Source organism: Daucus carota, chromosome 2, assembly GCF_001625215.2.
Source record: "Daucus carota subsp. sativus chromosome 2, DH1 v3.0, whole genome shotgun sequence".
NCBI classification, from domain to species: domain Eukaryota; kingdom Viridiplantae; phylum Streptophyta; class Magnoliopsida; order Apiales; family Apiaceae; genus Daucus; species Daucus carota.
In genome coordinates, this window is record NC_030382.2 from 41,762,207 (window position 1) to 41,871,392 (window position 109,186).

The 109,186-nt window shown below is 34.1% G+C and overlaps 13 protein-coding genes and 1 pseudogene across 30 annotated transcripts; 12 read left to right on the forward strand and 2 right to left on the reverse strand.

Annotated features, from left to right (window-relative positions):
- The first annotated feature begins 4,369 nt into the window (after positions 1 to 4,369).
- LOC108208411 (uncharacterized) lies at positions 4,370 to 4,774 on the forward strand. The gene has a single exon (XM_017378944.2). The coding sequence runs from the start codon at positions 4,370 to 4,372 to the stop codon at positions 4,772 to 4,774; it is 405 nt and encodes a 134-aa protein (XP_017234433.2).
- A 1,850-nt stretch (positions 4,775 to 6,624) lies between these two features.
- LOC108206813 (uncharacterized) lies at positions 6,625 to 8,646 on the forward strand. The gene is made up of 3 exons (XM_017377229.2): positions 6,625 to 6,784; positions 7,804 to 7,958; positions 8,343 to 8,646. The coding sequence occupies exons 1-3, from the start codon at positions 6,733 to 6,735 to the stop codon at positions 8,358 to 8,360; spliced, it is 225 nt and encodes a 74-aa protein (XP_017232718.1). The 5' UTR covers positions 6,625 to 6,732; the 3' UTR covers positions 8,361 to 8,646.
- A 1,854-nt stretch (positions 8,647 to 10,500) lies between these two features.
- LOC108209523 (uncharacterized) lies at positions 10,501 to 17,399 on the forward strand. The gene is made up of 5 exons (XM_017380470.2): positions 10,501 to 11,330; positions 12,668 to 13,658; positions 14,102 to 15,434; positions 15,675 to 15,746; positions 16,756 to 17,399. Exons 1-5 carry the CDS (start codon positions 10,652 to 10,654, stop codon positions 17,365 to 17,367), a joined length of 3,687 nt encoding a protein of 1,228 aa, XP_017235959.1. The 5' UTR covers positions 10,501 to 10,651; the 3' UTR covers positions 17,368 to 17,399.
- A 1,473-nt stretch (positions 17,400 to 18,872) lies between these two features.
- On the forward strand, positions 18,873 to 24,219 carry LOC108206545 (uncharacterized). Of its 5 annotated transcripts, none has more exons than XM_064087584.1 (6): positions 18,873 to 19,292; positions 19,568 to 21,327; positions 21,642 to 21,696; positions 22,191 to 22,368; positions 23,040 to 23,308; positions 23,922 to 24,219. In XM_064087584.1, exon 2 carries the CDS (start codon positions 19,577 to 19,579, stop codon positions 20,267 to 20,269), a length of 693 nt encoding a protein of 230 aa, XP_063943654.1. In that variant the 5' UTR covers positions 18,873 to 19,292; positions 19,568 to 19,576; the 3' UTR covers positions 20,270 to 21,327; positions 21,642 to 21,696; positions 22,191 to 22,368; positions 23,040 to 23,308; positions 23,922 to 24,219. The 5 variants fall into 5 exon arrangements, 4 of the variants coding, with proteins under 4 accessions (XP_063943654.1, XP_063943653.1, XP_063943655.1 ...); XM_064087583.1 differs by lacking the exon at positions 23,922 to 24,219 and adding an exon at positions 21,839 to 21,888 and having other exon boundaries at positions 23,040 to 23,657; XM_064087585.1 differs by lacking the exon at positions 23,922 to 24,219 and adding an exon at positions 23,440 to 23,657.
- Positions 24,220 to 28,115: 3,896 nt separating this feature from the next.
- On the forward strand, positions 28,116 to 34,235 carry LOC108209935 (TMV resistance protein N-like). The gene is made up of 6 exons (XM_017381153.2): positions 28,116 to 28,682; positions 29,772 to 30,864; positions 31,106 to 31,392; positions 31,480 to 32,377; positions 32,639 to 33,761; positions 33,910 to 34,235. The coding sequence occupies exons 1-3, from the start codon at positions 28,285 to 28,287 to the stop codon at positions 31,271 to 31,273; spliced, it is 1,659 nt and encodes a 552-aa protein (XP_017236642.1). The 5' UTR covers positions 28,116 to 28,284; the 3' UTR covers positions 31,274 to 31,392; positions 31,480 to 32,377; positions 32,639 to 33,761; positions 33,910 to 34,235.
- LOC108207590 (disease resistance protein RUN1-like) lies at positions 32,301 to 34,776 on the forward strand. The gene is made up of 4 exons (XM_017378025.1): positions 32,301 to 32,377; positions 32,639 to 33,727; positions 33,910 to 33,996; positions 34,656 to 34,776. Exons 1-4 carry the CDS (start codon positions 32,301 to 32,303, stop codon positions 34,774 to 34,776), a joined length of 1,374 nt encoding a protein of 457 aa, XP_017233514.1.
- A 4,393-nt stretch (positions 34,777 to 39,169) lies between these two features.
- LOC108209934 (disease resistance protein RUN1) lies at positions 39,170 to 45,282 on the forward strand. Of its 2 annotated transcripts, none has more exons than XM_017381152.2 (6): positions 39,170 to 39,871; positions 41,542 to 42,679; positions 43,016 to 43,303; positions 43,389 to 43,884; positions 44,329 to 44,869; positions 44,957 to 45,282. In XM_017381152.2, the coding sequence occupies exons 1-5, from the start codon at positions 39,360 to 39,362 to the stop codon at positions 44,394 to 44,396; spliced, it is 2,502 nt and encodes an 833-aa protein (XP_017236641.1). In that variant the 5' UTR covers positions 39,170 to 39,359; the 3' UTR covers positions 44,397 to 44,869; positions 44,957 to 45,282. The 2 variants fall into 2 exon arrangements, with proteins under 2 accessions (XP_017236641.1, XP_017236640.1); XM_017381151.2 differs by having other exon boundaries at positions 39,172 to 39,871; positions 43,389 to 43,895.
- A 2,170-nt stretch (positions 45,283 to 47,452) lies between these two features.
- Positions 47,453 to 52,964, forward strand: LOC108209260 (disease resistance protein RPV1). 10 transcript variants are annotated; one of them, XM_017380078.2, is made up of 8 exons: positions 47,454 to 48,064; positions 48,340 to 49,522; positions 49,692 to 50,054; positions 50,145 to 51,080; positions 51,493 to 52,066; positions 52,182 to 52,233; positions 52,334 to 52,405; positions 52,633 to 52,964. In XM_017380078.2, the coding sequence occupies exons 1-5, from the start codon at positions 47,580 to 47,582 to the stop codon at positions 51,961 to 51,963; spliced, it is 3,438 nt and encodes a 1,145-aa protein (XP_017235567.1). In that variant the 5' UTR covers positions 47,454 to 47,579; the 3' UTR covers positions 51,964 to 52,066; positions 52,182 to 52,233; positions 52,334 to 52,405; positions 52,633 to 52,964. The 10 variants fall into 10 exon arrangements, with proteins under 10 accessions (XP_017235570.1, XP_017235567.1, XP_017235565.1 ...); XM_017380076.2 differs by having other exon boundaries at positions 52,182 to 52,213; XM_017380080.2 differs by having other exon boundaries at positions 51,493 to 52,051.
- Positions 52,965 to 56,417: 3,453 nt separating this feature from the next.
- Positions 56,418 to 61,325, forward strand: LOC108206909 (TMV resistance protein N-like; annotated as a pseudogene).
- A 3,189-nt stretch (positions 61,326 to 64,514) lies between these two features.
- LOC108207591 (uncharacterized) lies at positions 64,515 to 66,511 on the reverse strand. The gene is made up of 2 exons (XM_017378026.2): positions 66,225 to 66,511; positions 64,515 to 65,133 (listed from the first exon to the last, which is right to left on the reverse strand). Exon 2 carries the CDS (start codon positions 65,130 to 65,132, stop codon positions 64,515 to 64,517), a length of 618 nt encoding a protein of 205 aa, XP_017233515.1. The 5' UTR covers position 65,133; positions 66,225 to 66,511.
- A 2,068-nt stretch (positions 66,512 to 68,579) lies between these two features.
- LOC108207968 (TMV resistance protein N-like) lies at positions 68,580 to 76,443 on the forward strand. Of its 2 annotated transcripts, none has more exons than XM_017378431.2 (8): positions 68,580 to 69,071; positions 69,165 to 69,389; positions 69,930 to 70,195; positions 71,036 to 72,064; positions 72,472 to 73,585; positions 73,778 to 74,065; positions 74,161 to 75,038; positions 75,269 to 76,443. In XM_017378431.2, exons 4-8 carry the CDS (start codon positions 71,535 to 71,537, stop codon positions 76,299 to 76,301), a joined length of 3,843 nt encoding a protein of 1,280 aa, XP_017233920.2. In that variant the 5' UTR covers positions 68,580 to 69,071; positions 69,165 to 69,389; positions 69,930 to 70,195; positions 71,036 to 71,534; the 3' UTR covers positions 76,302 to 76,443. The 2 variants fall into 2 exon arrangements, with proteins under 2 accessions (XP_017233920.2, XP_063943657.1); XM_064087587.1 differs by having other exon boundaries at positions 70,046 to 70,195.
- Positions 76,444 to 77,296: 853 nt separating this feature from the next.
- Positions 77,297 to 82,068, forward strand: LOC108205851 (BTB/POZ domain-containing protein At3g05675). 3 transcript variants are annotated; one of them, XM_064087589.1, is made up of 3 exons: positions 77,316 to 77,502; positions 77,858 to 77,911; positions 80,403 to 82,068. In XM_064087589.1, exon 3 carries the CDS (start codon positions 80,475 to 80,477, stop codon positions 81,756 to 81,758), a length of 1,284 nt encoding a protein of 427 aa, XP_063943659.1. In that variant the 5' UTR covers positions 77,316 to 77,502; positions 77,858 to 77,911; positions 80,403 to 80,474; the 3' UTR covers positions 81,759 to 82,068. The 3 variants fall into 3 exon arrangements, with proteins under 3 accessions (XP_017231434.1, XP_063943659.1, XP_063943660.1); XM_017375945.2 differs by lacking the exon at positions 77,858 to 77,911 and having other exon boundaries at positions 77,297 to 77,502; XM_064087590.1 differs by lacking the exons at positions 77,316 to 77,502; positions 77,858 to 77,911 and adding an exon at positions 77,935 to 78,079.
- A 521-nt stretch (positions 82,069 to 82,589) lies between these two features.
- LOC108205612 (uncharacterized) lies at positions 82,590 to 92,147 on the forward strand. The gene is made up of 3 exons (XM_017375587.2): positions 82,590 to 82,897; positions 84,223 to 84,371; positions 91,857 to 92,147. Exons 1-3 carry the CDS (start codon positions 82,712 to 82,714, stop codon positions 91,993 to 91,995), a joined length of 474 nt encoding a protein of 157 aa, XP_017231076.1. The 5' UTR covers positions 82,590 to 82,711; the 3' UTR covers positions 91,996 to 92,147.
- A 4,176-nt stretch (positions 92,148 to 96,323) lies between these two features.
- On the reverse strand, positions 96,324 to 98,127 carry LOC108206457 (dof zinc finger protein DOF4.6). The gene is made up of 2 exons (XM_017376762.2): positions 97,936 to 98,127; positions 96,324 to 97,549 (listed from the first exon to the last, which is right to left on the reverse strand). The coding sequence occupies exons 1-2, from the start codon at positions 97,957 to 97,959 to the stop codon at positions 96,554 to 96,556; spliced, it is 1,020 nt and encodes a 339-aa protein (XP_017232251.1). The 5' UTR covers positions 97,960 to 98,127; the 3' UTR covers positions 96,324 to 96,553.
- Positions 98,128 to 109,186: the final 11,059 nt, after the last annotated feature.

Below are 109,186 nucleotides of genomic sequence, written 5' to 3' on the forward strand. Positions count from 1 at the left end.
GACACATTTTGCATGTGCAGTTCCGCTGCAGAATCCTTATTAATACTATAAAGTTCTAAGGGTTCTTAGGCTAAGGGTTTTAAGAGCAATAATTAAAAAAATCCAATGGGCCTGGTACTTCCCACCCCACCCCCTTCTATTATTTCTTTCTCTTCTCTGTTACTTAGATACTCTATTAACTAGAGTACTTGCATTACTTAAAGCTTATGAGAATCTGAGTACATGATAACTAAAGTCTGTTGGAGTAACAATCCACTCCCCCAAGCCTGACAATCCACTCCCCGTCCCCCAAGCCTGATAGAATTCGCTGCCCTAGCTAACAAGCACCATTCCGGACCTATAAGCAAACTCAACTAGTACATGATCATAGTGCTTAATTAATTGAATACAGTCTGAGACAGTAGGATCAAAATATGCTGTGCCTTGTGTCTTGCAAGCCTCCGCAAGTATTTTGGAATTTGTTTCTAAAATACAGTGATTAAGATTTATATCTTTTCATGATAATGCCTACTTTATGCTAAGAGCTTCCGCAGTTACGCTTCACCAGGTTTTTATGCTGTCAAATCACTTTTCAAATATAAATAAGAATATGTTTGGGTAAATTAAAAACTATTGTAAATATAAAGTTAAAAGTAATTTTTAAGTTATTATCAGCTCAATTATAAAGTATAATTCATGTTATAAACCATAAAATATAAATATAAATATAAATATAAATATATATATATATATATATTTGATAGTAATATTATATTTTATTAATAAAACTGTAAGAGTAAAATATTTAACGTTTTGAGGATGACCCGTCTATGGCCAAAATAAAATAGAATATAATAAGTTAATAACATAATAAGGGACATTTATATTTGAAATCTGTAGTTCTATTGATGGACGAGTTCTTACAGGATCTTTGGGTTTTGTCCTCGACTTCTAAAATATTTAAATTTTTGTAGCATGGTACCTCGTAAATGCGGGGTTTGGACATCTGGATCCCTTTGTGCTTTTTAATCCAGTATTATACTAATTTGACGAGTGAAAAGATGATTAATTGGTCATTTTAAGGAGATATATATGCAATTATCGTAATGAACTTGTGCATATGAAACTTACCCAAGTTTGACTGTGGAAGTTCATGGATGATCAAGGACAGGACAATGGTAGGTAGTTAAAATGGTATCTCGTGTGACGTGTCCCACAAAGTCCAACTTATTATGGAAAATAAGCACTTAAATCACAGTAAATCACGGTTATTGTCCACGCAACGTCTCCATCAGTCCATCTTCTTAATTTTTAATACTCCATTTAATCTTCTTATATCGCTATAATTTGATGAATATTTAATGCACCGCTCCTACATTCTGGTACATAACTACAGATCATATTCTGTTTCGTGATCAAACATTGGGTCCGGTTGTCCCGTGAATCTAAGCTAGTAGGATGTTGCTTTCACCGTGTATTATTTATAAGTGTTATTATCGATACTTTTTGATATGCAGTGATTATATTATCTTACAAATGACTAGATCACTGACTCAGAAATTTGATTATTCAAAGTTCAAACATGTGGGAGGAAACATTTAGTTTAAATAATAGCGGTTCTTAATAATTGTTCTTTTAATAATTGCTCAACTTTTTAACCAAAGGTAGAGTTTCCAGAACTTGTTTGCGAGCATAAACAATAATAATGATTACTCAGAAAAATTCTTCAATGCTTTTTAGACTAAATTAAATGATAATTCTTTGTTAAATGATAAATAAAAATTTAACCGAAAAAATATAACATTTTCAGTTACAAGGTTTTTCGAAACCACTCCTCAACCTTCAACCATCATCACATTTCGATATGAATTGTTATAACTTGGATGATAGCTAAATTAATATCTTCAGTTTCTGATTTTTGTATCCGCAGGTTCAATAACATGTCTGATGAAGAGGGTAGCCGAGTTTTCAACTAAAGCGTAGAAAAGATAATTTTAAACTAAAAAGTAGTCAATATCCTGACGTTAAATTATTAGCCCCGACATGCAAAGTGTGAACCTAATTTGATTAGAGAAGTACAGTTAAACGGTAAAAGCAGACAAACATCCGAAAAGGCATAAATTTGGTTTAGTCGGTAGAGTATTATCTCACACGTATTTAATAGTTTTCTTTATTATTCTAGATTAATATAGACCGCAACTCTGACTATCGGTTAAAATTGTAAACATAATTATTAAAAATGATGAATTTCCAGAAGATAATAGTATAATATATTGATATATTATACAAAAATATGTTTAAAAAACACAATTACTAATATATATTATAAATCGATCCTGGTATAAATGAAAATCAATTAACAAGAGTAGAAATATTTAAGTAATTAATAAAATTCATGTATATTTAATAAAATAATTAAATTTTATATTAAAGAAAACCATACCGGCTAGGGTCATGCTCACCATTCTCATTTCAAAAGGAATTTGGTTTCCAAAACTGGCTGTACAAAACGAAATTAAATAACTTGTACTTATACAAGACCTGAATCTAATCCGAGTCTAGAATTTTGCAAAAAGCACATTTTCTTACTAGATTCTCGGCCTAAATTCCGCATTATATCTTGTAAATACAAATATAGTCAAGAAAGACGAGAATAAATATAAAAATTATCAAGTTAAAAATACAAGATACGATTTATTTTTCATTCCACAATATTTTTCTTTTATACCTCTTTGTCTAAGCAAAATTTGGTAAATTATTTCCGGTCCTTGTTTTTGCTTGTAATTGTATAATTAAAATAGTTTATAACTGCAAAATTGATAACAGAGAATAGCAATATGAACATTACATAGTAAAATACTATAGTTGCTAGATTAGGAGATCTTGCACAATATACAGGATCTCCAGAAGTTCAGATGATGTATATTTTCAAAGATTTTAACAGCTGCCAAGACCCGTTTAACCCATATGTTTGTCTAATGAAAGAGCTTAGTAATTTCCATCATGAAATTCACATATTCACACCTGTAATCTGACTAAAAAGTGTTGAAATTGTCACCTAATCCCACATTATCAGGCGATTTTATGTTTCATTAAGCGTTTATTTGGGACGTAGTAACATGCTTTTTAGTCCTTCGTTCCAAAAACATGTTTGCTACAACTGATTTTAATTAAAAAAAATAATTAAGAGCTAAAAGGCAGTTCATCAGCAAAGTTAGTTGCTAATTAACTAATATGCAAGCTCGATATATTCATGTCCGCCCAACTGTATCCACCCACAGACACCTACGGTCGGTGTGCAACATGTGTTAAAAGGCTGCTAAAATGCCTCTCTAACACAGGTTTAGATTTGGCTCATATGGGATACCTAAAAGACATAGTACAATATCATCTTCCTCCTTGTTTAGTTTTACATGAAAAACAGTTATTTTTGATCGATAATTATGATCGAAGCTATTTTCGATCATTTCAAGTCAAAATTAAAAGCAGTCAAAAATAAAACAACAAATGATAAAATTTATCTCACGACCTGTAATTGACATTTAAAACGGTCGAAATTAAAAATATTTCGACTGGCGAACAAAACAACTCGGCTCATTAACAAGACGGAATGCAAATTCAGCTTAATCATAAGAACTCAGATAAGAATTCAGGTGGTGATACGGTAATCCTACCGAAAATCTTGAAAAATATGGCCAGAAATTTAATAGCGGCCGAATTCACACATGACATGTCTCTTGTGTTGATGCATGATGCGGTGGATGAAACACCCATTTTAGGTACGCTGTTTATAATGCAAGACGCATACTCAAATATGGAAGGCAGACAGACCACCCAAACACATCTATGTAGGGCATACACAACATATATAGGCAGGTTAGATCCATAGTTGTTTGGAGTTTGGACGTCAGTCCGTAATCCGTATGCTGTCTAAATTCTTCATAAATTCAATTCGACATTAAATTAAATGGTAGAAGGTTCGTCCTTCAAATTTAATATCTGTCAGCTTAAAACATGGCCGTGCTGGAACTATGACCTTGTTCCAACTTCCAACAACCATCATGCTTCCATTCATTTTGTTAATTAATTGCCTAGCAAGTTCGGCACTGTACTAATTTTGAGTAATTTACTTGAGCACGATTGGATAGTCCAAAGTGGTAGGCTTATCTTTTGTTATATCGAGATATTCGGGTTCGATTCTGGCTCATCCCGATAATTATTAGAACAGGGAGCAATGCGTATCCTGGTACACATTTCAAAGGTTATGGCTAGTAATTTGTCAGCTAGCCATTAAGTGAAGACTTGAATACATCGAGCAGGAAAAGGTCAACAATCTTTAACACTCGCCTACATGCATTACCATCTATATATACCCCTTCCCCACCCTCACATGGAGCAGTTGAAACCTCAACTTTTTTCTACAATTCCCACACTCCCTCCCAAACCTAACCCATCTGCATTTATCATGGGAAATTGCATGGACACATACTCAGTATTCTTCCAAGAAAAACATGAAACGGAGAAAGATCGGAGTGAAGATTCGGGGGAGTTTGTGAAGGAGAGCCGGGGATTTGAGGAGGCGACAACGAAGGTGAGGATCAAAGTGGTGTTATCGAAAGAGGAGTTGGAGTGGCTTGTTTTGGAGCTGGAGAATGGGAAGAATGAGAAGAGTTTGGAGGATATTTTGGAGGAGATAGAGAGTAGTCGAGAGAGTTATAGAGGGAAGATTGTGAGCTGGAAGCCTTCTCTGGAGAGTATTAAAGAGAGTCCTGAAGTTGTTGAAATGGAAAGATAATAATAAAATGTATCTAGATATTAGCTGATCTTTTCTTCTTCTTCTGATCTAATTCTCTTGCTTGGTGATCAAGTGAGTTTTTGTATGGGTGCTTCCCATATTTCTTCTGCTTAGTATGATAGATGATGATTCCATGTAATTTTAGAATAATGTATGATAGAGCTCCTCATCATTTTAGTTTCTGTTTTTCTGCTAACTCCTCCTTATAGATGCACATTTTCTCGAGCAAGCCTGCATTTTAGAGTTGATTTTGAACATATGGCGATCTCTTACAATTCGATCTGTTGTCGATTTGTTTGTTTACGCGCATTCTTAGTTGATTCAGTTAACAAACATTTGTGCAAGAAGATGTTATTTACGAACAAAAATTTCAGTCCCTTGTTTTGACAACGTGAGATTTGATAGTTGCCTAAATTGACAGTGATTTGCATTATTGCGAAATTGGAGAACATAGATCTTTGACGGAGCTCCTGCAGCCCGACAGGAGTCAAACTAAAACCTCTTCCTCGCAGGACACATATCTACAAACAATACTTCACAAGTTTATGCTCTAGATACAAATTTCTGGTAATATTATGATACAGGCTTTACTTGGCATTTCTGTTACAAATGGTGACAATAATTTGTGAAGGAAAATACTTGGTGCACATAATCATTTACAAAAATGTGTACACAATGACATTGGTGCGTTTTAATTGAAATGATTCTCTAGTATTTGCATCAACAACCTCAATTAAAGCATACCACATCAATTTCCACATCATTATGTACAAATTTTCTGTACATAATTTTGTGCACCTAGCCACTACTCATCTGTGAATTATTTATCTATTTTGGTATAGTTATGAACAATACCTTGTTACGTTATCATGTCTAAGCAAAGTGTAACTCGTGTACTTCTAACGAGTTCTTTCCAAATTCTCAGCTAATTGCCTAAAATGGAGCTGGATAGGCACTTAATACCCAAGAAATATCGTAATATTTGTCCCGTTATAGTAGTCAAATTATTGAATTTAGACAAAGTGAAGAGCAAAATTGGATTTCAAGTTCAAAAACCTATTCAAACATTTAGCTAGAGTTCTTGAACTCATGCTGGAAATTGTACAAAATGCCAATATTAGATATTTTTAACTACTTAAAATTCTCGCATCGATGTAGAAGTTTACATCTAGAGTCTATTAGTTGATTGAAAGTTTATTAGTCTAAGATATTTATGGTCTAATTCCACTCTTACGTGTTACGATCTAATGAACCGGGAGGAAATGGGCGATTTCCCCTTCCTAGATACAGAATACAACTCTGCATATTTAATATTTTTGTGTACCAAAGAAGGGAGACACATTGATAATGCACTACAAATACAATTCTAATATTTGATATGCTAATTTTTTATTTTTCAAAATATTAAGTTTTGAAGAAGTTTTTTTTGAAGCCAAAATGTTTAAACTCGACCCGACTTAATTTTTAACAAGCTACTCGAATCGAATTTGAATAATTAAAATTATTCAATTAATCGAAGTCGAATTCAACTCAATAAAAAAATAAATATTCAAACATAATATTACAAAATACAAGTAATTTTTTGTTTTTTTGGAAACTAACGAAGTAAAAAATTTGGTTCAGTAAATCATGCCATATAGTCGAGTGCAGTAGAAAAAAGGATCACCATTGGTAATTGTATTTATTTCAGGCAGCAAATATTATTCGGCCCAAAATATTGGACCGGAAAATCTTAAAAACATAAGCCCTGTCAGAAGATAATATGTTGGGCTAGTGAAATACAAAGCCCAGTATAATAAGCCCCAAATCCACCATTGATAACCAGAAAGTTGAAAAGAATAAAGAAACGACCTGGAAAGTTTTGAATAGATCTTTGACTGAGGGGAAGAGATTATTAATAAATCAAACAAAAATAAATAAAAATAAAAGCAGCTCAATCTCGTTTAGACACGAAAAAGATGAAACGAGTCCCTCGCATCAAGTTTCCTCAGCGCCATCCCAAACCTTCAGGTTTATTATATGGCTCCTCCTTATTCAATTATTTTTGTATGTATTGTTGTATGTATATGTGTTTGGTATTAATTAATTAATTAATTAATTAATTGGTAAGTTTTATCTTGAATTTGTTTGAAAAATTGGTAGCTTGCAGGATGCTATTTGAGATTGTGCATGTTCCAAATGATATATACAGGCCTGTGTTCATATGCAATTCAATTTTTTTTTAATTTCTTTTGTGATGTTTTTAATGATTTTGAATTTTATATCTGCTGTTTCTGACCTATTTTAATTTTCAATGTGATTTATGGTTTGTACGGATTATTTCTCGAGCGATTTTGATTCTGGAGTGATTTCGATGTTTTATGCACTACTTAATACGCAGTAGGAATGAATTTTGTTTTGACCGGCTTGAATTTCGACCTGATGCGTGGAGCTAGCTTTGGGTTCTCGCTGCTCGAGTGGCCAAGTGGAAGAGGGATGTGATAGAGGGGGTATTATACTACTAGGTGTATGGATATTGTGTACACCCGTGGCTGATGTTGTCTCGATTTCTTTGTCATGTTCCTTGAAAATGCTTGTATTTTGCCTTAATTTAACTCTTTCATGAGAAACATAATGAATGATCTATTGATAAAAAAACGTGAATAATTGAATTAAATTGTCGAATCTGAGTATTGTCTTAAAGCTCCGTCTTCATCGAATAGGATGAAAAAAGAAAATTTAAAAAAAAACACAAGTCCATTATTTTCCTTTTTAAGGATTTTAGTTTCACTGTTAGGTGTTGTATCTTCTATTTTTCTTCTTCGAGACAAGGAAATGAGATGCTGCTTTGTGTTAGACATTAAGTAGCCAATATCATCTTCTGAACAATTGAACATGATAAGAGTTTGTTAAATGAACTATGTTGTTGTTCGATAAGATGTTGAGATTCCATGGGATAAGCAAGATTTGCTTCTTAATGAGAGATAATTGTGCCAACATTGTTTATAAACCTTGTTTATATGCTGAGTATTGAAGTGATTCTTTTTCAGATGCTGCTTCCCAGAATAAGGCCAAACCAGTAGCTGGTAGTGGTCCTCAGACTTTTTTCTCTGGCTCAAACAAACCAGCCAATACCGGGGGTGGAATGGCTTCTCTTCAGCCAAAAAGAACTCCACTATCGCAAGATGAGATCGATTCAATTTTGGTATGCAATTTTCCCGAAATTTGATCTAAGCCGTGAAGTCTATCAATATTTGTTGTTTTATGTTTTTCTGTTTGCATCCACAACATTGTACTAACACCTCATGTTATGCTAAGGAAATGACAACAATGTTCACAAAGTTATTAGAAATGAGAAAAGAATGATGAATTGATCATAGTGGGACCTGTTGCCAGTTGATCACAATGATAGACCAAGTCTTTTTTAAATAATTTATTGTTTATGCAATTTCTTTGGAACAATATTAGTATAGTTGTGCTATTTATATTCGGTATTACTATTTATAAGTTGTGGGATGTTCTTTCTTCATCTTAACACTTGAAAAGGCTTGCTTTCTGATCCGGTAATCTTTTGTCTCCATGGTTGCAGTTAGGTGGCTGTATCTGAATTTGAGATGGAGCCCTGATTCAGGAGGATGGGTCATTCCTTGGTTTTAATCTTACGTTTTCTTTGACTTAAGATAGACGACTTGCTAAGAAAAAAATAATTCTTTTTGGCTATATTTCCGAAAGACTTTTATTGTACCATCAAAAAATTGTAATGGGATCGGTTTTCACCTTTATCTGCTGCTCTAGTATTAATTAGAATCTCCAGACATGTTTTCCTCAAAATTATAGTAATTCCCTGTAAACAAATTGTTTGTTCTATGTTGATGCGTTTTCTTTTAAATTAATTTGTGTCTAAACAGTAAAGTATTCAGCTCCAACTGCATCTGTATGCAGATATATCCCTTATACACAGTAGAAATACTTTAGATTACACATTTAAATTTTTAAATGTACAAGACAATTATTGTAATGGCACAATTCTGTGCTAAATTATCTTTGATATACCTGTTCCCTTGGATCTATGGACTGTGAAAGTAATTAAGCTATTGCAGTTTCCTATTTCTAACTACACTATGGACTCTCTCAGTGCCACTTAATTGAGTAATTGACAATGCCAGACTACATATGCAAGGACTGGAATGGTTATATTCTTTGACCTGCAATGGCACTTGGCATTCACTTGTCTTCTTTGTCGTAGAAACTAAAATGTTTTAGAGGTTGGTTTCTCGTGGCATGCAGTTTCATGCCCTTTTCGCCACATGTAATCTGTAGATCAAATGATCAATCACCCTGGTAGTCTAGTTCTGTCATTCAAGGAAGTTGGTGACCTGATGACAGGGGAGCCGGCGACTGAAGCCCCGGTGAACGGCGGCCGTAACTATAACGGTCTTCCTCGTCGGGTAAGTTCCGACCCGCACGAAAGGTGTAACGATCTGGCATTGTCTCAGAGAGAAGCTCGGTGAAATAGACATGTCATCTTGTGTCGAGACTCACGAGCCGATAGTCTAGTTCAGTCCTAAATGACATTGAGGAGTAGTCTATGACTCTCCCGGTAGTCTAGTTCAGTCCTAAATGACATTGAGGAGTAGTCTATGACTCTGTGGTTGTTCCAGGACAACGTGGTGAATCTGTAGATCAAATGATCGTCTTAGTAGTCTAGTTCAATGTTTACCGTCCCAAAATTGTCGGTGATTGATATTGGACTAAATTGGCCGAAAATTTTATGAATTTTGAATTATATATTTTGATTTTTGATATTAGAATTCCAGATTTGAATTGATTTGTGAATTTTATGATTTCGAAATTAGAGATTTATATATTTTTTATAATAAACAAAATTAAAATTGAAAAATGAAAGGAGTAATTATAAATTATGGTATTGTTGGTGGGTATATGTTTTGAATAATTTATTATAATTAAAAAATGGATATATTTATGTTAGGTAGTTAAATTATTTTTTATGATTTAAGTATTGATATACATAGAGAGTGTATTCAACAAAAATTTTAATGAATTATATACTATTTAGGGATTTTAATGGATCATATATGATTATATTTTATACGGATTTTAAATAAAATGTCGCAGAGTTGTAAAGTATTAGGATTTAAGTACAATATAATAATCTCACAAAATCCATCAATTTATAAGGTCAAAAAAATCTATAAGTATTTGAATAACATCAAATTATAAATAATTTCAATTGAATACTTTTTTTAAAAATATAATTTAAAATCATCATCGCATACTCACCGATTGTGGGAGTCTCCTATTTATTCCGATATTTATAATATAATTATTTTAACAACTAAAACGCATAGAGTTTTCTTTTAATTCTCTCAAAAAAAAATATTTTAATTCAAACTCGTATATTTTAACTAAAATTATTTATTCATTTTAATCAAATTAAAAAAAATAAAAATTATATCAGGAAAATATAAATAAAATGTTAAAACAAATATTTAAGATAGTATATTGATTCCAAAAGATCAGGAATGGAATAAATTAAAATGTAATAAGCCCTTCCAAATTTTTTTAAAATAATTTTTTTATATTATTCTCTCTTTTTTTAGGATATTATTGACAAATTTTAAATATATAATGAGCACTTTTAATATATTTTTACACAGTATTTTTAGTTCTAATTTAAAAATATAAGTAACTATTTATTTGGATATTATTATTTTTCTTTTTACCCTCGAGGGGATTAGAGAACTGCCCAAAGCTACTAATTCTGCGTTATGTTCCGCCGGCGCTTTCTATTGTGCTGCTGCTAGGTCTCTTCTATACTCTCGTTTTGATTTTCTAGGGTTTCGGATAAAATTCTAGCACTAAATTGTTCCAAATAAAATGCCTCGAAGTTCAAGAAGCAAATCGCACAGGCAGAGCAGTCGCCACACAAAAGAGCTTGTTAAAGAGCACTCGGAAGATTGTGAAGTTGATATTGTGAATGTGTATGAGCCGAATAGTAATGACTATGTATCAGCAGCTAGGGTTTCTGATGAATTGGCGCGTGTAGAGAAGCGGAAGTTTGATATGTTTGGTGATAGTGATGGTGATTTCAGTGGCGAGGTGGTTGTGTCGAGAAGGAGAAAAGAGAGAGTCGAGAAATCGAAAGAAGTGAAAGTTGAGAAATCGAGGGGAAAAGAAGTGGAAGGCGAGAAATTGAGAGGGGTGGAAGGTGAGAAATCGAAAGAAGTGGAAGTTGAGAAATCGAGGGGAAAAGAAGTGAAAGGCGAGAAATTGAGAGGGGTGGAAGGTGAGAAATCGAAAGGAAAAGAAGTAAAAGTCGAGAAATTGAGAGGAGTGGAAGTTGGGAAATTGAGAGGAAAAGAAGTTGAGGAGATTGGTGAGGTGGAGAGGAAGAGGAGGGGGGAGGTTGAGGAGAGGAGTGAAGGGAGAGTTGAGTTGAAGCGGAAGTGCGATAAGAATGGGAATGACTGTAGGAAGGATGTGGAAGTGGTGAAGAAGAGATTGCGGTCGGATGGTAGTGGAGATAGGGAGGTCAGAAGAGGGAGAGGAGTTGCTGGTAAGTTGAGTTATTGATGCAGTTTTTCAAATATGTTGAATTATAGATGTTTGTGTTTTACTTGTATATGTGCGTTTATGTTTATTAATTATTATGTATAGGTTGTAAATAAGGGCATTGAATTGTTATTTGGTAATACATGTTGCTTACCTATTGCACTAATTGATATGAATGAGAGTTGTAGGGAAGTTACGAAACATGCATATGATATTTGTACTTGTGTTGGACTTGTATGGTAGAAGTGAATAAGTAGGTACTTCTGTAATCACAAGGAATTGAAGATGTGGGGATATATGTTAACTCAGCAAGATTCTATGTGCTTATTGCAAATTTGTATGGTAATTTTTTGAATGACTTTAATTATCATGGTTGTAGTTTGAGCCTTTCTGATGTTGGTTTGATAGGTCTAACATGTAATTTGGTTTCTGGAACATTCAATTTTCCAAAGTTAAGTTGTCAGTTATGGTAGTCTTAATTGATGATGATGCAGCTACTCTTGTTCCATGTTAAATTTTTTTGTCTTTAGGTATAATAATCACAAACCAGTATGATCTATGGTCAATATTTGTGTATAGATGGTTAGGGAAGTTATTAGAATTTGAAGATGGCATACAATGTGGGAAATTAAATCAAGATTTGATTTAAGGATTTATGCTTTATAATTATTTTTTTGTTAAATGCATTCTACTATATTCAATTATTCATACAAGGTGAGAAGTTCTGCAGGGGCTTAGTTTGTTGCATTTTTTGTTGTAATCTCCTTTCACTCTGTGCTAGTGTCTAAAATAGAAAACAGTCTTGCAAATCTTAAGTCTCTCAGTAGTTATGAATACTGTGTTATACAAATTTGCAAAGATAATAGTTTTTGTTGTTTCTTGGCCTATTATTAATATATAGTAATAGGTAATATGGCGGCCGGACATTCTTCAGTTATTTCGTATCTTATTCTCATGAGGCCTTGAGCGATGCCTGTACACCTGTGTTCCATATTGTTATCTTATGTTAGTACAGATTTGGTCCATTATTAACCATGAATTCTCAAAAAGAAGTGGAAGTTGCAAGATTTGGTCATTTTGTTGCTGTTCCTTGTCTGCACTGCATGCTAAACTGCTGGTTTATTTCTAGTCACCTGGTTGATTTCATTAGTAAATTCGATAATGTTAGTAATTTTTGGATTAAATGCTTTTGGGGCAATGCTTATATTTCTATATTTCTTTTATAATTCTAATGTGTACTGGTTGCTGTCCTGCATCAATACATAATTGCATTTTTTTTTTTTTCAAATTGATATATTATTAATCGGTCAACCTCTTGCTTTTCTTTTGCTTTGGGTGTAGCAAAAGATGATATACGGAATTACGAGGTAGAAAAGGAAATAGAGAAAAAGGTACAGAAGAGAGTAGATTACCTTGGCGATAAGAATAAACATCAAGATGACATATATAACGCTTTTGACAAACGATCTTTGAGAGGTGATTGCTCCAAAGATACAAGGCACAAGGATGAAAGGCGTAGAGATAAGTATCAGGAAGATGATGATAAAGATATTCAACAAAGGGAGGATAAACTGCAAAAGGAAAGTGACAGGAGCAGCAGGTACAAGGATGCCAAATATCGAGACAATTCTGAGAAAAAATATAGACACCGGGATGAGAAGTATAGTGAAGATAGGTTTATAGATAGTAGACACCGAGATGATGAATATTGTAAAGACAGTGGCATATATACCAGACACAAGGAGGAGAAGTATCCTAAACATGTTGATAAATATGATAACAATGACAGGCACAATGGTTGTCAGTACGGAAAAGATGGCAAAACTATTCCACAGAAGGAAGAAAAGCGTTATGAACATATTGAACGGGACAATAGACACAGAGATGCCAAGCAAAAGGCTGAGACTGACAGAGATAGAGAAAAAAGGGCTCAGGATGTGAAGTTCATGGACAGGTACACCTTAAAAGATCATGATAGTGAATCTGAGATGAAGCATACAAGAAATGAAAGTGATACCATAGATCCTAACCAGAGGAAGTCGAGCAATCATGACTCTAGTCCCACTTGCGATGATAGGGTCACTAAATACAAAAGCGACATGGTTAAGAAAAGACTTACTGACAGAGAGGGCTACGGTGATGTCAGATATAAAAGTATAAACAAGCAACACTCTGATGTGGAGAAGAAGTCTATGAACAACGATGAAGTATACATCGTTACTGAAAAAGGATCGTCCAATTCTCGTAAGACAGATGTAGATACTAGTCTGGACTATAGTTATAGAAGGAATTCTCCCAACTCCAGTACTCGTGATGCAAGTGATCATTACAGGCATGTGATCTTGGCTTCTATACATTATATTAGTGTTTAACTCTTGTCATGAGACTATTTTGTACACTGATGCCTCTTGTATACGTTATAAAGTATGAGTTATATACTATTACATGTTGCATAAAATTCATAATATGTTGTATGAAAATGAAGGCTACCAGCATTAGATTTATGGATGTGGAAAGATCTTAGAAGAAAGTTTCGGTAACTCTTCTGCTGGATGTTCTACAGGTTTATGATCCAAAAAGTTTAGTTAGTATAAAATTGCTGATCATCTTTATTTCTTTTATGAAATCTAAGTGGAGTACAATTTTATTTAATTCGTTAATCTTGTTTGTTATGTTTATATGAAAACTTATGTCTATGTACTTGTAAACTCTTTTTTGCTCCGCATTGGATGTTTCCTTTAGACAGTTTTAAACATTGCTAAAATTTTGTTTCAGGGTTTCAATTCCCGAAGAACCGAATCCCAGAGAATATGGCTGTGAGGAGAAAGCTCGGCACAACAGAAAATCTAGCAGGGAGTTTCTTCGTGCTGGACGAACGGAAAGTACTTCAGCTCGACCAGTAGAGAAATACACTCAAAACGATGATAGCCATTTTGATGAATTGTCTCATGACAGATTAGATGCCCGGGCCTCACCATTGAGTATGGCAGATAAGTCCCTATCATCTACAAATACTGAGCGAAGGCATTTGAATAGCTCTGAAATCAGGAAAGCACTTGATACTGAACAATCTGCAATGAGGCGGGGCAGTTCTAGGGATTATTCTGGTAGGAAAGAAGCAGGTGGCTTGGATATGCAGAAGGAGATGCATTTAGTGGATGAGCTCTCACAAGTAGACGGGGAGAGTTTTTCTAATTTACCACCTTTAAAAAGAAATAGCAACTCTACCCGTAGTTTTGTGCCGCCTTCTCCATTCAGGAAAGGATTGGACTTCTCGCCTTTTGGCTATTCTGAAGATGACACCAGAGGCAGGTCAAACAACCATTACAGGAGAAATAGTAATTCTAAAACTGGATCCCGTGTAAATGCTTGGGATGGTGTCCCAAACTGGCCTTCCAATGTGCCAAGTGGTTTCATGCCTCTTCAGCATGTTCCTCCTGTAAATTTCCTTCCTGCGATGCAGCAATTGCATACCCCACAAATATTTGATCTTAGACCAACAATGGATTTTAATAACATGCTGCCTTTTAACATGCCTGTCACTAAAAATTTTCCTGTTCATGGGTGTCCAATTGGTTGGCAGAATCCAGTGGATGATTCGTGCCCTCCTGTGAATGGTTGGGATGCACATACTCATGGTTACATGAGATCAGATTGGGATCAAAACCGAGGCCAGACAAACAAACGTGGACGGGATACAAATGCAGACCTGCGGTCAGGAAAAGACAATGGGTTGAGTGGAGATTTGACTTCTATTCCACAGAAAGAGGATTTAGGTGCTGCTAATAATGTTTCAGCTGGACAATTAAATCAGCAAGCACAGAGTGAGCTATTTCACCCTTACTCTCAAGAATGTAGCTCTGACGTTCATTCCCCTTATCCTCTTGGTAATATAATTGCTGAGGCTCCCATGGGTGCTACCAAGGAGAGTCGTGATAGATCTGAGATTTTTGCAGACAATAATGCTAGTAGTTATCATATCTACTTATCCAGGCTTGACATTTCAGCAGATCTTACTCAACCTGATTTGTATAACCAGTTAACTAGCTTGACTAATATGGACCAGATCAAAACAGAGGAGGATAAATACATGATGATATACATGGAGGTAAATTTGCTAAAAGAAGGCTGCATTAGCTAAATTACACCACAGTTGAAAACTAGTTTGATCTTTTCATTTATTTTCATTCAAGTATTGATTCTGTGCTTATTTAATTTCATCAAATCTTTCAATTGTAATTAGAGTTGTAACAATAGCTAAATTTGTTACTTTAGTTAATTGTATAGATTAATTTTCTTTAGTTAATTACTTAATTTTGTATATTAATTTTTCACTTTACTATTACAGGAGATATTTGAGTGCGATCTTGCTAATGAAATTTGGACTGATGTACCTTTCAGTAATGATTCGGTTTTCCAGGTACTTGCAAGTGCATGTAATATTATGTTAAACTTTTGTTTTAAATGTTTACTGCGACTGATATAAGAATGCATGCATGTTTGTTTCATTTACCTGTACCGTGGAACCCTATTGTTGTAGCTTCTTGCAGGAGTGAATTCGTCATAGTTATGCTCGATTGATTTAAAATACCTTCCATTGAGTTTTATTCTCTCTAATGAAAAGAACCCACGACATACGTCATCACAGAGTTATTCTCCGTGACTGGGTTATGATTTCTGCTTTATTAAATTTATTATGTTGGCTTGCAGAAGTTTCTCAACAACCGTTTTTTGTTGCTTAGCTAGTCCCTGTAGTTCTTCTAGTTTTCCAATTAGGTAGAAGTTTTACTATGATGCTTCTTCTCAGGAAGCATCAGTGCTCTTATAGCTTTGAATGCAGCAACTTACATGTTTCATTTTACTAGCCACTAGTAACCTATATGTTGAGAAATAAGTTCAAACACCCAAAAAGATCATCTTAACATTGATAGGCAAGTAGAAATCTCTTAAATATCAGAGATACACAGGGACCTTATGTGAACCTAGGGTTTTTCATGCCTAAATTGCAGTGTGGGTACTTTAATGAGGGTAGGATTCTTAAAAAGAATTGACACTCAAAAAAAGAATTTACATGCAACTGTTTTCCAAAATAAAACTTAAAAGAAACCAAGTTAGAAATAAAGACAAGAGTATTATCCACAAACGAAAGAGATTAGGAGCAAAACTTTTGCCCATAAGTTTAGCAGTGAATGTCCTTTTAAGGAAATAGATTGCTTGACAGAGATGCTGAGAAATTAGGAAGTTGAGTAAATATGTAACAGGAGTTGGAAGACACAATAGCTATGTTTGAATCATTTACTTTTAAAGTTCTACAAAGTAGATTTGTTCTTTTGTGGCTTTATTTAAGAAAATCACACAATAAGTTGTATGCTTCCTGGTTCTGGTTATAATAATGTCTTGCATTTTTTTTTTTTGTATATCTTTTTTAGAATGCCATGTCTCTGTACAAGAAGCAGAGAGAGGATATCGGATCCATGAACAAAATGCTAGCATTTTCTTCCAATATGGAGACCCCAAAGGTCATTCAGAGACAGAATAATAGCAAAGCTCCTTCTGGTTATAATAATTTAGAGAAAGAGGTGCTAGCTTCACTTAATGATGCGCATACAAGCAGTGCAGTCTCAGATTATGAAGGCGTGGAAACATCAAGTGTGTTACTGGAGGCGCAAGCATCTTCATTGACTGCCTTACAGAGGTCAGATGAACCATGTGTGACTAACATTGTGGTGGTATCCAAGGATCAGGCATGTATGCCAAATGAGAAAGATATGGGGGTTCATCCAGTTTTCAGACAGGATCCAGGGGACTTTACCAAGGAAAATAAATCAGCCATGCAGCTTGCAGAGTTGTCTAAAGCTCGAGGTATTCTTGAAGAAATGAAAAAAGCCGATGAACTTTCTGCTTCCAACAGTAAGGATGATAAATTGATCGACACTAAGGGCCCTATGCTTTATTCTGACGTATCCTCTGAGGCCGACTTAGTTGAGTTTGAGGCGGTATATATAAGTTGGATACATCGTTATTATGAAAGTACACATTAAGACAATTCTGATTTAATATCATTCTCAAACTCGTTCATATGTCATTACTAGGTTCACATAGTCAATCTGTTTGCTCTTCTTGCTTGGGCTTCAGCATCGTCTGTTAATAACCAAATTCTCTTGATCAGTGCATCACTTCTAGGTGCTCCCTGTCTGTAGGGATGTCAGGATTTTCCCAAACCGACTGATATCCGATCGAATCGGTTTGAATGGTTTTCACCGAACTTGATTTTTATGGTTTGGTAAAGGTCTGATTTTTGTTTATAAAAACCGATTAAATTCAGCACGGTTTTGGTTTTTAGATAACCGAACTAAAATTGACATGAATATTCGAATTTTGAAAAAATCGAGAAATTCGAATATGAACAAAATCGAGTTCCGAAATAAATTTATCGTATATACTCTCCTTTAATAAGGTCAGGTTACTGACATATGAATATTAATACTTTCATGTACCGGTGTTAGAGTATTATTTAAACAAAAAATTGTATTATATCAGGTGATTTGAGTAAATGTCAGAGTATGTGGAGCAATATGAAGGTAGTTTTCAAAAAATTGACATTTTTTTCGTATTATAAATTTTACAAAATTATAAAAATACAATCATAAAATTTGAATTTTATAAAATTATAGAAGTGACTATAAAATTTGAAAATATAAACATACTTTTCAAAAAAATGACCATTGCGTGAATGGCACTAACAGTTTTTTGAGAAGTCATGTCATTTCTCAGTTATAAGTGCATATCCAGAGAAGTCATGGAGAGGGAGGCAAACATAGAAAGTTCTGAATTTTAGAACAAGTTATGGAAGCTTCGAGTGGCTCTGATAGTAAAAGACTTGTTATGGCATGCTGCATCCAACTGTCTTCCTACTGGAACTCAATTATTCCCTCCGTCCCTCTGATTTTTATACACTTTTTTTTTCGGGATGTCCCATTCAATTCTATACATTCCAAAACTTTCTCAAAATAGTAAACTTTTATAATACTATAAAAATTCCACCTATCTTTTCCAATCTATCCATTAAATATGCATGGGTCCCACCACTTTACCTACTTTTCTTTCTCTTTCTCGTTACTTTACATTGCTTTATACACTTTTCTTAGTCTCCGTGTCCATTCCAAACGTATACATCCCAGATGGACGGAGGGAGTACGTTCTAGGCATGTAAGAGCATCTCCAGCAGATTAGTTATATGAGATCCTAAGCTATTATTTTAAAAAATATGCACAAAAATTCACTCGAGCTACTCATTCCCTAAATGTTAGGATCCATTTTTCATTTCGTAGGGAATCCCTATCTCATTTCTTATTTGATTTTTAATGATTAAATATTCAACTCTCATCTTTTGCACACTCTTTCCCATATTTTTTTTGTTATCTTTTTGTTAAAAGAATTTGAATTTAATATTATAATAATAATAAGGAAGACAAATGAGGATCATTGTTGGAGTTGTGATCAATATAGGATCTATATTATTTAGAATTTGAATTGTTTATCATATATTTAGAATACTTCTCTGAAACACTGCTCGAGATGCTCTAAGTCTTAGTTCAATCTGCCCTCCCTGCCAATCTCAAAGAGAAACAATTTCACATTGCTTGGTTGAGTGCTCTTTTGCTTGCACTGTGCTAGGAAAAAATTAAACCGGAACAGAGAACTGGATTAAACCGGAAGGAGATATGATAAAGATCAATGTTGATGTTGATGCAGCTTTCTTTAACGTACCGTTTTGTTTGTGTGGCGAGAAATGGTACAAGAGCTGTTTTGGAGGCAATAACGAGTTGTCGTACAGGTGATATCGCACCAGGCAGAAGCGAAGGGTGTAAGAGCATCTCCAAGAGTATAAGAATGTCCCCCTAGTTTAATCGCCAATTGCCCCGTAACCCTAGCCCTACCGGCTTCTCACCACTTCATCTCTCAGGTCTCTCTCTCTCTCTCTCTCTCTCTCTCTCTCTCTCTCTCTCTCTCTCTCTCTCTCTCTCTCTCGTATGAGTAGAAATAGCTATTTTAATTTTGGCCAACCAAGTGTGACTTTGTTTAACTGATGCTGTTAATATCCTTTAATACATGTGCAAATAGCTTAAATTTATTTTTATGCAGTATCCTTTTAAAATTGGATTAGGATTTACCCATTTAGGGTTTGATACAAACTGAAACGGTGAAACCAGAATTAAACCTCAAACCTTGGTATTGCAGCAATTAACCATGGTGCAGACCCGATCAATGTCGAAAGCTGATACCGAGACTGCTACTGATACCCAGATTGTCGGGAGAGCGAGCAAGCAAACAAGGAAAAAGGCTACAAAGAATGCTGATTGCTATTTCAAGTGCTCAACACTAGACAACAAAGCTAAGAAAACAGTTAGCTATCTGAAACTCCCAACAAAAGGCAACGAAGCTCTGTTCATTTTCATGGAGGACTATATCATTCGACATCCAGTGCAAGACTCCTCACAATTTCACACCGTAGACTTTGCTGGACAGGAAGAATGGAGACAGATGAGTGATCTTCAAAGAGCTCCGTTTGTTAAAGAGGCCATGGTGCGGACCAGATCAATGTTGAAAGCTGATACCGAGACTGCTACTGATACCAAGATTGTCGGGAGAGCGAGCAAGCAAACAAGGAAAAAGGCTACAAAGAATGCTGATTGCTATTTGAAGCGCTCAACACTAGACAGCAAAGCTAAGAAAACAGTTAGCCCAACAATAGACAGCGAAGCTATGTTCATTTTCATGGAGGACTATATGATTCGACATCCAGTGCAGGACTTCTTACAATTTGACCTCATAGACTCTGCTGGACAGAAAGAATGGAGACAAATGAGTGATCTTCAAAAAGCTCCTTTTGTTAAAACGGCCATGGAAAGGAGGGAAAAGAGGGCTAAGCCAGCACATTGATTAGGGATGAATTCTAGTCTCTAGACGTTTTCAGCTTGGTTCCTTATTTAATTCTGTTTATGGTAGTTTTATCTTTGCTGCTGTGTTGAACTCGTTTTTTTTTCTAATATTCTACCGTCATTTTTCATGTTTAATGTTAAAAGAACTAGAATCGTGTTTTACCAAAGCTTGACATTAAATTAATAGAAGGTTGGGATTTTATATCTCTGAGGCAGAGGAGTGTTGGGATTACCCTATTTTCTACTGGAAGCATTAGATTCTGGACAATATTCATGTACAAACTCTGATGAAGAGCCCTGCATAGGGCATATGATGTAGGCTAATCTTCCTGTGAATGGGTTTGTCAAGTCTGTTGTCACAACTATATACTTTGACTTGGTCAATGAAAGGCCGACTTCCATAAAAAAAAAAAGGTTTCAAGATTAATTGTTTTGTCACTGAAATAGTTTGTTTAATTTTTGGTGATGCTAACTTTCGAATTTATAGAATTTATGTTCATGGACAAAGTTAGTCGTAATTGTGCTGTTGTATGCATTCTGCTTGCTATGGGCATTACAAGGGATGGATTGTTTTAGGTAGTGTTCAATGGGGCCCAGTGCAGAATTGTTTTTTTTTTTGACAATGCAGGCTTATATGCCTTACAACTTAGTATCTGTTCTAATAATTCTCGGAGTGAGCCAGAGTCGAACCCGGGTGCCCCGGGTCAACAGAGGATAAACCCACCACTGGGCTATCCAATCGTGCTCGTGCAGAATTGTTTTCAAGGCCTGTAAGTTTGTTGAAAATACAGGGGATCGTTTCTTATCCCTCTAAATCATAAATCCTGTTACATAAAAAAACCACTTTTTTCCATGCACTACCCCAAGACTTCATATCTAATTACAAATTTTGCCACCGGAAAGCTACACATTCTTCAAGTCACGTGAATTGAATACCGTCTTTGGCTAAGCATTTAATGAGCAGTCAATGGTGACCACCAGGTCCACCATGAGCTCCATTAGCTTCCGTCCAAAACAATGTTGTATTTTTCCAGAAACTACTTTCTTTAGTGTATCAAGGTGAGTTCGAATTCAAATCTTTACCTTTTCAAGCGTCAAAAAATACTTGAACTCTTTTGAATTTTGAAACCTTTGTTGTACTATAAGGCTAATCGTTCAGTGTGATTAAAACAAGATACATCAATTTGAATTTGAATCTGATACAATTGTATCTCTCTTCTTTCTTTGTTATTCATTCACATTTATCTCTCTTTACTCTTCATTTTTTCATATATTATACGAAAATGAAAGATGTGAGTTTCTCATTCGCACAATCCAAGTTAATGCATTTGATCATCTCTATATCTTGATTAAACGATTTATTTGTTTTACAGAAAAGTTACAATGACTTGAAGCTCCATGATTTCAACTCATTCATATATGATATTGGTGAGTGTTCATGATGTGTATCAAATGTGTTCTTCAATTTTTGTGTCAATACTAGGTGTTCTCTACATTTTCTAAACTATGTTGTTATTATTTCTTTAAATTTATAGTCTTTTATACCATGGTTTGTTCTTGGATTTGCTAGGTTGGTGCTGGTGGTTTCAAGATCTTCACATCCCCTAATTTTAATGCTTGGTTGATATTATTTGTACACTAATATTTCCTTTTTATTAAGTTTTTCTAAACAATATTCGGCAGGTGTTTGATCAAATGGGCCACTGAACTTCTTCATTTTTACAAAAAAAAATCACATGCCTTTGCAAATCTTACTTATTTACATTATTTGTTGTTGAATGAGAATGATCTTCCTGATGTTATTGACAAAATCTGGACAACATTGAGTCAACTATTGTTATTTTGATTTTTGTCGGGTTTGTGTTATATGTATCCCAAATTTTATGTCACGACCTGAGGTGGGTTTGGTGTTGTTTACACAGGAGAATTGCATGATTGCACTCAGATTGCAGTGTAAAGAATGGAATTTGGGTTGTGTGTACAAAAGGACTGAATCAATTCCAAGCAGAATTGTTATTGCTGATAGGATAGAAATTGTTTCCTGGAAGCTGAAGATGTCAAGTCAGAGTGCTAGAGGCCTTTTTTGTCACACTTTATAAGGTCCGGGAATCATCGTAACTCCTCCATTTTTTTATCTATTCCTCAATTTCTGATGTTCTATTTTTAATTTCTATTTTTAAGCCTAGATCATGCAAACATTACCTTGGGTTTCATTAAGGATTTTACGCCAACTTCGTATGAGAGCACAGGGAGAATTTGCCCAAGGCGTGCGTGTCTTATTGCAGCGAGTAACATAGTTCTTATGTATTGAGCAGCTGCTTTACAATAGAAAATACGTCCAGTGAAAGCTTATTTTGTTTGAACAAACAGTTCCTACATGACGCATTTTTGCAATGTAAAACTATATACCTGTGATTATCAGATAACCAGCGTAAATGGTCGTTCTTTAGTGTCTTACTCAAGAGTGTACAATGATTGAATGATATCAATTTTAGATTGTTGGATTTGATTCATTAGAGTACTAGAAATAAGCTGGATTTCATATAGCAGACTGGTACTTGATGGTAGTTTGACCGACTTAGGACCTGGGGTTAAAAAAAATATGTAGACTTGCTCTAAGCCTCAAAATTGTGATACACACCTCTTTTCGTTTTATCTTTTGTAGAAGTTTAAACTTGTGTTTGATTTAAAAGTGTATAATTACTCATAATTATGCACATTGCGTAGTCATTGACATCAACAATTTCTTAACATTGTCTTGAGCATTGCAGAGAGTTCAAGGTTTGGAAAGTTATAATCCCACAAATCCAGTAGATTCAGCTGGGTATCTTGAGCATTGGATTAAACCACCGGTGAACTGCATTATAGGCAACTGTGATGCTACGATCTTTACACAAGGTGCTCGGTCTGGAGTTGGTTGTATAACCAGAGGCCCAAAGATATTAATGGGATTTTGATGAGAGCTGTTGCTCCTGAAATTCTTTGGGCTGAGACAATAGTTATTCGGGAGGTGCTTAGTTGGATCTAGCGGGAAATAAAGGCAAGTGAAGCTAATATTTGTAACAATCAGTTATCGTATGTGAGGAAATCTGACTGCCAACTTGCTATAAGGATCATTCTTAACAGGGAAGCAATTTACTCGCCCTTTAGTAATGCAGTTGATAAATGCAGGAACATCATAGATTCTCTAAACAATATTAAAATTGTTTTTGTAAAATGACGGGGCTGCAGATTGGCTTGCATGGTCATCATGTTCTATGCCAGGTTGTATTGCCAGTGGGGGTTCTGTCCCTTTTAAGCTTCATAGCATTTTATATGCTGATATGAGTTAATGAAAATTTAACATTCCTGACATTTGAAATGTATACTTAATGGAATTTTTTTACCTTTGTTATTCTTTTTATTGATGATTGTTGCAACATGAGTTCCATGTAACTGAGAAAACAGAAAAACGACCAGCAGCCACGAATGCATTTGAGTTAATATCCATGTTGTGGGGACTCAATCTTGGAAATCTTTTTCAATGTAGAGCTGGTCAGGTTTTGGTAGCATCTCAACATTTTTGGAAATATACTCTCGTGCTCTATCTCCCACTGTTATCTTTCGTATAGATTTTATTATGTTTGCTCATGTTTCTTTATATCTTCTTGCAGGTATTCAATTAAATATTGGAGACCTCCCACAAATCCAAATATTATACAAGTGATTTAAATTCTGAAAAAGAAGCAGGTGTCTGGGAGATTGTCCCAAATTTTGGTTGTTGGCATAAGTTTCAATATGGCTACACTGCTTCTGAAAGAGAAGGCAAGAGTGTTGATCTTCCTGCAATATTCTGCAGGCGGCAGGATATGTTCATATCAGTGTTTGTCAGATTCTAACGATTGCATGTATTGGATTTAACTTTCCGCCGATACTTGCTCCTCTTTGCATATATACTCACAAAACCTAAAATCTGGCAACCTGCAAATATATATATTTTGAAAGATAGAAAGTTAAAATCTTAAAGTAGAAGATATGACACAAGAAGGAAGACCCAGGACCAAGCATAATAAAAGGAAGCACGAAAAGGATAACTAACAAGTTATTATAAATATATTGATGATAAATTAATTTGGATGAAAATTTAATATTATGTCACAATATATTAATAATATACTTTTTATTAGTTGATACTAATAAAATAGTTGTTATTTAATCTAACAACTATCTTATAATAAAATATTATTTCAACGTGTCTACGTGTCTCACATTCTTTAAAAAATATTATTGTGAATTGTAATATATAAAAATTAACGCATAATTAAAATTAAAAGTTCTTATATTTTAAAAATATTAATGAAAGTAATTTCATATTTGATATATAAGTGAAATTATTGAATAGGAAAATATAGACATAAATACACAAAATTTGAATATGATTTTTTTTTTTTAAATCGATATCAACGTGGGGCGAGTTTATGAACTTATAAATTCTTTTGATTAAAGAAAGCGAATATCAATTTTACATGTAATATATGAACCAAACTGAAATATAAATAAAAGTGAACAAAGCTAAATTTTATTTATTGAAAATTTATTAAATACCCATGCGTAGCGGGCATAATTACTAGTATCTAATAAACCCTAAAGAGGGTAGGCAATTAGAACTTACAACAAAAACAATCATGTTTTAAATAAAATCTACAATCTATAACTTCCAAACATTTTTCATCAATATCATGCATAACATGAATTATAGATATCATATAAAAATCCTATCTTATTTATCAAAATAAATCATACTATTTAAACAGATTGGCTCACCGGAGTCCCTGATCTCTGCTATGCCCTTCTATGACCTCCCGTCTAACAGGCTCTGCAACCAGGTTGCTCGACAGATATCCACCATCTCTGCTTTAAATGATATAACTTATCATGACAAATAGATAATATTTGTATATGATATCTTATTGATGAACATGTTTTTCTGTTGTAGATTGTAGGAGAAGAGGTTTAGTTTGCCATAAGAAGAGTGAGTGTAGAGAAATTTAAGATGTATTTCAAGAACTGATGATTTTCAATGTTACAATGAGGTCTCTTATATAGAGATCTCAGTTTTGATTACAGCCATACAATAGCCTTTCAATAATGTATTACAATAATGATACATGAATTATTTTCTGAGTGCAGTCTTTTCTATCTTTTTTAGATTCCTGCTGTCTCACTTTCTTCAAAAGTTTACAGATTTCCTGTTAACTCATATCTTCTCATATCTGCTTAAGCTTTTCCTGCCACGTTCTCTTATCCGCTACTGATTTTCTTATCTCTTATCCGCTACTGATTTTCTTATCTGCTTCTGATTTTGTTGTTCCTTTGCCATATCTTCTGCTTCTGCACTGATATCCTTCATATATATATATATATATTTTTAATTGTTTTCAAGGCCTGTAAGTTTGTTGTTGCATCCTGCATTTTTTGATGAATATGATTTACCTCATCAGCCATCTGTTAGAGCCAACATTCCCAGAAGCTGTTCTGTTCTCTTTCTATGGTTGATGAATGTTTTTTGACTTCATTAGGAAAAATACTAGTATAATGCTCTACAGTGAGATGGAGAATGGGTTGGTATGTGGCGTTTTTTCTTGGTAAAACATTCCCCCTGTGATGAACCTGAGAGGAAACTTACTCGTAGGTTCTTTCCTTTAGCTCGGTACAGCATCAGGATTGTACCATTAAGGCATCCCTGAATTTCTTGAATTTAGGTAATGCGATTTCGCTGAAGAAGTTGATCGGGAAGGGAATTCCTCCGGTTTTGTGGCCAAAGGTGTGGTTCTCATTGTCTGGTGCAGCTAAGAAGAAGTCTACTGTGCCTAATAGCTATTATAATGATTTGATTGTTGCGGTGGAGGGGAAAGGTTACACCTGCCACTAAGCAGATTGATCATGTGAGCAGAGGATATTTCTCCTGAATTTCTTGATGTAAATCTAAATCTAAATCACTACATATTTTAAACATTTAGGAGGTGTATTCGATTAGATTTTTTTTCAATTTTTTCCATTCTTGAATTTCAGGTTTATTCAATTTGAATTTTAACAAGTGTATTATAATCTTGGGATATTGAACTAGTATTTTAAATTATTCTAAAAAATCTGTTGGTATTCAATCAAAATTTATGATATTGTTCAATATATTTTATGTTTCTAGAAATCCCCCATAATCTATAGAATTTTGAACTATTTTGTTTAAAACTCGGCATAAAATCAAAATCACTTGCACTCTATTAAAATACACACGTACTTATTAATCCACTAAAATCTGGATTAAATACACCCCCCTTAAACATGATCGGAATTCCGCGAAAAAAAAGAACTTCGATTTGTGAAAAATTACAACGGATCAGTAAAAAAAATGTTTTCATCCTAACCATTAAAATACGGATCCAAAAACTCTGAAACTGTGCGTGAATAACCCTCCGTAGCGAAGCTTGTTGCGGACCAAAACCCTTTATTTAAATAGCTTCCCCTTTCTTTCAACTAATTTAGATCTTTGATTTCATATCTATCCCAATCGTTGGATGAATCGAGTGACAATGGCTTCTACAAGTTCTCAAAATCCATCCGCTTCAACACCGATTACTTGGGACGTTTTCTTGAGTTTCTGCGGGGTAGACACTAAGGGGCTGGTATTGTATCATGATTTTTAATGACAAATATTGGGAGGATGACTTTAGTGGATTTTATGGATTTTTAATGACTTTTGTTGACTTCTTAAGATTTCAAAAAAAATTCATGACTCCTAAGACAATGACTTTTAAAAACTTTAACAGACTTTTTTTTACAAATTCATGACTTTCAAATACTTTAATAGACTTTTATTAAAATTATAAATAGCCTCTTTGAAACCCTCGGGACCTTTTGCTATACCCTCTCGATGTTCTGCTATAACCCAAGTTGGGTGTATCTTCTCAAATGTGATGACTACAAAATCGATTACAGGATATTATTGTTGTATTATATATACTATAGTACAAGCTACTGATATGGTGCACTAAGATTTTATAAAAGCGTGGCTGTTAGGAGATGTCTTAAGTTTGGAACTCAGAAAGGCATTAAGTAGGTGCTTCTGTCTTTTTATTAACTAGCGTTACATATCCCAGAAACTAGCTGTTAGGAGGTTTATAGTGTGATAGGTGATGTGGTAGGATATACTACAAACTATTTTGAGTTACTATATTCTAGCACTGAACTTCTGCAATTTATAGGCAAAAATAAAAACTACTTCAGCTAGTTTCTGGGATATGTAACGCTAGTTATGCTGTATCAACATGCCTGTTAAAAAGGGTGTGAATCAGACATTGTTGATTAAGCATTTGAAAATCTGTTGGTTTGATTAGCTACGATATAAAATTCATAACTGAAATCATGCCTGTATTTGCTATATACATAGTTTTTGATTTAAAATGCATTCTGCTGAACATCAGCTGGTCTGTATACGCAATTGGTATTTTGAACTGTGATTTCTGAATTCTAACATATCTCTAGTTGATTCAAAAAATAATAGTCTGAGTAGTGAGTACCTTAAGAAGCTAGCTTCCTGTTTTATTTGCACATGGAACCAAAGATTAGAACAAGAAATTTTTCATTAACAGCTAGCGACGGATTAATTGGGGAAGATAAAGTCATGTCAAATCTTGACAATAATGGCCTGACAATTTTCTATACAATTTTCCAAAGAAAGTCATTAAAAGTCTATCAATTATATTTTTCCACCCAAGTCATTGATATATTGAATAACAACCGATTTTTAATAACTCTTTAAAAGTTGTAATTCAATACCTCAAACTTTGAAAGACTTTTTAAAAATCCTAATACAATACCTCTTTACTTTTAAAGAGTATTCAAAAATCTTAATTGAATACACCTAGATTTTAAAAGTCAATAAAAGTCATTAAAAATCATGATACAATACCACCCCCTAAATATAAGTTTACAAGTCATTTGCAGGCTGCCCTAGTTCGTAATGGGGTTCGAACATTTATGGGTGATCATGATGATCCTGATCTAAGTAACGGAGAAGTAATCTCAGACTCGGTGCTCCAAGCTATTAATCATTCCAAGACTTTCATCGTCGTCTTCTCAAAAAATTATGCTTCTTCACCTAGGTGCCTTGACGAGCTCGTTGGTATCTGTCAATTTGAAAAAACTAGATTGATTATACCGGTGTTTTACAACATTGATCCATATATGGTGCAGCATCTAACTGGGCGTTACAAAAAAGCTTTTAGGAAGCATGAAGCTAGCCCTAAAACTGGGTGGTTTAAGAAAACTTCTAAAGAACATCAAAGTCGATTTGCTCAATTGGAGAAAGTAAATGAGTGGCGTCTTGCACTAACAGGAGTTGCCGGCCTTTCAGGAGAAACTGTTTCGGTGGACAGGTGAGCTAAACTCGAATTCGTGATACTACCTCTTGCATCTATGTATGTGTATTGTTTATTGCAATATTTTAATCATAGCTTCAGGGATGTTGCATATATGGATCCAAGTAAAAACATAATATATTGTTCTTGGTTGTTAAAATTACGGATAGGATGAAAAATGAGTGTCAAAACAACAAAAGAAATAAAAAAAGGGTTTTATATCAAACTGGCCACCCGTTGCGTCAAAATATCTCACTTGACCCACACATCTCATCGGCGACTCATTTAAGCCACTATAAATTAAATATATATCATCTTACCCACATCACTATTTATATCTCTTTACTTAATCTTTTATCAAAAATCAACCGTTTATTTTTTTACTACAAAACCACTTCGAGTACTTTCATAATTGTCTCTAGTATTTATCAAAATAATTTGATAAATTTTAAAGCAACATAGCTAGAGTGATCAAATAAATACTAGTGACAATTGTGAAAGTACTCGAAGTGGTTTTACAGTAAAAAGACAAACGGTTGATTTTTGATAAATAATTAAGTAAAGAGGTATGAATAGTGATGTGGGTAAAATGATATATATTTGGTTTATAGTGGCTTAAATGAGTCTCCGATGAGATGGGTGGGTCAAGTGAGACATTTCGACGTAACGGGTGACATGTTTGATATAAAACCCAATCAAAAAATGGGTCACATGTTTGAAACTAGATGGAAGATGAAAAGTGAATGCCAGTATTACAAGAACAATCAAATAACGGATAAAGTCAAGTTTCGAGTTTAACATAACATATTGCTTGAGAGAAGATTTGGTTATATAAACAGGAGATTATGTTATGCTTTTACTTAGGATCCTTATATTCAATTGTAAACTATAAGATCAAATGTTGATATTGCTGGTTACGATAATTCATACATGAAACAACTGAAACTGGGAAATGTATTGTTGTCCAGCATTCCAGCTATTAATTCTAAATCGACAACTTAAGGAAGATCCTTTAAGTCTTTGCATCCTCTGATATACTTATAGTGTATGATATTGTATCCATCTATCTGATACTTAACTTCAGTGGCTAAAACAATTGCATTTCAGGTCTGAATCTGATGTCATCAATCAAGTTGTTAATAAGGTTTTATCAGAAACAAAGACGATGTCTTTGGATGTTACTAAATATCCAGTTGGGTTGGATTCTCGTGTTAAAGACATAGCATCGTTGTTGAGCACTGACACAGAAGTTGTCACTAGGATTGGTATATATGGTATGGGTGGAATTGGCAAAACAACTCTGGCAAAAGCTGTGTATAACCAAATCTATTTCAGATTTCAGGGTAGCAGCTTCCTGGAGAACATTAGTGAGATTTCAAGAACAGAAAAAGGTGTAGTATGCTTACAACAGAAACTTATTGATGATATTCTTAGAAGTAAGAAAATCAAGATTGACAGTGTTGACCATGGAATTGAGTTGTTAAGCACTAGAATCTGTTCGACGAAAGCTCTGGTTGTTATTGATGATTTGGATAACCCCAGACCACTGGAATTTTTAGGACCATTTGCTCCGGGAAGCATAATCATAATAACAACAAGAAATGAAGATGTACTTGATTCAATCAATGTTGAAGCAAAATACAAGGCAAATGAATTAAGCGACGAAGAGTCATGGCAACTTCTTACTAAGCATGCATTCAGAGACGGTAAAATATCCGATAGATTCAAAGAAGTATCCCAAGAAATTCTAAAATGTGCTGGAGGGCTTCCGTTGGCTCTTGAGGTTTTTGGCTCGAACTTGTATAAGAAATCTGAGGAAGAATGGACATGCATTGACAAATTGAAACGAGACTCTATTGATGATGTTGAGAAAAAACTTGTGATTAGCTTTGATGCCTTAAAACTCGTTGATCCCATTTTGCAGGATATTTTCCTAGATATTGCTTGTTTTTTCATTGGATGGTATGAAGAAGAGGTTGTTAAAATAATGGAAACTTGTTATACCTTTGTCAATCATCGTATTGACATTCTAAAAAAAAGATGTTTACTAATGATTAATTGTAGACATGAGTTGGGGATGTGTGATCTGCTTCGGGACATGGGGAGGAAAATTGCCGGTAACGATTCCCCTAATGAGCCTGAAAAACATAGTAGATTGTGGGTATCAAGAGATATATGTGACATATTGAAAAATCACAAGGTACTTTCTGAATATTGTATATATATATATATCAAATAATTGCTGCAGATTGATCTGATAATTTCTTATGATTGTGTATCACACCTTTGATTCCTTCACTCATAAGATGAAATTCTGTTTTAGAAAAGCCCGAGGGACTCAATGTCGTCAATTTTTTTCTCTCTCATTAATTATGTATAAAACTTTAGTTATCAACTTTATATTGATATATATGTATACCTGTTATGTGTGTGTGTGTCAGGGGACGAAAGCAATTGAAGGTATCATCACTAGCAACTTTAACTGTGAGGATGCACTTGAGGGAGTATCATTCGATACGGAAACTTTCAAAAGGATGAGGAAATTAAGATTTCTCTCCCTAAAAAATGTAGTTCTCACTGGAAGCTTTAAGAAACATTCGAAGAATTGAGGTGGCTCAGCTGGGATGGTTGTCCTTTGAGATGTTTACCTCCTGAATTTTACCCGCAAAAGCTTGTTATCCTTGAGTTGCCTCATAGCAAACTGGAAACAATGTGGGAGCCAAACATGGTAGGTAGTGTGTGTTTTCTTGCATATGCTAAGCAATTAATAATGCTTGCCTGATATTAATTCTTCCCATTGCACTCATTTTTACAGGATTTGCATGTTTTTGGAAAGTTAAGGACATTAAACATGTCGTATTCTCTACGTTTAACTACAACTCCAGACTTCACCAAATTACCGAGCCTTGAAACATTAAATCTTGAGTACTGTGAAAGCCTGGAGGAGGTACATGTGTCAATTGGAAGTTTAGTGAGACTTGTTTCCCTAAATTTGTGCGAGTGTGTAAGCCTAAAACGACTTCCGGACAGCATTTGCAACTTAAGAGCATTGAAAAATCTAAAATTGGTGGTTGTAGTAATTTGGAAGCATTGCCTATGGAACTGTTGGGCATTGAATCTCTAACAGAGTTCCATGATGAGGTATTAAATGTCTTAAACATAATAGATAGGAGTGTACATATCAGTGAGATTGTTGAGATGAACTCAGGTGAACATGATTACCTTCAAACTCCATCACATTCTGCTTCCATTTCAGCCTATACTGGCTGGGACGTTTTCTTGAGCTTCTGCAATGATGACACTGGATTAACGCTTACCGAGCATTTGCATTATGCCCTATGTATTCTACATATTCTTACATTTAAGAATGATACTCAGCTAGTGGGGGAAGCAGTATTGTCAGGCACAGTGCTCCAAGCTATTCAGGAATCCAGTAATTACATTGTTGTCCTATTGGAAAATTATGCTTCTTCAAGTTTTTGTCCCGATGAGCTGGTTGAGATTCTCCATTCTAGTCGAACAATGGAAAAATTGATTATTCCTGTGTATTACAACATTACTGCGTCCTCTGTAAGATGACAAACTGGTAGTTACAAAAAAGCTTTTGAAAAGCATCAAGTTCGTTACAAAGGTGATATGGAGAAAGTTAACAGATGGCGCCTTTCGCTCGCTGAAGTTTCAAGGTTTCCAGGATACCATATATCAAAGAGCAGGTAATTCATATTTCTATATAACTCACATCCTCCTTTGTTTACATCTTACATTCACAAGTAAACACTAGACGAGAATTCATGGCCTCACAATCCTTCTTATAACATTAGTTTTTATTTGGTTTCAAGTTTCTATTGAAGTAGGACACCCTCTCTCTATTTATATCATATACGCAGGAGACATGAATTCTTGTCTGGGGTCAGTCATATAGCAAATATACATCTGATTGAAGTAAATTCTTTATTTCTGGTTATAATCAACAGGTATGATCTGGACACTGTGCAAGAAATTGTGGAGGATATGGCAGCAAAGTTAAAAAGAAAAGTGTTTCTCTTAGGGAGTTATCTGTTTGGAATAGATTCTGCTGTAACAGAGATATATCAAATGCTAAGACTAGAGTCAATTGATGTTCGCGTTGTTGTGATATGTGGGATGGGTGGAATTGGGAAGACCACAATTGCCAAAGCTTTCTGCAACAAATATTCCAACAGATTTCATATCAACTGCTTTATTCAAAATGAATATCAGCACTCACAAGGAGGTGGTATGCTTGCTTTACTTGAGCAAATGTCAGCTCAACTTCACAGAATAGGGACTTACAGGGTCACAGATGTTCAAGGGGAAATAAGAATAATAAAAGATATTCTTTCTTCTCAGAAAGCTCTCATTATTTTGGATGATCTGCTCCAACAAAGCACTTTGCTGCTGCTACGAACGCTGCACAACAATTTTTCACCTGGAAGTAGAATTCTTATTACTACAAGAGATAGGAAGCTGTTAAATCAGTTAAAAATAGATATGCCAGAAGTAGATATATATATGGTGAAAGCATTGGGGCGAAATGATTCATTGAAGCTCTTTAGCTCACATGCCTTCGGAATGACAATGCCGCCTGAAAGGTTCAGAGAACTCTCAGCAAGCTTTGTAACTTATGCTGATGGTCTTCCAGTAGCTCTCACTCTGTTGGGTAGGTCTTTGTACGGTAGAAACGACGTGTCGCTCTGGAAACTTGAACTCGAACAAGTTCTAGAAAGACCACAGGAAGATATACAGAAAATCCTTCAACGGAGTTATGATGCATTAGATGAGAATGAGAAGGCAATCTTTCTTAATATTGCATGCTTTTTCGTCGGAGAGGACATATATGAGGCTTTTCATTTATTCAAATCTCGTAATTACTTCCCACAAGTTAGCATACCGATTCTAGTGGAAAGATGTCTTCTAACAGTTGATAGAAACAACAAGTTTCAAATGCATAATCTTATCCAAGTAATGGGAAGGGAACTTGCGAAGAGTAGAAAACATCTGTTGTTAAAAGGCAAGGAGCGCTACTTTGCCGTACAGAAGTATAAGTAAGCGGCTGGGAAGGATTTTCAGACACTACAGGTGATCATAGAGCATATAGTAATTGCAGGAATACCGAGTTGTTATAGTTGAGCTCGATTTTAAATGCCATAGAACTTACTTAAATTTTTTTTAAAGCAACTTATCTAAATATGAGATTCTCTTTTATAATGATATAATTGCATCTTAGGTCTGAAGCTGATATTATGGAGGCAACTTTAGATCTTGATGGTGATACCAGAGAAGGAGATACAAGATATCCTTTAACTGAGTTACGGTGAATTACACGGGACTGAAAAGGCAATCTTTCTTATTATTGCATGCTTTTTCATCAGAAAGGACATGGATAAGGCTGTTCATTTATTCAGATCTGGTAATTTCTTCCCACTAGTTGGCAATACCAGTTCTAGTGGAAAGATGTCTTTTAACACTTTGATAAACACAAGAAGTTTTTGTTAAATACAACACGCTTCAAATGTATAATCTTATTCAAGTAATGGGAAGGTAACTTGTGAAGAGCAGATTGTTTCAAGACAAGCCTACATTAGTATAAGCGGCTGGCAAGGATTTTGCAGACAGCCAGACACTACAAGTGCTCATAACGCATATAATAAGTAGAGTACCACAATCGCTTAATTTACCTTATTTTATGTTGTTGCATCTTCTTGTCTTCTTGGAGGACGGAAATCTAAATTCTTTGCATCTCAAATTATATATATGTAAATATCAAAATGGTGCTTGTTTCAATAATGTGGTCTTTCTCGCGTAAGGATATAAATTAATATTTTTTATATTACATAGTATATATGTTTGACTTAATTTGATTTGGATATTATAAGCAAAATTATATTATAGTAGTTTTATCTCTTGTTGCGAGACTATTTTGTACACTGATGCCTCTTCCTTTTCATACGCTATAAAGTATGTTAAGTTCAGAGAATATGGATATGAGGAGAAAGTTCAGCACAACCGAAAATCTAGCAGGGAGTTTCTTTGTGCTGGACGAACTGAAAATACTTCAGCTCAACCAGTAGAGGAATACCCCCAAAAGGATTAGATTAGATGCCCGGGCCTCACCATTGGGTACGGCGGATAAGTTTCTATCATCTACAAGTACTGAGCGAAGGCATATGATGAATAGCTCTGAAATCGGGAGAGCACTTGATACTGAACAATCTGCAATGAGGCGGGGCAGTTCTAGGGATCATTCTGTTAGGAAAGAAGCAGGTGGCTTGGATTTGCAGAAAGAGATGCATTTAGTGGATGAGCTTTCACAAGCAGAAGGGGAAAGTTTTTCTGATTTACCACCTTTAAAAAGAAACAGCAATTCTACTCGCCAACTTCATTCAGGAAACGGTTGGACTTCTGTTCACCTTTCGGCTATTCTGAAGATGACACCAGAGGCAGGTCAAACAATCATTACAGGAGAAATAGTAATTCTGAAATTGGATCCCATGTAAATGCTTGAAAAGTTTCTTTAGGACCATTTTTTGTTGCTTAGCTAGCCCCTGTTGTTATGCTAATTTTCCAGTTGGGTAGAAGTTTTACCATGATGCTTCTTCACCGGAAGGCAGAAGCATCAGTGCTCTAATAGCTTTGAATGCAGCAACTTACATGTTTCATTTTACTAGCCACTAGTAACCTATATGTTGAGAAATAAATTCGGACACCCAAAAAGATTATGTTAACTTTGATAGGCAAGTAGATAATTTCTAAAAAGATCAGAGATACACATGGACCTTATGTGAACTTAAGGTTTTCCCTCCTAAATTGCAGTGTGGATACTTTATGATGGCAGGATTCTCAAAGATAATTGACAACGTGATCACTTCCTCAAAAAAAGAATTTACATGCAACTGTTTTGCAAATGAAACTTAAAAGAAACCAAGTTAGAAATAAAAACAAGAATATTATCCGCAAATGAAAGAGATTAGGTGCAAAACTTATGCCCATCAGTTTAGCAGTTAATGTCCTTTTAAGGAAATAGATTGCTTGCCAAAGATGCTGGGAAAGTAGGAACTTGAGTAAATATGTAATTGGAGTTGGAGGACACCATAACTATGTTTAAATCAGCTACTTTTAGAGTTTTACAAAGTAGACTTGTTTGTCTTGTGGCTTTATGTAAGAAAGCCACACAATAAGTTGTATGACTTCCTGCTTGCCTTTCTGCTTATAATCTCTTGCATGTTTTTCTTTATACTTTTAGAATGCGATGTCTCTGTACAAGAAACAGAGAGAGGATATGGGATCCATGACATTTTCTTCCAATGTGGAGATCGCAAAGGTCATTCAGAGACAAAATAGCAGAAAAGCTCCTTTTGGTTATAATAAACGAGAGAAAGAGGTGCTAGAATCACTTAATGATCCACGTACCAGCAGTGCAGTCTCAGATTATGGAGGTGTGCAAACATCAGGTGGGTTACTGGAGGTGGAAGCATCTTCAATGACTGCCTTCCAGAAGCCGAGTGAACCATGTGTCAATAACATGGCCTCTATGCTAAATGAGAAAGAAATGGGGGTTCATCCAGTTTTCAGACAGGATCCAGGGGACTTTACTAAGGAAAATAAATCAGCCATGCAAATTGCCGAATTGTCTAAAGCTCGAGTTAATCTTGAAGAGATGAAAGAATCCGATGATCTCCAAGGCAATCTTTCTGCTTCCAACAGCGAGGTTAACAAATTGACTGACACTAAGTGCCCTATGCTTTATTCTGACATGTCCTCTGAGGCTGAATTAGCTGAGTCTGAGTCGCTATATTTAAGTCGGATACATCATTATTCTAAAAGTACACATTAAGACAATTTGATTTAATATGTTTCTCAAACTCTTTCATATGCCATTACTAGCTTCACTTCTTGCTTGGTCTTCAGCTTTGGATGTTAAATGCGAGGAAATAGGGTGGCACACCTAATGGCCAGAATACCCTGTTTGGATAGCTGCAATATGTTTTTGACTCCTCCACAATGTGTGTTGGAGACCCTGTGTAATGATTCTCTTTCTAGTTAATAAAATCCTTTATCTTCAAAAAAAAAAAAAAACACATAAAATCTCGGTGTTTTGCCACTTACGTGTCAAATTTACAAATTTTACTAGCAGTGATGAGACACCGAATGGAATAAATTGAGGTGGTCAGTTGGCGGTGAATATAAGGAGTAAAACCTTTGTTGCTTTTGCTTTAGAAATATAAAATACTGATTTATATAATATAATTTGCCTAATTTGCTAATCGACATTGTGTTTGGATGGTCACATGTCATTTAAAAATAATATATTATTAATTTAAAAATAATATATTACTAATATTTAGATTGTTATAAATAGAATGTATCTGTTTAATATGATAATAAATTATGTATAATTATCTTACAGATTTGTACAGATTCGACACATATAGTCATGCATAAAAGTTTGGCTAAATTATAAATAAGAGATGAGTATGGTTGGACTTTGATTTTTTCGCTATAATTTTTATGTTTAATATGCCAACTCATCTTTTAGTAAGGGATTTCTATGGTTGAAATGTTGTTAGTTGGAATTATTTTTTTTGATAAATTTTATATTATAGATGACTTGTAAATTATTGAATATATAATAATAAAAATAAATTTAATAAGCTATATAGTTTAGTGTTGTAATTGATTTTTCAAAGAAATCAATAAAACAAGTTATCAAAAATTTGCATCTTATATTTTCTGACTTGTTTTTTACTAAAAAAGACTTCTACTATAGTATATATTTTTCAATTCAAAATCAATAATAATTTTAAATCCTTACTTAAACACCGAGCTAAACAAGCTCTTACATTTAGGGGGTGTAAATGAGTCGAGCTGAGCCGAACTCTAGAGTGCTCGTGTATCGTTTGTTAAAAAATTAGCAAACTCGAACTCGAGCTTGGATCGAGCCAAAAATATTGTTTGAGAATCAACTCATTAAGGAATAACTCTGTTCACGAACGGCTCACGAACCGCTCACGAACATGTCTCACGAGTTTTTGCTCACGAACCGCTCATTAACTTACGCTCACGAATTTTTGCTCACAACCGCTCATTAATTTTGTTCACGAGCTTGTTTAATAAACTTTGCTAACGAGCTAGCTTATGCTTATAAATTTATTTATGAGCTTGTTTGTTATTTAACTTAATTAAAAAAAATAAATTAAAATTCTAACAATATTTTAATTTTATGCTCTAGGGAATCATAAATTCATAATAAACCATGTTTACGAGCTAAATCACGAACTACGCTTATGAGCCAAGTTCACGAATTCGTAATTCGAACTTGTTCGCGAACTATTGAGTCGAACTCTACTGTGTTCAAGTTCAGCTCGTTTATAAAACGAACCTTAAAATTGTGTTCAAGATCGACTCGTTTATGAATCGAAACGAGATTTTTTCGAACCGAACACCGAGCGGTTATCGAGCGTATCAACTCATTTACAACCCTACTTACATTGATGCTAATAATTCAAAAACTTTCCCTCCCTTTTTGGAGGATAATTCATACTCCCTCCGTCCCTCTGATTTCTATACACTTTCCTTTTCGGGATGTCACATTCAATACATTCAATTCTATACATTTCAAAATTTTCCTAAAATAGTAAATTTTTATAATATAAAATTCTGACTCACCCACTACTTTCATCTAATTTTTCAAATTTATCAATTAAATATGCATGAGTCCCATCATTTTACCTACTTTTCTTTCTCCTTCTCATTACTTGACACTACTTTATACACTTTTCTTAGTCTCCATGACGGAGAGAGTACAACTTTATAATACGACATCATTCCATTTTTGAAATATGTCATGAAATATATTCATTTTTTATATGAATTGAATCCGAATATTAAAAAAATATAATGTTAAAGAGCAAAAAACTGATTACCTTAATGAATCCGAATATTAAAAAAGAAATATAATGTAAAAGAGAAAAAAAAGTCACATGAGTGATATTTACTCCCACTGTCCCAACAGGTTCTTTACGTTATTTTTTCACGCATTTTGAGAGTACTATAAAGTATAGTTCCATAATATTTAATATTTTTTTTCTGAATAAACATTTGATGTTTAATTTTTTTTTTTAAAAAAAAATTAAAAAAAATGTTATATTAATATTAATAATCTTTTATCATTTCGTTTAACATATTTATATTAGTAAAATTTATTTTGTTGAGGCCCATATTGTGCACTATGGAGAATTGTCTACTTTATGAAGTAAAATAACATGTTTTTTTAAAATTTTAGTGAAGGAAAAGCGATTCGTGTACAAAAAAAAAATTAGTTCCAGTAGAGAATAATACATTTACGGTATTTCTGTAATTATTTCTATTTCGTTTAATAACTTGGAATGTATTATAAATTTTAATTTTCAGCATGTCGTCACTTCTCGGAAATTTCCTATGCAGTGCATGGATTCACATATCCTTTCACAGTTGACGCGCGCAAGCGGCCAGACCAAGTCTTCCCTATCATTACGAACATTATTATTACATAATGTGTCCAAAACAACAGCTTATTTTTATTGTGTAAATTTGGATGATGAATATGTTGACATTCCTCTATGTTATACATCTTCAGTTGTAAATCTATCGATCTAATCAGTTTGTGGCAGAGCTTCAGTGCGTCGTGTAAACTAATTAATGATGGCGTCTACAAGTTGGAGTCAAACTCCATCTAGTTCTGTTTCAACATCAAATTCCCCTAGGTGGGACGCTTTCTTGAACTTTAGAGGTTTAGATACCCGGTATTCATTTACTGGTCATCTATATGGTGCCCTAACGCGCGCTGGTATTCATACGTTTATTGATGAGCATGAGCTCCATGGCGGAGACAGACTTTCACGCGCATTACCCCAAGCTATTAGGGAATCTAAAAGTTATATTGTTGTGTTCTCGGAGAATTATGCTTCTTCGGTCTGGTGCCTGGATGAGCTGGTGGAGATCCTGGATCGGCAAAAAACATTTGGCAGAATTGTGATTCCTGTGTTTTTCAAGATTGAACCGTGTGTTGTCCGGTACCAAGAAGGAAGGTTTCAAGAAGATTTCCGAGATCATGAAATTTATTTTGCGGATGATCCGGACAAAGTGGGAAAATGGCGACGAACATTGAGCGAGGTTGCCGACTGTAAGGGGATACAAATTTCAGCAAAAAGGTAATTGTGACATTTCTGACATTTTAAGTGTTTTTTTACGTCATGGATTTTACATGAAAATTTATAATTTTATAATAAAATACTAATGTTGTATTTGGTTGGGAGAATAAAATCAAATGACTAAAAATAAATGAAAATAGTAAAGGTAGGAAGAATTATTTTTAGCAAATAGTATAAAATTGTTATAATTATGATAAAATTTGAGAGGAAAATAAATATGACAAAGAATTTGAGCATTCTTCTCTAACATTTGAACTACTTTTGGTATTCATTCGCCCCAACCGATCTTTACACGCGGCAAGAGAATATTTTTTTAGGAGTTTAATATATCGGATGGTAGTATATAGAAATATCATTGATTTTTTTGTAATTCCAAAATTAAATATATAAGAATATTCATCAGAAAATTTAATTAAGTAATTTAGAGAGCTTCAAATGAAATAAGTTTGAATCACAATTGATTTGTTGTTCAGAAATAAATTTAATTTTTTTTAATTTTGTGAAAATGAGATATTTATGTGAATAAGAAATATGCAAAGCTACATATTAATAATACAATAATATATAAATATATACTTCTTTTAAAATAACAAGTCCTATTCAAATTTTCAGACACCACTTAAAAACATATAATTGAAATTCAGCCCACTAGCCAAGTCTAGCCGAAACCCCTAACAACCAAGGTGCCAGCCGAAGAACTAAGCGGGGCCCGGGGGCTCCTTCCTGGGCGTTGAACTTTTCGTGCTAGGCTGCTAGCTTTAAATCATGAATTTAAAGTTGTGTATAAAATGATTTTGTATAATAAATTTGAAACTGATTTAAATTATAAATAAGTGATAAAAAGATTTAAAATTAAAAAAATAGGCTTAAAATACAATTGAATTGATTAAATTTATAAAATTTTAAATATTCATTAATGACCTATTATTTTTATATTTTTAACAATTTATGAATTCCGAATCGTAAATTATAATAGAAAATATGACCGCAGACTCTGAATATCTTCCGGACCAACCATCCACTCCTTATTTGCCATGTGCACTTTATTTTCACTTAGCGGGGCCGATGCCAATAAAAAATATTGAAAATGTTCTCACCTAGCCTGTTCCTCTCTTACTTTTCAGAGCTTCTATTTCTATTTTAAAAATTTTATTAACTTATTTATTTATTATTTTTATTTCACTAATTTAATTTAAATAAGAAATCACTTTCTTAAAATTAACCCAAATAATCCCAATGACTTCTTTCCTATCTTCTCTGATATTATACTTCTTTAAATTAACGTAAAATTATCCAAATATTTTAATAACTAATATCAATAAATATTCTAACATTTTTACAATCAGTAACAAATTCTAGCATATTTATCGATTATAATTCCTGAGCAATAGTCAATAACTATGCAAAACATAATACTCCCTCTATTTTTTAATATATGAGGTTTGACTTTTATGCATACACGTTTAAGTGTTTTGACCGGATAGTTAAAAATATTATTTTTGAAATTTTCTTATTCTGAATAAAAATATGTAATCAAAATTTAAATTCACAAAAAAATCAATTAAAAATAATAATTTTTTTACTATCTGGCGAACCCGAGGATACACTTGTCTATCACGAATTCATATTTGAGGCTCTATTTCATGATAAAAAGAATTACTACATTGCAGGTCAGAAGCTGAGAGCGTGACTGAAATTGTTAATCGGATTCTAAGTGTAACTAATCCTAGGAAATTGTATGTTGCCAAATATCCGGTTGGGTTGGATTCTCATGTTGAAGGAATAACAGACATAATCAGTAGTAGTGGAGTGAGCGAAACAACTTCTCCCAGAAAGATTGGTATATATGGCATGGGTGGAGTTGGTAAATCAACTATTGCCAAAGCTGTGTATAACAGAAACTATAGTCATTTCCAAGGAAGCTGCTTCCTAGCAGATGTTAGACTGGCTTTAAGAAAAGAGAAAGGCCTCAAACGCTTACAACAGCAACTCATCCACGATGTTCTTGAACGCCAGAACATTATCATGGACAATGTCGACCGGCGAATCGAGTTCGTCAGAGCTAGAATTTCTTCCACAAAAGTTCTGGTTGTTATTGATGACTTGAACGACTTGACACAACTAGAGTCTCTTGGTCTAGGAGGACCATTTGCTTTGGGGAGCGTACTCATAATCACAACAAGAAATGAAGACCTACTGGATAAAATCCATGTGGAAGCCAAATACAAGGTCAATGAACTCGATGATGCTGCGTCGTATCAACTCTTTACCAAACTTGCATTCAAAGATGATATGATAATATCCGACACATTTGCCGACTTGTCCAAAGAAATTATAGAATGTGCAGGAGGGCTTCCATTGGCTCTTGGATATATGGGCTGGAGGTTGCTCAACCAGGAGGAGGACGGATGGAGATCTTACATGTCCACACTGGAAAAATCTTCCATTAGTGATGTTCATGAAAATATTCATGATAATCTTCTGATTAGCTTTGATGCATTGGAAGCGCTTTATCCCAAGACTAATTTATCGGATATGTTCCTAGACATTGCTTGTTTTTTTGTAGGACTGGAGGAAGAAAAGGTTGTCAAGATAATGGAAACTTGTTATGAGTTTGTCAAGCATAAAATTGGCCTTCTGAGGAAAACATGTTTACTCACTACCAATAGTGGAGATAAGTTGGGAATGCATCGACTGCATATGGATATGGGAAGGGAAATTGTGCGTAAAATTTCTCCTCATGAGCCCGGTAAACGTAGTAGATTGTGGGTGTTGCAAGATATATGCGAAGTATTAAAAACAAACAAGGTAACTAATTCCAGTATATATGTCCAACATGGTTACTGATATTCATCTTTTTTCAGAGTTGATTGCGAAACACATCCTTTTAGTTTGGATCAATTGCTTTATTATCTAAACTTTAGGTAACAGAGTGCACGCGAAATCAAAGGAATGTGTTTTGTAATTAACTCTTTATTATGACTTTATATGATAAAACGTCTGCAAATTAACTTTATGGTCATAAGAATGTGATTAATATTAATTTGCTCACAAGAGGAAATTAATATGTTCAAGAAACACAAGGTAACTGTTTGCTTTTTTACTAGCATGTTCCTAAGGTTTTCTTCTCTGTATATATCTTAGGGAACAGAAGCAATTGAAGGTATCATCCCTCACAACCTTTGCTACAAGGATGCATTAGAGGGAGTATCATTTGATATGGAAACATTCAAAAGGATGAGTAGATTAAGATTTCTCTACCTCGATAAAGTAAGTCTTACCGGATGTTTTGAACAGACATTTGAAGTTTTGACGTTGCTTCATTGGAAGTGTTTTCCTTTGGAGAGTTTACCTCCCGAATTTCGCCCACAAAATCTTGTTGTTCTTGAGTTGCCTCATAGCAAAATTAAAACAATGTGGATGCCAAACATGGTAGGTGCTGTGGGTATGTTTCTCTTATACATGGAAAATTGTACAAAGTGTGATCAAGTATTCCTTATGTCACTTGTTTTTACAGGACACGCAGGTTTTTCAGAAGTTAAAAACTCTAAACATGTCGCATTCTCTAGATTTAACCACAACTCCAGACTTCAATCGATTACAATGTCTCGAAACGTTAAATCTTGAGGGCTGTAAAAGGTTGGAAGAGGTCGACAAATCAATAGGGTGTTTGAAGGGGCTCGTCTCATTAAATATGCGACATTGTGTGAACCTCAAAAGTCTTCCTTCCGACATTCGCAACTTGACATCACTGAAAAATTTTGAACTTGCAGATTGTCATCAACTATTGTCCATTACAGATCTGCCACCTAACTTGAAATGGTTATGGGCAGGTCGTTGTGAATCAGTGAATAAATTACCAAATTTATCTAATTTGAAACAGTTGGAGATATTGGAACTTACAAATTGCAGTGGTTTAACAACAATTCATGGCTTGGAGGAACTCACTTCTATTCAAAGACTCCATGTGGAAGGCTGCAATTCATCTCTTCTGGCATCCAATTTCACACAAGGTTTCTTTCAGGTTTTGTTAATCTCAAACTCTTGCAATCTTAGTTGGCTGAACCAGGTCTATATATTAATTAAATGACCACTTTTAATTAATATATCCACCAATCAAAATCTTTCACTTAATTAAGTAAAAAGTAGTTGTTGGTTTGTGCCAATGGGCATCCTTCACAAAATTAGTTATTTCAAGTCGCAACTACTTTTTCCTTCCGCTTCTTCTTTGTACAAAGTTTGTTGCCATCACATAGGCCATAGCCAACACATATTGCCAGATGATGACCTATCGGTCAGATGTTATCTCGCTTGCTCCATTTATCAGAAGTCCAAATCCGAGAGTGTGTTTAATGGAAACAAGGAAATGGAGTAACAGATCAATACTTAGGTTTATATATCTGTTGGTTAACATATTCTTTATCTTTTCTCTTTTTCTTTTTTACTTTGTGTGACAGAAATACTCTGGATTTGGGCATCAAGTCATGATATACACTGCTTCGACAGAGCTTCCAGATTGGATTAGTCCAAATAATCTTGGGTCAAAAGTGTCTATAGATTTGCCTTCACATGTATCACAAAATTTCTTAGCGATTATCCTTTGCTTTAAACGCGACTTGGACAATAAGTCATATAAAATTGATTATTCTATTGAGAATACAACAAGTGGTGCTATATGGAGCCACAGCCACTACAGTCTTGATAGCAAGGAATCATGGATGGTTTTAGTACCAAGATCAATCTGCCCAGTTGAAAATGGAAACAACATAATCGAATTAAGAGCGACAAATGCAGATATTCTCGGATATCATCTACTGCACAGCACCACTGTTACCGTAGAAGATGAAAGTAGCTGCCCCACTAAACGGCTGATACATTTGGAAAGTGATGAAAATAGCTGCCCTTCTAAACGTTTAAAGCATTCGGAAAGTGAGAACTGATGTTTCTCCCTCCGAGAGAATGCGACGCAGTCACTTATTTTGCAGGCTATAGAAAGAGGTAACAAGAAAATCAAAATTAGGAATTCTGATTGTCATGACTGCATGCGTTTTCGTTACTAACTCATCATGGTTGATGATTTTGTAGGTAACCTGGCCAGTCAGCCACTAACTCAACCATCTAATCGCAAGGATCCATAAATGTGTTCCAACAAAGAGGACTCAAAACTGTAGAAAATTTACAACCAGATGAACTCTGTTCCTGTTGTATCTCCCAACAAAGAGGACTCAAAACTTTGATCGTGTTGTGTTTTTTCATCACGAAATAGGTTGGAATTTATCTGTTATGCCGCAGTAGTGTACAGTTTAATTAGTTCTTATATTACAGTTTTGCAATTCTTATAGGAAAATGTTATATCCAGAGTAATATTTTTGTTTCCAGAGCAATTTAATTATTTCTCCCCCTTGCATCCACATAAATCATCCAAGTACAAATTTTTGCAAATTGCTCTTGAAATTAAAAAACTGCTCTGGATATAACATTTCACTTTTTATAATAGCATGAGTGGCATGAGCATCATTCCCATAAATGCAGAGGCCAAGTCTATAGTATTACTTCAAGCAAAATCTTAGTAATAACATGAGTCGATCACCGTTTCAATAAATGCAGCGTCTATATCGATATAATTACTTCAAGTAAAATCATGACAAATATAAAATGAATAATGACAAATAAATTAGAGACGCGCATAACAAGATTAGATCTATTATAAAATGTAATCTAATAGACTATGGGGCCGTTTGGGTTAACTTAAAAGAAGTGACTTCTAGCTTAAATTAAAGAAGTGAAGTAGAAGTGAGAAGTAAATAGGTTAATAAAATGTTTGGAAAAGAAGCAGAAGCTACGAGACAGAAACTAGTATTCTCAGCTTCTTAAAAGTGCTTCTTCTTTTTTATACAAACGGGTCAAAAAAAGCAGAAACCAGAAGAAGCTTTCGCTTCTCCATCCCAAACACGCCCTATACATATGAAATTAAGATCGTCAGCAACTGAAGAAGGGTTTGAAGCAAAATCCAAAAATAAATCAATGTAACCATTATGTAAATAGACCAGATCTTGATTCACCGACAAAATCGGTGTTAGCCTTCCGCCATAACCACGACAAAAAAATACTTGATTTCGGAAAGAATTTGACTAGAGAGAGAGACGACCTTACACTTTGGATAAATCTTGATTGCGTTTCTAGAACGTTTCACAGATCTTTAATAAAAGAAGGTGAAAAATAATCGTTACGTTCGTAGATTGAGAACGTTTCACAGGTCTTTAATAAAAGAAAGTGAAAAATAATCGTTACGTTCGTAGATTGAGTATACTATAATCACTGTTGTATAAAGCGGGAATCGAACTTAGTCGGTGAAGGCACCGTGCAACGATTAATTTGATAATGTGAGATTAATCGGAGTGATTAATCGCATCATTAATCGTAATCAATTTAATATTATTTTTTAAATTATATATATATATATATATTAATATAATTATATATACTATAAATGTATAGTCTCATAAAATCAAAAAATTAATGATTTTTTATAATACAAAACATGCTTTTATATACATATATAAGTCTAGTCATCTCATATATAAACTTCAATTTGATTCAATCTGCGAAGGAAGATATTGCAAATTTTTGTAATTTGAGTTTAGGGGCTAATATTGAAAGAGTGAAAGGTAATAAAAACAAGTAAACAACTTTAATTTCTATGATTTGTCATTTCCATGCCTTTTGTTTTATTTAAAATTAATTTTAAAATTTTTTGGTTTGTTTTTTAAAATTTTTGAAATTCACTGATTTTTGACCGACTTTTTCAGATTAATCCCGTCTTTTGACCGATTTTCGGGAAAAAAAAATGATTTTTCACTGATTAACGCTTAATCGAATCGTTGGCCGACCGAACAGCAATTAATTGGTGATTAATCCCGATTAATCGCCAACTTTTAGAACACTGACCGTAATGCGGTAAGTAAGAGTCCATTAATTTATACTAGTATAGGTAAGTATGTAAAAAAATCAGTGCATTATCATAATTAAGTAAATTACAAATTTACTAGTTGAAATGATATATTTTTATAGGAGTGCGTCACAGAAAGACGGACGCAAAATTAAAGTTAAAATTAGTAAATGAAAAGATATACTAAAAGCAATCTCATGAAAAATCTCTAACTAAAAAATAAATTAAAATATTAAAAATATAGATAATTTCCTGAAAATATCACACTCCAACTATATTTTTTTTCTTATCTATAATTTATCCTATGTTTTATGAATGACTAATCATTACAAATTTGTCGGTAACAAATGTCACGTCATCAATTATCCTATTAAAATAATATATATTTTATTTATAAAAACTTAAAATAATAATAACATATTATATTTAAAATATAGTCTATATATATATAGATAGAATTATTGAAACAAAGTGTGCTACTAAATTTTACATAATATTTAGCCCACTGTTATAATCGTATATTTTTTAAAGAGGTCCATGTTTATGAAAAATAAATTAAATAAAGGGTCCAGGTTAACTTGCACATTTCATCAACATCTAAATAATCTAATGAAAAATATCTGGATGAACTTTGGTTGACTTGTAGTTGATATATATACCAAGGAAACATTCGTTATCTTCCTTTTATTACATCAAAATCCAGTTTCCCAATCTTATCAGAACAATCTTCTTCCCCTCCTTGATCTGCTGAGTGAATCAATGTCTACTTCATATTCTCAAACTCCAGTTTCAGCTCCTTCTACATGGGATGTCTTTTTGAGTTTCCGAGGCAAAGACACTCGGAATACCTTCACCAGTCATTTGTACGCTGCCTTCGAACGTGCTGAAATTCGAACATTTAAGGATGATTCTGAGCTACACAAAGGAGAAGAAATTTCAGACTCCCTCTTCCAAGCTATCCAGGAATCCAAGAGTTACGTTGTTGTGTTGTCGGAAAATTATGCTAATTCAAGTTGGTGCCTTAACGAGCTTGCAGAGATCCTTAGCTGTTGCAAAACAACCGGAAGATCGCTCACTCCTGTGTTTTATATGATAGATCCATCGGTTGTGCGCCACCAAAAAGACAGCTACAAGAAAGCTTTTGACAGACATCTGATTGATTTCGGAAAGGAGAAAGTCGACAGGTGGCGCTTAACACTATTCGAAGTTGCCAATCTCTCGGGATACCATGTATCTGGAGACAGGTAAGTCAACACCATATGGATCATGTTTATTATATAAAAAGTAGAAACATTTGAAGTGATGATAGAGGTACAAGAAAGAGATCCAAATGGTTAGGTAAGCATATGAATGAGCATGAGAAAATTTGTTGATAATTAAAACAAAGCTAATTAAGCATTTGGATCCATTTCCGGACTTGTGCGAATTTCATTGATAACAACAATTATTCACAAAACGTCGTCGTATGCAAGTGTTTTCTTGATTTCCTTTTCAATATGTATAAACAATTTCCTTGCAGATACGAAATCGATATTGTCAATGAAATTGTTGATGGTGTTCTGCTCGAAATAAATCCCAAGACTTTATATGTTGCTGAATATCCAGTTGGGTTGGCTTCTCGTGTTAAAAAAATAACAACATTGGTAGAAAGTTTCACAGAAGGTATACATGGTGGTACCGATGGACTTGCCAAAACAACTCTGGCCGAAAAGATTAGTATATGTGGTATGGGTGGACTTGGAAAGACAACTTCAGCAAAAAAGATTGGTATATACGGTATGGGCGGAGTTGGAAAAACAACTCTCGCCAAAGCTTTCTATAATGAAAACTATAGGCGCTTTCAAGGTAGCTGTTTCCTGGAAAACGTTAGGGACGTTTCGAGAAAAGAAGGCCTAGAATGTTTGCAGCAGCAACTTCTTAACAATGTTCTTAAATGTCAGAACATTAACGTCTACAATGTTGACCAGGGAATTGAGTTTATAAGAGCTAGAATTTGCTCAATGAAAGTGCTGATTGTTATTGATGATTTAGATGACCCTAGACAACTGGAATATTTGGAAGGGCGATTTGCTTTGGGTAGCATAATGATAATCACAACAAGAAATGAAGATCTATTGGATTCAATTGAAGTAGAAGCCAGATATAAAGTAAATGAACTGAATGATGCAGAGTCATTTCAACTTTTTAGCCTACATGCCTTTGGCAATAATATGATATCCGACACTCTTATGGAAATTTCCCAAGAAATTTTACAACAGGCTGGGGGGCTTCCGTTGGCACTTAAGGTTTTCGGCTCAGACTTGCTTAAACAACGTCAGCAAGGAGTGACATCTGTCGATGAATTAAAACGAGTATCCATTGACGCTGTTGAGGAAAAACTTAAGATCAGCTTTGATGCACTAAAATTTGTTGATCCTATGCTGCAGGATATTTTTTTGGATATTGCTTGTTTTTTCATTGGATGGGATAGAGAAGATGCTGTTGAGATAATGGATGCTTATTATTCCTATGTAGACCACAAAATTGATATTCTACAGAAGAGATGTTTACTTACTATCAATGATAGAGACAAGTTTGTGATGCATGATCTGATTCGGGACATAGGAAGGGAAGTTATACGTAAAAATTCTCTTGGTGAGCCTGGTGACCGTAGTAGACTCTGGGAATCAAAAGATATATGTGATGTGTTGAAGAAGGAAAAGGTGATTTTGTTATATTTATAGACTCCTGAAGTTTTCTTTTTATGTATATGTGGCTCATAAGATGACATTATGTGTTAAAGAACCACAATGTAACTCATTCCATCTTTCTCTTTCTCTTTGCTTTATCTAATAAACAATCATCATCAACATTGTTCTCATAATCTTTTAGGGAACAAACGCTATTGAAGTTATCATCCATCAGAGATCTTACCGCAAGGATTCATATGTTGAAGCATCAATCGCTAAGGAAACATTCAAAAAAGTCATCATCTATCAGAACTCTTACCACCAGGATCCATTTGGTGAAGCATCATTCACTACAGAAACATTCAAAAGGATGAGCAAACTAAGATTTCTTCATCTTGATTGTGTGGAGCTCACTGGAAGCTTTGAAGAAAAATTTGAAAATTTAAGGTGGCTCTGTTGGAAATGGTGTCCTTTAGAGTATTTACCTTCTACATTTTATCCGCAAAAGCTTGTTATCCTTGAGTTGCCACATAGCAAATTGAGAACAATGTGGGAGGTAAATATGGTAGGTATTACGACTATTTTCGTTACATATATGACAGTTGACATAAAAATTATTGATGTAGTTTCCCCTAATAGCACTCACTTTTTCCAGGTCTCACAGGTTTTTAAAAAGCTAAAGACTTTAAATATGTGGAGATCTCTAGATTTAACTTGCACACCAGACTTTACCATATTACCATTTCTTGAAAATCTGAATCTGGAAGGCTGTGAAAGTTTGGAAGAGGTTCACGTATCAATTGGAAGTCTGGCGACCCTTGTTTCCTTAAATCTGGGTGGTTGTGTGAACCTCAGAAGTCTTCCAGACAGCATTTGTAACTTGGGGGCTCTTAAAAGTCTAAATATTGTTGATTGCAGTCGTCTAGTAGAATTGCCTCTTCAATTAGGAAACATTGGATGCATGAAAGAACTCATTGCGGAGGGATTAAATGTTTCTAAAATACCAGATTCGATCGGACAGCTTACTAAGCTTGTTGAGCTGAGATTAAGTTGTAACAAGTACCTCAAAACTTTTCCCGATACTATTGACAACCTGAGATCACTGAAAATTCTTGATATTTCTTACTGTAATCAACTAGAAATATTGCCATATCAACTGCTGAAGCTTACACGGTTAAGTGAGCTTTATGCAAGAGGTGCTTCTTTGGCAAAACAACTTCCTCAGAAAAATTTCAAGACTGCTTTATATTTGAAAAAGTTGTTTTTATCCGATACTTTTATCACCAACTTGCCATCCGTTATTAGTCAGCTCCCCTATCTAGAAGTTCTCAGTCTCAAAGGTTGTCGCCGTCTGTCATCTATCCCAGAACTTCCTACTACTCTGATAGAGCTCAGAGCAGAAGATTGTACTTCAATGTTACAATTACCAAATCTATCCAATTTGAAACAATTGGAGATGTTGGAGCTGACAGGTTGTAGTGGTTTGGAAGAGATTCAAGGCTTGGAGGAACTCACTTCTTTACGAGAACTTCCTTTGGGTGGTTGCAACTCATCTCTCATGGCATACACTTTCACACAACATCTCTTTCAGGTTTGTCTATTCAGTCTTCTGATTATATTTAGATGATACTGAACTCTTTAAACAACAATAAATTTAAATAATGACACATCATTTTATGTGATTATAATCATCTAGCTACTAAAGCTAAGAACTGAAAACAATTAATCTAAGACAATTTTAGTCACTAATTAAGAAGTTATAATAATAGAAACAAATTGTCAGCACACACTATTCATTGTAGTTTTGACACGATAAGCTTAAGAAGTTGTTATCGGAAATAGTGTCATTTACATAAACAATATATGCATCTTCCATGTTATTATATTACGAACAATTGTCGATTATAAACCCTAAATGGGAAACAAAGGTAGTAGTTCAATAGTAGATGCCGTGTATATTTGTCGCTTTATTTTATTATATTTGACATATATTTTGCTAACAGATTTACTCTGGATTTGGGCATGAAGTTAAAATTTATGCTCGGTCAGCAGAGTTTCCGGATTGGATTAGTCGGTCGCGGGATTCAGGGTCAACTGTGACTTTAGATTTGCAGCCAGATGTGTCACAAAATTTCTTGGGGATGATTCTTTGCTTTAAATACTGTGACGATGAAGGGTTTTACAGGCTTGATTACTCTGTTAAGACTACCACAAGTAATTTGAAATGCAGTTATGATGGGCTTTATGCTCATTATTACAATGAATCATGGATGGTAGTAGTACCAAGATCAGTTTTTACTGTCACAGATGCTGACTACAGTATTGAATTAGTAGCAAATCAAGATATTCTTGGTGTTCATCTACTTTACAAAATGGAGATTCCAAAGATTGAGCATGACAGCACCAAGGGTCAAGTACAAGATGAAGGAAGCTATCCTTTTAAACGGTTGAAACATTTAATAAGTGACAACTGATTCCTCTTTTTCTCAGAAAATGGATGAACAAGAAAGCACTTTGTTGGTACATGTGTGCCATTGACCTACAGGAACAGCCAAGAACCAGGTGAACAAGAAAGTGGTAAATAAACAAAGGATAACCTATTCATATACTCAATCATTTTATTGATAGCGCCTAATTTTTTTTTCGGACATGACATGTAACTACATGTGTGCCATTTGTTTCCCACCTACAGGAACAGCCAAGAACAAGTTACACAAGAAAGTGGTAAATTATAACAATATGATGTATATCTATTTATCACACACTGGAATTCTTTTTTTCTTTGTTTGGTTATTATGGTTTACATTAATATAATATGGTGTGGTGTTCAAATTGGGGTTGCAGTCATTTAGTGAGAAACCAAGTTTCTGCGGGAAATGACCAGTTCTAGCTGATTATTTCAACCTAGGCCATAAGGTCAGTGCCATCACCTTTATATATTTCTGTACTACGCGTGCATATAAATGGAAGATATTTTGATGTCAGTTGGATTGATTATTGGTATTAATTTTTTTTGCTGAATATATATCATATTTTAAATAACACATCAATTCACGCTTTAGGGACTTGTTCTTCCTACTATTTACTTCATCATCTATTTGTTCTGTGAAATCTTTGATCGTTTCCCTTCTGCTTGTCTGCAGGTTGCTCTAACTTTGCTGGATTGAAAGCAGTTGGTGGAAGTGCCGAAAATACTTCAATGTACCACAAAATAGCATTTCCGGGAACTAGAGATCTGTTAGAGTTCATGGCTGCAGTCCTGCAGATGATTGCACGAGGGTCTCTATCTGGTTATATAACAGTTTAGGCATCATATTTCTATATCTAGCAATGCAAAAGGCTAAATGTGACAGACTGACTGTAGAAAAGATTTGTTCCTTAGTTCAAATGATGGTCAAGTGCGCCCCTGATACTTGACACTGATACAAAACACGTTCTGATTTAGCTAATTAATTTTGTGGATTTACTTTTTTTATTTCACCGCAATAAAACAAGAAAAAGATTTCGACTACTCGCTTCTGTTTACTGCTGGCAAGAGGTCATCGGGTTCGCATTGTGCGAACTACGAAACACCATATGGCCTATGGGTATTTACAATTGGGATGAAAGGGTGTCGAGTTTTTTACATAAGCAGTGGTTTAATCCATTTAGAAAAAGATCCGGGTCCTGACAGTCATATGTCAGGAACAGTTTAACTGACATACACATTTTGAGCCGTTAGGATGCAAATCCAGCTGCCAAGATCATATTGAATTTTTAACATGTCCAGCGTTTTTTTAGCGCTGGACGGGGAATCCTCATCTAATGCTAAAAAAGCGTCGGACATGAGAATCACTGTCCGCGCTGAACATGTTAAAATTTTAATATGATTCTGACTGCTGGATATTCATCCAACGGCTCAAAACTTATATGTTAGTTAACGGCTTCACAGTCATTAATGGCTGTGGACCGCGACCCTCCGACAATACCCTTATCTTTGTTACCGTCCCCTTTTACATCCATATTGTTTATATTATTTTTCAAGAAGTTAAATTGACCAATTTTTGATACAACATTAAAAATTATCTATTTATTATTTTTAAAATCTGAAAGTTGCATTTAAAATAGACTAAATATACTTCTTAATGATGTAATTTTACTATTGTTTCCAATTATATAATACATATAAATTTCAGTAAAATTTGAGTGATCAGAAGTCAAAATGGACATCTTAAAAAGGACATATTTTACAACAAGGCTGTAAAGAAAATCCAAATATCTAGATTATTACTTTTTACTCTTCGGATCTCGTAAATTACTCTCAATCCCACATGTTTTTATATAATTTTTTCATTGTTTAACACGTATTTCAAAATTTTTATAAAATATAGTTATATAATATATTTTTATAATTTTTGTTTCTGAATAAAAATTTAGACTTTAAATCTTTATGTAGAAGAAAATAAAAATAAAAATAATTTATAAAAATATGTTATGCTCGTAGTAAATGTTTTCCACCTTCTACATATCATGTACTACATGATTTAACTACACTGCTACTTTGAAAAAAGTTACTCACTCCGTCCCTCTGATTTCTATACACTTTCTTTTTTAGGATGTACCATTCAATTATATACATTTCAAAATTTTCCCAAAATAGTAAACATTTACAATATAAAAATCTCACCCACCCATCACTTCCATCTACTTTTTCAAATCTATCAATTAAATAACCATTTTACCAACTTTTTTTTCTCATTTACTTTACACTATTTTATACACTTTTCTTGGTATCCGTGTCCATTCCAAATGTATACATGCAAGAGGAGTATCTGTTTCTGGTACGTTTAACGTAACTTTGAGTTTTTCTATGAAGAGCATTTGTTCATATCCACAAATCAATATCCATCTATTTCTATTTTTGAATTTGTTAAGCAAAATGGGATTAAATCAATTAAGAGCCTCAGTAGTTGCCTGGCAGGTCCTCATATTTCATTTAAAATTCATCTCCTTGCTCATCATTGTACTATGGATTTAGCTTTCTTCTGCTGGTTCTTGTTATGCCATATAAGGGCCACGAATATTTCCGCATATTAGTGTTGATAACTAGTATTGATATAGTATCTCTTCTTACCAGAAGTAAACACGAAGAGAAAATCCGTATGAAATTTATATTTTTTACTAATTACTTGAGAAAAGGACGCTACTATGTTTTAGAAGAGTGATAAAGAAGTTGTAATTTAGAATGAAAAACAAAAATTTAAAAAGTGTGAATAATATTTATGTACACGCTTCTGATGTGGTGACTAGATAGGAAGAAATAGAGGTGGTGTGTAAGGGCTGGAAACTAAGTTATGCTTGAATCTAAGTTAATACTAATGTACTATTGAACTTAACGAATGATGGTAAAATATAGTTTCTTATGCAATACTGTATATTTTAGTTTCATTCTGCAATGGACATTGCATTGTTAATATATTGAGCTCTGTGTTTGTCCACGAAGTACTTGAAACAATGTCCCAGTCATTAGACTGACATGAACATATGTTATCTTTGTTTAAATTTTTATATTGATACGAAGTTTTACTAGAATTGTGTTGCCCATATATATATCGAGTCTGCAGAGTAATCTCTATTCTTGTAAGTGTTTGCATGGCATGGGGTTGGTAGTCTTAACTCTTATGTGGGAACCCTTTTAAGTATCTAGATATATCGATCATTGTCCCAAATATTTGTAACAAGACTAAGAACTCGGGCTAATAAACGTAATTGATAGTACTAAATAGGACAGCTAAATTCGTTGCTTATCAAACAAAAAGCCCATTATATATTTCTGATTCAGATTTGAGCCCAGGCATGTCAATTATAATGGTCTTACAAATATGTTATGCTCATAAATTGTTTTCCACTTTTTACAGGATGAGATTAGTCAAAGATTTAGCATATGGACGCCAGCCACATTGCTACTTTGGTGAAAGTTATCTAATTCTTCTTCTGTGGTATGTTTAATGTGACTTTGAGTTTTCTATGAATAGTATTTGTTCATATCCACAAATCAATATCCATCTCTTTCTATATTTAAATTTGTTCAGCAAAATGTGATTAACTAAATTAAGAGTCTCAGTAATTGCCTGGCAGGTCCCCATACTTCATTTAAAAATTATCTCCTGGCTCATCATTGTACTACTAATATAGCTTTTGTGTGATAGCTCTTGTTATGCCATATAAGGGGCACCAATATTTCTTAGTATTGATACTTAGTATTAACAGTATCTCCGCCTATCAGATGTAAAGAAGAGAAAATCAGTATGAATTTATATTTTCTTATACTAATTACTTGAAAAAAGGGCGCTTCAATGTTTAAAAGAGTGATAAAGAAGTTGTAATCATTTAGAATAAAAAAATGAAAATATAACGACAAGTATGCATAATATTTGCAGAGAACACAACATCTTAGCTTTTTTCATTCTTATTATGATGATATAGAGATAGTTATTATGCAAAAAGAAAGCTTTAAGAAATATGATAATTTATCGTAATTTCTCATCGGTTTTTCTATGGTGTGCCCATGGGCACACAATAAGCACCACTCCTGTGAGTTTGGTGCATTTTTGTTGGTCATCTAATCATAAATAAAGATGGCCCCCCTGCATTTACACCAAGTCCACCAATTAAAATCCCCCAAACTCATCAAATTTAGTGTTTAATGTGTGCCCATGAGCACACACTAGAAAGACCCATTTATCATATACAATTTTCAGAGCAAGTAGTAGTACTCTGCAAATATTACAAGTACACACTTTTAATGTGGTGACTAGATATGAAGAAAACTAGAAAACTGCAGTTGGCAGGTGTGTAGGATCGGCTTTAAATGCAGTCATATCTCAGTGTATGCACAGAAAAAAATGAACCTAAGAGTAACTCATTAACAAGTCAAACAAGGTTGTGTCCATGCATCCATGGTTTCGTCCAGCGAACTAATGGCTTCAACAAGTTCTCAATCTCCATCCTCTTCTGTTTCATATCTAGAGCCTCCTCCAAATTCTCAAAGACCACATCTTCTTTGGGACGTTTTCTTGAGCTTCCGCGGTGCTGACACTCGATCAAATTTTGTCAGTCATTTGTACAAAAGACTAGCTGATCATGGAATTCGGACGTTTAAGGATGTACCTGAGGTGAGCACAGGAGAAGTTATCAAAAAAGGTTTGCACCAAGCTATTCAGGAATCCCTGATTTATGTTGTTGTCTTCTCGGAAAATTATGCTTCGTCCACTTGGTGCCTGGATGAACTTGTAGAGATCTACAAAAATTACAAAAAAATGAACCGGTTGGTGATTGGTGTACATGTACTACAAAATTGAGCCATCTGTAGTTCGACGCCAAACTGGCAGTTTTGAGGAACCTTTTGAAGAATATGAAATTCGTTTTGCTGATAGAAAAGAGAGAGTGGAGAAATGGCGCCGCACACTAGAAGAAGTTGCTGGCTTTTCCGGGCAACACATATCTGCAGAAAGGTAACTTACATATTAAGTTTTTCAGACGCAACATATATGTGATAAGATTGATAACAAAAAATTAGAAACAAAATTAGACAAGCACAAATTTATCACCAGCGAGTGAGCTGCATCCACTTCATTAAGTTTTGCAGATGTGATTTTTCAAATATTTAATAGACTGGAGACTACATATGGTCTCCTGGTTACTGTTTTCCTTCATTTTCATAAAATAATTAAGATAACACATACAAGTACAAGTACATCATGAAATCTTTACATGAACTGTCCTAAGAGTTTTTCAGTATAGAATATTGTTCAGTATAGAATATTTATCAAACTTTAGCTATGTTAATGATGTAAATCTTTACATTTATTAATTAATCGATATACAAAAATCTGTTTCACGATTACTTGAATTGCATGGCAGGGATGAAGCTGATATAATCACCGAAATTGTTGATAGAATTGAAATCGAAATAAAACCACGGAGTTTGGAAGTTGCCGCTTTTCCGACTGGGTTAGAGACTCGTGTTAAAGACATAACAACATTAATGAGCTGTGATACAGAAGGTGTCACTATAATTGGTATGTATGGCATGGGTGGAGTGGGAAAAACAACTCTTGCCAAAGCTCTTTACAATCAACTCTTGGACAGAAGGTTTAAGTACTGCTGCTTTCTTGCAGATGTTAGGGAGACTGCAGGGAGAGAAAATGGACTGGTATTATTACAACAGCAATTTATTGATGAATTTCTTAGGAGTAAAAAACAACATAAGATCCACAATGTTGAAGAGGGAACTAAGTTTATAAGAGAGCGTTTTGGTTCAGCAAAAGTTATGGTTCTCATTGATGATATAAACAAACTCAAACACTATAAAAATTTGGTGCCTGGAATATTTGGTCCAGGGAGTGTTGTTATTGTAACCACCAGGGATGAAGAGCTGCTGCTTAAAATTGAAGTAGAGAAGAGATATAGACTCTATATAAATCTGATGGAAGATGATGATTCATTAGCACTGCTTTCCCAGCATGCATTTGGAAATGCTGTACCGGAGCATGCTTTGAAGTTTCTGTTGAAAGACATTTTAAGTCTTGCTGGTGGGCTTCCTTTAGCTCTCGTAGTTTTCGGTGCATATTTGTCTACACGGTCTGAGGAAGGATGGAAATGTTACATTGAGAAACTGCAGAGAATCCCAGACAGCACTATTCAGCAAAAACTTGTAATTAGCTTGGATGCCATAGAGCTCGAGGATCCTATGCTCAAGAAAATATTCCTTGACATTGCTTGTTTTTTCGTAGGACAGAGAAAAAGGGAGGTAGTTCCAATACTAGAAACTTATTATTCCTACGTGGATCATAAAATTGACACTCTAAAGAAAAGATGCTTACTGACTATCAATAATAGATACGAGTTGAGAATGCATGATCTGCTTAGAGATACGGGAAGAGAAGTAGCGCGTAACAGATCTTATGATGAGCCTGGAAAACATAGTAGATTGTGGGGATCAAATATTATACGTGAAGTATTGAAGAGGAAAAAGGTGACTTCATGATGTCTATATCTTAGAGTTCTTACAAAGATAAATATGATGGTTTCATATTATTTTAATATGATACAACGCCGCTTCTTGCTTCTCGCATTTTCTTCCTGTTTAAATTTCTGTCTATCTCTGTTTCCCTTTCTTAAGTTTATTTATCAAACACTACTCATTAACTTTTTTCTCTATTAAATGCCAGGGAACAGAAGCAATCGAAGGCATCATTCCTTGCAAGTTTAACTACCATAAGGCACTTGAGGGAGTATCATTTGTGACCAAAACATTCAAACGGATGAGAATATTAAGGTTTCTTTACCTCAGCGGTGGAAATGTCACTGGGAATTTTGAGCAAACATTTGCAAATTTGAGGTGGCTGCATTGGGATCACTTTCCTTTGAGGTGCTTACCTTCTGAATTTTTCCCGCAAGAACTTGTTTTCCTTGCATTGCCTAGTAGCAAAATGAGAACATTTTGGGAGCTAAACATGGTAGGTAAACCTGAATATGTGACTTTCACTAATAGCAATTATGCATATATATAAAAATGTGTGAATAAATCACTCGCCATTGCCCTCATTTTTACAGGATTCACAAGTTTTTGAAATGTTGACGACTCTGGACATGTCTTATTCACAAGATTTAGTTACAACTCCCGACTTCACTACATTGTCGTCTCTTAAATTTTTAAATCTCAAGGGCTGTAAAAGGTTAGAGGAGGTCCATATATCAATTGGATGTTTGCTAAGTCTGATTTCCTTAAATTTGAGTGGTTGTGTGAACCTAAGAAGTCTTCCGGACAACATTTGCAACTTCAGAGCACTCAAAAGTCTAAATGTTGGTGGTTGTAGTAATTTGGAAGAATTGCCTATGGATTTAGGGAACATAGAATCTTTAACAGAGCTCAATGCATGGGGACTAGCTGTTCCAAAAATACCAGATTCGATCCTAAATCTTAGTAAGCTTGTTGAGTTGAATCTTACTGATAAGGAATACCTTGAAACTCCATCCACTTCTTTGCAAGATTCAACTCTCACCGACTGGGATGTTTTCTTAAGCTATTGCAGTGCAGACACTCACTTTACCAGTCATTTGTACACTGCCCTGGATCGTCATGAAATTCGAACATATAAGGGAGATGTTGAGCTGAGCACCGGAGAAGTAATTGGATTGCCGCAAGCTTTCTGGGAATCCAAATTTTTTGTTGTTGTCCTCTCAGCAAATTATATTTCTTCCTACCGGTGCCTTGATGAGCTCGACGATATTTTAAGGCGGAAGAAATTGGTTATACCTGTGTTTTATAAAATCGATGCATCAGTTGTCGAAGACCAAACTGGAGGTTTCACAGAAGTTTTTGAAGGACTTAAAATTACTTTTAGCGGTAATTTGGGGAAAGTCGAGAATTGGCGCCTTGCACTAAGAAAAGTTGCTAAATTTTCTGGATACTGTATATCTGAAAACAGGTAAATTTAAACATTTAGCAGTTAACACTAATCCTTTCAGTTTACTGCTTGCATTTATAAACTGATAATTAATATACATTTCTGTCCCTGAAAGAAATTATTCGAAAAGTGAAACTAGACTTGGTAACAAACAAGCATTGATATTAATATATTTACCAATATGTATCATGATAAAGAGAATTGCATTGCAGGTCTGAGACTGATATTATCAATGAAATTATTGATGAGATTTTAATCGAAAAGAAACCCCAGGCATTAAGTGTTGCAGAATATCCAGTCAGGTTGGGTTATCGTGTTAAAGGCATAACAGCATTGTTGAGCAGTGGCACAGAAGGCGTCATTAAGTTTGGTATACATGGTATGGCTGGAGTAGGTAAAACAACTCTAGCCAAAGCCCTTTTTGAACAGCTCTTGAGAGAAGGAAGCTTTGAGGGCAGCTGCTTTCTTACAGATGTTAGCGAAGCTTGGAAGACATTCAAAGGCCCTGAAATATTACAACAGAAACTTGTTAATGATGTTCTCAAGAAAGATGGTGAAATCAAGGTTCACAATGTTGACCAAGGAACTAAGTTGATAAGAGATGGAATAATTTCAACAAAAGTCCTAGTTGTTATTGATGATTTAGAGGACCTTAATCAATATCAATCACTGGTAGGACCATTTGTTTCTGGCAGTGTAGTTATTATAACTACAAGGAAAGAAGAGATGCCGGATGAAATTGATGTAGAAACCAATTATTGTTACGTGGCAAATGTGTTGGATCCTGCTGAGTCACTGGCGCTATTGACCCAAAATGCATTTGAAAATGGAAAGCTAAACAGATCTTTGACGGTATTCTGTAAAGACGTTCTGCACCAGGCTGGTGGGCTTCCATTTGCTCTTCAGGTTTTCGGGTCACATTTGTCTTCGCGATCTGCTGGAGATTGGCAAGATTACATCAAGAACTTGCAGGAAAGTCCCAACAGCACTATTCAGCAAAAACTTATGATTAGCTTGGATGCCTTAGCGTTGGATGATTCTGTGCTGAAGAAAGTATTCCTCGACATTGCTTGTTTTTTCCTAGGAAGCAAGATGGAAGAGGTCCTCCGAATAATGGGAAATCGTTATCATTGCCTACATGATAATATATGTACTCTGGAGAAAAACTGCTTTCTGACGATCAATGACAGAGACGAGCTGGAAATGCATCAGCTGCTTCGAGATATGGCCAGGGAATCTGTGTGAAAATGATAAACCTAAACTAGTGTTATCACGGTCATACAATTTGGTAAATGTAGGTTGTGTATTATGTGTGTATGCTACAATTTGTCTCCTTGAGTTATGTATGCACTATTTTTAAAGTAATAATGTAGAATATGGCTGGATTGAATGTTTACAATAGTTATACTAGAAAATCCTATTCTAATAGAATATGGTTGAACAAAGGCTTGAGGATTGTGTTTCTAGTGAGGTTGTGAAATTTCAACCAAGAGTGATTCTTTGAATATAGGAGAGGAACTTAATGGAATAGACTGATGTAGCAGTAGCTTATGGTGTCACCTGAGTAGAATGATAAAAAAAGTGCTTAAAAAATTTTGTGAATAAGTTAAATCATCTGAAGTAGTCTATAAATCACGACTCTAGAGGGAGCATGAGAAAGTTAGGTTGTAAAATTGGAGTAGAAGGCCGATGTTGTGACTGAAATGCACAAGAACAAACATAAGATACACATTGGAAATGATATTTTTAATTGCAGACACACATGTGCATCTTGAATCCATCTCGTTTGGTAACCCTTTTTTATACAGCTGAGCCAAACTTTTAATGCCAATTCATTCATGCTTAGATTCCTGTCTCATCCATTCAGCTAGAATGAGCTGTTTTAGAATTATTATGTACATATTCACCTAGATAATAGGATTAACAGAAAATAGCTTTAGGAAAAAAAATGAATGCTAATTATGCAACTTTATGGTGCGCAAAAAATATTTTTAGAATTTATGAATTAGTTATTACTTTATTTGCATGAAGCCATTAAAAGATTCTTTCATTATTTATTTATTTATTTAATATAGATTTTTTTATAATATTCTCAGTTCAATTAATAAATTATTGAGAAAATTAGGAAATAAAAATCATTCAGATATTATTAAAATTTACATGTCAAATGATATTTATTATTCAAATTCAGATATTTTATTGATTCAGATTATTCAGATCTTTTATTCAATCAGATATAACTCGCTCAGATTTGCCAAATGATCCCTAAAAATATTTTAAACAAGGTTACGCTATTCGAGAAACACACGTGGTTTGGAATGTAAATTAAATTTATTAGTGTATTTGTTACATGGAGGGTTGTTATATGGAGGGATAGAGGATTACTCTAGTGAGAACCCTTAAAATGAGATTAAAATGAGAATTTTGTCGAAACATAGCATATATTTTTATGCAAATTGATCGTTGGGAGATAAATAAAAATTCAATAAAGTCAGATTTTGAAAAAAGTTTACCAATTGACTGGAAAAATCAAATTAAAAACAGCAGGCAATAGCTGGGACTGCGTGTGGGCTGGTGTATTATATTCTTGTTTGTTGCCCTTGGTGGGGCCGTCAGATCAGATTGAATATGTGGCTAAAATTAGTTCTCATATCTCATATAGGCATCTAGTTCTCACTTGAGCACTTGCCTGGACAGATATACAACAAAAAATATTTTTCAAAAAATAAAAAGAGAAATTATAGGGTTAATCGTATCGAATGATATATAAAATTTTCGTTAATATGTGATTATAAGATGATGATTGATCAAGGAAAAAAATTCAGATATAAACATTCGATGCGAATTCAGTTTATACACATACGATAAATGCGAGTATCGTATTGACTTTCTCGTTATAAAAATGTTATAGAGTAAGGACTATCTGAATATAGACGGTCCTAATTTATGAGAACCAACACAAAATTGAAATAAATTAGAGATAGAGATTGCAAAATAAATATACTCGTTTTTCATGAACAATATGAATGTATTATGAAATTTGATGCAGTAAAATACACGATTATATTCAATTTTGATTTACGCTTACTTTATATACTAGCCCCTTGACTATTTTAGGCATATAAGACGACACGTAAGATTTTAGTCACTTATATTATAAAGAAATATTATTTACGTCATCTTTTCAATTTATAAATTAATAAATAATATATATTTCTTACATTTAGTATAAAATTATACAAGAAAATGAAATATATAGTACTCCTTCCGTCCCATTTTAACTGATGTTTGACTTTTTAACACGTATGTTGAGGTGTAAAAAAATAATACCTACACTCAATAAAATAATACAATTCTTATCTAAACTTTTATTTGATATAAATTTTATAAAAAATAATTATGTTTAGATGTGATTTTTTTAACATCTTAAAATACGTGTAAAAAAGTCAAAAACAGTTAAAATGGGACGGAGGGAGTATTGCATTAGGCTTGTTGTGGCAAATTTTAATCTGAATTATTAAATAATATGTCTATTAACGGTTAATATATATTTTCTCCATCTCATTTAAATCTATACGCTCATTACTCAATGCTTATATAAAATATGGTTCTATAATTTATTTCGATTTTTTTTTCTGAATAAAAATTTAAAAATCTAATTTTTTTTCTGAAAAAAATAAGAATAATTTATAAAATAATAATTTAATGAAACATTAAAGCGTGTGACGCTCCAGGTGTGTACAACTCATAAACCGAGGGAGTATATTTTATTAATAAAATGATGATTACATATGTAAGACCCGGATTTCGAATTTAGGTTAAATAATATACATGTGATCTCGCATCGGGTTGTTTTATCATCCCTGCTGGTGCGACACAGGACTGACCGACTGAGAGTCACAAAAATCTTTAAAAAGCACGAAGCTCGTTTGAAACCCGGGTGTTTTAACAAAGTTCGTAAAACATCAAATTCTGCCGCCAATTTGAAGAAAGTGAACAAGTTGCGTCTTACCCTAAAAAAAGTCGGAAGCATGTCAGGAAAACATAAAGGAAAATGCTTGGTGCACATAATTGTATACAAAAACATGTACATAATAACATGTGGTGGGTTTTAATTGGAATGGGCCCCCTGCATTTACATCAACAACCCCAATTAAAACCCACCACATCACTTGCCACATCATTTTCTGTACACAATTATGTGCACCTAGCACTACTCAAACATAAATATGCAGGAAGGTAAGTTTAACATTAATGACTCTCGGATCTTGTTTTGTTTACCTCTTACATGTAGCCACACTTTAGTTACTCATAACACAGTGGAGACGTTTGATTGATGGTTAATGAGCCCGGTTAACGGGAATCGGAACCTAATACCCATACATTGTGTTTGGATTAGTAAAATTTTTGCTTGGAATGGGAACCTTATTCCCTCTTGGAGGGTAAATCAATACCTCCACACTCCTTGGGTTACCATTTCCCATACCCTCCATTCCCATACCCCCATTCCCATTCCCACCAATCATCCAAACACCCCCAGTACTGTTTTTTATTTAAGATCCCGAATTAGTAATTTAGTATAGAGGGGCAGAGAATCTGCAGAAACTTTCTACTCTTAAGATATTGAACTTCATAATTTTATCAGCGTCGTTCCCAGCAATAGACCGAGCATAATTAGCCAACCTCTGAAATCGAATCTGGAAATCTGCCACAGACTCATCCTCCTTCTGAGCAATATTCTGGTACTCACGAGCATACTCTTCCCGAACACTAGCAGGAAAATATCTCTGATCAAAATGTGTCTTGAACACATTCCAGGTGAGAGTGTCCTCATACCCAGCTGCATGAGAAGCCACCACTGACTTCCACCAAGTACTAGCATCCCCCTCAAGACGGTAGATACCAAAACGAGCTTTCTCCTCCTCAGAACAATTTAGGACCCGAAATATTTTCTCCATGTGATCAATCCAAGCCTCAGCATCCATAGGGTGTTTAGCTTCCTTAAAAACATTGGGCCGCTGCTTCATAAAACGGTCAAACATAGTCTGGCCTTCCTGATTGGGCACATTACCAGGAGGATTCTGCCTTTGCTGATTAGCTACCTCCCTAACCATGTCCAAGAAAGTTTCCCTGTCCATCACAATCTGTTGTCCTCCTGCATTATTTCTCGAGGTATCTCTTCTAGGCGGCATCCTGCAACATTTATTATGAGAACACATATATAGTGAATATCGAGTAAATATCGCAGTTATATAAAATCTTACTTCTACCCATCCGAAGTCAACCCAAAACTCACAGGTCAAATGCCCTAAGGCTAGTCTACAGAATCATAACCTAAGCTCTGATGCCAAAATGTAACACCCCACTTTTACAATAGGGCTAAATGATTAAATGATTCTAAATTTATTCGGAAATATTATAATGATTTAACAAACAAAATATCAATATGGATAATAAAGTCTGAACTCCATAATGATGAATCCAACAAAGTCTGAAATCAATAGAAATATAAGCTCTAAAGTCTTATTATAGCCCCTAACAACGAAAGCAACTAAAGGTGGGTGTCACTCATCACGATCCCCGCTACCCCTGATTACCTGCGGAAAGAAAGCAAACGAGAGTGAGCCAATGCCCAGTACGAATATAAAAATAGTGTAGGTGCAAAGAGTATCAATAATCTCGAAACAATGATTACAATAAATTGGTACAAATAAGTACCTCAAGTCACAATAATCGAGATAAACAATGAACTATAAATAAGACTCAATGATGAATAAATGACACAATACGGGTCTCTTACACAAAACTGTACTTGCTCAACTCCAATCACCGAGCAAATACAGAACAATGATTTCTTCTTCGGTTATCCACAAGAAGAAATAAAGAATGTATGAAACATTCCACAAAACAATAACGATCATGATCTTCTCACGTCTCATACCCCAGAAACGTGCTCGTATGCTTAAATCACCGATACGAGTTGGTGTCTAGTTCACCTTTACTACGAACTCCATGTGAACATTGTCCGTGATTTACCCACACGGATAAGTTTAAGAGCCCAAACAATTACAAAAGTTGCCGACTCAATGAACAAAATATATACAGTGGTACAATCATAAAACGAAAGGAAACAATAGGAGTCAAGGCAACAATAATTCAAATATATGAAAGCCAAGTGAAAAGAGTGATGTGCAATAACAAAAGAGATTTTAAGAATGTCAAAATAATAAATATAATAAATATTTATTATTTAAGTAAAAGAGAGAAAAGAATAGAATCCGTACCTGATATGAATACTAAACTATCTCTGAAGTATCCACAACCAGATTTGCCTCCTACTTATTAAAATCTAAAAAAAATCAGATTTATTAACATTAACCAGTGAAGAGAACTCAACCTATTTTATACTAATAATATAATAATAACACTAACAAGACTATATGTATCAATTCGGCACATACCGGATATCATTATCACAACCTTAAAATATATACGCTACTGAAAGTTAAATAGCTAGCTCAACGTGCGACTATCACGCTGCTACACAACACAGTGGTTTGCTCTTAATAGTAATCAAGGACATATATTCAAGATAAATAACTAATAACTTGATAATCGAGGAAATCATGTAAATATATGCTTTAGTAATAAAGCAGACTTATATATTAAATAAATATTATTAACTAATATGCTACACATATCAATAAAATTATTTAGCAAAAATTCACTTAACAAATTTAAAAGGCATGAGATCTGATATATAAATAAATATTATACATCTCACATTTAATTCAATGATAATAATAATAATAATAACAAACTAATTACTATTATTTCCAAAATTATAAAAATACACTGAGATTTTATATAAAATAAGTAACACGTATATATAATAATCACACACTTATAAAATCAGACCAAAGCAAAATTCGTTACTTTAAATAGCATTTTAAATAAATTAAATAAACAATAAATCAAGTAGTTAGACCGAACGTTTTAGTAGCACTTGAAGAAAATAGGCTACTGACTTGCTAAAATACATGGTATAATTAACTGGTAAAACTTATAGTCTATAATATGCGAATATAATCACCACATTATAATAACATATTTCAGAAATAAAATAAATATAAACTATTCAAGTTCTTTGCGAAACCCGGAAAATAAATTTAACTATAATGACAATGATAATTTAATGAATTTAAAATAATACCGTGCCACAATAATGTACATAAAGTAAAGCAGTCATTAAAATTAATTTAATTCGATAACAGAAGGTATATAATATGTTGCTACAAAATAAATTTGTAATTACACTAACTTTTAAAATATGCACGTATATATACAAGATTAAAAATACAAGCGAGCACATAAGTTATTATCCACACATGTACATACTGTGGTCAATTCTGGAAAAATATAGATTCTCATGAGTCGTAAAATAAATCAGAAGTTTAACAAATATCATGCTTGCATATCACAGAATCATTATATTAAATAAAATAAAATCATGTTATATCAAATTAAGTCTACACGATAGTTTGCTTACCTCAGCCAAGACTCAAGAGTCTAAAAAAAAGTGTGGCCGCACGAATTACTATAAACCTGAGATTTAAAAATAATAAATAAATAAAATTAGTATAGCATATAATATTTACACCACAAATATAAATTGATAAACAACATAAACCAAACCTCCCGAAGGATATATATACTCTATTTAAGACGTCTTAATATGATGGCCTGAATTTCTTCAAAACAGAGCATTTAGTACTTCCTGAGCGCCTTATATGCAAAACCCACGTGACAACTACACCCTAAATAACTCAAACCTTGTTTTTTTTTTTTACTGCTCCAAACTCATGGCTCTCCCTCTGCTGTTTTTCTTTCTTCTGCGTATCAGTACACTATATAATTTTTATCGCCGGCTAATGGGTCACACACCAGCTCTCTCACTTAATATTATTTATAAAGCTGTGACGATAGGTATAGTTAGAACTTAGAAGAGATAACTCTATTTCAAAAATATCATCACTTATCCTCTATGTAGTTACAAGTAGTGGTTACACCTCACCTATAATATAGGGTCAAGTGTGTTTATCCGATTAAGAAAGTAATATATCTTCCAAATATTAAACAATTAAAATGATTAAAATAAAATTAATGAATTTAATAAAATAATCAGTGGGGCTATTATATTAAATCCCTAAAAGAGCTCAATATGCGGGGACTTAGAGCATCTCCAACCATTTAAAGCCTTTGGCTAAAAGATGAGTTGGCATACTTAAAATAAAAAGATTTAGCTAACAGCTCTAAAAACTCAACTCCAACCATGATGAGCTGTTATCTATAAATTTAGCCAACCTCCTATGGATGGCTAAATTTGTCGAACCTCTACAGGTCTGTAAGAAAATCTGTAGGAAGATTGTACATCATTTATTACCATATTGAACTGTTATATTCTATTTTAACAATTTAAAATATTAATAACATACTATTTTTAAATTATAGCCAACCAATATAGCCAGTACCATTGTAGCAAAATGTCTTACAGGTTCAGCAAATTTTACATAATGTCTTACAGGTCCAATTTAGCCAACGATTATAGCCAACACCGTTGGAGATGCTCTTACTGTTTTGATGTTACCTGAGTCGATCGGACGTCTGAATAAACTTGTTAGGCTGACATTAAGTTTTAACAAGAATCTTGAAACTCTTCCGAACACCATTTGTGACTTGAGAGCACTTGAATCTCTATATATTGGTGGTTGCAGTAGTGTGGAAGCCTTGCCTTTAGGATTGGGGAACATAAAATCCCTACAAGTGCTTGATGCGGAGGGACTAGCTGTATTCAGATTACCAGATTCCATGGGACGTCTTAGTAACCTTGTTGAGCTGACAATTAGTTATAAAAAGAACCTTGAAAGTCTTCCAGACACCATTTGCAACCTGAGTTACTTAAAGATTCTAAATATCCGGCTGTAATAAACTAGAAATATCACCACCTCAACTATAGAAGATTACAAGGTTAAGGGAATTATATGCAAGAGGTGCTACTCTGTTCATACAACCTTTTGATATGAAACCAAGCCAGTTCGCGTTATCATTGCAGAAGTTGGACTTATCTGAGAGTAACATTACTGCCTTAACATCCAACATTAATCATTTTTTAAACCTAGAATATATCGATCTTATTAATTGTGGCCATTTGTCGTCCATTGCAGAACTTCCTTCAAGCCTGAAATGGATAAGGGCAGCTGGTTGTGCGTCAATGGAGAGTTTACCAAATGTATCCAATTTGAAACTGTTAGAAAAGTTGGACCTTACAGATTGTAGTGCATTGACTGAGATTCAAGGCCTGGAGGAAGTCTCACTTCTATATAAATACTCGGTCTGGGATGTTCAACCCATCTCTAATGGAATACACTTTCAAGAAACGTTTCTTTCAGGTTTGCTTAATCTCATACTCTTATGATGAAATTGGCTGGTAGAAGCTTGTTTCCGGTTAAGAGGATTATTGTTTTAAAACTTTAGTTAGTTAATTTAGTTGGAAAAATAAAATCATTCTCGAAGATAAACAGATCACCTAGTGATCTCGAATGTCTAATATATAAAGCCCTTAATATCAGAACAGGGAACTGGGTGATTTCTGAAATATTTGTTAGTTTAACCTTTTTTCTTCATATTCTGTAACAAATATATTCAGCATTTGGGCGTCAAATCAGAATTTATACACGGGTAGCTGAGTTTCCGGAATGGACTATTCAGTCAAGTAATTTAGGATCAATAATGTTCTTAGATTTGCCGCCAGATGTGTCACACAATTTCTTGGCTACGATCCTTTGCTTTATATTGCACGGAAACAATGAGATGAATATTAGCACTTATTCGGTTAAGAATACCACAACAAATTTTAATATGGAATTACAGTTTATATAGTCATTACCATGAACCATTGATAGTAACAATACCAAGATCAATTTTCTCAGTGAGAGATGGCGACCAGCTAATTGAAATAACATCAAATTCAGAAATTTGTGGGGGTCATCTATTACAGAGCTGATATTATGGTGATTTATAGTACCTCAGTGCCACTTTCATGCAGAAGACAACGGAAGCTACTCTTCTAAATGATCAAAACATTTGGAAAGTGACAAGAAGTGAATGCCCTTCTTTCTCTGACCTGAGATATGGCTACAGTGGAAGTCTACTGTTATGGACCCAAGTCATTTGTTTCCCAACTACAAGGACACAGGTAACCACAAAGTATACTTATAGTTTATTACCGCTCTCTGCACTTTCAGCCATGTAACTGCTAGAATATAATCTAGAAGGTAAGCTAGCCACAAATTCATCTATATTATTGGGAGATATAAAAGAATTTTTAAGACATGGTTTATAATTGTAGGGAAATGGGTATGTAAACCAAACATATTGTTACTTGTAGAAATAGCATCCATACACAAATTGGTGCAGGAAGATACAACATGGGCTATACGTTCCTACCTCATTTATAATGTCAGTGGCAGTGGCATAAGTTGTATATGCTTGAATCTAAGCTAATACTAATGTACTATTGAACTTAACGAATGATGGTTAAAAAAGGATTCTGATGCATTATATTTTAACTTCATTCTGCAATGGACATTGCATTGTTAATATATTGAGCTCTGTGTTTGTGCACGAAGTACTTGAAACAATGTTTCAGTCATTAGACTGACATGAACATCTGTTAGCGTTTTTTGAATTTTTATATTGATATGAAGTTTTAGTAGAATTATGTTGCCCATATATATATCGAGTCTGCAGAGTAATCTGGCTTTTGAAGTGTTTGCATGGCCTGGGGGTGGTCGTCTTATGTGGCAAGCCTTTTAAGTATCTAGATATATCGAATATTGTTCCAAATATATGTAACAAGACAAAGAACTCAGGCTAATATACGTAATTGATAGTACTAAATAGGACAGGTAAATTCGTTGCTTATCAAACAAAAAGTTCATATATATATATCTGATTCAGATTTGAGTCCAGGTTGTCAGTTATAATGGTCTTACAGATATATGTTATTCTCATAATTGTTTTCAACTTTCTACAGGATGAGATTGCCTTGATGTCAAAGATTTAGCAGATGGATGCTAGCGGCACTGCTACTTTGGTGAAAGTTATCTTATAATAAACCTTAAGTTTATCTTAAGTACACACTTTTAATGTGGTGACTAAGTTATGAAGAAATAGAGGTGGTGTGTTAGAGGACTGAAAACTAGAAAACTGCAGTTGGCTGGTGTAGGATCGGCTTTAAATGCAGTCACATCACAGGCAGGGGCGGATCTAGTAAGAGGCGGGTGGACATGTGTCCCCGCTAAAAACTTTTTTGACATTTTTCACCATTCTAGATTTTACAAAATTATAGAAGTGCTCCCACAAAATTTTAAAATATATAAGTGTTTGAAACTTGTTTGTTGCTCCCGAAAACCTTAATACTACATCCGCCCCTATTCTCAGGTGTGTGCACAGAAAAAAATGAACTAAGAGTAATTCATTAACAAGTCAAACAAGGTTGTGTCCATGCATCCATAGTTTTGTTGAGCGAACAAATGGCTTCAACAAGTTCTCAATCTCAATCCTCTTCTGTTTCATATCTAGAGCCTCCTCCGACTTCTCAAAGACCACATCTTCTTTGGGACGTTTTCTTGAGCTTCCGCGGTGCAGACACTCGATTAAATTTTATCAGTCATTTGTACAAAAGACTAGCTGATCTTGGAATTCGGACGTTTAAGGATGTACCTGAGTTGAGCACAGGAGAAGTTATCAAAAAAGGTTTGCACCAAGCTATTCAGGAATCCCTGATTTATGTTGTTGTCTTCTCGGAAAATTATGCTTCGTCAACTTGGTGCCTGGATGAACTTGTAGAAATCTACAATAATTACAAAAAAATGAACCGGTTGGTGATTGGTGTGTACTACAAAATTGAGCCATCTGTAGTTCGACGCCAAACTGGCAGTTTTGCAGAACCTTTTGAAGAATATGAAATTCGTTTTGATGATAGAAAAGAGAGAGTGGACAAATGGCGCTGCACACTAGAAGAAGTTGCTGGCTTTTCCGGGCAACATGTATCTGCAGAAAGGTAACTTACATATCAAGTTTTGCAGATGTAACTTATATGTGATAAGATTGATAAAAAAAATTTATAAACATAAGCACAAATTTATCACCAGCTAGTGAGCTGCATCCACTCGATTAAGTTCTGCAGATGTAATTTTTTAAATATTTAATAGACTGGAGACCATATATGGTCTCCTGGTTACTGTTTTCCTTCATTTTCATAAAATAATTAAGAATACACATACAAGTACAAGTACAAGTACATCATGAAATCTTTACATGAACTGTCCTAACAGTTGTTCGGTATAGAATATTGTTCAGTATAGAATACCTATCAAACTTTAGCTATGTTAATGATCTAAATCTTTATATTTATTAATTAAGCGATATACAAAAATCTGTTTCACGATTACTTGAATTGCATGGCAGGGATGAAGCTGATATAATCACTGAAATTGTTGATAGAATTGAAATCGAAATAAAACCACGGACTTTGGAAGTTGCCGCTTTTCCGACTGGGTTAGAGACTCGTGTTAAAGACATAACAACATTGATGAGCAGTGATACAGAAGGTGTCACTATAATTGGTATGTATGGCATGGGGGGAGTGGGGAAAACAACTCTTGCCAAAGCTCTTTACAATCAACTCCTGGAAAGAAGGTTTAGGTGCTGCTGCTTTCTCGCAGATGTTAGGGAGATTGCAGGGAGAGAAAATGGACTAGTATTCTTGCAACAGCAATTTATTGATGAATTTCTTAGGAGTAAAAAACAACATACGATCCACAATGTTGAAGAGGGAACTAAGTTTATAAGAGAGCGTTTTGGTTCAGCCAAAGTTATGGTTCTCATTGATGATATAAACGAACTCAAACACTATAAAAATTTGGTACCTGGAATATTTGGTCCTGGGAGTGTTGTTATTGTAACCACCAGGGATGAAGAGCTGCTGCTTAAAATTGGAGTAGAGGGGAGATATAGACTCTATATAAATCTGATGGAAGATGAAGATTCATTAGCACTGTTTTCCCACCATGCATTTGGAAATGCTGTACCAGAGCATGCTTTGAAGGTACTGTTGAAAGACATTTTAAGTCTTGCTGGTGGGCTTCCTTTGGCTCTCGTAGTTTTCGGTGCATATTTGTCTACACAGTCTGAGGGAGGATGGAAAGGTTACATTGAGAAACTGCAGCGAATCCCAGACATCACTATTCAACAAAAACTTTTGATTAGCTTGAATGCCATAGAGCTCGAGGATCCTATGCTCAAGAAAATATTCCTTGACATTGCTTGTTTTTTCGTAGGAGAGAGAAAAAGGGAAGTAGTTCCAATACTGGAAACTTATTATTCCTACGTGGATCATAAAATTGACACTCTAAAGAAAAGATGCTTACTGATTATCAATAATAGATACGAGTTGAGAATGCATCATCTGGTTAGGGATATGGGAAGAGAATTGGCGCGTAACAGATGTTATGATGAGCCTGGAAAACATAGTAGATTGTGGGTATCAAAAATGATACGTGAAGTATTGAAGAAGAAAAAGGTGACTTCTTAATGTCTACATCTTAGAGTTCTTACAAAGATAATATGATGGTTCCATACGATAAATATGAAATCATATGATACAACATTCTTCCTGACTTCTCTTTCTGTATATGCTCTCTTTCTCTTCTTCTTTTTCTTAAATTTGTTTATCAAACACTATTCATCAACTTTTTTCTCTATTACATATTAGGGAACAGAAGCAATTGAAGGTATCATCCCGAGCAACTTTGACTACCATAAGGCACTGGAGGGAGTAACATTTGTTACCAAAACATTCAAACGGATGAGTGTATTAAGATTTCTTCACCTCAGCAGCGGAAATGTCAGTGGGAATTTTGAGCAAGCTTTTGAAAATTTAAGGTGGCTTCGTTGGGATCATTTTCCTTTGAAGTGCTTACCTTCTGAATTTTGCCCGCAAGAACTTGTTTTCCTTGCATTGCCTAGTAGCAAGATGAGAACATTTTGGGAGCTAAATATGGTAGGTAAACCCCAATATGCGACTTTCTCTAATAGCATATTATTTTTATGTAGAATCTGTGATTAAATTTCTCCCCATTGCCCTCGTTTTTGCAGGATTCGCATGTTTTTGAAATGTTGACGACTATGGACATGTCTTATTCTGAAGATTTAGTTACCACTCCTGACTTCACTACACTGTCGTCTCTTAAAACTTTGAATCTCAAGGGCTGTACAAGCTTGGAGGAGGTCCACATATCAATTGGATGTTTGCCGAGTCTGCTTTCCTTGAATTTGAGTGGTTGTGTGAACCTAAGAAGTCTTCCGGACAACATCTGCAACATCAGAGCACTCAAACGTCTAGATGTTGGCGGTTGCAGTAGTTTGGAAGCATTGCCAATGGATTTAGGGAAAATAGAATCTTTAAAAGAGCTCATTGCATGGGGACTAACAACTGTTCCGAAAATACCAGATTCGATCCTAAATCTCAGTAAGCTTGTTGAGTTTAATCTAAGTGATAAGGAATACCTTGAAACTCCATCCAGTTCCGTGCAAAATTCAACTCTTACTGGCTGGGATGTTTTCTTAAGCTATTGCAGTGCGGACACTCCCTTTACCAGTCATTTGTACACTGCCCTAGATTATCATGAAATTCGAACATATATGGGCGATTCTGAGCGGAGCAACGGAGAAGTAATTGCATTGCCGCAAGCTTTTTGGAAATCCAATATTTTTGTTGTTGTCCTCTCAGAAAATTATGCTTCTTCGTATCGGTGCCTTGATGAGCTCGGCAATATTGTCAGTCGGAAGAATTTGGTTTTACCTGTGTTTTATAAAATTGATGCATCAGTTGTGGAAGACCAAACTGGAGGTTTTAGAGAAGTTTTTGAAAGACTTCAAATTAATTTCGGGGGTAATTTGGGGAAAGTTGAGAATTGGCGCCTTGCACTAAAAAAAGTTGCTAAATTTTCAGGATACCATATATCTGAAGACAGGTAATTTAAACATTTAGCAGTTAGCACTAATCCCTTTCAGTCTATTGCTTGCATTTATACACTGCTAATTAATATACATTGCTTTCCTAGATAATAAATTATTCGAAAAAGTGAAACTAGTTATAGTAACAAACAAACAGTGACACCAATATTCTTTGCCAATATGTTTTCACAACAAAGATTACTACCGTCTACCAATATATATTATGATAAATAGAATTGCGTTGCAGGTCTGAGACTGATATTATCAATGAAATTGTTGATGAGATTTTGATCGAGAAGAGACCTGAGGCTTCAAGTGTTGCAGAATATCCAGTGAGGTTGGGTTATCGTGTTAAAGGCATAACAACATTGTTGAGCAGTGGCACAGAAGGCGTGGTTAAGTTTGGTATACATGGTATGGCTGGAGTAGGTAAAACAACTCTAGCCAAAGCCCTTTTTGAACAGCTCTTGAGAGAAGGAAGCTTTGAGGGCAGCTGCTTTCTTACAGACGTTAGCGAAGCTTGGCAGACATTCAAAGGCCCTGAAATATTACAACAGAAACTTGTTAATGATGTTCTCAAGAAAGATGGTGAAATCAAGGTTCACAATGTTGACCAAGGAACTAAGTTGATAAGAGATGGAATAATTTCAACAAAAGTCCTGGTTGTTATTGATGATTTAGAGGACCTTAATCAATATCAATCACTGGTAGGACCATTTGTTGCTGGCAGTGTAGTTATTATAACTACAAGGGATGAAGAGATGCTGGATGAGATTAATGTAGAAACCAAATATCGATACATGGCAAATGTGTTGGATCCTGCAGAGTCACTGGCGCTGTTTACCCAACATGCATTTGATAATGGTAAGCTAAGCAGATCTTTGATGGTATTCTGTAAAGACGTTCTGCACCTGGCTGGTGGCCTTCCATTTGCTCTTCAGGTTTTCGGGTCACATTTGTCTTCGCGATCTGCTGGAGATTGGCAAGATTACATCAAGAACTTGCAGGAAAGTCCCAACAGCACTATTCAGCAAAAACTTATGATTAGCTTGGATGCCTTAGCATTGGATGATTCTGTGCTGAAGAAAGTATTCCTCGACATTGCTTGTTTTTTCCTAGGAAGCAAGATGGAAGAGGTCCTCCGAATAATGGGAAATCGTTATCATTACCTACATGATAATATATGTACTCTGGAGAAAAACTGTTTTCTGACGATCAATGACAGAGACGAGCTGGAAATGCATCAGCTGCTTCGAGATATGGCCAGGGAATCTGTGTGAAAATGATAAACCTAAACTAGTGTTATCACGGTCATACAATTTGGTAAATGTAGGTTGTGTATTATGTGTGTATGCTACAATCTCCTTAAGTTCATATGTATGCAATTTTTTTAAAGTTATAATGTAGAATATGGCTTGATTGAATGTTTACACTTTACAATAGCTATGAACACTGAAACTCTGAAAGGTGAGTATCCTAATGAGATTAGTACAAACATATCAATTATCAGTTAATTAGATAAACATCCGGACATTATGCGGATGTGTGTGTTGGACTCATCACATTATGAGGTCGTTTGGGTGAGTTTAAAATAAGTGCTTCATGATTTGATTAATGTAAAAAAGTGAAGTAGAAGTTAGAAGCAAGTTAAGACTTTTAAGTGATTAAAGTGTTTGAGGAAAAAGTAGAAATTTTGAGAGAAAACTAGCATTTGTAATTTATGAAAAGTGCTTCTGCTGTTTTACACAAACGGGTTAAGAAAAACAGAAGCCAACTTCTTTGAAAATAAGTGTTTCTACACCGTTGCGGAACAGGCACATATCTTCCCGTTTCCACGATTATTTTGTTCACGTAATACATGTAAATTTAGTCCACTACACCATCTTGTGATTGTGAAAGTCCGTACACGCATCTGGTGTATGGCATTCAGCTTATACGCATATGACGAATGTGAAGACTTCTAATTTCATAGTGACTTTCTCACTATACACGCATTTTGCAGATGCGCTTGTTCTCTGGTAAAAAAATATATTATTATATTTGAGGTCCTATGCGGTATTTTAACAAGAGGCCTCTTTGAGTACATAAAAATATTTTATTTTATTTAATATATAAATTTTTATGTAATTTAATAATAAATTCTCAGTTTTTACATTATCATATATAATTATATATAAAAATTATTTATGATAACATAGCCTAGAAAATTTAAACACTATACTGAGACTGAAATCTACCATACAAGGATATTATGGTCATTAGCTGAAGTGCATTTCACCCATTTATATCATCATCAAGTTATTTCTCAGCTCATTGGCTGCCCTAAGCTTTATCTCCCACCTTCTCTTCCTTGTTATAGTAAATTGACTTGAAATTAAAGGCTTTTCAAGCAGACCCATCTCATTGAGTTTACTACTTGCTCTAAATTTAAAGTCTTTCAAGGCTCCTCCTCCATGGTTCTTGGTTTAGAGCTTCTTCAAGGTTAGTCTTCAATTATACTGCCACTGTATGTATATTAGAAAACATATTCACCATTGTTTCAGTCTCAATACATGTGAAATTATGGTTCTTGAACATTCTAAATCATTACAAAAAGTTCACATTTTTAAAGAATTAAGTGGCCCTGTAGCATTTTTTGTGTGCTTGAGATTGGATGGTCTGTGTAGATATTATTATTTTATTAGATTTTTATATGATTGAACCCATTAGCACTATAGCATCTACCTTGAATAGTTCAATTATTTGTACCTTTAGTTTCTTGCTTTTTGAATATTGTTTCTTCGATATATTGATTCTTATTTACTTTCTCTGCGATATATTGGTAATTGTGATCAAGGCCTTTCATTTTCGATGAATGAGCTGTGTGTTGATTAAATTGGAGAGTCTTCTGGTAAGCTATGTTATCATGCTTAAAGCAAAGAGTTTGTGCTAGATTTACAATGCTTGTCAGTTTGATGAATTTTGGATGAGCTGGTGAGTGAAGAACACTGTACCACTTGCAATATGGTTGTCTGTGTTATTGGGTTTTTCTATCTCTGGTTTTGACTCATCGTGCTTAGTAAGTTTTAACCACTGACGTGTTGATTGATTTATATTAGCCTCCAAATTTTGTAGAGCAGGAATACATTGTATGTTGTTTTTGTTAAAGATTTGATCATGTATCATTGATTATAAAACATATTGTTGATGAAAGAAAATATTGCCATGTGGCCTGAGTAGATATATAGGAAAACTAACCGCTGATTGCAATTTAGTACAACTACCGTAATATTCACTCAGCTTACATTGTCAACCTTCTATACCTTCAATTACTTTTTATTTGCTAATGAAGGATTGTAGTAGAAAGGAAGAATGTACAGAATTTGAGGGGAACACCTAGCAAAGGAGGAATAGCCTCCAACCCTTACAAAAAAAACCGAACGATTACAACTTGGAAATAATAGATATCAAAACAGCTTGAAAAGAGCAAAGGTTAGTACAATAGACTAGTTAATGTAATATCTTCCTTCATCTTCTTTATGAAGCTATCTGTTGCGGAAAAAATTTCCAACCTCCCTTTAACTTTGAATAAAATAGAAGAAACTCCATTTCCTGCCCCTGCATTGTGAATACGATGATTTCGTTCCTTCCATTTATGATAAACAATCATGCTAAAATACAAGTTTGCTAAACAAAGTATCCAGTTAGGCTGCCTGCTGTTGCAAATATCCCTGTCAGTAAAATTAGCCCAACTTTGGTGAAGAGAATGGGGACTAGCCTGCAGAATGAATTGTTAGCATAGGATAGTACTTGTGAGCACCTGTGATTTGTGAACATAGGGTTGTATTATATATGATATACTAGGTTATGACCCGTGCCAAACACGGTTATTTATTATAAATATAATGCCATTTTATTTGATTACGTTAATATCTTTTTAATATAATTATTTAAATTATTGTTGTTTAGATATAAAACTTCCTATGTATGAACACTATTTTAAATTTTAATTTTTACTAAAAGTTTATTTTTAAATACATATCATGATATGAATTTACTTCAGGATGATATGTTTTATTTTAGCAAAGTCATTATGTTCTCTTATGATTTCAGAAGTGATGGAAAAAATATTTAGCATCGACAAATAGAAGTTGGCTTGTAGGCTCTTTAATATTTATAAAATTTAAAAAAATTCAACTCGTAATGTTTTAGACGTCTAATAGGTAATTGTTACGTGTAACGCTAGTTGAAGTTCTTGTAGATGTAGTAATTTTAGTTGTTTTAGTAGTTGTTTCACAAATTAATATAGAAGTCCAACGAAGTTTTCAAGTTATATAACTTATATTCAAACTAATTTGTTATCATTTTTTTGACAATGTCTTGTGTTTTGATCCTTTTACTATAATTATATGGATTTGGTTAATAATATCAATATGGGCTCCTTATTTATTCAAATTCTGAAACATGATAGGAATCTATAGAGTTGTCGAGTAAATTAAATTATTTGTGCTTTAAAAATTAAAACAAATAATTTTGTTGGAAAGATAATTCTGTTGGTGGGATAATCGTTACATTATAAAATCTTAGCCAATATGAAAGTCTAACAGAGCTTTTAAGTTCATTAACTTCAATTCAAAACTAATTTGTTATCAAAAATTTTTGACAATATCTTGTGTTTCGGTCCTTTTACAATATGTTGCGATATGGACAATTGTTCAAATGGTAGTAGTGGCAGTGGCTTCATTTTCGTGGAGTTTGCGTTTGCATGACAGTGTTACCACCACCTTCTTCGTCTTTATCCCAATCTTGTGAAGGGCATGAGTTTGAATTTAATTTTGTATTAATATGAATTTGGCTAGTAATGTAAATATGGACTCTTTATTTATTTGAAATCTGAAATGTTATAGGAATTTTATAGGGTTGTTTCTTAAATTGAAATGTTTGTGATTTAAAAAATAAAACAAATAGTTTTGTTGATGATGTAACTCTGTTGTGGTGATATAATCATTACATTACATAATCCTAACTAATATGGAATTCTTTTTATAGTAGTATAATAATAATTATTATTAAATAAAGAAAACCAGAGGATGATAACTAAATTTGGTACTTTGGTAGTTGGTACTCTGATGTTTCACTGAAACGGCGTTTCGCTCGTTAATAAAGGCTATATATAAGAAGATAGTGTTTATTTGCACTGCAAAAACATATTATATACATATTGATAAATTTTATATTTATGTTAATGTCATATTTTATGTTCTTACCATGATAATCTAAGATTTATTTTATATGGTTAATGGTTATTGAATATAACCTCAGATATTTCGGTTTCATGTGCTCTTTAAGTTCACAAGTTCAGACGTTTGAAATTTTTATTCTGTCTTTCTCTGCTGTTTCAGTCACATGCCAATTGGAAGGTGAACTCGTACTTTTGCCTCAAGCATGAACTTTACTGTGTTTGTTATTAACGCATGGACAGTGCAAGTGTAATACTTGGTGACAAAAGCTCAAGTGACATTGTTTTACAGTTGAAAAATAAAGAAGGAAGACCTGAACATTTCCATTCACATAGTTTTGTCCTCAAGAGTAAGAGCGAGTACTTTGCAGATAGGCTATCCAATGGAAGTGCTGCTACTTGTATTGAAATTAAGTGCTCAGATTCTAATTATCAACATCATGTTGAACTTTTGAGGCTCTTCTATCTTCCTGCAGACTTACTCTTGGACTCCCTCAGGTCTTTTCAATCTGCCATTGGAATTCTACAACTGGCTGCTTCCTTCGGCTGTGAAGAGATAACCAAGAGCTGCATCCAGTACTTGGAGGCTGTTCCTTGGGAGGACAAGGAAGAGGAGGAGATCTTAAAAGTAGTTTCAAAATTAGGTCCAATGGCCATGCCCATATTAAATAGGATTCAGCCAGTAGACTTAACAGCAACCAGAAATGTTTTCATCTCTGCAGTTCGATTTGCTACTTGTCGTGGAGGAACTTGCCCTCCATTTAGAGATGATCTCAAAATTTCAGCTCAAGAGCAAGTTGAATACATGCTAGGTGATGATGAAGACGTACCACTAATTACAGCAGATGATGAAGTGAAATTGGAAATGGTAACGGGTCTATCTAAAGTTTTTTCTTTGTTTGAAGAGGAACTTTCATTGATGCTTGTTAATTCTGAACTCACATGTGAGGTAGCGGAGGACAAGATCATGCATAACCTCAGTGACCTTGAATGGATGTGTAATATTCTAACAAAAATGGATCTACTAAAGGATTTTGTTACTTGTTGGACTGAGACATCAAATAAGTTGCTGAGGGTTATCCAAGACAGCAAATATTGTTTGAACATGTGGGGTCCTAAAGTAAAGATTATAGAAATTACAGCAAAAGTTTTGGAAGCCGTAGGATATGGAAATGTCATTATCCAAAGCCCATTCAGAGTGCAATTACTGAAGACATGGTTGCCTTATATAAGAACAACAAAGCCTCTTCTGGATGCTATGGGCAACAAAGACATGAGCTTTACTTACAAGATGGATGAAGACTTGTGCCACTGTATCGAGGCAGCAATGGTCTCCCTAGTTCTGGCTTTACCATCAGATGATCAAGCCGATATACTAACAGACTGGATGAATGGCGAACAGATTAAGTACCCTGATTTAAGTGAAGCTTTTGAGGTCTGGTGCTACAGAACCAAATCTGCAAAGAGAAGATTGGTTGAAGGTTTAGAGAAAGCTGGTGAAGCTGCACTCAGCCAGTGATATACGGTATCACCACAAGACTAATCCGCGCGTGGCACAACGCACGAGTTTCAGTTATAAAATTCCGATTTTATTTTGTAATTCCATATTTCTTGTTTAGTCTATCCTGTATTTTCCCAGTTTTCTTTTCTGATTATCATTGTGGAGGTGGTGATCAAAGATGGCATCTTTTGTAAGATTGACAGTGGATATAGATGACATGAATCAACTGATTGTACCAATTTAACCTCAAAAGCCTCTGAGTTGAATATGGAGCATGCATTTTCTTGAATAATGAGTCAAGCCAAAGAAGCTTATGTTATCTTATTGACTGCTCTAGTGGTTAGCATTGCATATTCTAATTGATAACAAACTTATCCTAATGTGTGATGATAATTAACAAAATATATTCTTGTGCTTGTATTTTTATATATTTATCTTCACTTGAACCCACACCAACCGACCGTGTTTGCAATGATACTTGATGCCGTTCATAGGACCACCTTAAATTATTTTCTTTTTTTACTTTTTCTTTAATAAAATTAATTAAAGACTGACAACTGCTAGAAGCTTCTAGGCCTAGCCGCTTTTAATAAAAATAAATAAATAAATTATGACATATGTAGTGATGAAATTTTTAATACGCGTGTATATTCGCAAAATTCGCAAAAGTACTATTAAATAAAAATAATCATAAAATTTTGATTATTTTCGTACTAATATTAATTTATGGCGAACTAGTTTATAAAATAAACAGACAAGTCTAGTTATTTATAAATAAATAAAATTTTCAATTTGATTATATTAATATATAAAGGTTAGAGAAGTAGATATAAGAAGAAAATAAAAGGGGAAGATATTCAAAGTAATCGAAGCAGAGCAAACGCTGAGGATCATTTCGTTGTTGACGTCGTGAAAAACAAGACAAATACATACGCATATAGATACAAGAAGAGAGAAAAGAGAGAGAATCGATGGCAAATTATTATGTGCGAGCGGTACCCCCGCCGGATCTAAACAAGAACACAGAATGGTTTACATATCCAGGTGTATGGACAACATATATTTTGATTCTCTTCTTTTCTTGGCTTGTTGTTCTCTCTGTTCTCAATTGTTCTCCTGGGATTGCTTGGACTGTTGTTCATCTCGCTCATGCCTTTGTAATCCTCTCTCTCTCTCTCTCTCTCTCTCTCTCTTTCTGTTTTTGATTGTTTTTTGTTGCTGGGTTGTGTTTTGTTTTGGTTTCGGATGATGGGTTGGTCTTAGATTTGGGGTTTTTGATCTGATCTGATGTGGGGTTTGTTAAAGATGGGGTCTTTTGGGGTTTGGGTTGGATTTGATTGGATTGGATTGGGTTTGAGGTTGGATGAATTGGATGTGTATTGCTATGTGTTTGTTGTTGTAATTGGTTGGATAAATTGTTGTGTTTTTGATGTTTTTATCGTTTGATTTAGGAGGAAGAGATTTTGCATCCCCTCTTGTTTTATTGGACTTCGTAGGAATATTGAATCTATCTGCTTAGGAAAAATATTAGTGTTGGGTATGCTGCATAATTTGTGGAAGGAGATGGGGGGGGGGGGGGGGGGGTGGTATTTAGTGTGAGGGAAGTTCTCATCATAAGAGCTAACTTTTTGGTTCGTGAGAGTACTAATAGCATCTAATAATGGTATTGAGTTTTTTTTTGTGTGGGGGGTTGTTCTGCACATGTGAAGGAGGGGTGAACTTGCGGGGAGAGGAAGATTGTTTGTGGGATGGACATAAGTCACATAATGATGATTTATAAATTTTGGGATGCAGATGTGTTGTTAGGTAAACAAAAATACGGTACAGCTATAGTCATCAGACAGTTGAAAGTGTTATGGCTACATTATGTAATTATGTGAATCCTAAGAAACTGTTAATTTGGAATCCCTGTCAGTGGAATGATTTGATTTGTCATTAATATCTGTCTAAGTTGTACGATGCAAGAATCAGATATGCATATAAATGCATACAAATCTATAATATGCGTGAATGTATTCTCGGTAAATTTTAGATTCGGTATTTATTAATTGGTCTAGACTTTTAATCACTGAATTGTAATTTGTTTGTGTGCGGAGCTGAGAATAAGAAGACTCATAAGCACTTGCTATATCCAGGTGTGTCAAAAGTAGATACTAGATACAGTTATTCCTTGACCTACATTTTGATAAAGATTGCATTAATTGCAGATTCGGTGTCTATATGCGTGTGTCGGTACTGGTAGAGGTTTAGTTCAGCTAAGTAAATCTTAATGAGATGCTCATACTAGAAGAGTAGAAGTTGATTAACATTTTTCCTTTTAGGAAGTCTTTCAAATTGATATACCTTATAGAAGTTTAAGCAGTTTAAGTGTACTCTTCGATTATCCAGTGCTTCATGTAGTACATATGTTTTTTTTCTTTATTATTCTGCTGAACTTGTTCTTACCTTGCAAGCTAACTGTTTATTTCCTTGTTTTTTTAAGATTACATATCAGTGCTTTCACTGGAAGAAGGGAACACCTTTTTCTGACGACCAGGGTATCTACAATAGGTTGACATGGTGGGAGCAAATAGATAACGGGAATCAGCTAACTCGGAATAGGAAGTTTTTGACTGTTGTTCCTGTTGTGCTGTAAGTTTTTATAGCACTAAAGCTAGCATTTTATATTAAATTATGAAGCATCATGTGTACTTTGTGTAATGTGTCATTACAATTAACAGCATGTTCCGGAGATTTTGTGTTGTTAGAAGTCACCAAAACTACAGATAATGGACCAAATGCTAATGAATTGACAAGAAACATATTTAATAATCTTTTAATGCAACTATGATGTGATTTACCTAAGATTGCATGTATCTAACCCTGTTCTGTATGTCTTACTATATCTTGGGAGGGCGCAGTAGAATTAAATCCATAAAACTTAATTGGTGAAATGTTTTTTTATGTTTGGAATATGTTCTTCTAGTTATCAGTGATCATTTATCATGTCTCATCTGTAGTTGTAGAAGGGAACCCTCTGTATCCACAGCCACACAATCAGTTGAAATACAGTAGTACTGCAGAGTTTGAGCCAAACCAAAACCCAGTTGTAACATCAGTAGCCACACAAAACAGCAAACTTCCAGAACCAACTTATTACAGTTCACAAAAACCATATCAGCAGTAGCACATCCAAAACCCATATAACACAGCCAAGAAGCACATTAACTAGTAAATATTAGGAAATCACAAAAGTGTCAAGAACCACATCCGCAAAAGCCAAGTTACACATCCACAACCAGCAATCAACCAAGTTACACAAAATCATTCATTAACAGCTTTTTCAACAGCAGCCACAAATCCTAAACTAGGATCAAAATCATCCAAATCAGGCAAACTTTCAAAACCAGCAGTAACATTCACATCAACAGGTTGTTTTTCATTAACAACTTGGTTCAAATCAACAACTTCAGTAGATTCACTCTCTTTAGGCAATCCCAACTTGTTTTCAATTATAGCAAGCCTAGAGTTAATCTCTATGTTTTCATCCTCCAAACCCCTAATTTTGGTGTTATCATCAATTTTAACACCCAAATCCTTAATAACTTTCCTTAAGATTTCATTTTTCTTTACTAACATCATTAGGCTCTTCAACCTTTGTTTTTCCTAAGGAAGTGGACTTAAAGGATTTGAACTCACTTAAGGGAATTTGGGGAACTACTAGGTCCTCAACATAGCAATATTCAGCCTTTTCTACATAGCTCCTAGGCATAGATATGTGGTACATCTCAAATATAGAGGTTAGGAGCAAACCAAATGGCATGAATTCAAGTTGAAAGGCTAAAATCATGTGCAAGATGATCACATAAATGATATTAAACTCAAAAGTGTTAGTGACCATTTGATACATGATTTTCATATCAACAAAATCAAAGTACTTATCGATTAAAGGCTTAGGCAAGATGTTGGCCCTAATGATGTAAGCAAGTTGTTGGTACTTAGGCAAGAAATGGTTAAAACTAACACCACAATTTTGCTCACACAAGCTAGGAGGAACCTCAGAACCACAAAACATCTTAAGAAATTTCTCAAACTCATCCTTATTGAACTTAAAGGTTTCATACACATTGATGCAAGGTTGTGGAAACAAATTAGGGTCAATTCTTAAAGCCTTGCACAACACATTCACATCAACATGTACATGCCTATCATGAAATAAAGTGTCTATCTCATATATTCCCTTATTAGAGGTAGTGATAAGGTTACCATAAAATTCACCCATGATATAAGTGTGAAAGTTTTGACCCCTATAAAACACAAGGTTATCCCACTTAGCATTCATAATCAAGCAATGAACAAGACCTTGTTGAGGGAGAGACACCATTAACCTAGGTTGACAAGACATAAGCATTTTTCTTAGTTTTCCTACATTGGATAGGTTAACTAACTTGGGTTTTCTAGGTCCTGGAGGGTTGTTTTCTTTTGTTGAAAGGTTGGTCCAGGAGGGTTGGTTTTCTTTTCTTCCAACAACAAGAAACTCAAACCCAACACTCAAAATGAAACATACTTAGGGCATCCTGTTAGGGATAAAACACGAGATTCAACTTCTAATGCAAATCACACACAAAACAATATATTTGACGTGGAAAACCCATGTCCCAACTTGTATTATTAATCAAAACCGTTATCAATAATACAACCAAACCAACTTAAATAATCAAGCCTACTACTCAAGTATCCGCCCGCAAGCGATACCTAAGTCTACATCTTGAGCACACCTTTCAAACACAATATGACTATGTATATATAGCCATCTCAAACTAGACGAATCAGAATCTAATTCTAAAACAGCTACACATAGTCCTAATCCAATTCTGATTTCCAACTCAAATCAGAATCCAATTCCAACTAGTTCTTCTATCTTTGTGACCAAGACATATCTTATAATAATTGTCTAAACATACAATTATTATCCTTATATATTTTGGATCACCAAAGTCTATGTTACCTTGTAATGGGCTGATACCTAACAATCCTCCCCTTCAGCCCAATACAATCAACAATCACGATTAAGACATCGACGTCCATCCGCCAATGCCTCCCCTCGAACAAGAATCTCCATTTCTCGTTCTTCCAAATTTTATCCATCTACAAAATCACGTGCATCAACCCCGAGTGCTCTTCCATCCATGAGTCACCCGATCCTTGCTTTCACAATCCTCCGGCCTCTAGAAGAACCATCCAATCTTCTTCCATATTGAGTCCATCATTATTGATCCACGGTGCAAGTCAACCGTCAAACCGCACGTAACTTTGTCTCTTCCTGCTAACAAAACCTACATCGTACTCTGCATTCTCAATTGAATCCCGAATTTTCCTCCAACCTCGTCTATCATGATCTCGACCTCAGCTCTTGATACCACTTGTTGGGGATAAAACACGAGATTCAACTTCTAATGCAAATCACACACAAAACAATATATTTGACATGGAAAACCCACGTCCCAACTTGTATTATTAATTAAAACCGTTATCAATAATACAACCAAACCAACTTGGATACTCAAGCCTACTACTCAAGTATCCGTCCGCAAGCGATACCTAAGTCTACATCTTGAGCACACCTTTCAAACACAATATGACTATGTATATATAGCCATCTCAAACTAGACGAATCAGAATTTAATTCTAAAACAGCTACACATAGTCCTAATCCAATTCTGATTTCCAACTCAAATTAGAATCCAATTCCAACTAGGTCTTCTATCTTTTGTGACCAAGACATATCTTATAATAATTGTCTAAACATACAATTATTATCCTTATATATTTTGGATCACCAAAGTCCATGTTACCTTGTAATGGGCTGATACCTAACACATCCTATCTTTAGAAACCCTAACCTTAACTCAAACCCTAAACCTAACCAAATCCCTTTTGCTAGACCAATTGATCTCAACCAAAAACTACCCTACCCTCACTCCTCATCCTAAATGACCTTTCAACAAAAGAAAACCAACCCTGCTGGACCTAGAAAATCCAAGTTAGTTAATCTATCCAATGTAGAAAAACTAAGAAAAATGCTTATGTCTTGTCAACATGGGTTAATGGTGTCTCTCCCTCAACAAGGTCTTGTTCATTGCTTGATTATGAATGCTAAGTGGGATAACCTTGTGTTTTATAGGGGTCAAAACTTTCACACTTATATCATGGGTGAGTTTTATGGTAACCTTATCACTACCTCTAATAAGGGAATATATGAGATAGACACTTTCGTTCATGATAGGCATGTACATGATGTGAATGTGTTGTGCAAGGCTTTAAGAATTGACCCTAATTTGTTTCCACAACCTTGCATCAATGTGTATGAAACTTTTAAGTTCAATAAGGATGAGTTTGAGAAATTTTTTAAGATGTTTTGTGGTTCTGAGGTTCCCCCTAGCTTGTGTGAGCAAAATTGTGGTGTTAGTTTTAACCATTTCTTGCTTAAGTACCAACAACTTGCTTACATCATTAGGGCCAACATCTTGCCTAAGCCTTTAATCGATAAGTACTTTGATTTTGTTGATATGAAAATCATGTATCAAATGGTCACCAACACTGTTGAGTTTAATATCATTTATGTGATCATCTTGCACATGTTTTTAGCCTTTCAACTTGATTTCATGCCATTTGGGTTGCTCCTAACCTCTATATTTGAGATGTACCACATATCTATGCTTAGGAGCTATGTAGAAAAGGCTAAATATTGCTATGTTGAGGACCTAGTAGTTCCCCAAATTCCCTTAAGTGAGTTCAAATCCTTTAAGTCCACTTCCCTAGGAAAAGCAAAGGTTGAAGAGTCTAATGATGTTAGTAAAGAAAATGAAATCTTAATGTTATTAAGGATTTGGGTGTTAAAATTGATGATAACAACACCAAAATTAGGGGTTTGGAGGATGAAAACATAGAGATTAACTCTAGGCTTGCTATAATTGAAAACAAGTTGGGATTGCCTAAAGAGAGTGAATCTACTGAAGTTGTTGATTTGAACCAAGTTGTTAATGAAAAACAACCTATTGATGTGAATGTTACTGTTGGTTTTGAAAGTTTGCCTGATTTTGATCCTAGTTTAGGATTTGTGGCTGCTGTTGAAAAAGCTATTAATGAATGATTTTGTGTGACTTGGTTGATTGCTGGTTGTGGATGTGTAACTTGGCTTTTGCGGATGTGGTTCTTGACATTTTGTGATTTCCTAATATTTACTGGTTAATAGTGCTTCTTGGCTGTGTTATATGGGTTTTGGATGTGCTACCGCTGATATGGTTTTTGTGAACTGTAATAAGTTGGTTCTGGAAGTTTGCTGTTTTGTGTGGCTACTGATGTTACAACTGGATTTTGTATGGTATTAAGATATTATATGTCCTATATTATTAAGATACTTATGTGATATTATTTTGTCAATCTTCCAGGACATTATTGTGATATTCTTGAGTTGCTTATTACAAATAGACTTGTATTAGGCAAAATGTAAGGTGGCAGGAAGAACCAGTCATTATTACTTAGCCTGCCAGGACAGGGAATTAACCTGGACTGTATCTGCACACAATATTTCTGAATGTGTATGTAAATGGAATGGATAAAAAAAGAAATGTTCGTAATTAATGTATACATATGATATTGTTGGAGTTCTATTGTGTGAACAGAGATGTATAAGATATATGAGACGATATATTACTTAACCTTATAAATAAAGCTAGCTGATTTTCAGTGCAATGCATGGTTTTTTTTAGTAGTTATTCTCTTGTTATTTATGTTTTAATATATAAATTTTGTTTTAATTTAACATTATCCTAGAGATGTATTTGTGTTATAATCGTAGGTTTTCAAATTTATTAATAGATTTGTGGATGTATTTCAATTGATATATTTTTGTTAGACCCGTTAATATTAGATTTTAGTAGTTAGATTGTTATAGTTAAATTAGAGTTGGCCCGTCAAAACATATTCAAAAATAAATAGGCCTAGGAGATTTGTTTAAATTATAATAATTAAAGGTGTCATGATTATAATAGAGTTGGCGCATAAAATTAAGTTTAGACTTAAATGAGCTTGTAGATGAGCCCAAATACCGACCAAATATTTTAATGTATTAGCTCTTATGGTATATTATAGATATCGACTAGTCGACTAGGCGGGGGGTCCACTCGACTTACCTTCGTGGGAACCATCAACCTTGGCCGATTGGCCGGTTAGATTCAAGCTTTAATGATCCTCACATATTTTAAAATTTTTATTAGGAAAGATAGCAAAATCAAAGGGTCTCGTAGTTGCAAATAGAGGAAGTTTCATCAATAATGCCCTTGGGCCATGTATGTTTAATGGGATTGAGTAGGGGATTGGATTATAATCTTTTAAAAATTTTAGTCTCATTTCTTTTTTCTCAAAACATATTTGGGATTAGTTCGAGGATTATACTCCTTTAAATTATCACATGTTTGTTTTGTTGGACTGGGGATAGGATTGTAATCCCATTTAATACTTGGTCGGAGAAGGTACTATTTAATCCTCTTTAACAAGTATTTTCTTAAGGATTATAGGCCTTGTTTGGTCGGATGAATTGATTGTTGTTTTGGATAGTGGATTGAACTAGTTGTTTTGATTGCTATTTGAATGAAACTGTTTGGTAAATAGCTGCTTGAATTAGTTGTTTCTATCTGAACTAGACAGATTACAATAGTCTCGTTAAAAAATTGAATATACTCCAAGTAGCTATTTCAAAATTAGCACTAGTAACTACCAAAAACCAATATTAGAGGATTCATCTAATCCAACATCTAATTTGGCTGACTCCAATTTTTTCTCAAGCCTTAAACTTCCAAACAATGGCAATAATCCCTTAACGTTATTAACTATAATTCCATGTCAAACAAACATGGGATTCACAAATATAAAAGATAATAGTCCTATCCTGTATACTATCCCTCGAAACAAATATAGGATTAGAATTTGAAGGATCATGATTCAGTCCTTGATTTAGTCCTTCTAAATCTAAACAGATATAGTATTGGATAATTTGAAGGATTATAATTCTTGGGATAATATTGAAAGGATTATAATGCATGGAGTATAATTCTTGGATTATAATCCCACCAAAGACGACATGGGCTGGTGAAATACATAATCATTCTTGCAGATCACCATTAATAAAATAGGATACTCCACTGCCTAGCAATTCAAGTTCCATACACCTAACTTTTAAGCCATTGATTCTGTGGAAGTGAGATACAGAAGTACAGAACCAATAGCATGCATTTGCCCCCTTGTTGCAGCAATGGTTTTTGTGGCTTACCAATCCATAGTTAAGTGTTCTTTCAATCATTAATCAAGTGTTATGAAATGCGCAACATTTGATTTGGAGGGGAACTGTTAATGATTGAAGACACTTAGGTCTGTCATGATGAGAATGCATCCTTGCATGCCAAATAGGCAAATATAACCATAGCTCTGTATGAAGGTGCTAGCTACTAGTTACTGTATGCTGCACCTAAAGCTGTATGTTGTTTAATTGTCTGTTACAAGCACTCTATTTGTTAAAGGTTTCTGTGTTCTTTGATACAGTTACAGCCTTACAGGCAATTCAACCCTATCCAAAATCCTATAGCTGTAAAGTTTATTATTATTTGCCTTTTTTTATTTCACTCGGCTTTTGTTTACTTGGTTTGAACTAAAGGATCCCATTTGAAGTGATTGTGTCATTTGTGCAATTTCGACATTCGTGATTGTGATTGTTCCCCAGTAGACTTAATGTGTGTGCAGGAAAGTTTCATCCTCTTAGTCTTCTTAGATTAATCTGAACCCTCTAACATACACATTTGTTAAATTTTACTTCATAAATTTGAGTTTAGGTTTTAAAACTTGGAAAAAGATTAAAATTAACTATAAAAAAGACTAGGGATGATGATTAAAGTTGACTTCATAATTATGTCACGACTGTTAGGTTGCTTTCACATACATGGCGCTTTTTCCTTGTGTTTTTGTTTCAGTAGTTGTATTAATTTGTGATAAATGTTTAGTGTAATGTTAATGTTCTGCTAATATGGATTTCGGCTTGTATGAGTGGGTCCAACAGAGTTTTTGTCTATGTTTTCTGAACAGGTACCTGATAGCCTCCCATACAACTGATTATCAAAACCCGATGCTCTTTCTCAACACAGTGGCCGTCTTTGTGCTAGTAGTTGCTAAGTTCCCCAACATGCACAAGGTTCGGATATTTGGTATCAATGCGGATCAATAAGCTGGTATCCTATCGAAGAAATACAACCCTGGTCGACTCCAAGCTATATCTATATTTTGAAACCAACATTTTGGAACTTGATTGTTACTGTAATACCCTTGTAAGGATCTGTTAAAATGATAAGGTTATATTACGTCATATTTTCTCTGTTCTATGGTGGGAGTCATGTTATCTAAGCTAGACGTTCTTTATTCATTGTATGAATTTATGCAACACTCAACACAATGTAATTATTCATAGCTAGAGATTTTTCTGGGCTTGCTTAAAAAATTGGGATTTTCTATGGTGTGCCCAAGGGCACACAATAGTCCCTAACTCCAATAAAAATTGCTCCTTTTGATTGGTGGATGAGTAATAAATGATAATGGCCCCCTGCATTCACATCACCTCCACCAATCAGAATAGACCATTTTTATAGAATTTAGTGATTATTGTGTGCCCTTGGGCACACATTAGAAAGACCGTAAAAAATTTGCTTAGAAACAAGTACAGGTACAGAAAGTTAAAACACCAAAGTAACTGATTGGCATCCCACATTCCCACCCCTGTGTATGCTATTCGCATCATTTTATGTTTTTCTTTTATAATCGGATCGTTATTTTTTTTTATAGGATCAAATTGAACATATCATTGTCCTTCGATCCTTGAGTAGAAAAATTGCACATAAAAATCAAATTAAATATGTTATTGTGTTTCAGTCCTCAAAAATCGGAAAGGATAAAATGTACGGATACATGCTTATTTTCTACTTCCTCCGTCCCCTGGATAGTATACATTGGGGAATAGGGACGCGGTACATATTTTAATGCTCCTATTAAATGTAGTTGTGTAATTTATTTTTAAAATTTTTTCATCTGGATTAAAATTTGGATGTTAAATTTTTATTCAGAAAAAAAATCTAAAAATAAGTTACGGAACTATATTTTATAAAGATATTAAAACATGTGTTGAGCATTTGAAAATAAACGTATAAAATTAAATAGATAGAGAAAGCACTTCAAAAGAAATGTATAAAATTAAATGAAAAGAGGGAGTAACAAGTAAACATAGGAGTCGTGAACCAGAGTAATAAAAATAATCGAGTTTTCGTGCACAAGCAACAGGGAAGATTTAAAATTGGGTGGAGGGAATGTGATGCGGACAAATGGACATGTGTGCACATTGTGCGTACGAATATACGGGATTGTAATGTATATTTGGGTATAAAGGTTAGGAGGAGTAAGTGGGGGGTGATTATTCCTCTCTAGCTCTCTATCCACCGCTCAACAGTTGCCGAGGGGAATGTTTAGTAGGGCCAGTTTAATTAGTAAAGCCAGGAAGGGTCGGTCAGATCTTTCTCAATCTTTTCTCTCAACTTGAAGAGCTTAAAGTCAAATAAAGAAAGGGGTTAATTATCAAGTTGGTCACTGAAGTGAGCTGAATGTATCAAGTTGGTCACTGAACTCAAAACGGTATCAAGATGGTCACTGAAGTGGCCATATATATCAAACAAGTACCTTGAAATATGAGTTCAAGCAATAAAAATATTATTTATAAAGTTTCACACATTATTTTTGAATGTTACTGAAACCAAGTAAAAGGTTATGACTTCTAATATTTATGACAAAAAATTTAGATTTTATCAAGTCTATTTATTATTTATTTTTAATTAAAACAAAGAAATAACTATATAATAATATATAAATAATAAATAAACTAGATAAAATATAAATATATTATTTTAAATACTAGAATTCATAACCTTTTAGTTGGTTGTGGTAACATTTAAAAATAATGTGTAAAATTTTATAAATAATATTTTTAGTGCTTGAACTTATATTTCAAGGTACTTGTTTGATATTTATGACCACTTCAGTGACCATCTTGATACCGTTTTGAGTTCAGTGACCAACTTGATACATTAAGCCCACTTCAGTGACCAACTTGATAATTAACCCATAAAGAAAGCTAGGGAACATGGCATGGGGAAACAGCAATCATCATTTTCTTTGAATCTGCTTCCCTCTACTCTTCCCCATCTCTCACCTCTCCTGTCTCCTCCCTCATGTATACCTAATTACCAATACTAGGGCTGTTCACGAACCGAGCCGAGCCGAGTTTTGACCGAACCGAGCCGAGTTTTAATTTTTTTTCTGACGAGCCGAGCCGGGCCGAGCTTTTTTATCGAACAAAAATTGTGTTCAAGCTCGGCTCGTTAACTAACGAGCCGAACACGAGCTTGTTCGCGAACAAATACAAGCCGAGCCGAGTCGAATCGAGTCGAGCCGAGCCAGAAAAAAAAAAAAGGACAAACCGCTAGTTGACTCTTAAAATAGCTAACCAAATAATTTTAATTTTTTTTAAACTTTGTTTATATCACTAAAATGTATATATGTTAACATCCATACGGTTGGATCGGTAAGAAATATTTTTTAAAATATTGAAACACTAAATTAGGATTAAACACTAGTTAGCGGTACTAGTTAACCTTCTACTTGACTGTTAAAATAGCAAACCATATAAAATTATTATTTTCCGAAATTTTGGTAACATCACTAATATATATATATATATATATATATATATATATATATATATATATATATTAATTATATGTTGAATTCTGAGTTCAATAACATATATAAATTATAAAAAAAACTCCGAAAATATTACATTTTTTCGAGCTTTAACGAGCCGAGCTCAAGCCGAGCGAGCTCGAGTCGAGCTCGAGCCGAACATACTAAAAGCTCGGCTCGAGCTCGTTTACTTAACGAACAATTTTTTGTGTTCGAGCTCGAGCTCGTTAACTTAACGAGCCGAGCCGAACGAGCTCTTAACGAGCCGAGCTCGAGCTTGTTCGCGAACAGCTCGGTTCGTTAAACAGCCCTAACCAATACTCCACTATCAATGGATCATGCACGGTTGTTGCAACATATTTAAAATCTTGATTATATAATGTAAACTAGAAATTTTTGTTTTCACATTATAACAAAAATATTCAGTTATACTTGTCATATTTATGAATTATGATTAAGAATTTAAATTATTTAAACGCGATAAATATGTTGCATCATTTGATCGGGCCATGCGTATGTATAGTTGTATACACACTACACATGCATGTGTAATAGGGTATGTGACAAGTACGTTGTGCAGTGAGAAGTGAGAGTGAGTGAGCTGCCATGTTTGCTTAAGATATGCTACTGCCAGGTACGGTTTTTGTTGACACAGATGAAGAGCCACTCTTTGGGATACAACTTCATATCTTACTTTACGTATACACGTATATAGCATGTATCTTCTGTTGTACTACGTATTAGCTAATCCTAAGTTGGTTAGTTGATGACTCGTTCAACTTGAACCTAATACTGACGGGGACGCGGCACGGACTTTAATGCTCCTGTAGAGTGTAGTTGTGTAATTTATTTTTGAAATTTTTTTTTTTTAATTAAAGTTTGGATGTTATATTTTTATTCAGAAAAAGAAAATCTCAAAATAAAGTTACGGAACTATATTTTATAAGAGCATTGAGATGCGTGTCGAGCAGTTGAAAAAAAACGTATACAATTAAATGGGACAGAGGGAGTAAGTAATAACTACTCCCGGTACAATAATGTCTTCACCTCATGTGCCAATGAAAAACAACTTTTTCATAATTATTCTGCGTACTTGTATTCTACTTGCTTAGGTTTCTCACTGCTATCTGTCTTCACTGGTTAATATTTTCCCTTTCGGTCTCTTTTTAGTATTTGTTTTTGACTTTCAATAATTAAATTAATTATTTTCTAATCAAAGTTTAAATATAATTATTTATTATTTTAAAAATCTGAAAATTATATTTTAAAATAAATTATATATATTTATAATGATATAAATTTTTATATATATAATACAATCAAATTTTGAATTTGATTATTAAAAATAAAAATTAGATAACTAAAAATGGACGAGCGAGTACGATTTAATCATGTTGTTTATTGCTTGCTCTTTGAATACGAGAGAGGAAGAACCGCAAAAAAATTGTCATCACTCGTTACAAAATGATATCATCCATTTAAAAACCGATCATTACAAATTAAGTGATGAAAACAATTACTATCAAAATCAGTTAACCCGAAAACCGACCGCTTTAATATATTAGGCGAACAAAATGAATCGGTTATCCGGAAAACCGATCACTTATGTACATTATCTGAAAACTATCATCCAGATTCCAAACTGCATGCCCTCAGGCTTGAATTGTAATAAAAATGACTACATACGACGAATAAAGGTGAACGTAAATGTTATACATTTCCATGCACGTATTTCGTATTCTACCGAAGCCAAATAAAAATGAGCTTCAGAAATCCCACCATAATCACAAACTCAATTATAACAAATCAACATAACATAATTCCAATGTATCCTCCTATCAGTTAGTTTTTGTCAAGAAAACACAAACAAGCACAAGTCATCATCAGGCCCCGATCAACAAGATAAATATTAGGACCATATAACAGGATCATATCATAAATTAAGCCAGATGAAACTAATTACTCATTTTTATGTGTCTTCTTATCATTTTAACTCAGCTTTATTACCATGATCCTCCTCCAGTTCCCAGCATTCCGTTCCAAAACCCGTTGGACTGTTCATCTCCTCCCTGATCTCTCCCGCTGTCTCGATGATCATCAGAAGCGTGATCTTCGGCATTAGTTGCATTACCTGCAGGCGCTTGAAGCTTCAGATCTTCGAAGGGAAACAAATGCCTCCCAGTCCCGGTACTCCCCGTATTAGTACTAATTTCAAGCTCATTATCCAACGAAAAACTAAGCCCCGACCCTGGCTTCATAAACTGATGATACTGATCTGCGGTACTTAAGGGAAACCCCAAGAAAGCGTTGGAACTCTGAATATTATTATCACTACTCATATTCGAAAGCATTGGCATGAATGAGTTCCCCAATCCCCTCGACGTCAGCAATTCCATAGCCGAGAGATGATGCGTAGTTGTCGAATTCGTAGGCGAAGAAGCCGAAAATGTATTTCCCATTGCGCTCCCAATACTATCGAAATTCGGAACCTGGATCAGCTGAGACAGCGCCTTGAAATCACTCGGTTCATGAGCAAACCCCAAATTAAGATCCTGATGATGATCATAAACATTACCAACATTTTTATCAGCGTTTCGACACGAATTCGATACAGGCACTGCTACTAGACGATCCTGATTATCAGAAGGGACTATAATTTTCTTCGACGAGGCCGATGAATTGGACCGCGAAGGCGAAGAATTCAAAGACCTCTTGTTGTTTTTCCTCGAGCCTCCTCCGACCGGGATGTTCCGAAGCGAACCGCCTTCGGTCCAGTACCGTCGGCACGTCTTGCAAAAATATCTCGGCTGTGAGAGACTGTAGTTGTTATAGTAGCAAAACTTGGTGTTAGTCGAATTGCACCTCGGACAGTTTATAATTTGTTGCACTTCTTTCGGTGTGGTCTTCGCTTTCTTGCAGCTCTCGGATGAGGAAGATGTTAAACAAGGCTTTTGTGTGTTGGTTACGATTATTTCTTCCATAGGCTTCACCACTATCTCCTAATTATATTTGTTCGAAACACACAAAGCATGAGAAGAAAGATCAAAGCAAAATTTGTTATATATTAATCACTAATAACTTTAATTATTTACATGTATGCAAACAAACGAAAAACAGTTAACTGAAAATCACAAGTCTACAAGATACAAAATAGAGAAAGGGAGAGACAAAGAATGATAAAAGAAGTTGAATACTTTTTCTAAAGTCCAAACGGAGCCTTTTTCTCAGATATATATTAGTTGCTTCGACTTTAAGGGAAGATAAAGTAGGGCAGCAGAACTTGAAATTAACAAAAAGACTAATATGGATTTAATCAACAGATAGCTAAAAGAAATCAAAAGATGAGATGGGAAGTATTAATAGAGTGATGTAGAGATCTTGGTACCTGTGGCCATTGAGCTGTGTCCATGGATGAAAAGAAGGTGCAGCTAGCTAGCAGAGATGAGGGAGAGTGAAGAAGAAGAAATCTGGAAGGGAAAAAACTCAGGTCTTCTCTGCAAGTGGGTTTAAAAAGCTGAAAAGGGAATGTGTTTGGTTGGTTTGTGTCTGTGTGCTTTATGTGCTTGTCTACTTTATGCGCTTGTTCGGTGTAAAAGAATCTCATATCGTATACTATAGGTGTATAGTTATACGTATACGATGTATAAATGACGAAATCAGAATTCGAAAATATATATACGTAGATATTTAAATATTTGATCACAAAAATTGTAGACCAGTTATCTCATTTTTAATGATAATACAACATTATTAGAGATTCAGAATATGAGTTCGATGATAAAGATATAGATATTAAATTGAAATTTTTTTTGTTTTACCTTATCGAGATTCTAATCCGAACAAAACTTATGTAGGTATATATACAAGATTCGGAACCTCGCATAAATATATTAGTAGCATATATTTAGCGGAAGAAAAAGCGCCGTAAAATATAATTTTAACTTAATGATATATATAGAATCATGACACAATGTTATGAAATGAAAAATTCTCTCATCTAAAAATTTTCATTTTTTGTTCTGCCAAAGTTATTTTAATTTTTTACCTGATACTCCCTCTGTCCCATTTTAACTGATATTTGACTTTCTGACACGTATATTGAGGTGTGAAAAAATAATATCTATACTCAATAAAAAAAATTCAATTCTTATATCAAATAAAAGTTTAGATTCTAAACTTTTATTTGATATAAATTTTATAAAGAATAATTATGTCTAAATATGATTTTTTTAATATCTTAAAATACGTGTAAAAAAGTCAAAAGAAGTTAAAATGGGACGGAGGGAGTATATGTTAGTATCATCGTATAGATGGGTCGGATCCGCTGGCTAGATAGTAGATAGAGTACTTGTATGTACATGAATGGTCGGGCGAGCTCTCTGGAATAAATGTTGTTTTATATTTTGTTGTGTACCGCACTAGCTAAGCAACTGGAGTGGTAAGCCTACATTATGCCATTGTGGCATTGTGGGTGGTTGCGCCTGCGTATATCGTGCTAGTGCTGTGCTGCTGTCATCAGGGAGGAATTTACGGGTTGAAATATACTCAACTTCATTAATTAATCAATTGATTAATTAGTGGTTATTTAGTTAAAACGAATCAATACTCCACATTACTGTGCAGTGTCTAGTAAATACAGTGTCTATATATGAACTGTGATGAAAGTTGAAACTGATCTTTCTCGTGTAAGGCCGTAGATGTCAATTACAAGTAATAATAGTGGATCATTATTAGCAAGACAGCACTTCTCAATTCTCACAGTAGCATATTTTGTCTAGGCATTTAAAAGCATTGCATTAGATATATAATTGTGCCACGGCCGGGTGATCAAGATCGTTAACCAATATTAGTTGATGATTAGTAAGAGTATTGATAAGTCATTAGAGGTCACAAATCTTTGGTTTAGGATTATAAACTTGTCATAATGAAAACATCAGATAATAGGGCCGTTTGAGTAAGCTTAAAAGAAGTGACTTCTTGCTTAAACCAGAAAAGTGGAGTAGAAGTAAGAAGTAAATAAGTAAATAAAGTGTTTGGAAAAGAAGCAGAAGCTGTGATAGAGAAGTTAGGATTCTTAGTTTCTTAAAAATGCTTATGCTTCTTTACACAAACGGGTCAAGAAAAGCAGAAGACAGAAACAACTTCTGCTTCTGGTAAACAAACAGAGCCAATATATCACACATGCAAATGATGGAAAGGAAAAGACATGGTGACAGATATATTATACGTTCAGTTACATAAAAATTCTTTGTGTCAGTAAATAAATTTGGACTAAGATTTTTGTTCATTTAGCTCGATCTCGACTTGTTTAACTCGGAGATTGGTTCGTAGTCATCTAACTCAACTCGGTTCAGATAAATTTATCTAAAATTTGAAGAAGTCTGAGTAACTCTTTGAATATATTAAAATGTGAACGGTTTTTCTATGGTATGCCCATGGGCACACGCTAAGCACCAAAATTTATGAATTTGGATGGTTTCTATTGGCTTATCTTTTTAAATAATAGTGGACCCTCTACAGTTACAAGTTACAACAACCACACCAATCAAAACTCTCCAATCATATAAATATTAGTGCTTAGCGTGTGCTCATGGACACACTAGATCACAAACCCAAATGTGAATTATATAACCACAAATAGTACATAAGATATACGGAGTACCTGGCATTTGCATTGAGTGTGAGATTATAATTACATGTTGTGTTTGGTTGGGATGAATGGAATGAAAAGAAATGGAATGAATAAAAATAAAAGAAAATAATAAAGTGTAGGAGGGAAAACTTTGAAAAAAATGAATGAGAGCAAATTTTGTATGATAAGATTTGAGTGAAAAATAGGTATGATAAATAATGGATCATTTCTTCACAAAATGAGGAGTTTGAACTTTGGTTAAGGGTGATAAAAATGAAATGATGGAAGGAATGAAATTACTATACATTCAACTAAATTATAGTTCAAATCTCATTTCATTCCTTCCATTTTCATTCACCCAACCAAATACAACATAAGATAGATAGTAGTAAAACTTTATGCAGGTCGAGTAGCATGCATACATATATAAATAATTTATGAACTGCTCGATTATGTTTGAATTCAGTATACATTATTCGTGATTGTCCTCACTCGACTAGTTTATTATCGAGTTTGAAACACCATTTTTTGTCCGATTTAAACACTCATACATGAGCAGCTCAACTAGTTTCAGAATATTCAACTTGAATTGGGCAACACTGTGCTCGATTATGTTTATTGTGGTCAAATGATGGATCTTATCAGAATTTATTACAGCTGATCTGTCCCAAATTTCTATTCTTAACACTGATCACAGCACCATAGGCGGATCTAGAAAGAGGCACGGGTACACATGCCCCTTAAAAAAAATTATATTTTTTCATCATTTTAAATTTCACAAAATAAAGAAGTGCCCTCCCAAAATTTGAAAATATATAGATGTTTTCTGAAAATTTGTTTGATGCCCTCCTAAGATTTTGTATCTAGATATATCCCGCACAGCACCCTGTCATCAAGAGGTCAAACAGAAAAATATGAGTATCAACGAATAAATTTTATAATAATAGGATTCGAAGAGTAGCCGGTTGGTCCGGGGTCTAAAAGTGATGTAAAATATCGATAGTAATGTACTCTAATATTTTTGGTTTACACTAGTATTCAAAATTTATATTTTAGCTACTGACAGATCTGCCCCTAAGAAATAAAGCTTGCCTTCTATAGTTCTATTATGAGCAGCTTTGGCTTCTTCCGTGTGGCAGTTGGCAAGTCATCAGCTGGGACAGAATAAGAACGAAAGAAGATCATGACTTCCTGTACTCGCGAGAGGAAGAATTACTCGAGTTTTCAAAACCAAAATCTATATAGATTTCCTGAGTTCCAGAACTTGAGACAAATAGGCTGAAAAATGATAAACTTTTCTTTTCATTGTCTCTTGTCTTATTTCTTAAAACGAATAAAAGTTGAGAACATGAATCTTCCATTTTTCTCTTATTATTAAATTTAAAATTCGAGCTCAGAATATATAAAAGCTCGATAAATCTTGATCACATTCGTCATAACGACTTTTATTCAATGTTCTCAAAATTTTCGATCAATCCTAAAAATTTAATCAATTAAATGATTATATATATTGCGATTTAAATAAAAGTCCTCAATAAATAATTTCTGATTAGTAAACGTTCACTTGTTCAGTAACAAAGGTTAGATAGCGTATGCATATTCGTTCTCTCTTTTTCTTAATTAAAAATCATGATATTAATCACATTAGTCATGAGCTATTGTATTTAATACCCTACATAAGGAACAACATTTCAAACAAAGACCGGAGATAAATAATGTATGTGGGCATAGTAATCGACCAGTCAACTAAATTAATCAAAGAAGCATTGCCCACAGATTTTCGACCAATGCAGAGAAATTCCACCGATTTTGACTAGCTACCTTGTAATATTGGCCAAACTCTTGCATTGAATTTTCATTCATACTAAAACTCTACCCTCACGTAGTATATACACATAATATAGATCTAATTTAATTTGTTACATACTCGATCTAATATCAAAAAAAAAAGTCGCGGGTGGACATGATTTCTAGCACTAATATATATTCTTCACGGTATTCACTATTTTCTGCTGCTTCATGATCAGTGCCGAATCTTAACAACCCACTACGAATACATAAAACATACACGCGCACTCACTATATTTTGCATCACGATTGAAATTAGTTTTAAATTTTCACAAAATTTACACTGAAATTTCAACATTTTAGGATAATTAGTTTCTCCATGATAAAATGCATATGTACACACACACCAGTATGCATGCATGCACCGGGATTATCACTGTTGGTTAATTTAAGTGAGAAAACGAAAGGGTCGGGTGAGAGAAAGACCTGCCGTCGGCGAAATGTGGCCGCCGGTGGGTCCGGAGAAGAAGAGGGTGATCTAAGGGGCTGCTTAGGTGAATTTAAAAAAAATGAATCTTCCTAAATAAGTGAAATAAAAGTTAAAATGTTAAAAACAAGTTAAAACTTGATTAAAATATTTGGAAAATAAGTAAAGTTATGAAACAAAATATAAGTATCGCTAGCTTATTTTAAGTACTTCTTAACTATTTATATAAACAGTCCAAATATATATTTCTAATTTATAAATTTGGAAGTTGTGCTTATAAGCGGTTATCAAACATCACGTATAGGGAGATGTCGTGCTGGTGGGGCCAGTCGACTAGAGAAAATGGGAGATGGATGATTTGAAGGGTTGTGGGCGGTGTATAAGTGGAGTGTGTGGGCTCCAGTGGCTACCAGGTTGGTGTAGTAAACTCTACGCATGCATGCTCCGTCCATGATTCTCCTCGATCGTGTCTCTATCCATCTCTTTCTATCTGTCAAGTATTCCTCCTATCTTCGCCGACGCTCCGATTATTCTCAGTCTCTTGCGTGATATGATTGCCCCCACCTGCAAGCCAGGTGTACTAGGTTCAGGCCTTTACAGCATCTCCAGCAGCTTTCCTATATAGTGTTCTAAATTATTAATATAAGGAATATGACATAAAACACAACTCCAGCAGAGTCCTAGTCATCCCTTAAAAAGTTAGGATGTGCACTTCATTCCTCATTTTTTTTAAGGAATGTGGAACCATTCCTCATACTATTTTGAATAATAAAATATTCACTTCTCTTCTTTTCCCCCTCTTTCCCTCCTTTCTCTCTCCTACTTACAAGTTGAATATAATATTATAATAATAATAGGGAATAGAAATAGGGAATGTTGTTGGAGTTCCCATTCACTAAAATATAGTAATCCCTTAAAAAATGAATATTTTATTATATATTCAGGGAACATGTTAGCACTCTGCTGGAGATGCTCTTATTTCGCTTACTTCTTTTATGTTGAAAACTGTTCGCCAAAAACGCAGTTTTTCATATATTTTCTTACTCAACCGGCAATCGGCATGTATACAGGGGTCCGCTCGTGTCATACATACAGTGATATAGTTAATTATGAGCCTTTTTTTTACTATTGTTAATGATATTAATTCTAAATTTTTGATAAAAATACAGAAAAATAATATATTTTCAGCAAAAGAATCGCTTATTCTAGAATTTTTATTATTTAGTGATTTTTGCGTTGAATATATACTGTTTATGAATTTTTATTGTGGATCATAATTACTAATATATGAGTAGCGGTCCGTAGCCATTAATGATTGTGGAGTAGTTAACCAACACACAGTTTCCGATCGTTGGATGCATATCCAGCGGCCGTGTTGGCTAAATAAATAGTCTCTCGCAATTATATACCAAGGACCGGACCCTAATATATAGAGTCAAGTCTTGAACAGCGAAGAGTGTAGAGTGTAGACTAATTCAAAGGGAAATAAATTTAATAGATTATAAAAGATAACTAAGATTTAGAGTGAAATAAAGTTAATAGATTATATATGATATTATAATCAGCGTGTCTCTTTCAAATTTCAATTCGACTATGTTCTCTGTTAATCATTTAATTTGCTTTTCAAAACTTAAGTATACATGTTACCAAACATAAGGTGCATTTAATACCTAAATATGTAAACTTAATAAATAAGTATTATTACTATTATTATTATTATTATTATTATTATTATTATTATTAAATTACGAGTGATTCAGTTTTTATTAAATGTTTGAGCTAACGTAGGATGTGTTTTCGAGTCGGTAAATGTAACAGGGTTGTGTGTTCATAAACACATATTAATAATTATTTTTTATATAGATATAAGATTTTTATTAGTGGAGAATTCTAATCTGAATAAATATATTGAAATTCTCATGTTTTAGGAGAGAATTATGTTATATCAGATCTACCTGATATTTCTGAAAGTGAACCATAAAAATTCAGAAAAAAAGTCAGTATATAAAATAATTTTATTAATATTACATGTTTTATCTAAAATATAAATACATATATTTCGGACCTATGCTTTTGAGTTTTTTTCAACAACCTACTTATGTCTGGTTTGCGGTTGCTGTGTTCAAAAGAACGTGAAGTACTTGAAATTGCAGTTCTTTTTGGATAGTCATGTCTTGTTTTGGATTTGTTAAAAAAAAAAAAAAGTTGCTCTTTTTTTTAAAGAATATGTATTTAATAAATCAAATGAAATAATACTGGTCAAATTTTATCTTCATGCTGATAAAGGTTGCACTTTCGATGACATATTTTTTCATCATTCATGTGACCTCATTTTCTTAGTTGATTGCTGCACTATAAATATGCAAAATTTACTTGCAATCAGAAAAGCAAAGAAAGAAGAGAAAATGTTCTCATAGTTACATATGCATCCTTGATCCTACTGTCTTGCTTTTGGGCTGGCCGACAGGCCGAGTAGCTAAAGCCCATTGTTTTATAAATCTGTAACCACTTATTTCTCGCTTGTTTATCTGGACTGTTAGATTTGGTTATAGCTTTAGCCCCAATAGAACTATACGACTGAGGCCCTTTTGATGCTTATTGCAAAGTTCTGCGAACACATGCGTATAGTGAACTACAACTATATAAGTTTGCGAAAATTGTAAATCGAATTCCACTCAGCTGTGTGTTGACAATTTGAGTGCTTATACGAATTTTTGAGTACTAGTTTTAGCTACTCAGTGTTTAGTTAAATATCGTTAAATTAGATTCCGTGAATTTGAATTAATTGACCTCTATAATTTGCAACGGAATATTCCATCGCTATTTTTGGTATAGTCAAAAAAACAACTAGAATTCTGTTGTTAAACCGTTAATGCTAACAGAATATTTCGTCGCTATTTTGATACATGGAAAGTGCAAAAAACAACTACAATTTGGTTGTTAAGCCGTTGCAGCTTCATTATAACAAATGCCAACTAAAAAAAAAAAATCGTTGCAATACGTTACCAACGGCGATATTTGCAACGGAATTTGTCGTCGCTAAACGTGATTACCGACAGAATTTGTGGATTATCGACGGAAATTTCTATTGCAGTATGCGATTTCTGTTGTAGTACTCGAATGAATACTAAAAACACTATACGTTAACAAATATATGTATTGTATAATTTATTTATTTTATTCAAAAAGATTATGATTATTCTGCATATATTAAAAACTTTGTGCCATTCGAGAGGGTATGATAGTTCCATTTTCATGCTTGTATAATTTATACTAAACTTTTTCTAGTACCCCAAAAGTTTCAAAAAAAGAACTCAAGTCGACGATTTCAATCAACCAATCTAATAAAATATTGAACTTATAACGCATGTAGGTTCCAGCAGAGCCAACTTTCGTTCCGTCATTTAGCATGCCAATGGTATCAAACATATACCATTAATTGTATTTGATTATAAAAATATCAAAAGGCATAATACGATTTCACACCAACGAGAGCCACAGAAATGTTACAGTATGTTTTATGGCAGTCTCTCTTGATTAAAATAGATGCATGATGGGCGTCCATTCATGCCCCATTTTTCTATCAACAGTTTTGCAAGTTTCTACAAGCTTCTTTCAAGTGTCGGGACAACTAAAAATAGAACACCTCTTATAATTTTCACGTGTTGACCTATTTCATTTGCTACAATGTTGCATCAATTTAGGATATATAAATTTACCGAAAATTTTAGATCAAAATGAAATGTAATTATTAAATTGATGAAATTATATTTAAGAAATAGTCGGAATTTTCCAGAATAATGTGTACAATATATACATGAAGGCCCTTATTATTAATCAAGGTGAACAGAAGGTGATAAAAGAAAATTGTGATAGAGTATGATTTGTAATTTCTTTGAAGTGAATATGGTCTTTGTTCCAATTATTCTATGAATCAAATTTATTAAATCAAATACTAACACGTGGGTTTGTGATTATATTCTCATTAATTAATTATATTAATAACGAATCAAATATCTTAAATATTAAGTGTCTCCGATTTCATATGACTATTTAAGATTTTGTACGTATTTCATATAAAGCATGTAACATTTTTTTTTATAAAGGAATAACTTTGATTTATTTAAAATTCGAATTATGTGTACAAAATAAGGGTAACCCGGAGCTCATTGTCCTGATGGATGATTTTGATGGAAAATTTGAATGATCGATGAAATCTCATTTTTCCTGGAAACAAAGAAAAACCTTCTCCTTTTTATTGAACTACGGTTGACTGTAACTTTAATAACAAGAAAGGTGCCCATAAATAGTACCATCTTTGTCTCACCCATTTTCTTAACATTTTTTTTTTATTACTCGATATGCGCCTATTAAACTATATCTTATATAAATATTAAAATGCGTGTTACGTCCTTTTTCCGAATGTTAAGAATTGAAAGGGAACGACCCAGTTTTCTTCGACTCAGATGTGCCAAAAGGCCAGAACTTTAATTGTTCGAGTTAGAGCAACGTTACAGCTAACAAAACAATACTCGTGTCAATCGCTAGAAAATTCGTCAGACTGGCCACTAGGATTTGTTATCTACGTACAAATCTGTGTCGTATATCACGGATTTGAGGCCATGAGTCATGACTATAAAGTTCTTAAACAAACGGGCAATGCTAGAGACCCCAAATTTTTTCTCCAAAATTTGTTACCAAATGACGTGGCTAACAAGTGGCGAAATTTGATTGGGTAAGGGGGTCTCATTATTATGGGAATGAATGCAACCAATGAGATTTTGCCACGTCATTTGGGAAAAATTTTGGGGATAAATATTTGGGGTCCCTAGCATTTTCCTAAACAAACTTCGCCCATATTCAACGCCATTTATTTTAGAAATCGGTGGTTACTGGTTGCCATTTTTCAAATTATGATAGACCTCTTCCTTTAAGGTTGATTTATTCTTAAGTTCTAGAGTGGTATGTGTTTAGTGTAAAGACCGTTTTTTTTTTTATGATTTAGGTTTATTCTAATTGTGGTGTCAAACACATCGTATCCTATATCTTACCGAAAGTGAGTACAAACTCGATGTGAAAGATGGGAGAATTGATAAGAAATGCCTGGGATCTGCTTATTATAATTATCATATAAATGTGCTATACTTTCGTATATACACGGTAAGGCCATGAAAAAAATTGCTAATTCAAAAAAGTCATATCAATAGGATGACAGTTTTGTCCGACCTCATGGATATTCAATCTGTTTTGATCGAACTCGATTTTTTTGCAGCTGGATTTAGATCTAAGTCTGAATTTTATCTTAAACCCGAAAAAGTTGGATCTGAATCTGGACATGTGACATTCAAATTCGAGACCCTCCCCGAAACCCGATTCAGATCCGAAACCCTATAAAAACCTGATACAAATATTATATATATATATATATATATATATATATATATATATATATATAACATTTTACTCAAGCCGTGATTTTATATAATTAATACATAATTTACATTGATGTCGTCAATATTTTATATTTCTTTATGATTATAAGTAATCAAAATATAATATATATATATATATATATATATATATATGAAGACGATAAATTAAATGATTATACTCCTCATGTCCCATTCAATTGTATACGTTATTTTTTGGCATGTTTTTTCAAGGCTCTTTTAAAATATAGTTTCATAATTTTTTTAAAAATTTTATTTTGCCTTGATAAAAAATTTGATATTTAAATTTTTATTCAAAAAAAATTAAAAGAACATTATGTAATTGTATTTTATAGCAATCTCAAAATACGTGCAAACGTTGAACATATACTACTCACTAGGACGGAGGAGTATACAACTAAATTAACATATTTCACGTGTTTATTGTACCCAAATATATTTAGATTTATCAAACAATTATTCACCAATTTAGCAAAAAATAAAATAATCATTAACCTATTTTTTGAGTTAAAAACTGTTGTTACTGTTTATAACTAACAATGTCAAAAAATACATAAAAAGATTTATGTATAGATGCGCCAAGTGGTGCAGAACTTAAAAAACATTGAACTCGTGGTCGTTAAAAATTGACATCCACAACAATTCGTAGTCGTACATAAAAAATTGTTTCAAGGAGATTTACTGCACAACACCTCCCTCCCTGCCAATATTATCTTGGACAAAACCTGTACTATAGCTGCTAACGACTTCTCGAAATTCTAGATAGCTGTCCCTGCTCAACAGACACTCATTTGATAAGCCTAGGGTCTAGATAAGAATGCAAGTACTAAACTCTTACTTCGAGACATAACTGTATAAGCATGGGTGTCTCCTTTCTGTTAGACAAACTATGCATGGGTTCCCTCTTACGTAAATATATTCAATATTTACATGTGTTTACGTTTCTATTTGCTCAACGATTACCAGAGAACACTCATGCTAATCGAATCGCGTGGAATTATCACCAAACATCTTTAATATGAGCGAGCACATGTTGATAAGCTGTCAACTGGAGTATAGAGTAATATTAGTACGTGTTGGAGTATAAAAGGAGTCTCTTGGAACTTGTTGCGCATGTTCCACTCCATATCACCGAATTTTCTTCAACAAGAATAAAGAATACGAGCATTATTATTACAACTAAGTACTCATGTGAATCGGGATATTGTTCTAGCGTGACCGAATTATTAGGTAGTTGGATATCACCGGATTGCCGATTACATAAATCATGAGAATTTAT

Bases quoted from the DNA above. Each gene is read 5' to 3' on its own strand.
- LOC108206545 (XM_064087584.1), top strand. From the start codon at position 19,577: ATGGTGCAGACCCGATCAATGTCGAAAGCTGATACCGAGACTGCTACT.
- LOC108209935 (XM_017381153.2), top strand. From the start codon at position 28,285: ATGGGTGATCATGATGATCCTGATCTAAGTAACGGAGAAGTAATCTCA. The intron at 28,683-29,771 runs GTGAGCTAAACT...ATTGCATTTCAG, and splicing joins GAAACTGTTTCGGTGGACAG to GTCTGAATCTGATGTCATCA. The intron at 30,865-31,105 runs GTACTTTCTGAA...TGTGTGTGTCAG, and splicing joins ACATATTGAAAAATCACAAG to GGGACGAAAGCAATTGAAGG.
- LOC108209523 (XM_017380470.2), top strand. From the start codon at position 10,652: ATGCCTCGAAGTTCAAGAAGCAAATCGCACAGGCAGAGCAGTCGCCAC. The intron at 13,659-14,101 runs GCATGTGATCTT...ATTTTGTTTCAG, and splicing joins GATGCAAGTGATCATTACAG to GGTTTCAATTCCCGAAGAAC. The intron at 15,435-15,674 runs GTAAATTTGCTA...TTACTATTACAG, and splicing joins ACATGATGATATACATGGAG to GAGATATTTGAGTGCGATCT.
- LOC108206813 (XM_017377229.2), top strand. From the start codon at position 6,733: ATGAAACGAGTCCCTCGCATCAAGTTTCCTCAGCGCCATCCCAAACCT. The intron at 6,785-7,803 runs GTTTATTATATG...ATTCTTTTTCAG, and splicing joins GCGCCATCCCAAACCTTCAG to ATGCTGCTTCCCAGAATAAG.
- LOC108206457 (XM_017376762.2), bottom strand. From the start codon at position 97,959: ATGGACACAGCTCAATGGCCACAG. The intron at 97,550-97,935 runs GTACCAAGATCT...AAATATAATTAG, and splicing joins ACACAGCTCAATGGCCACAG to GAGATAGTGGTGAAGCCTAT.
- LOC108208411 (XM_017378944.2), top strand. From the start codon at position 4,370: ATGGAGCAGTTGAAACCTCAACTTTTTTCTACAATTCCCACACTCCCT.
- LOC108207590 (XM_017378025.1), top strand. From the start codon at position 32,301: ATGGAGAAAGTTAACAGATGGCGCCTTTCGCTCGCTGAAGTTTCAAGG. The intron at 33,728-33,909 runs GTAAGCGGCTGG...ATTGCATCTTAG, and splicing joins TTTGCCGTACAGAAGTATAA to GTCTGAAGCTGATATTATGG. The intron at 33,997-34,655 runs GTGAATTACACG...TGTTAAGTTCAG, and splicing joins TATCCTTTAACTGAGTTACG to AGAATATGGATATGAGGAGA.
- LOC108209934 (XM_017381151.2), top strand. From the start codon at position 39,360: ATGATGGCGTCTACAAGTTGGAGTCAAACTCCATCTAGTTCTGTTTCA. The intron at 39,872-41,541 runs GTAATTGTGACA...ACTACATTGCAG, and splicing joins ATACAAATTTCAGCAAAAAG to GTCAGAAGCTGAGAGCGTGA. The intron at 43,896-44,328 runs GTTTTGTTAATC...TTTGTGTGACAG, and splicing joins TCACACAAGGTTTCTTTCAG to AAATACTCTGGATTTGGGCA.
- LOC108207591 (XM_017378026.2), bottom strand. From the start codon at position 65,132: ATGCCGCCTAGAAGAGATACCTCGAGAAATAATGCAGGAGGACAACAG.
- LOC108209260 (XM_017380071.2), top strand. From the start codon at position 47,580: ATGTCTACTTCATATTCTCAAACTCCAGTTTCAGCTCCTTCTACATGG. The intron at 48,065-48,339 runs GTAAGTCAACAC...ATTTCCTTGCAG, and splicing joins TACCATGTATCTGGAGACAG to ATACGAAATCGATATTGTCA. The intron at 50,055-50,144 runs GTAGGTATTACG...CACTTTTTCCAG, and splicing joins CAATGTGGGAGGTAAATATG to GTCTCACAGGTTTTTAAAAA.
- LOC108205612 (XM_017375587.2), top strand. From the start codon at position 82,712: ATGGCAAATTATTATGTGCGAGCGGTACCCCCGCCGGATCTAAACAAG. The intron at 82,898-84,222 runs GTAATCCTCTCT...TGTTTTTTTAAG, and splicing joins TTCATCTCGCTCATGCCTTT to ATTACATATCAGTGCTTTCA. The intron at 84,372-91,856 runs GTAAGTTTTTAT...TTTTCTGAACAG, and splicing joins ACTGTTGTTCCTGTTGTGCT to GTACCTGATAGCCTCCCATA.
- LOC108207968 (XM_017378431.2), top strand. From the start codon at position 71,535: ATGGCTTCAACAAGTTCTCAATCTCAATCCTCTTCTGTTTCATATCTA. The intron at 72,065-72,471 runs GTAACTTACATA...ATTGCATGGCAG, and splicing joins CAACATGTATCTGCAGAAAG to GGATGAAGCTGATATAATCA. The intron at 75,039-75,268 runs GTAATTTAAACA...ATTGCGTTGCAG, and splicing joins TACCATATATCTGAAGACAG to GTCTGAGACTGATATTATCA.
- LOC108205851 (XM_017375945.2), top strand. From the start codon at position 80,475: ATGGACAGTGCAAGTGTAATACTTGGTGACAAAAGCTCAAGTGACATT.